This window comes from Pan troglodytes, chromosome 21 (genome assembly GCF_028858775.2).
Source record: "Pan troglodytes isolate AG18354 chromosome 21, NHGRI_mPanTro3-v2.0_pri, whole genome shotgun sequence".
In the NCBI taxonomy this organism is placed as follows: domain Eukaryota; kingdom Metazoa; phylum Chordata; class Mammalia; order Primates; family Hominidae; genus Pan; species Pan troglodytes.
In genome coordinates this window covers 52,096,198-52,231,822 of record NC_072419.2, presented here as the reverse complement: position 1 = coordinate 52,231,822, position 135,625 = coordinate 52,096,198, and the positions used below count along the sequence as shown (strand labels likewise).

General features: G+C 50.8%; 10 protein-coding genes across 30 annotated transcripts in view; 5 read left to right on the top strand and 5 right to left on the bottom strand.

Annotated features, from left to right (window-relative positions):
- ZNF335 (zinc finger protein 335) overlaps positions 1 to 16,632 on the top strand; it is a 23,912-nt gene extending 7,280 nt beyond the window's left edge. For 5 of the 6 annotated variants that reach the window (XM_063802558.1, XM_016938016.4, XM_063802557.1 and 2 more), the window contains 21 exons: positions 1,259 to 1,511; positions 1,599 to 1,776; positions 3,065 to 3,177; positions 4,358 to 4,376; positions 4,508 to 4,624; positions 4,716 to 4,792; positions 4,873 to 5,033; positions 5,823 to 6,055; positions 7,327 to 7,420; positions 7,575 to 7,669; positions 11,316 to 11,575; positions 12,555 to 12,666; positions 12,743 to 13,117; positions 14,686 to 14,828; positions 14,908 to 15,062; positions 15,212 to 15,315; positions 15,404 to 15,481; positions 15,717 to 15,800; positions 15,887 to 15,952; positions 16,034 to 16,115; positions 16,205 to 16,632. In XM_063802558.1, coding sequence (XP_063658628.1) covers positions 1,259 to 1,511; positions 1,599 to 1,776; positions 3,065 to 3,177; positions 4,358 to 4,376; positions 4,508 to 4,624; positions 4,716 to 4,792; positions 4,873 to 5,033; positions 5,823 to 6,055; positions 7,327 to 7,420; positions 7,575 to 7,669; positions 11,316 to 11,575; positions 12,555 to 12,666; positions 12,743 to 13,117; positions 14,686 to 14,828; positions 14,908 to 15,062; positions 15,212 to 15,315; positions 15,404 to 15,481; positions 15,717 to 15,800; positions 15,887 to 15,952; positions 16,034 to 16,115; positions 16,205 to 16,332 — 2,927 coding nt within the window. In that variant the 3' untranslated portion in view covers positions 16,333 to 16,632. The remainder of the gene's footprint in view (positions 1 to 1,258; positions 1,512 to 1,598; positions 1,777 to 3,064; positions 3,178 to 4,357; positions 4,377 to 4,507; positions 4,625 to 4,715; positions 4,793 to 4,872; positions 5,034 to 5,822; positions 6,056 to 7,326; positions 7,421 to 7,574; positions 7,670 to 11,315; positions 11,576 to 12,554; positions 12,667 to 12,742; positions 13,118 to 14,685; positions 14,829 to 14,907; positions 15,063 to 15,211; positions 15,316 to 15,403; positions 15,482 to 15,716; positions 15,801 to 15,886; positions 15,953 to 16,033; positions 16,116 to 16,204) is intronic. The other variant, XM_054674987.2, reaches the window with a different exon arrangement.
- Positions 16,633 to 17,264: 632 nt separating this feature from the next.
- On the bottom strand, positions 17,265 to 30,988 carry PCIF1 (phosphorylated CTD interacting factor 1). Of its 4 annotated transcripts, none has more exons than XM_514687.8 (17): positions 30,484 to 30,988; positions 27,702 to 27,869; positions 26,164 to 26,306; positions 25,948 to 26,072; positions 24,675 to 24,812; positions 24,348 to 24,478; positions 24,080 to 24,234; positions 22,044 to 22,191; positions 21,865 to 21,948; positions 21,523 to 21,622; positions 20,258 to 20,420; positions 19,400 to 19,572; positions 19,168 to 19,254; positions 18,899 to 19,083; positions 18,119 to 18,212; positions 17,847 to 18,022; positions 17,265 to 17,761 (listed from the first exon to the last, which is right to left on the bottom strand). In XM_514687.8, the coding sequence occupies exons 3-17, from the start codon at positions 26,285 to 26,287 to the stop codon at positions 17,530 to 17,532; spliced, it is 2,115 nt and encodes a 704-aa protein (XP_514687.4). In that variant the 5' UTR covers positions 26,288 to 26,306; positions 27,702 to 27,869; positions 30,484 to 30,988; the 3' UTR covers positions 17,265 to 17,529. The 4 variants fall into 4 exon arrangements, with proteins under 4 accessions (XP_514687.4, XP_063658631.1, XP_016793508.3 ...); XM_063802561.1 differs by having other exon boundaries at positions 26,164 to 27,459; positions 27,589 to 27,869; positions 30,484 to 30,612; XM_016938019.4 differs by lacking the exon at positions 30,484 to 30,988 and adding an exon at positions 29,864 to 29,963.
- A 22,038-nt stretch (positions 30,989 to 53,026) lies between these two features.
- PLTP (phospholipid transfer protein) lies at positions 53,027 to 66,591 on the top strand. 2 transcript variants are annotated; one of them, XM_001158846.7, is made up of 16 exons: positions 53,027 to 53,243; positions 53,860 to 53,970; positions 54,072 to 54,171; positions 55,271 to 55,399; positions 55,670 to 55,825; positions 57,440 to 57,503; positions 57,589 to 57,652; positions 58,996 to 59,087; positions 60,237 to 60,413; positions 60,496 to 60,555; positions 62,772 to 62,936; positions 63,042 to 63,109; positions 65,473 to 65,515; positions 65,666 to 65,729; positions 65,813 to 65,889; positions 66,288 to 66,591. In XM_001158846.7, the coding sequence occupies exons 2-16, from the start codon at positions 53,871 to 53,873 to the stop codon at positions 66,408 to 66,410; spliced, it is 1,482 nt and encodes a 493-aa protein (XP_001158846.3). In that variant the 5' UTR covers positions 53,027 to 53,243; positions 53,860 to 53,870; the 3' UTR covers positions 66,411 to 66,591. The 2 variants fall into 2 exon arrangements, with proteins under 2 accessions (XP_001158846.3, XP_063658622.1); XM_063802552.1 differs by lacking the exons at positions 53,027 to 53,243; positions 53,860 to 53,970; positions 54,072 to 54,171 and adding an exon at positions 54,242 to 54,470 and having other exon boundaries at positions 55,179 to 55,399.
- CTSA (cathepsin A) lies at positions 66,531 to 74,227 on the bottom strand. Of its 2 annotated transcripts, XM_016938014.4 has the most exons (15): positions 73,965 to 74,227; positions 73,591 to 73,775; positions 73,326 to 73,437; positions 73,030 to 73,080; positions 72,869 to 72,955; positions 72,473 to 72,628; positions 72,046 to 72,137; positions 71,281 to 71,365; positions 70,607 to 70,698; positions 70,447 to 70,525; positions 70,215 to 70,354; positions 68,310 to 68,385; positions 67,544 to 67,633; positions 67,241 to 67,345; positions 66,531 to 66,982 (listed from the first exon to the last, which is right to left on the bottom strand). In XM_016938014.4, the coding sequence occupies exons 1-15, from the start codon at positions 74,016 to 74,018 to the stop codon at positions 66,899 to 66,901; spliced, it is 1,488 nt and encodes a 495-aa protein (XP_016793503.1). In that variant the 5' UTR covers positions 74,019 to 74,227; the 3' UTR covers positions 66,531 to 66,898. The 2 variants fall into 2 exon arrangements, with proteins under 2 accessions (XP_016793503.1, XP_016793504.1); XM_016938015.3 differs by lacking the exon at positions 73,030 to 73,080 and having other exon boundaries at positions 73,965 to 74,113.
- A 125-nt stretch (positions 74,228 to 74,352) lies between these two features.
- On the top strand, positions 74,353 to 76,708 carry NEURL2 (neuralized E3 ubiquitin protein ligase 2). Of its 2 annotated transcripts, none has more exons than XM_525342.8 (2): positions 74,353 to 75,094; positions 76,469 to 76,708. In XM_525342.8, the coding sequence occupies exons 1-2, from the start codon at positions 74,353 to 74,355 to the stop codon at positions 76,582 to 76,584; spliced, it is 858 nt and encodes a 285-aa protein (XP_525342.1). In that variant the 3' UTR covers positions 76,585 to 76,708. The 2 variants fall into 2 exon arrangements, with proteins under 2 accessions (XP_525342.1, XP_009435598.1); XM_009437323.4 differs by having other exon boundaries at positions 76,455 to 76,708.
- A 910-nt stretch (positions 76,709 to 77,618) lies between these two features.
- On the top strand, positions 77,619 to 78,853 carry SPATA25 (spermatogenesis associated 25). The gene is made up of 2 exons (XM_001159757.7): positions 77,619 to 77,803; positions 78,194 to 78,853. Exons 1-2 carry the CDS (start codon positions 77,749 to 77,751, stop codon positions 78,820 to 78,822), a joined length of 684 nt encoding a protein of 227 aa, XP_001159757.2. The 5' UTR covers positions 77,619 to 77,748; the 3' UTR covers positions 78,823 to 78,853.
- Positions 78,854 to 80,080: 1,227 nt separating this feature from the next.
- Positions 80,081 to 84,227, bottom strand: ZSWIM1 (zinc finger SWIM-type containing 1). 4 transcript variants are annotated; one of them, XM_009437206.5, is made up of 2 exons: positions 83,911 to 84,114; positions 80,081 to 82,798 (listed from the first exon to the last, which is right to left on the bottom strand). In XM_009437206.5, the coding sequence occupies exon 2, from the start codon at positions 82,736 to 82,738 to the stop codon at positions 81,281 to 81,283; it is 1,458 nt and encodes a 485-aa protein (XP_009435481.2). In that variant the 5' UTR covers positions 82,739 to 82,798; positions 83,911 to 84,114; the 3' UTR covers positions 80,081 to 81,280. The 4 variants fall into 4 exon arrangements, with proteins under 4 accessions (XP_009435481.2, XP_009435484.2, XP_009435482.2 ...); XM_009437209.5 differs by lacking the exon at positions 83,911 to 84,114 and adding an exon at positions 84,140 to 84,227 and having other exon boundaries at positions 81,024 to 82,798; XM_009437207.5 differs by having other exon boundaries at positions 81,024 to 82,798; positions 83,918 to 84,102.
- Positions 84,228 to 86,231: 2,004 nt separating this feature from the next.
- ZSWIM3 (zinc finger SWIM-type containing 3) lies at positions 86,232 to 107,507 on the bottom strand. Its single transcript, XM_525341.8, has 2 exons — positions 107,089 to 107,507; positions 86,232 to 88,653 (listed from the first exon to the last, which is right to left on the bottom strand). Exons 1-2 carry the CDS (start codon positions 107,241 to 107,243, stop codon positions 86,718 to 86,720), a joined length of 2,091 nt encoding a protein of 696 aa, XP_525341.1. The 5' UTR covers positions 107,244 to 107,507; the 3' UTR covers positions 86,232 to 86,717.
- A 126-nt stretch (positions 107,508 to 107,633) lies between these two features.
- On the top strand, positions 107,634 to 123,380 carry ACOT8 (acyl-CoA thioesterase 8). 2 transcript variants are annotated; one of them, XM_001158053.7, is made up of 6 exons: positions 107,634 to 107,881; positions 109,802 to 109,935; positions 116,418 to 116,643; positions 120,682 to 120,839; positions 121,383 to 121,577; positions 123,145 to 123,380. In XM_001158053.7, exons 1-6 carry the CDS (start codon positions 107,754 to 107,756, stop codon positions 123,261 to 123,263), a joined length of 960 nt encoding a protein of 319 aa, XP_001158053.1. In that variant the 5' UTR covers positions 107,634 to 107,753; the 3' UTR covers positions 123,264 to 123,380. The 2 variants fall into 2 exon arrangements, with proteins under 2 accessions (XP_001158053.1, XP_009435590.1); XM_009437315.4 differs by lacking the exon at positions 109,802 to 109,935 and having other exon boundaries at positions 107,664 to 107,881.
- On the bottom strand, positions 122,229 to 130,953 carry SNX21 (sorting nexin family member 21). Of its 6 annotated transcripts, XM_054674980.2 has the most exons (5): positions 130,809 to 130,950; positions 130,290 to 130,548; positions 129,642 to 129,799; positions 124,293 to 124,434; positions 122,229 to 123,069 (listed from the first exon to the last, which is right to left on the bottom strand). In XM_054674980.2, the coding sequence occupies exons 1-5, from the start codon at positions 130,827 to 130,829 to the stop codon at positions 122,897 to 122,899; spliced, it is 753 nt and encodes a 250-aa protein (XP_054530955.1). In that variant the 5' UTR covers positions 130,830 to 130,950; the 3' UTR covers positions 122,229 to 122,896. The 6 variants fall into 6 exon arrangements, with proteins under 6 accessions (XP_054530955.1, XP_003317018.4, XP_009435593.1 ...); XM_003316970.7 differs by lacking the exon at positions 122,229 to 123,069 and having other exon boundaries at positions 123,377 to 124,434; positions 130,809 to 130,953; XM_009437318.5 differs by lacking the exon at positions 122,229 to 123,069 and having other exon boundaries at positions 123,377 to 124,434; positions 129,649 to 129,799; positions 130,809 to 130,953.
- Between the last annotated feature and the right edge of the window lie 4,672 nt (positions 130,954 to 135,625).

Here is a 135,625-nt window from a genome sequence, read left to right as displayed (position 1 = left end):
AGCCGTGGTGTGAGCACCAGCTCTGCCGCCTGCAGTCTGTGTGACTTGGAGCTTAAATCTCCAGTCCCTTTATTTATGCATGGAGGTTATAGCAGCATGCCTTTTAGGATTGCTTAAGGGTTAAATACACACAAAAGAGTACAGTGGCAGCTGTTTATGGTTGGAGAGTTGTTGTATTATTATTATTATTATTATTATTATTATTATTATTATTATTTTGAGACAGAGTTTCACTCTTGCCCAGGCTGGAGTGCAGTGTCATGATCTCGGCTCACTGCAACCCCTGTCTCCCAGGTTCAAGCAATTCTCGTGCCTCAGCCTTCTGAGTAACTGGGATCACAGGCGCCCACCACCACACCGACCTAATTTTTTTAGTAGAGACAGGGTTTCACCATATTGGCCAGGCTGGTCTCAAACTCCTGACCTCAGGTGATCTGCCCACCTCAGCCTCCCAAAGTGCTGGGATTACAGGCGTGAGCCACCACACCTGGCCTATTGTATTCTTTAGTCTCTATTTCAAAAAGGCCTTTTTACCGAGGCACATATGTATGGAAAGTTACACATATTCTGCCCAGGTCAATGAGTTTTCACAAGGTGCACACACCTGTGTAACCAAGCACCTGTATAACCCAGTCAAGAAGCAGAACATTACCTGCATTGTCTGTATTGTTAATTTTTCTAGTACATATTTAATATTTAAATACTATCAATGTTTTTGAAGAGGTAACAGATTTAGATTGTCCACATGGTTTGCAAGCATGGAAGTCACATCTCCCTCCTTCCCTGCCATCAGCCCTCCAGCTGCCTGACCTCCCTGGGGAATGCCAGTGTTAAAGCACTCCTATTGCTTCCCGAGCCTTAGATTGTTCTGTGAAGTCACCAAAGCCGCCATTCTGGCCTCCCTTGGATAAATGGGGCAAATGAGACTCCGGGAGAGGAATGGCTTTGTCTGTAGGTGCACAGCATGTCAGTGACATGCCGTGCCTGGAACCCAGGTCTCCTGACTGGGAGGTCCCAGCTCTCGCCGTTGCTCTAATCCAGGCCAGGTCCTACTGTGCTGACAGAATGTCGGCTGTTGGGCGGTAGTATCCATGCTGCCCTCTAACCACAGAGGCTGTCTGTGTCATGTGACTCAATGCACCCGTCAGTGGTCTGTGATGAGTGGGTGGGAGGATATTTTGGCTGGCCTCTGGCCCACTTGTCCACGTCTGTCCTGGTGTGTCAGTGGCTGGCTTGTGACCTGGCATGTCCATGGCAGGTGTGGAAGGAGAGCCTCTAGTGAGTTCCCAGAGTGGACAGAGCCCTCCAGAGCCACAGGATCCCGAGGCTCCCAGCTCCTCAGGCCCAGGACACCTGGTGGCCTTGGGCAAGGTGAGCAGGACCCCTGTGGAAGCTGGTGTGAGCCAGTCAGATGCAGAGAACGCAGCCCCCTCCTGCCCGGATGAGCACGACACTCTGCCCCGGCGCCGAGGTCGACCTTCCAGGCGCTTCCTAGGCAAGAAATACCGCAAGTATGTGGAGCAGAGGTGAGGGTGGGGCATGCATGTGGTTAAGCCACCAACCCCACCAGACCTTTCCGCCACACTCTCATCCTGCAGGTACTATTACAAGTCGCCCAAACCACTTTTGAGGCCCTTCCTGTGCCGCATCTGTGGTTCTCGCTTTCTGTCCCACGAGGACCTGCGCTTCCACGTCAACTCCCATGAGGCTGGCGATCCCCAGCTCTTCAAGTGCCTGCAGTGCAGCTATCGTTCCCGCCGCTGGTCCTCGCTCAAGGTGCGGGAGCCAAAGAGGCTTGGGGCTCATGGGAGGGTGAAGAAGGCAAGCAGAGGCCAGCTGGTGCCACTGAGGGAGAATGGAGTCACAGAGCATTCTGGGTCACGCTCTCCTGCTGCTCTTCAGAACGCATGTCTGGCTCACTGGCGTACCGAAGAACGCTCAGCTCCTCAGAGCTTGCGGGAATGTGGGGAGGGGCTGGGAAGGGCTGCCACAGGCAGTTTTGCAGGCGGCACAGTGCACAGTGGCAGCATATCTTCACCACCACAGACGCCATAAAACTGTTTTCATCTGATTCCGTGTGTTAGAAAGATTTCCAGCAGATGGCAGTCATGTGTCTCAAGAAAAGGGTTCCTTTTAGGCCAGGTGCAGTGGCTTGCTTCTGTAATCCCAGCACTTTGCGAGGCTGAGGCAGGTGGATCACCTGAGGTCAGGAGTTTGAGACCAGCTTGGCCAACATGGAGAAACCCCATCTCTACTAAAAATACAAAATTAGCTGGGCATGGTGGTGCATGCCTGTAATCCCGACTACTTGGGATGCTGAGGCAGGAGAATCGCTTGAACCCGGGAGGCAGAGGTTGCAGTGAGCCAAGATCACACCATTGCACTCCAGCCTGGGCAACAAGAGCGAAACTCTGTCTCAAAAAAAAAAAAAAAAAAAAAAAAAAAACGGTTCCTTTTTCTCCTTAACACAAGCTACCATGTGGCCTGCAGCAGCCCTGAGCCTTTTATGCAGTAACTGGATAATTAAATCCTTATTGCAGCCCAGTGAGGTCGTAGGTGTCCATAGTCCCATTCTACTGACCCCCAGGAAACTGTGGCTCGGCTGGCCAATGTGCAAGTTGGCAGCTGTGGGAGAGGGTACTTCCAGGCACGGTGGTCAGAGCGAGCCCCTGTGCTCTGTGCACGCTGTGCTGTGGGCTGTTATGTGGGTTCTGCAGAGAAGATGTCTCGTGACGCAGTGGGAGAGGTGGAGGCTGTGGCGCCATGCTGCCTGGCTTCAGCTCCAAGCTCTGCCATCGCAAGGTCCCTCCACCCTGAGACTCAGGTTCCTTCTTTGTCAAGTTGTGAGCCAGCACAGAGCCTGGCACAGAGTGGGTGCTCTCGCTGGGGACAGTCCCCGGGCCTTCCTAGGTTTTGACCCTTGTGTCGGGGTGTGTTGTCCACATGCCTGTGTTCTGTGAGCTGCTCCCGCAGCAACCCTAAGGCTGTGGCCACAGGCATGGTGGGGACGGGGATGGGAGAGGAGGCCAAGCCCCAGCCCACCATCCTTTTGTCTGTCTCCCAGGAGCACATGTTCAACCACGTGGGCAGCAAGCCCTACAAGTGTGACGAGTGCAGCTACACCAGTGTCTACCGGAAGGACGTCATTCGGCACGCCGCTGTGCACAGCCGGGACCGGTCAGTGTGGGGGTGGGAGGGACCTGGGCAAGAGAGGCCAGGTTGGGTGGGGAAGTGGAGGCCCGGGATAACCATGGTTCCCACTTACCGCGCTCCTGCTCTGAGCCAGCCCCATTTGCTGCACACTACAGGCATGAGCAGAAAGGCAGTTCACCCCAGTTCATTTGGCTTAGAACAGGACAGCAGGCCTTGAGGTCCCCAGCTCAGCCTCTTACCTCTTGTGAGCTTTAGTTTCTCATCAAACGGGGACAGTTGTTGAGGGGATTGAAGGAAATTGTGTACCTAAAGGAGTTCAGTAAATGATCCAAGATCTTCTGGACTCCAAATCCTACTCATCTCTCACAGGGCTGAGAGTGCACCTGAGACAGAGAAACACAAGTTCTTATGCACCTAATGATTGCTCACAGGATTATAATTCGATCCCGAGCTTCAGGAAGGAGTTCGCTTCATGAGAGGTGGTGTGTGAGCAGAGGTTGGAGACAGATCCCCTGGGACAGTAGCTCCAGCTGTGTGTGTGGAAAAGCCAGCCCAAGATACTTTAAGGTTTCTTTTTTTTAAATGAAAAAAAAAAAAAAGGTTCTGTGGCTAAGTAAGATTAGTGTAGGTTCACCAGCTTGCAGAGCTGTTCAACACCTCTTTCCTGCAGGATTTCTTAGAGCTTTTATTGACTGATTGACAGGGTCTCACTCTGTCACCCAGTCTGGAATAGAGTGGCACAATTACAGCTCACTGCAGCCTCAACCTCCCAGGCTTAAGCGATCTTCCTGCTTCAGCCTTCCGAGTAGCTGGGACTACAGGTGCTAACCAGCACACCCGGCTAACTTTTTATTATTTACTAATTTTTTTTTGTAGAGACGATGTCTTGTTATGTTGCCCAGGCTGGTCTCAAACTCCGGGCCTCAACTGATCCTTAGAGCTTTTAATATGCAAATAACATTTTGTGATTGATAGACAGAAAGAATGTACCATTTCGCAAATATATTTGAGTGCAGAATATGTTATTTACAGCGTGCCCCTTAGCGTTTTCCCCAGTGAACTCCAGCTGGGGAAGCACTATTCTAAGAGAAAGGGGCCTTGGCAGGGAGTAGGCTCATAGCTGAGGCTGGGTCTGTTCAGTGTGAGAGGGTCTAGAGTGGGCTTGGGGAAGCTCTGGTCTAATTCCTCGGCCTTTTCCCCACAGGAAGAAGAGGCCAGATCCGGTGAGTCTGGCGTGCTGGCCTGGGAAGGGAACCTGCCCGGGGGTTGTTAATGGGGGTGGGGACAAGAGGGGAGGTTTTATCCTCCCTCCTCCACTTCTTTCTCCATCTGGCCCCTTCTTATGCCTTCCTAGACTCCAAAGCTGAGCTCTTTCCCCTGCCCTGTGTGTGGCCGTGTGTACCCCATGCAGAAAAGACTCACGCAGCACATGAAGACGCACAGCACTGAGAAGCCCCACATGTGTGACAAGGTGGGTGGGAGCCAGGGCTGGGGCAGAGAGGAGGGCCTCCCCTGGGTGATGGAGGGTGATCGCCGTCTCACTGCTCTCCACCCCCTCACAGTGTGGAAAGTCCTTCAAGAAGCGCTACACCTTCAAAATGCACCTGCTCACGCACATCCAGGCTGTTGCCAACCGCAGGTACATCCCCTTGGAGGCCCCTGGGGACGGGAGCAGTCCCCAGCTCATCACTGAGCTTCCCTCCCTCTAACCGCCTCCAGGTTCAAGTGTGAGTTCTGTGAGTTTGTTTGTGAAGACAAGAAGGCACTGCTGAACCACCAGTTGTCCCACGTCAGTGACAAGCCCTTCAAATGCAGCTTTTGTCCCTACCGCACCTTCCGAGAGGACTTCTTGCTGTCCCATGTGGCTGTCAAGCACACAGGTCAGGCTGGACACACCCCAGCCCCACTCACCAGCCCTCAGTGCCCTGTACCCCTGATCAGAGGCTTAGCTCCCATCCTCTTCCTTCCCCCTCGGTAGCCCCAGCCACAGAACAGCCCAAGTCCTTCAAGTGTAAAGAGAATTTCCCATAGGCGTATTCACCCTAACCTGAGCCTGGGTTCCCGCTTGGCTGGTTGTTCTCTGGATGGCTCTGGGCTGGTCGCTTGCCCTCTCCGAGCCTTCCATATTTATGAAATGGGGTAATCAGAGTGCCTGCCATATGGCTATGATGAAAGTAAGTTCCATTTGTTCCTTGAGCCTTGTGTGTGCTGGCACTGGGGCTGGAGAGGAGGCTCTTCCAGACCCTGCCTTGGCAGATGAAGCTGCAGAAGCAACGCCATTGGCTTGGCCCACAGAAGCTGCACTGCAAACATTGTTTCTTTGGTGCCTAGCTCCCTGGTCAGCACACTAGGGGCGATTACAGAAAAGGAGCCAGGGGTTCCCTTAGCCAGAGTCCTGTGATGACCCACAGGAGCTTGTAGTCACATGACCTTGCAAATAGGCACGCACAGGAAGGCTCTTGAGTGCAGAGGGCGGCCCTGATTCATTTCTGTCCTGGGCCACCAGAATGGACAGCGGCATGTGTTTGCCTACATACGGGAATGAATCGCTGGAAGTGAGTCAGTTGGAGAGATGCTTAGGGTCAAGAAAGGATTCCTGGAGGGGGTAGGCTAGGGATGGGCAGACTTAAGCATGCCCCAACATGTGCCTCCCCAACATGTGCCTCCAGGGGCCAAGCCCTTCGCCTGTGAGTACTGCCACTTCAGCACACGGCACAAGAAGAACCTGCGCCTGCACGTACGGTGCCGACACGCAAGCAGCTTCGAGGAATGGGGGAGGCGCCACCCTGAGGAGCCCCCCTCCCGCCGTCGCCCCTTCTTCTCTCTGCAGCAGATTGAGGAGCTGAAGCAGCAGCACAGTGCGGCCCCTGGACCACCTCCCAGTTCCCCAGGACCTCCTGAGGTAAGGTCGGGGCATGGGTCAGGATGACAGAGTGAGGCCGCTTCTCCCAGCCCCAGCATCATTTGCACATTGAGATGCAACAAAATAATCCCTGCCTCTTGAGACTGTGGTAAAAACTCACTGAGTCACACATATGCCAGCCCTAAGCTTAGAGTAAGGGTGGCTTTCTAGTGCTGGTAATAGAGAATGGAAACACCAGTAACTTAACTGTGATCACAGTTTTTATTCTCTCTTATACAAGAATTCCACAGGTCGGCAGTCTAGGGCTGGTGCGGTGATTATACAGTCATAAGGGAATAAGTTCTCAGTGTCTTTGCCCAGTCATCTCAGGCATATGACTTTCATCTTTGTAGTTGCCTCATGGTCCAGTATAGCTGCAGGAGCACCAGCCTTCCCAGCCACATCCCAGGCAGGAAGCAGGAGGAAGGGATGGGGGAGAGGCAAAAAGGATACCTACCATCTATCCATCATTCCTCATGAACTTCACCTGAAGATCGTTGCTTAGTCATGTGGCCACACTTTACCTAGCTGCAAGGGAGGCTGAGAAATGTCTTGGAGCTGGGTACATTGCCACCCTGGTGAAAATCAGAGTTCTGTTAGCAAGAGGGAAGAGGAGGATGGCCTCAGGATAGGTAGCTAGCAGTCTCTGCCACGTGAGCTGACACACTATCCCCGGAAAGATGGACCACATGACTTGCTGGTAGATCACAGGCCCTGGGATCACACAGTCATGGGTTCAAGCCCTCACCCTACTATGTATTAGGAGTGGGATTCTTGGCCAACCACTTCACCTCTCTGAGCCTTAGTGGGTTCATCTGTAGCACTGAGCTCGTATATTTTGAAAACTGGTTATGGGCTGGGCATGGTGGCCCATGCCTGTAATCCCAGCACTTTGGGAGGCCGAGGTGGGTGGATCACTTGAAGTCAGGAGTTTGAAACCAGCCGACCAACATGGAGAAACCCCATCTCTACTAAAAATATAAAAATTAGCTGGGTGTGGTGGCGGCCACTTGTAATCCCAGCTATTCAGGAGGCTGAGACACAAGAATCACTTGAACCCAGGGGCAGAGGTTGTAGTGAGCCCAGATTGAGCCATTGTACTCCAGCCTGCATGACAGAGAGACTCCATCTCAAAAAAAAAAAAGAAAAGTGGTTATGAAGATGAAACAAGCCAACAGATGTAAAACGTCTGGCAGATCAGAGGTGCTTGGCAAATGGCACTTGAATCTGGGCTGGCCCCTCTCAGGCGTGGCCATATCTCCACCCCATAGATACCCCCAGAGGCGACAACTTTCCAGTCATCTGAGGCTCCCTCACTGCTCTGTCCTGACACCCTGGGTGGTGCCACCATCATCTACCAGCAAGGTGAGCTCTGTAGGAGGATAGGAGCTCATGGAGGGTAGGAGCTCTGAGTTGGGCAGGGGCAGGTCGTGCTGGTGGGGGCTGGAAGATGGGGAGGGGGTGGTATTGGGTGCCAGTTTTCTAGCACTTTGTCAGGCTTAGGTCCCACCCCACCCAGGAGCTGAGGAGTCGACAGCGATGGCCACGCAGACAGCCTTGGATCTTCTGCTGAACATGAGTGCCCAGCGGGAACTGGGGGGCACAGCCCTGCAGGTGAGCTGCCTGGGAACCTGCTCCCCTTCCCAGCTACTGCAGGTACCCAGCCCTGCACTGGACACTGGGACTAGAGGAAAACAGTGTATCAGAGCTTCTCCGCCCTTGGGAGCTCCCAGGCAGTGGAGGAGACAGATCTGCTGAAGTCTGGTGGGCAAACACAGAGAGGAACAGGCTTTGCCATGGAGGCCGCAGGGTATCCCGTCCATTCTCCAGAATCACTGGTGACCTCTGCCAGGTGGAGCAGTACACACTGCCCCTGCGGCAGCTGGGGCCCTGTTCCTGTTTTGTCTTCCTCCCACCTCTGCAACCACCATGTGCCTGTGGGTGCCCCCACAGCTTGAACTAGCTTTTCCATCCACAAGAGCGCCCTCATTCCGGGACACCTCCTACAGCCTGCAGACCCCAGGGCTTCCTCTAGATCAGACCACTCTCTCGCGTTCCAGGGGTCTTGGTTCATGCACCTCCCCAAAGTTCAACACCTTTGCCCCTCCCTGCCCTCCCCGTTCACATCTGGCCTGGTCTCCAAGGCAGAGGGAAGTTTATTAGCCCCTCCGGTTTCCCAGCCTCATGAGAAGATGGAGAGTGTGTTTTTAAGATGATGAATTCCAGAAATCATAATAATTTAGTTCATGGCAGTTAGGGGTGTATAGAAGTTTTACATTTTTAGATAGGAAAATTTATCAGTCTTTTATAGTTTTCCCTTTGGTATCATCCCTAGAAAGACTCCCCCAACTTGTATCCCAAGGTTATAAAACATTCATTTATATTTTTTTCTTAGGGTTTTATTTTTTACACTTAAATCTTACTCCACCTGGAATTTATTTCTGGTGTATGCAGAAAGGTAGGGATCAATTTTTTTTTTTTCCAGAAGTCATCCGACGTGGTATCTTCCCCTGTGGTTTGAAGTGTCCTCCTTCTCATATACTAGATTCCCAAATATGTAGGAGTCTGTTTCTAGACTTGAGTTCTGTTCTATTGATTTGTCTCCTGTTCCCATGCCAATCTCATGTGGTAGAGTTTTTCTGCTTACAAAAGCACATGCTTGTAAAAGAAACAAAATGGGCCTGGCGTGGTGGCTTACGCCTGTAATCCCAGCACTTTGGGACACCAAGGTGGCTGGATCACCTGAGGTCAGGAGTTCGAGACCAGCCTGACCAACATGGAGAAACCCCATCGCTACTAAAAATACAAAATTAGCTGGGCGTGGTGGCACACGTCTGTAATCCCAGCCACTCGGGAGGCTGAGGCAGGAGAATCGCTTGAACCCAGGAGGCGGAGGTTACGGTGAGCCGAGATTGCGCCATTGCACTCCAGCCTGGCCAACAAGCAAAACTCCATCTAAAAAAAAAAAAAGAAAAAAATGAACATTAGGAAATGTTTCAGTAGAAGGTGAAAGTCCTTGGCATTTCTCCCCTCCCATCAGATACCCAGTAAATGGGTTCAGAAGAATTTCTTCAGGGATTTGTTCATGCTCATACCAACACCTAGACCTTTGTTCCTTAAAAAATGGGATCACATTATTGGCTGCTCCTCAGCGTCATCTTTTACCTAACAGCATGTGATGCACGGCCTGGCCAGCACCTGCAGTTACCCTCATTCTCCTAAGATCTCCATCTTGCATCTCTGTATCATTCGATCACATGGATGTTCTCAGCTATAGTTAGGCAGTCCTTTATTGGCTGGGTTCTTCCGTTTTATATTAATTCAAGCAGTGCTTCACTGTACGTATATTTTCAGTGCTCATAAATTTTTTTTTTTTTTTTGAGATGGAGTCTCATTTTGTCACCCAGGCTGGAGTGCAGTGGCGTGATGTTGGCTCCCTGCAACCTCCGCCTCCTGGGTTCAAATGATTCTCCTGCCTCAGCCTCCTGAGTTGCTGGGATTACAGGTGCACGTCACCACACCTGGCTACTTTTTTGTATTTTTAGTAGGGATAGGGTTTCACCATATTGGCCAGGCTAGTTTCGAACTCCTGACCTCAAGTGATCTGCCTGCCTTGGCCTCCCAAAGTGCCAGGATTACAGGTGTGAGCCACCGTACCCAGCCAACATTTTTGTAGTATTTTTAAAAAGCCTCCTACAAGAAGAATTAGTGGGTCAGAGGGTATGGTGAGAAGCCTTGTAAAAAGATACGCCAGTATACGTGGCCGCCAGTAGGGTATATTTCCCTGCATTCATGCCAATACACTGGGTATTATCAGTCTTTATAAATCGTTTTTTTTTTTTTTTTTTTTTTTTGAGACAGAGTCTTGCTCTGTTGCCCAAGCTGGAGTGCAGTGGCGTGATCTCGGCTCACTGCAACCTCCGCCTCCCGGGTTCACACCATTCTCCTGCCTCAGCCTCCCAAGTAGCTGGGACTACAGACACCCACCACCACGACTGGCTTCTTTTATTTATTTATTTATTTTTAGTAGAGATGGGGTTTTACCGTGTTAAGCAGGATGGTCTCGATTTCCTGACCTCATGATCTGCCCGCCTCGGCCTTCCAGAGTGCTGGAATTACAGGCGTGAGCCACCATGCCCGGCCTCAGTCGTTATAAATCTTTACCAATCTCACACTTGTAATCCCAGCACTTTGGGAGGCCAAGGCAGGAGAATTGCTTGAGTCCAGGAGTTTGAGACCAGCCTGGACAACATGGTGAAACCCTGTCTCTTAAAAAATTAGCCGGGTGTGGCAATGCATGCCTGTAGTACCAGCTACTTGAGAGGCTGAGGTGGGAGGATCGCTTGAGCCCAGGAGGTTGAGGCTGCAGTGAGCTGTAATCGTACCACTGCACTCCAGCCTGAGCAATACCCAGTCTCAAAAAAAAAAAAAAAAAAAAAAAGTAATTGTATGACCGTAAATGAGGTTGAACTCCTCTCTGTATGTTCAGAGACCATTTTATTCCTTTCTAAAGTACCTGTTTGCGTCCTGTATCTGTTTTTCTATTGTTAGCTTTTAGTTATTGCTTTGCAGGAGCTCCATATATGAGGGAAGTCCACTTTTTATGAGTTGTTAAATATCCCCCAACCCCAATTTCTTTGTTTTTTGGCTTCATTTTATGGTTAATTTTGCTCTAGGTTTTATCTTTCTCTGTCATGATTAGAAAAATCTCCCTGTCCCAATTCTAAAATACTTACCTACGTTTTAATATATTTAGAGTTTTATTACATTTTAATCTTTAAACCATTTGAAGCCAACTGTGGAATAAGATGTACGCTGGAGCTTTTTTCTAAGTGATTTGTCAGTTGTCCCCAGTATTTCTTGTCTGCAGCGCTGTTGGCATGTTGAGGCAGATACTATTGTGTGGTGGGGCGGTCCTGTGCATTATGGGGTGTTCAGCAGCATCCCTGGCCTCTCCCAACTATATGCCAGTACCATCCCCCTCCTGCTGTGATAAGAAATGTCTCCAGACATTGCCAAATCTTTGTGGGGGGCACAACTGCTCTGCCCTATTCCTGTTGGTCTATTTCCAGTTGTTGAGTGGGATTTGGAAAGCCAGAGTATATTTTAGAAAGAACTTGGGCTATTCAAATGAGTGGTGGCAGCACTGGTCTGACTAGAGTGTGTGGGTGCAACTGGGACACTGAGATGGGGGAGGCATCTTGCATACCCGCTCCTCTGCCACCAATGCCTCCCATCCCGCCCCCTGGTGCCGTTGCAGGTGGCCGTGGTGAAGTCGGAAGATGTGGAAGCAGGGTTAGCATCCCCTGGTGGGCAGCCCTCCCCTGAAGGTGCCACTCCACAGGTGGTCACCCTCCACGTGGCAGAGCCAGGGGGCGGTGCAGTAGCCGAGAGCCAGCTAGGCCCTCCTGACCTACCGCAGATCACCCTGGCACCTGGTCCATTTGGTGGGACTGGCTACAGTGTCATCACAGCACCCCCTATGGAGGAGGGGACATCAGCTCCTGGCACACCTTACAGGTGAGACCTGCTGCCTGCAAGGCCCCTTTCAGCTTTTTGTAGGTGTGGTCGGTCAGTCCGATTTGGGCCCCACCCAAGCCTAGTTGGCAGGAGGCAAAAATCCCAATACACATCAAGTGATTAGTGGTGGAGTCTACCCTTCTCAGGAGGTCAAGAGCTACCATTTTTTAGCCACTTAGATATTCCAAGCACTTGGCACTCATGATGGGACCTAAGCCATTCCCATGAGACCCAGATTTCCCTTGTTTTACAAATGAGGAAATGGGCCAGGGAGGTTAAGTGACCAGCCTGAAACCACACATGCAGTAGGTGAGATTTGAACCCTGGTCCCTTTGGTTCCCATGCCCAAGTGCTCTTCTTGGGTGATCCCAGGTGTTCTTCAGTTCTGACACTCCGAGCAAGCTCAGGCCTCTTTACCAGCATTGAGGCCTGGCACCTGCACTTGGCTTCCCTACAGTGAATGAGCTTGGGCAGGCATGTTTATGTTCACCAAACTCTTAGGCCATCTGAGGAAGCCCTGAATCCAAGTGCCAAATTGTTGAGCTGAGCAGGGAGTCAGGATCCCCAGGCCCATGCCCTTGGCCAGCACCTGGGCGGCCAGTCTCAGCATTTGCTGTCTGCTCTTAGGCAGCAGGTCCTCGTTAGCCCTGCCTCCTCCACTAGCTCCTGGTGGTGGATTCACCGTTTGCTACTGGTTGGGTTAGACCCCTCTGCCTCACTGTGTGCCCCCCACCTCGCCATGTTTACCGAGGACAAGAATTACCAGCTTTTGAGAAGGACCCATGCTTGAGTTGTAATCATTTACAAGAGAGATGGTAGAGGGTCATTTGGTAACAGGGCAGAGCCACAGTTGAACCCTGGGCCCTTCTGACTTGAGTCCATCTGTGGTGACAGTCACTCCTCAGTTGATGCCTGTTGCTTGGGGAAGGGGGCTCCTGTGGTCCTCCATCTTCTCCTAGAACCTTCTCCATGCCCACAGCGAGGAGCCCGCAGGAGAGGCAGCCCAGGCTGTGGTTGTGAGTGACACCCTAAAAGAAGCTGGCACCCACTACATCATGGCTACTGATGGTACCCAGTTGCACCACATTGAGGTGAGGCTTGGGGATGCCAACCACTCCCCCACCTCCCTCCCCTTCTCAGCACCTCATGCTCCCTGTCTCTCTACAGCTCACCGCAGATGGCTCCATCTCCTTCCCAAGTCCAGATGCTCTGGCCTCTGGTGCCAAATGGCCCCTGCTGCAGTGTGGGGGGCTGCCCAGAGACGGCCCTGAGCCCCCATCTCCAGCCAAGACCCACTGCATAGGGGACTCCCAGAGCTCTGCCTCCTCACCTCCTGCAACCAGCAAAGCCCTGGGCCTGGCAGTGCCCCCGTCACCACCATCTGCAGCCACTGCTGCATCAAAGAAGTTTTCCTGCAAGATCTGTGCCGAGGCCTTCCCTGGCCGAGCTGAGATGGAGAGTCACAAGCGGGCCCACGCTGGGCCTGGTGCCTTCAAGTGCCCCGACTGCCCCTTCAGTGCCCGCCAGTGGCCCGAGGTCCGGGTAGGTGCTGGTTGCTCCTGTGTCTCTGCTGTCATTCATTGGGCCACTTGTTTGTATAACAAACCTTTAATGAGTGCCCTTTCAAGCCAGATCCTCTGCTCCCCTCTGAGTGGATGAGATGGGTCAGAGATGACTCCGCAAGGTCCCAGCTCTCAGGGAGTTGGTCTGGTGGGGAGGCAAACCACACACAACGTGACTACTGCCAGACACAGTGTCCCGAGTGTGAACCAAGGGTGCAGGACACAGAGCAGGTCATTTGAACTTGTGTGTGCTGGGGAAAATGCCACAGAAGGGATGGCCAAGCTGGGCCTCCAGGAGCAAAGGCACAGAGGTGTGTGACAGAGGCATGGCTAGGGAGACTCGAACGTCTAGAACAGGGGTGCCCAACCCCTGGGCCATAGACTGGTAGTCATCCATGGCCTGTTAGGAAGCAGGCCACACAGCAGGTGAGCGGCAGGTGGGCAAGCATTACTGCCTGAGCCCCACTTCCTGTCACAGCAGCTGCATTAGTCTCAGGAGCACAGCCCCATTGTGAACTGTGCATACGAGTAGTTTAGGTCACACACTCCTTATAAGAATCTAACTAATATCTGATGAACTGAGGTGCAACAACTTCATCCCAAAACTATCACCCTGCACATGCCGTGAAACAGTTATCTCCCATAAAACCAGTCCCTGGTGCCAAAAAGGGTGGGACCACTGGTCTAGAATACTGAGGGCACAGAGGTTCGAGGTGGTTGGGGAGCCACCATGGAGAAGGTGAGTGGGCCAGTTCTGGGGCAGGTTCACAGCCCAGCTTGGGGCCTCCCTGTTTGCCTGAGGATTTCGTTTTCAGATCCAGTCATGCACTGCATCCTCTCCAGAGGTTGGAGAGGGAAGCAGGGCCTAGAGCCCCACCCTACAGTGCAGAGGTGAACGCCCTATCAGGCCTCAGCCCTAGAAAATCAGGGCCAGGGCCGGGCACAGTGGCTCACACCTGTAATCCCAGCACTTTGGGAGGCCGAGGCAGGCAGATCACCTGAGGTCGGGAGTTTGAGACCAGCCTGACCAACATGGAGAAAACCCATCTCTACTAAAAATACAAAATTAGCCAGGTGTGGTGGCGCATGCCAGTAATCCCTGCAACTTGGGAGGCTGAGGCAGGAGAATCGCTTGAACCCAGGAGGTGGAGGTTGCAGTGAGCCGAGATCACGCCATTGCACTCCAGCCTCTGGGCAACAAGAGCAAAACTCTGTCTCAAAAAACAAACAAACAAACAAAAAAAAATTCAGGGCCCGATGGGACCTGCACAGGTCCCCTCATCTAACACCTGTGTTACATATGGGTAAAGTGAGATTTTCCAATTTACCTAATAATGATGGAATCTATGGCCTTTCATTCTTAGGACACAGCAGCACCAGATAGGGATCCGGCTTGGCCTTTCTACCCAGCTTCTTGTTAGTGCACAGGATTTTGGTTTTCCCAGGTCCACTTTGTCTGGTTCCCTGACCAGCTGTCAGCAGGGATCTGGGGATTTGTTGCCATCTGTCCTGACCCAGCCAATGCCCCCAACTCTGCCCTCTCTGCAGGCACACATGGCACAGCACTCAAGCCTACGGCCCCACCAGTGTAGCCAGTGCAGCTTTGCCTCCAAGAACAAGAAGGACCTGCGTCGGCACATGCTGACTCACACAAAGGAGAAGCCTTTTGCATGCCACCTCTGCGGGCAGCGGTGAGGCCAGATACTGGTGGGTGGGGACTGCTGGGCATGTATGGTGGAGCTAACCTGAGCCACCTTTCATCCCCCTCAGTTTCAACCGTAACGGGCACCTCAAGTTCCACATCCAGCGGCTGCACAGTCCTGATGGGAGGAAGTCAGGAACCCCTACAGCCCGGGCCCCTACCCAGACCCCAACCCAGACCATCATCCTGAACAGTGATGACGAAACACTGGCCACCCTGCACAGTGAGCTGCCCCTGGGGCCACAGGGTGGGCACCAGGGTAGATCCAGAGACTTGGGCCACTGCCCCAAAAGGCACCACTGGGCACAGTAGCGGCTGGGGCATTGCAGATTTTCCTGGACCCCAGGTGAGCATCCTCTCCTCTCTGCCCAGCTGCACTCCAGTCCAGTCACGGGGTCCTGGGCCCAGAGCGGCTACAGCAGGCACTGAGCCAGGAACACATCATCGTTGCCCAGGAACAGACAGTGACCAATCAGGTAAGAGTCAGGACTGGGGGCCCTCTGGCCAGCGACAGGCAGGGGTTGGGGTAGAGAAATGAGGCTAGAGCTGTCTTGGTCCTGGCAGGAGGAAGCCGCCTACATCCAAGAGATCACCACGGCAGATGGCCAGACCGTACAGCACCTGGTGACCTCCGACAACCAGGTGAGCTACTAGCTACTGTTAATCCCCTCAGCTGTGACCTCCTACCCTCCCAACTAAAGACCTACCTCGGGAAGGAATGATACTTTCCAAACCACCCCTCCTGGGGTCCATGCTTGCCAACAACTGCATTGTTGCTGGGGGCTGTTCCTAGTCTTCCACTCTGCCTTCTTAGCTAAGCTCCTGGCGAGTGGGGCCTCAGCACCTGCCTCGCCATGCCGGCCCCCCCCCCCAACAGGTGCAGTATATCATCTCCCAGGATGGTGTCCAGCACCTGCTCCCCCAGGAATATGTTGTGGTCCCTGAAGGCCATCACATCCAGGTAGGCCAGACCTGGGATGAGGGTGCCGTGTGGTGAAGGGCTGCATGACCTCTCCCTAGGATCACAGCTTGGCTTCCTCTCTGCAGGTACAGGAGGGCCAGATCACACACATCCAGTATGAACAAGGAGCCCCGTTCCTTCAGGAGTCCCAGGTAGGGCCATGGGGGGACAGGGAGACCTGGGACACAGGCAGGTTTCTCCAGGCCAGCATCTTATCAGCTTCTCTCCTCCAGATCCAGTATGTGCCTGTGTCCCCAGGCCAGCAGCTTGTCACACAGGCTCAACTTGAGGCTGCAGCACACTCAGCTGTCACAGGTATGGAGCTGGATCCTGAGGAGCATGGGGCTGGGTATGGACCCAGCTCTTGAGCCTCCAGCTCACCATACTTTCCCCTCCCCTGGCAGCAGTGGCTGATGCTGCCATGGCCCAAGCCCAGGGCCTGTTTGGCACAGAGGAGACAGTGCCCGAACACATTCAACAGCTGCAGCACCAGGGCATCGAGTACGACGTCATCACCCTGGCCGATGACTGAGCCCCGAGGGCCCAACACAGATCATGGATTTGCGGCCAGCTCTCCTGGGGGTAGGGGGCCACCAGGACTCACCTCCCTCTTCATTTAGGATCTCCAGATACTGGATAGCCAGCATCCTCTCATTCCCAGGGAGCCAGACCTGTGCTGTTGGGGTTAGGGGCAGCCATGGGCCCCAGCCAGGACGTGCTGGGTGCCCCAGCCTGCAGGCAGGCTTTGGGAGAGAAATTTATTTTTGTTTGGGTGGGCCCACTGGCCTGTCAGTCTCAATAAAGGGACTGGAGTCCAGTCGTGAACAGCTTACTTTGTCTGCTTGCTGCTGTAGCCTGTACCAGGCCAGGTCTTGTGAGGTGGAGGCTACCTGGCTCCACAGCGTGCCCTGTCCTGCCCTGCCCCTGTTAAGTCCGGTGATCCACCAGCAGGGCAGACGCTTGCTGCAGAGGCCTGGCAATGAGAGAGGTGGCTGGTTCAGAGACGGCTGAACCAGCAAGAGCCCCAGCAAGCACCTTCAGACCTGCTTCCTCCCTGGGCCCTAGGGAGCACACGCTCTGTGCCTACAGATCCTCTGAGGCTGCTCTCCTGAGCCTTGACTGTGAGGCACACCCAGCTCTTTGCTCACTGTGGGGATCCAGGGCCAGCAAGAGTCTGGCTTTTGGGTTGGGGACAGGCACAGCTCCCAGTCCTCTGATCCCCAGGGGTATCCATACAGGCCCTGCTGGGGGAGTTTGGAGATAGGGGATGCAGGGCCTTGGACTCTTCGGACCTCCTGAGCCCAGGCAGAGGCCACCAGGGACCCAGCTGTGTGGGACCCCAGATGGGAGAGTGAAGGCCCAGGGGCCATGAGAAGGAGCTGCTGGAGGGAGGGAGGGGAGCGTGGTCCCAGAAGTAGCTCCAGCTGCCTCAGCCTTCTCTGCCCTCAAGACCCTCACACATTCTTGGGGGGGTTTCTGTATTTCCTTTTACAAATGAAACAAGGTGGCAACAGGGTGAGGGGCGGGGTTGGGAAGGCATCAGGACCTATATACATGGGACTTGGAGGGAGTTTGAGGTGAGGACTTGGGGACAGGCAGGGAGGGGAGCCCTGGCAGAACCATAATCTTCCTATGTCAGTGGCAGCCGGGGTCCCTCTGAGGCCCCAGGGGCCCGAGTCCCAGCAGTCCAGACTAGCACCCCTGGGGCTCCTCCTCCCCGCAGGATATGTTAAGTGGGGTGAGGCTCGCGGCTAGGACCCTGCTCACGGCCCGAGTCCCGGTCCTTGGCCTCCGAGGAGGACGATGAGGAAGAACCAGAGCTGTGGCTGCGGCCTGACTGCCGGTAGGCAGCACTCAGCTCCTGCAGCCGTTCAGGCGTCGGCGCCCACTTGGCAAAGCCAGGGTCGTTCTGTAGGAAGAGCACAGCCGTGTTGTGGACGGCCTTGTAGTGCATTTCCTCCCTGTGGGCAAAGGCAATGGCTCAGGGTGGGGCTGGGCCTGGCTTGGCCAGCCCAACCTCCTTCCCCTGCCCTCCCTGGCACCCACTTCTTGCAGATGTGCTGGGAGCCACTGCGGTACTCATGCTCAAAGGCAGGCAGGATCAACTGGTGGCGTTTGAAGCGGCTCTGCTCCATGCGGGTGAGCGCTGGTGTTGGGGGTTCCCGCCACTCAGGGATGAACACGATGAAGGACAGGGGCTCCGGTGAGCTCTCAAGCAGTCTCTGTGGAAGGGGACACAGGGTGGATGTCAGGGACTACCTCCCAGGTGGCTGGCAATCCTGCCTGTTGCCCACCTCTCACCCTGGCAGTGCACCCACCTCAAAGTGAGAGACCATGGCATCCATGAGCTCCTCGCAGAAGGGAGGGTTGGCCTCAAATGAACCACTCAGTGGAGCAAAGTCTAGGCAGGGCCTGGGGACAGGAGTGAGCATTCTAAGTCCCATCAGGACCCAGTCCCTCAACCAGAAACAGGTGCCACCCCCAACCCTAGGCAGCCACAATGAAGAGATGGCCTGTCCAGAAGCCAGCATTCACCCTAATTCATTGGGGCACAAGGCATGACCGTCTCCACTGAATGAATGAGGACAGTGAGCGAGGCTCAGGCTGGGATGCCCATGTTCACCAAGCTGGAATTCAAATCCAGTTCTGAGCCCACCACCACCACAGCAGAAGCTACACCCAGGATCCCCAGCTGCTGAGCTCTGGACCTCTGGAGGTCCTGACCATTCTTCCTTCTGGAGACAGCATTACCTTCTCTCATCTGTGGTCACCTCAACCCCTAGTTTGTAAGGCCTCTGAGGTCTGTGGCCCCACTTCTCACTCCTCTCAGGGCCTGGGACCATGTGTTCCTATTCCACCCTGAACTGACTCACTGAGAAACCCACAGGCCAGCTTAGGGGTGTCACGTGACTGCCCACAGAACCAGAAAAGCTCAGGCTCCCAGAAGTTAAGCAACATGTCCAAGGTCACATAGCCGGTAAGAGGTGGAGGCAGGGACTCCACCCAAGCCTGCCTGACACTACAGCCAGCAGAGGCGGGCCCTGTGCTCTGGAGGACCTCTTCCCTGGCCTGGGTAGAGGGCAGCCCTTGGCCCTCACCCGCGGGAGCCAAAGTAGCCGTCTGTGTCGGGGAAGGCAGAACAGTACTGGCGGAAGTAGCAGTTGAGGGGTGAGGCGAAGCACTCGAAGCTGACGCCAAAGAGTCGGTGGAGGGCCTCAAAGACATGCACAGGCAGCGATCCCTGCAGGCCAGTCCCCTCGTAGAGGCCCACGCCGAACATCATCTGCGGAGTGGCCACAGTCAGCACCTGGGGCTCACCCTCCCTGTTCCCTCCTGGGGAGCCCTCCCTGCTGCCCCAGGCCTGTACCTGGTACCGTCGGAGAAGACACCAGACCCGGGGCAGGAACCTCTCAAAGGCAGAGTCATCAATGCAGCTGTAGCGGTAAAGGAGCCACTGTGGAGCGGGACAGAGAGGAGGAGCCTTCAGCAGTGCTCCCTCATGTCCTCATCACTGGCCTCCTGCTGGAGACTCTGCTCAGGAAAGATCCTAGGCCCTGACTCATGCCATCAGCTAGGGCCTTCCTCCCCGCAGCTCTTACCAGCTTGCTGAAGTAGTTGCGGCTGACCTTGACCATCTCTCCCTTATACCGGATGCAGACCACGTTGTTCTCCATGTGCATCTCCACGCTGGGCATGGGCGGTGCAGACACAGCCAGCCGGACTGGGTAGCAGTACACTAGGCGGGGCTCCACCTCAGGGGCCTCCACCTCCTCTGTGGGCAGGGAGAGCAGTGAGGGACCACACTCCTCATTCTCACACTGCAGCCACTGTGGGCCACATGCTTTGTACCGAGAGAGGGAAGTCCCATTCCACAGATCAGTATACTCTGGCCCAGTTCAGTAGAAAGGGAATGAAAAGCCATAAAAAGAAACCAGCCAGGCAACTGGCCGGGGCAGAAACTGGTGGCCTGTGTCAACACACTCAGTACCGAAGCAGGCCCCCGTATGCCGTGCCTTGGGCTGGCAGTCAAGAAGGCTCAGGCCCGTGGGTCGTGCTGCCAGGCAGAAGAACGAGAACTGCATCGCCGTCATCGTAATAGCGACGATCCTTTATTTGGGGATCTTTTGAGGCCACATGGTTTACTTGAGTTACCTATGAGTACTCACACAATCCTACCACCAGGTGCTACACTTCAGTCTGGGGAAAGTAAGGCTTGCAGAGAATGGATGTAAATTCAGGTACACCTAACTACGACTCCCAGCTTATCTTTCACCACCACCACCATCTGGCTCTCCCTTTATCACTTCTCCCTGTTTCCCAGAGAAGTACAGCCAAAGGACACAGCAGGTTCTGCCCCAAACCAGTCCCTGGCCTTGAGGCTCAGTCTCACTTGTCCCTTCCATCAGGGTATAGAGCTGACGGCATCACAGCTGGCTCCTCCTTCACCTTTCCCCTACCTGAGATGTTGTTTTCCTTGAGGATGGCAAGGTGCTTCTCTCGGATCCGTTTGACGTACTCCAGGGAGATGTGGTAGATCTTACTGCAGATGCCTTCCACGGAGTCCTTGGCTGCGGCCGAGACGTGGGGGCCACACTGCCTCCGCAGATGCTCCAGGCGATCCTAGAGGACACATTCTGGATCAGGGCGCTAGTGGAGGCCAGAGGGGCTCAGCTGGGCTGGCAGGTAACCGCAGGGCTGTTGGAGTCCAGCAGTCCTTGTTTTGAAACCAGCTCTGCTGCTGACTAGCTGTGTCACTTGGACAAATCCCCTGGCTTCTCTCAATCTTATTCCTCAAGTGTCAAGGGGACACGAGATACCTAACAGGGCAGTTTGAATATTAAATGTGATCATTTCCCTTAAGGGCTTGCCAAATGCCTGGCATACAGTAAGTGTACAATAAATGCCAGTAGCTTTTGTTGGGGTTACACTGCTAGATCCCATGATAATTACTGGAGAAACAGACAAACCAGCACAGTCCCAGCTTATGGTGTTTGCAGTCTATTGGGGAAAGACACAATTACAAAACAGGGTGCTTGGTTGCTGCAGACTTGAGATTTGAGCTTTTAGCTACTTGCAAAGATGACTGTCGGGATTTGTAATTTTGCTGAATCACACGTGTAAAACTGAAGAGTGAGAATGAGTCACTCTGGCTAGTGAGTACACCTACCTTTGTCACTCTCTACGTGTCAAGTACACAGTTACTATCGTGAAGTGCGAAACCTTGTCTCTTGTGAAATATGGTCCTGAAAAGAAAGCCCATTGCTAGTGCTGGTGGAGAGGTTTAAGAAGTGATAGGTTTTGGCCAGAAAACAGAACTGTTTTGGACACATTAAGAGTAGGGAATTGAATCTGATGGTAGCTCTTAACCATGATATGAACACACACACCCAAAAAAAGCAGGCTGTCAATCTGTTTCCAAAAATCTACAAGGGAGATGCTGAACATTCATTAGGCTGAAAGGCAGCTATCTGTGGTGTGTGGCCAAGCGTAAGACTCCGTTAAGATTGTTAATGGAAATGTTCTGTGGGAGAAAGCCAGGAGCCCAGAGAAACATCTCCGCAGTCATGAGTTTGGGGACTGACGAATGTCGAACGTCTGCCATACTGCACAAGAATAGGCCGCTGGGGGAGGCCTTGCCCAGCCTGGACAGGCAGAGTAGGCTTCCTGGAGGAAGTGGCCACAGAGCCCTAAAACTGGCCTTCTCACCCGGGGACCCACTCACCATGTAGTCCTCCTTGGAGGCTGAGTGGTCCTTCCGAAGCCAGCTAAAGGTGTCTTCCACATTCCATTTGACCACCTTCCTACTGTCAGGGGATGCACTCCTGCCAGTCAAGGGGAGGGCAGAAGAAAGGAATGGCTTGGCTCCACCCTCCTCATCCTAATTCCATGGGCTCGCTGGGCATCAACCCCTAGCTTCCATCACAGCCCTTGTTCTGCCTTTGGGAGCTGGCCCCACTTCTGCCACCGAGAGCAATGACAGCCCTGCATGAGACTGGGCAAGATGGCCTATGACCTCCCACTTTAATCACAGACCCATCTCGCCTGGGGCAGAAGACAGGCAAACCTGGACTCGATGAGCCGCCTGGCGGCCTCCGCATATTTAAAGAGCAGGCGCTTGGCTTCCTCCCGGAACTTGATTCGGGATAACCTGCGTTACAGAGTGGGCAGAGTTAGAGGCCTTCTATACATGACTGGGCACAGAAACCAAATGGCCCAGGGTCATCCCCAGCTGTGGAGCTGTACCTGATAGGAATGTCGTTCATGATTTCACGAAACATGGAAGGTGACACGACTGGTTCACAGTTGCTGGGCAACAGGGGGTCAGATCCTTTGTCTACCACCTTGCGCTCCAGCATCCAGCGGTTGAAAGACTCCCGTGGAGGCTCAATGCCTGCAGGACAGGAGAGCTGCTGAAGGCCTGGATTTAATCAAGCAGTCCCACTTGGAGCTTGGCACGTATAGGAAGCATCGCATTCAGCAGTAAGCAAGACACAGTCCCACTTCAGAAGCTTCTAGGCTGCATTTCCCAAAATATATTCTAAGAATCACTAGTTTTATAGTGTTGATAAGTATCTAGCCAGGCGTAGTGGCTCACATCTGTAATCTCAGCACTTTGGAAGGCTAAGGTGGAAGGATAGCTTGAGCCCATGAGTTCAAGACCAGCCTGGGCAACACAGTAACAGCCTGTCTCTACAAAAAAAAAAAAAAAAAAAAAAAATTAGCTGGGTGTCCCAGCTCCTCGGGAGGCTGAGGCGGGAGGATCGCTTGAACCCGGGTGGCTGAAGCTGCTGTGAGCTGTGGTCGTGCCACTGCACCCCAACCTGGGTGACAGAGCGAGACCTTGTTTCAAAAGAAAAGAATAAAAAGGCCGGGTGCAGTGGCTCACGCCTGTAATCCCAGCACTTCAGGAGGCCGAGATGGGTGGATCACCTGAGGTCAGGAGTTCGAGACCAGCCTTGCCAACATGGAAAAAACCCATCTCTACTAAAAATACAAAAATTAGCTGGGTGTGGTGGCATGTGCCCGTATTCCCAGCTACTCAGAAGGCTGAGGCAGAAGAATGGCGTGAACCCGGGAGGCGGAGCTTGCAGTGAGCCGAGATCGCGCCACTGCACTCCAACCTGGGAGACAGAGCAAGACTCCGTCTCAAAAAAAAAAAAAAAAAAAGAAAAAGAAAAAGAAAAAAGTATTACGTAACGTAAAAAAAAAAAAAAAAGGGTGGGCCGGGTGCGGTGGCTCACGCCTGTAATCCCAGCACTTTGGGAGGCCAAGGCGGGCGGATCACAAGGTCAAGAGATCGAGACCATCCTGGCCAACATGGTGAAATCCCATCTCTATTAAAAGTATAAAAATTAGCTGGGCGTGGTGGCGGGCACCTGTAGTCCCAGCTACTCAGGAGGCTGAGGCAGAAGAATCGCTTGAACCCGGGAGGTGGAGGTTGCAGTGAGCCGAGATCACGCCATTGCACTCCAGCCTGGGCGACAGAGCGAGACGCCATCTCAAGAAAAAAAAAAAGGTGAAAGGCCAGAGGATTCTATATTTGAGCAAGGTTAAATAGGTTTATTACTAATCACAAAAATTAAAAACTAGGCCAGGCATGGTGGCTCACATCTGTAATCCCAGCACTGTGGGAGGCCAAGGCAAGCAGAAGGCTTGAGCCCAGGAGTACAAGACCAGCCTGGGCAACATAGCCAGATCCTGTCTCTTAAAAAAAAAAATTGGCCAGGTGTGGTGGCTCATGCCTGTAATCCCAGCACTGTGGGAGGCTGAGGCGGGCGGATCACAAGGTCAGGAGTTCAAGACCAGCCTGGCCAACATCGTGACACCCCCATCTCTATTAAAAATACAAAAATGAGCTGGGCATGGTGGTGTACACCTGTAATCCCGCTACTCGGGAGGCTGAGGCAGGAGAATTGCTTGAACCGGGACCCAGGAGGAGGATGATGCAGTGAGCAGACATGGTGCCACTGCACTCCAGCAGGGGCTACAGAACAAGACTCCATCTCAAAAAAAATAAATAAATAAAATTAAAAACTACAGTTCATTTAATACTTATTCATTTTACTTAATGCTTATCATAGAATCCTAAGGTATAGATACTCTTGTTTTTTTGGTTTTTTTGAAAGAGGGTCTTGCTCTGTCACTCAGGCTGGAGTGCACTGGTGTGATCATGGCTCACCACTGGGCCCCACTCCACCATCCCCAAACTGGCCTGGCCAAACCTGGCTCATGCTAAAGGTGGGTGGAAATAAAGGAGGCTGCAGCCCAGAGGCAGGTACCCTCTCGCTGCTGGCACAGCTCCCGATAGTGCTGCCGAAGCTTCAGGATGAGCTGAGAGCGGAGCAGTTCCACTTCGGGGTGCGGGGGCAGCACCTCTGAAGGCCCCCGGTGCTTGATGACAGCATTGGTCTGGATGTCCAGGTCCCAGTAGACCCTTGGGGCACAGAGAGGAGTGATGAGGATGTCCTGCCCACCCACACCACCCCACAGTCCCAGACAGGCTGACATTAGCAATGGGTGCCCCCAAGCCAATCAGCAGGGACTCACTCAGTGGGTCGTAGGAGAGCTGCCTGCTGTTTATCTTCAGGGGACGTACCCCACATCTTCAGCGTTGGGGTTCCTGGGATACTGGGGGAGCTGGGCACCGACTGGCCTGTGGGTGTCACTGGGATTTCAATCTGTAGTGAAAGTCACAAAGGTGTCAAGTCAGGAGATTCACCAGAGAGGCTCCATCCAATACAGTGCACACCTGGTGAACTGTGTCCCAGGCCCCCCTCCTGGCTGGCCTGCCAATGCCCAGCCCCTGCAGGGAGCCTGCAGGCGGCCCGTCTGAGCCGGCCGCTCGGCAGCCGGCTCCTGGCCGCAGACACTCACCTTGGGTTTCTTCACACCATTGCCGCTTGGCTGCTCTTCCGAGAGCTGCCGCTTTCTGGGCTTGTTCTCAGCCGGGGGGGTTTCCACCAAGCTTGAGTCTTGGGGCAGTGGGGTCGCATTCAGCCCCAAAGGGTCCGACTGGTGGAGGGAGACCAGCAGAGTTGCAACCAGGGCCAGCGGCTTAGGAGCCACAGGACTTTGAATCCTCACGCCCTCCCACCCCTGCTCCTACTCCTTAGGGAAGAGCAGAGGAGCTGGGATACAGGCAGAGAACACTGGGCTCCAGTCCTGCCTGCAACTTGCAACTGTGCAACAGGGTGTGTTACTTCCCTTCCAGTTCTCTCACCTTCAGAATGGCCATGCTAATCCCTACATCACCACTGAGATTATTAAATAAGTCAGTGAATATGACCTGCTTAACATGGCATCTGGCATGAGATCAGTACTCATTACACATTATTTTCCTCAAGAACAGAATGAATGTGAGGAATAAAAGAAAAGCTCAAAAACTGCTTATTGTTGTAAAAAGCAAGGCCCTGCAGATGGGACTCTTGGTAACACTTGAGAGAATGCATGGTGGTGAGTAGTGTGGCCCTGAACTCACATCAGGTGTGCGTCCTGCTCTGCCTATTACTGTGAGGTCTCGTGCCAGTCGTTCCCCATCTTTGAACCTCAGTGTCTTCACATGCAAAATGAAGATGCCAACTGTCTCAACTGTGCCCAGTAAAGAAACGCTGCCCCAGCTGAGAAGGACCCAAAAGCCCATGTTCCCACCAGACAGCCCATGCCTGTACTTCCCGTCGTACTGACATGTCAGATCCTAGAATGTTCTTTTCCTCCCCACACTCACTCACTCTCTCACCTTAAACACTCATTCTCAGAGCTTTTCCCATCTCCTTGCCTTCCCCAGAGTATGTCAGGATCTAGATGTATTCTAACACTATTCCTCATACACGGACCACAAGTGTAATCCTGCTGTCTCCTGGCAGCCCATGGGTGCTCTGCGACCGTAGGGAGCAAGTCTGCCTTGTTCATTCCTGCCTCGCGGCACAGCACCCACCGTGCAGCAGCCATGCAATCATCTGTTTACTTGTCAGTCTACCCCATTTGAGTGTAGGTTCCATGAGGGCAGGGGCTGTGTCTGTCCTGCTTGTCATTGTATCTGCAGGTGCCAGCACAGGGCTGGGCACTGAATGGCTGCTCAGGGTACATTTGGGGAAGGCCCAGGTGCCAGAGGCCACTCTGAGACCCCCCACCCTAGGCTGGCACTCACAATCACATCGTGCTGCCCCAGCACGGGCATCTCCCACAGGGACTGGTTGGTGAATCGGTTGAAGTAGTAGGGACGATTCTCCCTCCGGCTCCAGCACTTCTCCCAGCCTGCATGCACCAGCTCCTCTGCAAACAGGCACGGAGCCCAGCCAGGGTCAGGACTGCTCCCAGGGTGCCCTTCCTACCCCACCACCCCACTACTGCTCCCCCTCAGTACCTGGGAGGTCCTGAACCAGGCGGATTGGCTTTGGAGAACAGGGCTGGCTCTGATTGGAGGTACCTGGGGAGTGACTCAGCAGGGACGCTTCCTCCCGGGGGCTGCCGTGATTCTCATTGGCCATCTCCGCACCCACACAGGACCTGCCACACAGAGGACCAAAAAGTGTCAGCTCCACCCCCTCACCCGCCAATTACAATCCACCCAGGGCCCCAGTGACCACCCACCGATGTGGAGAAATCCAATCAGGTCCTATCCTGGAGGGCCAGCATGGTGCCACACAGCAGCCCTGGGATCTAAGCTGCAATTCCAGCTGTTCAATGGGTGCACTCCTGCTGCTTCCTCTGCCTGAAAGGCCCCTCCCCCTCTTCTCTGCCTGGCTTGCTACTGGGTTCACATCCTCCAGGAAGCCTTCCTTGATTCTCCCCTCCCCAGGCCAGGTGGTCAGAGCTCCTCCTCAGGGCCGTGAACACCTCTGTCGTAGCACTCAGATGGTCTCATCTATCAGCTGGGTTTGTCTCCCCACTAAACTGTCAGAACTTCCAGGAATAGGAACTGCGTCCAATTCAGCTCTCTCCTGTGCTCAGGCCTAGGACCTGGACCCAACAGGAGCACTATTGATTCTGCAAATATTTACAAAGCACCAAGAGCAGCAAAAAAGACAGAACAGGGTCTGCCCTTGAGAAGCGATTCCTACAAGAAGGAATAGTAACAACTCCCAGAAGGAGATGGGATTTTACTGCTCTCATCCAGTAAAATCTAAAAGGAACAAAGCACACTAGGGAAGGGCATGGAATCTAATTGGTCACCTTATTTTACACTACATGGCAGGAAGCAGCTATTGCTAAAATAACCAATGCAATCGAGAAGGACTATCTAATTGACTCCTTCATAATCCCCAGGTGAATATTTACTGTAAGTACCAGCAAGGAGGCCAGTTCCTTCAGATCTGTATTCCCTACTCCCCCACCCAAAGCACACCCAGCAACAGCCTCAGGAGCCAAAGTGCTTCTGGCCTGGGGCTGTCAGACAACTGGGAGCTAACTGAGATAGAACTGGTGATGCTAAAGTTGTTTTCAGTAGGTCACACCACCCAAAAGAAATCAAACTTTTGCCCACAACAAGACCACAAAGGCAGGCTTAAACATCAGTTATCTTTTCATGCTGAAATTTTATCAACTCATTGTGGTCACACTGATTATCTCATGCTGATCAGAAGCTCTGATTGGTTGTTGACGACATCATACGAATCATTGGGACAGTGATTTTATTGTACACTCCATCATAGACGTCTTCCTTAATTTAGAAAAGGAAAAGTCAATGGTTACTCCATCAGTACAGTTTGGCAGATAAAAATGCAGGGGGCAACAGGGCATATGTACAACAAAAAGTGCCTTGATAACAAAAAGGTTGAGAACCACTGACCAAGGTACGAAAAAAATGAAGCTGCCTTGATTCTCTGGGCAGGAAGAATTCCTGATGCCTTGGGGGCTGAGCACACAGGTTTCAAGACTGAATGAAGTCCCCCTTTCTCTCACCCTCTGGGGTCTGCAACGTTAGCATGAGAGGCTTTTCTTCTCCAGCCGGATGGACCCCCACAGGGTCCCACAGAGGCAAGGAAAGGCCTGCAGGAAGACTCAGCACAGGCGAATGGGCTGGTCAGCAGTGGAGTGGACGGGAGCCCAGGGGATTCCTTGCATCAGCAGCTGGAAAGCAAATAGGAAAACAGTCACAGACCTGTGGGATGCTGCAGGGCAGGGACAAGAGGGACAAAAACAAAGAGCAAGTTGGGGGCCTCCAGGGCAGGACACACCGGGAGAGGGGATGAGGGAATACAGGGGATGAAAATGATACCTCTTTAAGCTTTCTCACCAATAGGTTTGCTTTCATGGGCATGTGACCTGCGCGGCTGCACAGGGATCCACATTCAGGAAAGCCCTGAGCTTGGTGTAAGGCTCTGCCGTCACTGTCTTAAAATTTTTAATAACTTTTTAACAAGGAGCTCACATTTACATTTTGCACACTGGGCCCCACAAACTCTGTAGCCAGTCCTGCCAACTGAAGTACCCTTAGGCTGGGCACGGTGGCTTTGGCAACTTGGGAGCTGGGCTAGGAGTTCAAAACCAGCCTCGGCAACATAGTGAGCCCCCAGCTCTACAACAAATAAAGCTTTTTGTTTGGTTGGTTTTGGTTTCCTTTGAGACGGAGTGAGACTCCGTCACCCAGGCTGGAGTGCATTGCACGATCTCGACTCACTGCAACCTCCAACTCCTGGGTTCAAGCGATTCTCCTGTGTCAGCCTCTCAGTAGCTGGGATTACAGCCATGAGCCACAGCTGGCTAATTTTCTGTACTTTTAGTAGAGACGGGATTTCACCATGTTGGCCAGGCTGGTCTCGAACTCCTGACCTCAAGAGATCCACCCACCTGGGCCTCCGAAAGTGCTGGGATTACAGGTGTGAGCCACTGCGCCGGGCCCAAATAAAAAAAAATTGCACCTGCAGTCCCAGCTACTCAGGAGGCTGAGGTGGAAGGGTCACTTGAGCCCAGGAGTTCGAGGCTGCAGTGAAGTATGATCATGCCACTGTGCTCCAGCCTGGGTGACAGGGCAAGACCTCATCTCTTAAAAAATAAAAGAGGCCGGGCGCGGTGGCTCACGCCTGTAATCCCAGCACTTTGGGAGGCCCAGGTGGGCGGATCACGAGGTCAGGAGATCAAGAGCATCCTGGCTAACACGGTGAAACCCCGTCTCTACTAAAAATACAAAAAAAAAAAAAAAAAAAAATTAGCCCGGCGTGGTGGCGGGAGCCTGTAGTCCCAGCTACTCGGGAGGCTGAGGCAGAAGAATGGCATGAACCCGGGAGGCGGAGGTTGCAGTGAGCTGAGATCGCGCCACTGCACTCCAGCCCAGGCGACAGAGCAAGACTCCGTCTCAAAATAAATAAATAAAAATAAAAAATAAAATAAAGTACCCTTAGACCAGAGAAAAATCAACAAACATACCTATCACTGATCTGTGGGGGCACAATCCCAAGCCTCCCACAGCAAGTCAAAGACACGCTCTGAATAATGTCTTGCAAAAATAAAAACATGCAAACACATTATGTGACACATCTTGTTCGCCTTTATTGAAAAATATTTTCCCCAAGAAACATCCTGTGATATTGATGCACCGGGTAGATGAACTTTGCAGAATACGCACAAGCGGCACAGCTTAGTGTGAGGCTAAATGGGGACACTGCAGTATTTCCAAAGCCAGCTGTGCATCAGAATCATCTTGGAGTTTGTAAAAAAAAAAAAAAAAAAAAAAAAATCAGACTCCTGTGCCTCACTGCGCATCTCAGAAGCCAGAAATACGGAGGTGAGGCACACAAGAATTTGTATTTTTAAAACGCACCGTAAGAGTGACTGGGAGACAGGATGACTCGTTTTTTCACACTATTTGAAAAAATGTACCCATTTTTTGCAATTAAAACCATTTTTAATTTCCTATGTGACTTGAGCGCAGCAGGTCTGTGGCCCAAGTACCAGCCCCTGGGTTGGACAGACCCGGATTCCGGGCCCTTCTGCTTTCCGGCTTATAAACCGGAATCACTCGACCGTTATATGTAGAGTCCAGCATTGTACGCTCCCAGTAAGACATAACTGCTCTTAAGATAACGTCTTTATTTATCCTGTGGCTTCCCGACCCCCACGCATACCGCAGTTTGAGAATTACCGCTGCTCAAGGATAAACAACTGTATCTGCGCAACCAGAAGAACCCATCAAAAGCCAGAGTCCGAGTCCGGGATTGGAGGCACGTGGGGCGGGACCATCTCCGCAATGTACCAATCAGAATTCTCCGGCCCAGTAGGGAGGAGTCAAAGGGCGAACAAAGTACGCAGGCGCGACGGCGCACGAAGGCGAGAGGCGAGGTCCAGCGCGCGCGCGCGCACCTTCCCCTCCCCCTACCCCAGCGAGGGTGGGCTGTTTGGCGCGCGCGCGCGCCGGCCCATCTCCCGGGCTCCGCCCCCCGCCCCGCCGCGCGCTCCCGCCCCCGGGCTGAGGCGACTCAGAGTCGGAGCCCGACACAAAGGCGGTGGCGGCGGCAGCAGCGGAGGGGCCCTAGAGGCCGCTCCGCTCGGGCTCTCCGGGCCCACCTCCCTCACTTCGGCCACCGGCGCGGCTGCCCACCCGCGGGTCTAAGATGGCGGCGGCAACAGAGACAGGGCAAGCGGCAGTCCCGAGCAGAAAGCGCCGGAGGGGCCGCCGCCCCCCAGCTTCGGATCCCCAGACCCTGGCGCGGCTCGCTGCGGGACCATGGCTTCCTGGGACTCTTACCTGCCTGGAGCGGACTGGAGGGGACGCGGCTACACGTTCTGCTCGACCGCCCGTTTTGCCGCCTCCGCCTCGCCCTCCCCAGCGCCGCTGCCGCCATCTTGTGTCCCGGGCCGGGACTCCGCGCTGCGCATGCGCTGGTACCGCCTCTGAGGGACCTCGCCGCGGCCGCGCCGCCATCTTGAGTGTGGCAGGGTCGGCTGGCTCCTCGCACCCAGCTTGCTTTCGGCCCCCTCCCCTTCTTCCCATCCGTCCCTGCTGTTCCTTGTGGCGCTGAGCAAGGGGAGACAGCTTTGTAGGCCTGCGGGTGGACTGAGGAAGGAATGAATTCACTGGCACGCCCCCGCCTCAGTTTCCCCCTCGAGCACACACGCAGGAGCCGGATGTTCGCGGTGGGCGGTGCGCGGCGGGGTTGGACTTAGCGTGCGCACTGGGGGGCGTGGGGCTGTCTTAGAACCTGCGGGGGTCTCGGGCTCTGCCGCCGGCCCAGGGGAGGCATCGTGGTGACGTAGGCTCCGGACGTAGGAGGGACCTGGGTCCTGGCACCCGCGCGGCTCTGCCTCTTCCAGCCAGTCTCTTTCCCTCTCTGGGCCTCTGTGCTGCGTGGTGTCCAAATGTTAAGAAGCCCTGCCCCATGCCCGGGCTACATATACATCGAACCCAAGCTGTAAATGCTCTTGAGTAGAAGCAACTTAAACTAGCCTTCGGGGGCAAGTAATAGAGATGGCTTTCGGCAGAGTTGGGAAATCAACTAAATGCATTGTAGGGCCTTTCCAACATTGACATCTGTGGCCATTAGTTGCAGTTCAAAGCCTCACTGAGCCCTCAAACCAGCTACAGCGGGTAGCCTGGCAGGGAACTGGCAGCTGTGAGGTGCTCCTCATCCGGCTCCCTGCAGGATTCTTTTTGGTAGGAGCCTGCAGGCGTCCGAGTGGTAGCTCCACCCATCTCCGGTCTCCCCAGCAAGCAGCCCTTCTATTGCTAGCTTGAGAGGAGGAAAAGCTTGCCACCTGCTGTCAGACCGGCGCTTGTGTGGAGCCAGGGGCTGTAGGTACCCCGGCTAAATAGCCTTTCAGATGTCCATGGTCCCGGCTGCACGCCAGCGTGGGGGCAGGCAGGCGGACGCTCAAGAAAAACGGAGGCACCGATATGAGTAGTAATTGAGAACGAGGGTTCAGATCCTCATCTGATTTCAATCCCTGCTCCTCCACCCCAAATGTGTGGCCTTGAAGGAGTTAACCAATTTAAATTTTAGTTTCCTCAGTGGAAGATAATAAATCCGCCTACCTCATAAAGGTTTGGTGAGAATTAACTCAGGTGATGCATGTGAAGTCCTCAGCGCAATACCTGGCGCTTCCTAAGTGCTGAATCGGTTAGCCGTGATCATCTCACAGTGGCATGAGCATTGCTCCAAGTAGATTTGAGCCCTCCAGAAATAAGCCAGCTCCATATAGGCACAGCAGTTCTGCCCTCGCAGAGCTTCCCGTTCAGATAAGAGGCCTGATGGGAAACCAGACTCCTGGGCCCTGTCTCAGTTCTGGAAGGGTGGGGGGCCAGCTTTGATTTATGCCTGCTGCCCTGGCATAATTACTAATATTGCCTCCTTTTTCAGAACTGCCCTGCTTTAGGCCGGGCGTGGTGGCTCACCCCAGTAATCCCAGCACTTTGGGAGGCCGACGCAGGTGGACCACCTGAGGTCAGGAATTCAAGACCAGCCTGGCCAACACGACGAAACCCCGTCTCTACTAAAATTACAAACATGAGCCAGGCCTGGTGGCGCGCGCCTGTAATCCCAGCTACTCGGGAGGCTGAGGCAGGAGAATCACATGATCCCGGGAGGCAGAGGTTGCAGTGAGTCGAGATCGCGCCACTGCACTCCAGCCTGGGCGACAGAGTGAGACTCCTGTCTCAAAAAAAAGTACTGCTTTGGGCAGTAAACTACGTGGTCGCTCTTGACCTACGGGATAACCAGTTTTCCATGCTCATGCCCCCCAGCTAGCCCGCGCTTTCACTAAAGTTTAAAAACCATGTAGTGATTGTTACCCCCCTTTTTTTTTTTGAGACGAAATCTCGCACTGTCGCCCGGGCTGGATTGCAGTGGCGCGATCTCGGCTCACTACAACCTCTGCCTCCCGGGTTCAAGCAATTCTGCCTCAGCCTCCCAAGTAGCTGGAATTACAGGCACCCGCCACCAAGCCCAGCTAGTTTTATTTGTATTTTTAGTAGAGACGGTGTTTCACGATGTTGGCCAGGCTGGTCTCAAACTCCTGACCTCATGATCCGCCCGCCTCGGCCCCCCAAAGTGCTGGGATTACAGGCGTGAGCCACCGCGCCCGGCCTTTTATCTATTCTTTTATGTTTTCAAAGTATTTTCTCATTCATTGTTCAGATTCTCTTAATTGATAACCAAGATACCAAACATCCCAAGTGCCTAGTCTTCTGTTTTATCATGGAATTCTGTGAATTATTACCTAAATTTGCCCATGAGCAAACAGGTTGGAGCGAGGGGCAGGGGCGAAGTCATTGTCCAGGTTCACACAGCCATCAACAAGTAACAAAACTGGGATTTTAAGCCCGGAGTTCTCAACACCAAAATGCAGGGCTGGTTCCATTAAACCACTCTGGCCTCCCTGTTTTGTGAAGAAGGGATCTAGGTTCAGGCGATGTGACTGGTCTGAGTGGACACAGTTGCCCTGGATAGTTCAATCTTTTTTTTTTTTTTTTTTTTTTTTTTTTTTTTGAGACGGAGTTTCGCTCTTGTTGCCCAGGCTGGAGTGCAGTGGTGCAATATCGGCTCACTGCAACCTCCGCCTCTAGGGTTCAGGCGATTCTCCTGCCTCAGCCTCCTGAGTAGCTGGTATTACAGGCATGCGCCACCACGCCCGGCTAATTTTGTATTTTTAGTAGAGACGGGGTTTCTCCCTGTTGGTCAGGCTGGTCTCGAACTCCCGACCTCAGGTGATCCGCCCACCTCGGCTTCCCAAAGTGCTGGGATTACAGACGTGAGCCACCGCGTCCGGCCTGGATAGTTAAGTATCTTAAAGGTTTCTCTACCTCACAGTGTTCAGCACTGCTTTTCACCTGATACATGCCTCATCTTCTCCCTTTGCTCACTTTCCGCATGTCAAAACCAGCCTCTTCTCAGCTGGGTGCGGTGGCTCACGCCTGTAATCCCAGCACTTTGGGAGGCCAAAGCGGGTGGATCACCTGAGGTCAGCAGTTTGAGACCAGCCTGGCCAACAGGGTGAAAGCCCATCTGTACTAAAAATACAAAAATTAGCTGGGCATGGTGGCAAGCGCCTGTAATTCCAGCTACTCAGGAGGCTGAGGCAGGAGAATCGCTTGAACCCGGGAAGAAGAGGTTGCAATGAGCCGAAATCACACCATTGCACTCTAGCCTAGGTGACAGGAGCAAAACTCCGTCTCAAACAAAACAAAACCCAACCTCTTCTCACCATTCTAATGACTACCTTAAGAGCTGGCGTTTCCCACCCCTACCCCCCTTTTTTTTAGAAGCAGAGTCTCAGTCTATCTCCCAGACTGATGTGCACTCATAGCTCATTGTAACCTTGAACTCCTTGCCTTAAGCAATCCTCCTGCTTCAGCCTTCCAAAGTGCTGGGATTACAGGCATGAGCCACCACACACAGCCCAATTTTGTTTTGTTTTTTGAAAAGGAGTCTTGCTCTGTCGCCCAGGCTAGCGTGCAGTGGCGCGATCTCGGCTCACTGCAACCTCTGCCTCCCAGGTTCAAGTGATTCTTCTGCCTCAGCCTCCCGAGTAGCTGAGATTACAGGTGCCCGCCACCATGCCCGACTAGTTGGTTTTTTTTTTTGTATTTTTTTGTATTTTTAGTATAGACGGGATTTCACCACGTTGGCCAGGCTGGTCTCGAACTCCTGACCTCAGGTGATCCACCCACCTCAGCCTCCCAAAGACAAATTTTTAAAACCTTTTTATTGTTAAGAATAGCATATGGGGCTGGGTGTGGTGGCTCACACCTGTAATCCCAGCACTTTATCCCAGGAGGCCTAAGCGGGCAGATCATGAGGTCAGGAGATCGAGTCCATCCTGACCAACATGGTGAAACCCCATCTCTACTAAAATACAAAAAATTAGCCGGGCACAGTGGCACGCGCCTGTAGTTCCAGCTACTCCGGAGGCTGAGGCAGGGACACCACTTGAACCTGGGAGGCAGAAGCTGCAGTGAGCCAAGATCGCACCACTGCACTCTAGCCTGGTGACAGAGCAAGACTCCGTCTCAAAAAAAAAAAAAAAAAAAAATAGTGTATGATAGACTGGCACAGTAGCTCATGCCTGTAATCACCAACACTTTGGGAGGCCAAAGTGGGAGGATACCTTGAGGTCAGGAGTTAGAGACCAGCCTGGGCAATGTAGCAAGACCCTGTCTCTGAAAAATGTTTTAAATAAAATTAGCCGGGCATGGTGGCATGGGCCTGTAATTCCAGCCACTTGGGAGTCTGAGGTGGGAGGATCACTTGAGCCCTGGACGTCGAAGCTGCAGTGAGCTGCACTCCAGCCTGGGCGACAGAGACCATGTCTTAAAAATAGCTGGGCGCAGTGGCTCATGCCTGTAATTCTAGCACTTTGGGAGGTGGAGGTGGGTGGATTGCTTGAGTCCAGGAGTTTAAGACCAGCCTAGGCAACATGGTGAAACCTGCGTCTCTACAAAAAACACAAAAATTAGCCAGGTGCGGAAGCACACACCTGTAGTCCCAGCTACTTAGGGGGCTGAGGTGGGAGGATCACTTGAGCCCAGGCGGTCAAAACTGCAGAGAGCTATGATCATGCCACTGCACTCCAGCCTGGGCAACAGAGCAAGACCCTGTCTCAAAAAAATGTATACAAAATAGACTGGGCATGGTGGCTCACGCCCGTAATCCCAGTACTTTGGGAGGCCGAGGCGGGTAGATCACAAGGTCAGTAGTTTGAGACCAGCCTGGCCAACATAGTGAAACATCGTCTCTACTAAAAATACAAAAAAATTAGCTTGGTGTGGTGGTGCATGCCTATAGTCCCAGCTACTCAGAAGGCTGAGGCAGGAGAATCGCTTGAACCCGGGAGGCGGAGGTTCGATGAGCCAAGATCAGACCACTGCACTCCAGCCTGGGCAACAGAGCGAGACTCCGTCTCAAGAAAAAAAAAAAAAAGAATAGCACACATGGAAAAGTGCACAAAACATAAATGTAAAACCTAATGATTTATCAAAAAGTGAGCCTGGGTTAGCATCACCCATGCCATGGTACTGAACAGTCAAGCAGAAGACCTCTGCAGGGTAATTGGTGTTCCAACTACTTTTGTGATAATCGCTTCCTTGCTTTTGGAGTTGTACCACCTGAGAATGTGTCCCTAAACACTATAGTTTCGTTTTGTCTGTTCCTTGAACTTTATGTAAATTGAATTATACAGTATTATTTTGTGTCTGCCTTCTTTTGCACAAGAATACACTTGCAAAACTCCTTTATGTTGTTTCATATAGCTGTGGTGAGTTCATTTTCATTGCTGTTTTTTTGTTTTCCACTGTATGTTTATCTACTCTATTGTTAAGGGATATAAGTGAAGCCTCCCACCTGCCATACCTCTCAATTTGTTTCCTAAAAATTATTTTTATTTTTATTTATTTTTTTAGACAGAGTCTCGCTCTGTCACCCTGGCTGGAGTGCAGTAGCGCGATCTCAGCTTGCTGCAACCTCTGCCTCCTGGGTTCAAGTGATTCTTCTGCCTCAGCCTCCCAAGTAGCTGGGATTACAGGCACCCGCCACAACACCTGGCTAATTTTTGTATTTTCAGTAGAGACAGGGTTTCTGCATGTTGGCCAGGCTGGTCTCGAACTCGTGACCTCAAGTGATCTGCCCGCCTTGGCCTCCCAAAGTGCTGGGATTACAGGCATCAGCCACCGTGCCTGGCTTTATTTATTTGTTTATTGAGTCTGGCTCTGTCACATAGGCTGGAGTGCCGTGGCACAATATCAGCTCACTGCAGCCTCCGCCTCCCAAGTTCCAGCAATTCTCCTGCCTCAGCCTCCCAGGTAGCTGGGATTACAGGCACACGCCACCACGCCTGGCTAATTTTTGTATTTTTAGTAGAGACAGGGTTTCACCGTGTTGGCCAGGCTGATCTTGAACTCCTGACCTCAGGCGATCCACCTGCCTCTGCCTCCCAAAGTGCTAAGATTATAGGTGTGAGCCACCATGCCCAGTCTCTCTCTCTCTCTCTCTCTTTTTTTTTTTTTTAACTAGAGATGGGGTCACTATGTTGCCAAGACTATCTCTAACTTCTGGGCTGAAGCAATTCTCCCACCTCAGTTTCCTAAAGTGCTAGGATTACAGGCGTGAGCCACTGTGCTTGGCCATACCTGTTAATTTTCAAAGTGGCCTTCTGATCCTCAAGCCTTGCTTCTCTTCTAGTTCATAATCCACCAAGGAGCCACGGAGATCTGGCCATATAGCAAATCTCATCAAGTCACTCTGGGCTTAAAGCTCTTGAATGTCTCCCCATTGATTACGGGACAAAATCCCAAACCCTTAATTTGGCCTACAAAACCAGAATTATAATGAGCTACCATGGCAGAATATTTACTATGCACAACGTCAAGCACTTGACACACATTCATTTTATTCATGATCTGGACCTCCAAACCATCTCTTCTTGATCCAGTCCCAGCTACCATGAACTACTTCATAATTTCCCTAAATGTGCCAGGTTCTTTCATGACCCTGATCCTTTGTGTTTTTGTTTGTTTATTTCTTTCTTTGTTTTGTTCGTTTTTGAGCCAGAGTCTCCATTTGTATCCAGGCTCACTGCAGCCTTGACCTCCTAGGCTCAAGTGATCCTCTTACCTCAGCCCCCTAAGTAGCTGGGACTGCAGGAGCACACCACCACCACACCTGGCTCATTAAATTTTTTTTTTTTTTGTAGAGACAAGATCTCACTATGTTGCCCAGGCTGGTCTCAAACTCCTAGCCTCAAGGAATATTCCTGCTTCAGCCTCCCAAAGTGTTGGAATTTCAGGCATGAGCCACCGTGTCCAGCTCCTGAGTCTCTGCATATGCTGTTTGCCCTTACTCTTCTTCCCCTCTTGACCTAATTCAGCCTTCGAGTCTTAGCCTAGATGTCGCCTCCACCAGGCAGCCTTCCCTGAACTTCCTTCTACCCAGGCTAGGACAGGTTCCCTCTCTTGTACTACCACAATGGTCTAAGCTCATAATGTTTGTCAATTTTCCTCATCCACTAGGTTGTGCGCTGCTTAAGGGTGGGGCCTGGGGCTTATTCACCCTTGTAACCCCATGCTTAGTACTGTGCCTGACCCTCTGTAAATATTTGATGACCATGAACAGACCACTCTGGGTTGAAGTCTAGGTGGCTTTTTCAGGTAGCCCGTTTATTTATTTATTTTTTGAGACAGGATCTCCCTCTGTCGCACAGGCTGGAATGCAGTGGTGTGATCTTGGCTCACTGTAACCTCTGCCTCCAGGGTTCAAGCGATTCTCCTGCCTCAGCCTCCGGAGTAGCTGTGACTAAAGGCACACATCACCAGGCCCGGCTAATTTTTGTGTTTTTAGTAGAGATGGGGGTTTCACCGTGTTGACCAGGCTGGCCTCGAACTCCTGACCTCAAGCGATCTGCCTGCCTCGGCCTCCCAAAGTGGTGGGATTACAGGCGTGAGGCACTGTGCCTGGCCAGGTATCCCCGTTTCTATTCCAGGCTCTGGTTTCTGTGGTGGGAACACCAAGGCAGCACCCTGTGGGCTGCCTGCTGTGGCCGAGTCTCTGTCAGTAGCCTGGAGTCTTTTATTCCCAATATAGGGATGAGCAGTTGAGCAAAGATCCTAAGGCTTTCCATTTCTCCAGCTACTTTTCTGAACTAAGAAGCCTGGGTAGACAATAGGTCTGGGCTGAGAGAGGTGGTTGGAATAAGCTGGGCTCCTCTCCCTGGCACCAGGGCCGGCTGCATAGATTTAGAAAGGCCCATGCTTACTGGGTGTGGAGGCTCATGCCTGTAATCCCAGCACTTTGGGATGCCAAAGTGGGAGGATTGCTTGTGGCCAAAAGTTCAAGACCAGCATGCGCAACATAGAACCCCATCTCTACATGAAATAATAATAGTAATAATTAGCTGGGCATAGTAGGTGCTCCTGCAGTCCTAGCTACTTGGGAGGCTGAGGCAGGAGGTGATTGCTTGAGTCCAGGAGTTCGAGGCTGTAGTGAGCCATGATTGCACCACTGCACTCTAGACCCTGTCTCAAAAAATAAAAACAAGATGAAAATAAAAATAATAACAAAAAAGAAAGGTCTGTGTTTGGTTTAATGTTCTACTGTCACCATCTTAAAAATCTTAATAATTTTGGAACAAAAGTCCCACGTTTTCATTTTGCCCTGAGCCCTGAATATTGTTTTTTGAGACAGCGTCTTGCTCTGTCACCCAGGCTGGAGTGCAGTGGTGCAATCTTGGCTCGCTGCAACCTCCCCCTCCCAGGTTCAAGCAATTCTCTTGCCTCAGCCTCCCCAGTAGCTGGGACTACAGGCACGTGCCACTGGGTCCAGGTAATTTTTAGATTTTTAGTAGAGATGGGGTTTCACCATGTTGGCAAGTCTGGTCTCACACTCCCAACCTCAGGTGATCCACCCACCTTGGCACCCCAAAGTGATGGGATTACAGGCGTGACCCATCACGTCCGGCCCTAGCCCTGAAAATTATGTCACCACTCCTGGCTGGTCACTAGCTGCCAGGGCCTCTGAGGACCCCTGCCTCAACTCAGGACAAAGCCAAGCCTCCACACTAAAGCAGAAACATAAACAACCAGCTCAGGTTGCCACATAGCTTAACCCCCTTGTTCTCTGCCACTGCAGCAAGAAGCTGCTGAGAGGGAACTTTCATCCCCTGAGGTCCTGGCAGCTGGGGAAGGGAGACTCTAGCTGGATCCCACTCCAGGTTGCCCCCGCCTAGGCTGGGCTTGAACTGGCCATGGACCCTACACCGCAGTTTAAATTATGCAAAGGGAGTTTCCAAGGCAAGTGGGTCTGGCCCCCGGAAAGCTGTGGAAAGGAGGCTTCCACCCCAAACCGTGGTTCCCACAGGGAGTGGCTCTTGGGCCATTCTGGGACCAGATGAGAGAAGCCATTTAGGCCAAGAATAGATGAGAGGAATGGGGGCGTCTCCCTTGGTCTTCCTGGCCTTGGAAGCGTCTGATGTGGTGTACTGTTCCCTCCATTTCTTCCCTTGGCCTGTCCTAGAGTCTTGAGAATAAGCGATAAGTAAGACGGACAGACCGTTTGTCTTAGGGAGCCCACAGAGCAGTGTGGGAGGCAGACATATACATGAACCGTCTGCCACAGGGAGATAAGGGCTCTGGAGGGATGGCAGGGGCTGGGGGTGGTGGGCACACAAAGGAGAAAGCTTCAGAGGAGATGACAATGAACAGACTCTTGTTGGAAAAATAGATTTTCCAGGTAGGCAAGGAAAAGGGGAGGGCAAATCGTGTGCCAAGGCCTGGAGGTATAGAAAGGGAGGGTGTGTTTGGAGAGCTGGTCAACCCGAGCACAGCCAGGGAGCAAGGGAGGTGCAGGTCCTACCAGGACCCTGGAGTCCAAATTCAGTCCTTGCTCTGGGTTAGTGCTCAGCATCCCAGGCGGCGTTTGGTCATATCAAGATACGGGTGGGGCCACCTGTGGTGGTCCCCTCCACTCTCCCACCCATTCCCTGTGATGCGCTTTTTTTTTTTAAGACAGTCTTGCTCTATCGCCAGGCTGGAGTTCAGTGGCGTGATCTCGGCTCACTACAACCTCCAACTCCCTGGTTCAAGCGATTCTCCTACCTCAGCCTCCTGAGTAGCTGGAATTACAGGCACATGCCACCATGCCCAGCTAATTTTTGTATTTTTAGTAGAGATGGGGTTTCATCATGTTGGCAAGGACAGTATCAATGTCCAGACCTCATGATCCGCCTGCCTCGGCCTCCTAAAGTGCTGAGATTACAGGCGTGAGCCACCGTGCCCGGCCGTGATGCTCATTTTTGCACTTCAGTCAGAGTGGCCAAGAGCCAGGATGTTTACTCCCATATGAGCTGAGTCTGCAGAATTCCAGACTTCTTCAAAAAAGAAACAAGAGCGACAGCTGGTAGCTTCCTGAAAGTCTGAGATCACAGAAAACTGACTTAGAAAGGAGAGAAAGGAGGACACCCCACCCAGCCTGGGTCCCAGCTGGGTTCCCAGGACACATCTAACCCAGAGATCTCAACCCGAGCTAGGAAAATGTTTTTAACAGCTTTATTAGGATATAATTTACAGACTACAAGACTCACTTGTTTTCAGTATACAATTCTATCACGCCTGTGATCCCAGCACTTTGGGAAGCCACGGCAGGCGGATCGCCTGAGGTCAGGAGTTCAAGACTAGCCTGACCAACATGGCGAAATGCCATCTCTACTAAAAATACAAAATTAGCCAGGCTCAGTGGTGTATGCCTGTAATCCCAGCTACTTGGGAGGCTGAGGCAGGAGAATCCCTTGAACCTGAGAGGCGGAGGTTGCAGTGAGCTGAGGTCACGCATTGCACTCTAGCCTGGGCAACAACGGCAAAACTCAGTCTCAAAAAAAAAAAAAAAATACAAAAATTAGCTCGGCGTGGTGGTGGGCGCCTGTAATCCCAGATACTTGGGAGGCTGAGGCAGGAGAATCGTTGAACCAGGGAGGTGGAGGTTGCAGTGAGCTGAGATCGTGCCACTGCACTCCAACCTGGGAGAGATTCCGTCTCAAAAATAAATAAATAAATAAATACATATACAATTCTGGCCGGGCACAGTGGCTTACACCTATAATCTCAGCACTTTGGGAGGCTGAGGCAGGAGGACTGCTTGAGCCCAGGAGCTAGAGACCAACCCAGACAAGACCTTGTCTCTACTAAAAATAATAATAATAAGTAAGTGAATAGGCCGGGCACGGTAGCTCACGCCTGTAATCCCAGCACTTTGGGAGGCTGAGGAGGGTGGAGGTGAGGAGTTCGAGACCAGCCTGGCCAACATGGTGAAACCCTGTCTCTACTAAAAATACAAAAATTAGCCAGGTGTGGTGGTAGGCACCTGTAATCCCAGCTACTGGGGAGGCTGAGACAGGAGAATCGCTTGAACTCGGGAGGCGGAGGTTGCAGTGAGCCGAGATTGCACCATTGCACTTCAGCCTGGGGGAAGAAGAGAGACTCTGTCTCAAAAATGAATAAATAAATAAATAAAAATTTTTTTAAGTAAATGTATAGAGTTATACAATTGTCAACACAGTTCTGTTTTAGAACATTTCCATTACCCTAAAAGATTTCTTGGGCTTGTTTGCAGTCAGTTCCTGTTCCCACCATCAGCCCCCAGTAACCACTGGCCTGCTTTCTGTCCCTATAGAGCTGCCTTTTCTGAACATTTCATATAAATAGAATCACACAGATGTAGTCTTTTGCAGCTTGCGTCTTTCACTTTGCATTATGTTTTTGAGCTTCATCCATTTTGAAGCATATATCAGTAGTTGATTCTTTTTTTATTGCTGAATAGTGTTGCATTATACAGATATACCACATTTTATTTGTTTACCAATTGATAGTTGGATTGTTTCCACCTTTTGGCTATTACGAATAACACTACTATCAACATTCATGTACAAATGCATTCATTTTCCTTTTCTCTGGGTAGACCCTTAGGAGCGAAATTGCTGTATGGTAAATTTGTGTTCAACTTTTTTTTTTTTTTTTTGAGATGGAGTCCTGCTCTGTCGCCCAGGCTGGAGTGCAGTGGTGCGATCTTGGCTCACTGCAACCTCTGTCTCCTGGGTTCGAGCAATTCTCCTGCCTCAGCCTCCTGAGTAGCTGGAGTTACAGGTGCCCACCACCATACCCAGCTAATGTTTTTATTTTTGGTAGAGTTGGGGTTTCACCATGTTGGCCAGGCTAGTCTCGAACTCCTCCTGACCTCAGGTGATTCGCCCACCATGGCCTCCCAAAGTGTTGGGATTACAGGCGTGAGCCTGCTGGAAGGTGAGGTAGAAGGGGCCTGGGGGTGGGTTAGGTCAAGGAGTCCCGATTTCTGCTCAGCCCACTGAGATCCTGTGGGGGCACCTCCCATGACCTTAGGCGTCTCTCAGGCCTCTGGGGAGATTAGGAAAGTATGACATTCTTGGCTGCAGACCAGCTCCAGATAACCCCGGCTAAATGCAAGGAAATGGGTGGTACCAGCAGAAAGCATAGAGCTTAGAGGCTCAGCCGGGGATTAGATCAGGGCTACAGAGTGCACCATAAAAGCTGCTCCTTCTGAAGGGTCTAGGGATGATAATAACACCCCATCTTGAATTCAACAAACATCTTTTTTTTTTTTTTTCCTGAGATGGAGTTTCGCTCTCTCGCCCAGGCTGGAGTGCAGTGGTGTGATCTCAGCTCACTGCAACCTCTGCCTCCCAGGTTCAAGTGATTCTTCTGCCTCAGCCTTCCAAGTAGCTGGGACTACAGGTGTGTGCCACCACGCCCGGCTAATTTTTGTGTTTTTAGTAGAGACGGAGTTTCACCATTTTGGCCAGGCTGGTCTCGAACTCCTGACCTCGTGATCTGTCTGCCTCGACCTCCCAAAGTGCTGAGATTACAGGCATGAGCCACCGTGCCCGGCCATCTTGAATTCAACAAACATCTATTGAGCATTTTCTGTGTGCCAGACCCTGTGCTGGGCACTGGACATATGGCCATGAATAAGAGTGGCAGGCTCCTGTCCCCACCCTGGGGAGCTTACAGTCTACTGGAAGAAACAGGCAATAAAGAATTAAACAAACAGAATGACAGGTAATGACACAGAGGGGGCCTCTTCTGTGGGGGTGACATTTGAGTAAGGATCTGAGTAACTCTGCATGGGTATGTGTGTGGGATGATGTGTCTGGTGGAGAAAAGAATTAAGGAAAGTCTGAGGCTGAAGGCACTTGGTGTGTTCCCAACAGTGGTAGAAGACGGGCTTGGAGAGGAAGGTAGGCAGGAGCTAGTTCACCTGCAGTGTTTCCAGAGGTTGTGGCCAGAGTCTGGGTTTTATTTTGTGTGTGATGGGGAGGATGTTGAGCAGGATAGAAAAATTCTATGATTCCCATTTTTAAAAATATCACTTAGATTGATGTAGAGAGGCTAGACCTACAGGAGAAATGGTGAGACAGGGAGATAAGGCAGGTTGTCCCGGTAACCAATGAAAATGGCTTGAAGTGGTGTTGGTGCTGATAGAGAGAATTGTATAGATGTGGGGCATCTTTTTTTTTTTTTTTTCGAGGCAGAGTCTCGCTCTGTTGCCCAGGCGGGAATGCAGTGGCGCAATCACAGCTCACTGCAGCCTTGACCTCCTGGACTCAAGCGATCTTCCCACCTCAGCCTCCCAAGTAGTTGGGACTATTGGCACATGCTACCACACCTGGCTAATTATTTTTTGTAGAGACAAAGTCTCACTATGTTGCTCAGGCTGGTCTTGAACCCCTGGGCTCAAGTGATCCTCCTGCCTCAGCCTCCCAAAGTGCTTTGATTACAGGCGTAAGGTGAGGCGTCTTTTGGAGTTAGAGACACCGGGATTTGCTGATGTGGGGTATAACAAAAAAAGGAAGTCAAGGATGACTCCTATATTTTTGACTTGAGCACTGCATAAAGCTGGTGCCATGACCTGTGATGGGGAAGCTTGGAAAAGGTGCAGGATTTGGTACTTGCTAGGGTTGCGGGGGGAGCTAAAATATGGATCTAGCTGGGTGGAAGAGAGGAAGAAGGCCAGAGGGCGGTGACATCCTCATGATTCCTGGCTAGGGGTTGGCAATCTTGTTAGACCAAAGCCTGGGTTATGTGGGGGACTCCTGCAGTATTAGGGCACCTGGAAAAATTCGAGTTGGATTATGTTGACCACTTCTTGCAACATTTCAGCAAGCCCTGCAGAAAAGGGACAAGCTTAGGCTGAAGATGGTGGCCTATTCTTATTATCAAAGGAAAAATCCCTTCCTTTGGGGCTCCCTCCCTTCACTTACTTTGAAATGTTGTGACTGGCTTATGAAATCCAAACATCTAGACAGAGCTGCTATGGATCCTCCACCTCTTCCTCAAAACAAGTAGAGGCTGGAAAGCCCACGTGGAGTATAATGAAAGCACAGACGGTTAGGAGGCTTAGAGGACCACAGAAAGAGGTCCCCATGAGTCAGAGTCAGCTAGCAGACTGACAGAGGCATAGAAACTGGGAAGAAGGGTAGGATATGAAGAAGAAAAGAAAAGGGAAGTCAGAGAGAGAGTGAGCTGCCCAAGGCTGACATCCGAGCCCTGATGGAGAGGCACGAGGTGTGGGGATAGAATGCCCTAGGACCGAGGACCCTGGGAAAGCAACACCTCATAAGGAACCTTAGAATCCTTGAGTTTCTAATCTGGAGGTGACTTCAGACACCAAGCGGCCTGTTCTTCACACAGAAAATGGACTGGCCTTCAAGGAGGAAATGGGAAAGAAAGAAGAAAACAACAGATCTCCCAGCTTTAGAAATCACGGAAAGTCAGTCCACAGCTTTGCCCTGGCTGAACTCGGCAAGCCCCAGCCCTTTTAGATTCCTTTTACCCATTTGGTAAATGTCCAGCCCTCACGCGGACTGTTTTGTCCAGTTGCATTCTGGAAACAGATGATCATTTCGCCTGTCTGGAGAGATGTAATCGGGGTCTTCCTGGCCTGAGATTTGTCCTCCTCAGATAATCCTCCTCTCATTCCAGCTGGGTCCCCTGTCACATGTCCCCAGGTGCACCCATGCTGACCAACACAGGCGCATGAGCTGCAGTGCTCATATGCTCAGGCAGAGTGAGGAGAAGGGGGTCACTCCCTGAGGGGTAGCTTGGGTGGGCGTTGGGGGTGGGGACTGGGCAGGAGAGGAGATGGGCTGACGCAGCTTCTCCAAGCCATGCAGAGATCCAAAGAAAACACAGCTGGAGGCACAGCGAGGGAGGAGGGGGCCAGAGCAGTGCATGTTGACATGCTGGGCAGCAATCCAGCTTGGCCTCCTGTGGTCAGTGGAGCCCGTGTTTACTTCCTTGGACCAGTTATTTCCTCGTACTGAACCTCAGTTTCCAAATCTGCAAAACAGGGCCAATAATAGCTATCTCAAGGCACTTCTGTGAGAGTTACATGGGATAATGAAAAAGAGAGAGACAGAGAGAGAAACCTAGTTACAAGCATAGGCTCTGGGGCCAGACTGACTTGAGCTTATAACTGCTGGGCCTCAGTTTCCTTATCTGTAAACTGGGGGTGAGGATACCTATCTTGTAGGATGTTATGAAGTGTAAGTGAGTTAATATGTGGAAGCACTTTCTGGCCAAGTGTGGTGGTTCACGCGTGTAATCCCAACACTTAGGGAGGCCGAGGCAGGCAGATCGCTTGAGGCCAGGAGTTTGAGATCAGCTTGGTCTACACAGTGAGATTCTATCTCTACAAAAAAATTTTAAAAGTTAGCTGAGCATGGTGGTACATGCCTATAGTTCCAGCTACTCGGGAGGCTGAGATGGGAGGATTACCTGAGCCCAGGGAGGATGAGGCTGCAGTGAGCCATGATCGTGCCACTGCCTTCCAGCCTGGGTAACGGAGCGAGACCCTGTCTCAAAAAAGCACTTTCTGTTTGTTAAGCAACTATTACAACTATTAATACTAATAATCAGGCCAGGCACAGTGACTCATGCCTGTAATCCCAGAACTTTGAAAGGCCAAGGCGAGAGGATCGCTCGAGCCCAGGAATTCTAGACCAGCTTGGGCAACAAAGTGAGAGTGCCCCGCCCCGCCACCGAGTACTAGGTTCCGCACTTTGTATACTTTATCACTTTAAATCCTCACTGCCACCCAGGGAGGTAGGTAAGTACTAGATCATCCCATTTTACAGATGTGGAAACTGAGGTTCAAAAAGTGTTTTTTTTTTTTTTAGAGACAGGATCTTGCTGTGTCACCCAGACTGGAGTTCAGTGGCACAATCATAGCTCACTACAGCCTCGAGCTCCTGGGCTTAAGCGATCCTCCTGCCTCAGCCTCCCAAAGTACTGAGATTATAGGCATGAGCCACCATGCCTAGCCCAGAAAGAGATTTTTCATTTCCTCTGGAACAGGGATTGGTAAACTATGGCCTGTGTGCTAACTGCAGCTCCCAGCCTGTTCGTTAGATATTGTTTATGGCTGCTTTCATGCTAAAGTGTAGGGCTGAGCAGCTGCGATAGAGACCACAGGGTGTGGAAAGCCTAAAATATGTACTCTTTGGCCTTTTCAGGAACAGCTTGCTGACATTTGTTCTAGAAAAAGGCAGAAGCAGGACTTTGCTATCCTGATTCCTTTACAGGAACAGCTTGCTGACATCTGTTCTAGAAAAAGGCAGAAGCAGGACTTTGCTATCCTGATTTCTTACCAGTATTGCTGTGCTGGGTACACAACTGAGGCTGGAAAGGCACTTCCTTCCTGTCCCTCTGAGTGCTGGGAAGCCTCTCCTTCACTCTTCAAAGCCAGGGATGAGGCCAGGCGCAGTGGCTCATGCCTGTAATCCCAGCACTTTCAGAGGCCGAGGTGGGAGGATTCCTTGAGGCCAGGAGATGGAGACCAGCCTGAGTAACACAGTGAGACCTCATCTCTACAAAAAAAAAATTACAAACATTAATCAGCCGTGGTGGTGCATGCCTATAGTCCCAGCTACTCAGGAGGCTGAGGTGGGAGGATTGCTTGAGCCCAGGAGGTCAAGACTGCAGTGAGCCAAGATTGTGCCTCCGCACTCCAGCTTAATAGGCAGAGCCAGACTCTGCCTCAAAAGACAAACAACAACAAAACCAGGAGTGAAAGTGGGAAGGGATTTGGGGATTTGGCTCTCTCCATGTCTCAAGCCCGGTGATGAGCACTCGAGGAGGTTGCCAGAGCCCATCCCACGCTGCACATCTGCTGACATCACTCTTAACGTTTGAGGGTTGTGTGCACCATATGTTTTAGAGGAAAAGGGAAATCAATGTATTAAAGAGGGACAGGCTGAGTGGGGAAGGCCCTGGATTCAGGGCCAGTGACTGCACCTTCTCCTCCACCAGCCCAGGTCAAGGCTGTATTTATTTATTTATTTATTTAGAGACAGAGTTTCACTCTTGTTGCCCAGGCTGGAGTGCAATGGTGCGATCTCGGCTCACTGCAACCTCCACCTCCTGGGTTCAAGCGATTCTCCTGCCTCAGCCTCCCAAGTAGCTGGGATTATAGGCACCTGCTTCCACACCCAGCTAATTTTGTATTTTTAGTAGAGATGGGGTTTCACTGTTTTGGTCAAGCTGGTCTGGAACTCCTGACCTCAGGTGATCCACCTGCCTCAGCCTCCCAAAGTGCTGGGATTACAGGTATGAACCACTGTACCCGGCCAGTCAGAGCTGTGTTTAGGGTCAACTGAACTGAGGCTAACATGGTACAGGAGGAGATAAAGGATCTGGGTTGGCATAGGGATCGCCTGCTGCCCAGGGACATTCAAGGACTCCAAACCAGTTCCATCACTCAGTAAATATTTATTCAGTACCTACTGTGTGCCAGGCACGGTTCTAGGCACTAAGGACACAGTGTTGAACAAAATTCCAGCTCTCACGGGGACAGACAACAAACAAGAAAGAAAATATTCAATAGTGATAAAATCTATAAAGAAAATAAACCAGGCTGATATGATTGAGAGCAATGAATAGATAGGCAGGCAGGGAAGACCTCTCTGAAAAAACGCCATTTAAACTGAGACAAAATGCTGGGCGTGGTGGCTCGAGCCTGTAATCCCAGCACTTTGGGAGGCTGAGGCGGACAGATCACTTGAGGTCAGGAGTTCGAGACCAGCCTGGCCAACATGTGAAACCCCATCACTACTAAAAATACAAAATTAGCTGGGCGTGGTGGTGCACGCCTGTAATCCCAGCTACTCAGAAGACTGAAGTAGGAGAATTGCTTGTACTCTGGAGGTAGAGTTTACAGTGAGCCGAGATCATACCACTGCACTCCAGCCTGGGTGACAGAGCGAAGCTCCATCTCAAAAAATAAATAAATAAAATAAGCTGAGACAAAATGACAAGGAAGATCAGGTGGAAAAGCATTCCAGGTAGAGGGAACAGCAAATGCAAAGGCTCTGAGCAAGAAGAACTTGCACATTCAAGGAACAAAAAACCAGTTTGGCTGGAGCCGAATGCAAAGGGCAAGAGAGGTGAGAGGTGAGACAGAGAGAGTAGGCCCTATCACATGCCAGGGAATCAGGGTACTGAGGCAGGAGTCTATTCCAGTATGGTGAAAAGCCACTGATGGCTGATCATGCTAATGATTGTAGCTAACATTTTTTGAGCCCTTAGGAAATGCCAAGTACTTATTAAACCCGTTCAATGCATTAACTCATTTAATCCTCACAAGCAATCCTAAGAGGGAGGTACTTGGATCATCCTCATCTTACAGATGAGGAAACTGAGATCCAGAGGGGTTAGGCCACTGGCCAGTGAATTGCATGGGACAAGACCATGTAAGAGATAAAAATGATACAAAGATGAAGCCTGGATTCATCTGGGTACACAACTGAGGCTAGAAAAGCATTTCTTTCCCGTCCCTTTGATTGCTGGGAAGCCTCTCCTTCAGTCTTCAAAGCCAGGAAGAGTGAGGCCAAGCACAGTGGCTTACGCCTGTAATACCAGTATTTTGGGAAGCCAAGATCGGAGGATCTTTTGAGGCCAAGAGATTGAGACCAGCATGGGCAATATAGCGAGAAATATTTCACCTAAGAAAATGAGAGGAAGGCTGGGCACACTGGCTCACGCCTGTAATCCCAGCACTTTGGTAGCTCAGGAGTTCGAGACCTGCCTGGCCAATGTGGTGAAACCCCATCTCTACTAAAAATACAAAATGAGTCAGGTGTGGTGGTGTGTGCCTGTAATCCTAGCTACTCTGGAGGCTGAGGCGGGAGAATCGCTTAGAACCCGGGAGGTGGAGGTTGCAGTGAGCCGAGACAGCACCACTGCACTCCAGCCTGGGTGACAGAGTAAGACTCTGTCTCAAAAAAAAAAAAGAAAAGAAAAAAAGAAAAAGAAAACGAGAGGAAAGGCCAGATGTGGTGTAACACCAGCACTTCGGGAGGCTGAGGTGGGTAGATCTCTTGAGCTCAGGAGTTCAAGACCAGCCTGGGCAACATGGTGAAACCTCATCTCTGTGAAAAATACAAAAATTAGCTGGGTATGGTGGCACATACCTGTAGTCTCAGCTACTCAGGAGGCTGAGGTGGGAGGATCACCTGAGCCTGGGGAGGTTGAGGCTGCAGTGAGCCGTAACTGCGCCACTGCACAGCAGTCTGGGCAACAGAATGAGACCCTGTCTCAAAAAAGAGGGAAAAAAAGAAAGAAAATGAGAGAAAACAGCCAGGTATGGTGGTGCACACCTGTAGTCCCAGCTACTTGGGGGGCTGAGGTGGGAGGATTGCTTGAGCCCGAGAGTTGGAGATCAGCCTGAGCACATGGTGAGACCCTATCTTAAATAAATAAAATATATTTTGTTGTTGTTGTTGTTAAAAAAAAAAAAAAAAGGGCCAGGTGCACTGGCTCATGCCTGTAATCCCAGCACTTCGGGAGGCCAAGGCGGGCGGATCACCTGAGGTCAGAAGTTCGAGACCAACCTGGCCAACACGGTGAAACCCTGTCTCTAAAAATACAAAAATTAGCTGGGCATGGTGGCAGGCGCCTCTAGTCCCAGCTACTCAGGAGGCTGAGGCAAGAGAATCACTTGAACCTGGGAGGTGGAGGTTGCAGTGAGCCGAGATCGTGCCACTGCACTCCAGCCTGGGCGACAGAGCGAGACTCCACCCCACAAAAAAAAAAAAAAAGAAAAGAAAGGAAATAAGAGGAAAGAAAACTAACATCCACCAGGTTTTCTGCTTGAGCCAGGCTCTAGGAAGGTTACTAGAGTTCAAAGGAACACAGATACTTCCTCCTCTGGATACTCTTAACACTTTCTCTGTTCTCCCTCTACACCTTTTCTGCTTTGTTTGCTCGTGGTATGTGCCCCTAATTAAGATAGCTTGCATTTATTTGGCACTAATGATGTGTCATGCACCAGGCCCATTTATTCTTGCAATAACCTTAAATTATTGTTTCCATTTTAGGATGAGGAAATTGAAGATCTGAGTGCTTAAGCAAGGGATCAATGTCATACACCTAAGAACTGACAACCTGGGGTGTAAACTCTTGTCTGTCAGACACAAGAGTCTAAGTACATAACTACCGGGCTATAAAGCCCACCTTCCACTCTTCCATGAACAGTCTACGGATTCCCTAATAGCAGCCACAGAATTGCTTCAACCTCTACTTCCTGTTAAAGAGGGTTCATAATAGTGCCAGTCTGACAGGTTGTTAAGGTTAAATAAATTACCTAGAATTCGGATGACCAGTTGTAAGGTTTCCCAGGGACTGAGTGGGTTCCCAGGAATGGTTTCAAAATGGGGATGGCTGGGTGTGTGGCTCACGCCTATAATCCCAGCACTTTGGGAGCCCAAAGCAAGAGGATCACTTGGGTCCAGTAGTTCAAGATCAGCCTGGGCAACATGGTGAGACCTGTCTCTACAAAAAATACAAAACTTAGCTGGACGTGACATGGTACCACCTGCCTGTAGTCCTAGCTACTCAGGAGGCTGAGGTGGGAAGATCGCTTGAGCCCAAGAGGTGGAGGCTTCAGTGAGCCGTGATTGTACCACTGCACTCCAGCCTGGGCAACAGAGCAAGACCCTGTCTCTAAAAATATAAATAGGCGGCCGGGCGCGGTGGCTCACGCCTGTAATCCCAGCACTTTGGGAGGCCAAGGCAGGTGGATTGTCTGAGGTCAGGCGTTCGAAACCAGCCTGGCCAACATAGCGAAACCATATCTCTACTAAAAATACAAAAAATTAGCTGGGCGTAGTGGTGGGTGCCTGTAATCCCAGCTACTTGGGAGGCTGAGGTAGGAGAATTGCTTGAACCTGGTAGGCGGAGGTTGCAGTGAGCCGAGATTGCGCCATTGCACTCCAGCCTGGGCAACAAGAGAGAAACTCCATCTTAAATAAATAAATAAAAATAAATAAATAGGCTGGGCATGGTGGGTCACACCTGTAATCCCAGCAGTTTGGGAGGCTAAGGCAGGCGGATCACTTGAGGGCAGGAGTTCAAGACCAGCCTGGCCAAAATGGCAAAACCCTGTCTCCACTAAAAATACAAAAATTAGCCAGGTGTGGTGGCACATGGCTGTAGTCCCAGCTACTTGGGAGGCTGAGGCAGGAGAATCACTTGAACCCAGGAGGCAGAGGTTGCAGTGAGCCAAGATCACACCACCGCACTGCAGCCTGGTGACAGAGCACGACTGTGTCTCAAAAAAAATTAATTAATTAATTAAATAAAAAAGGAAATGGAACTATTTTTGTGAATCTGTGGATTATATCAGAAAAAAAAAAGACACAATGGGGAAAGTCCTAGGCAAATCAGGATGAGTTAGTCATCCTTCCTAGATGAGTGTTTGGTGCTAAATACATGCTCAGCAGACATGATTATTGCTTCCCCTTTCTTTCGTCCATTTGGCAACAAAAAGGTGGCAAGCACCCACTCTGTGCCCTGTCCTAGGGTCCGGGAAACCTGTAAGCAGTAGATGGAGGTGGGGGTGGGGGTGGGGGCGGGGATGCTGTACGGAGCACCTTGCTCCAAGGGTTCATTAAAAAATCCACCAGTGGGCCGGGCGCGGTGGCTCATGCCTTTAATCCCAGCACTTTGGGAGGCCGAGGCGGGCGGATCACAAGGTCAGGAGATCGAGACCATCCTGGCTAACACGGTGAAATCCCGTCTCTACTAAAAATACAAAAAAAAATTAGCCGGGCGTGGCGGCGTGCGCCTGTAGCCCCAGCTGCTGGGGAGGCTGAGGCAGGAGAATGGCGTGAACCCGGGAGGCGGAGCTTGCAGGGAGCCGAGATCGCGCCACTGCACTTCAGCCTGGGGGACAGAGCGAGACTCCGTCTCAAAAAATAAAAATAAAAAAAAAATAGAAAAAACAATCCACCAGCCACGAGAAATGGCAGACCTCCTTCTGATTTCAGCCGGTGTGGTATGTTCCTGGGCTGACAGCACTTGTCTAGTCTTGCTTTCCCAAGTGGGAAAGGTCTCTGGGACCTTAAGGTCCCCAGGTGGTGACACAGAGACAGGTAGGGGGGCCCATAGCAAAGCCAGGCAAGGAGGTCCCGAGATGATTGTGGGTGGCAGGGAAAGAAAAAATATTCCTTGACTTTGTGCCTGGACCTGGTTGTAATAAAGGCCCAAGAGGTAGTTCCTATCATCGTGCACATTTCGCTGAAGGAAGAAACTGAGGGTCAGTGACCCAAGTGAAGTGACTTGCCCAAGATCATGCAGGAGGACATGGATAATTGTAATTTGAACCAAGGTCCCAGCAAAGCGGGATTGTTGGGGCTGAGTGGGCCGGCTCCTGCATTTCCTTCCCTCTCCCTGGGCTTGGGTCTCCCACTAGTCCAGACAGCGGCCGGGCTTGTCACGGGGCTCTGTGCAGCCTTTTCCACTCTCCCGGCTGCCAGCGTCCCGCCCCGTCCCCTCCCAGCCCCCAAGGGAGGAGGGGAGAGCTGCAGAGAGGAGGAGGGGTCGGGGAGGCCCGGCTTTATAAAGGCGGCTGGAACACCCCTGCCCGCCAGACCCCGTCGCCCGGATCCCCTGAGCTGCCCGCCATCCCACGTGACCGCGCCGCCCCCCAGCTCCACCGCTGAGTGAGTTGGGGCGCGTCCCTATCCCGTTCCCAGTCCCTCGCCGAGCCGCGTGGTGCACTGAAGCCGGGGTGGGGAGGAGAGCCGATGAAGGAGAACGCTAACATGGGGGGCTCCAGGCAGAATCTCTAATGGGAGAGATTTAGGACCTGAGGGAGCCGGGAGACCCGGGAGCCCACGGTCTGGTCGGCCACCTCCTCTCCTCCCCGGGCGCGAGGCCTAGGAGACCGCAAGCCACCCTCCAAGAATGCGCGTGCAGTCGTTGCCGTGGCAACGTGCAAGCCTGCGCGGGCCCACCGCTAAAGGAAAGGGGAGGTTGTTGGGGGTGTGGGGGCTGGTCCCCTGGAGGTCCAAACTCATCACGCGGCGGTAGCACGAGGGAACTGGGAACGTCCCCTCCCCCGTGTCCCAAATCCTGTGGGAGCCAGAACGCAAGTCGCATCGCCTCTCTGAGCCTCAGTTTCCACATCTGCCATATGGAGGCAAGATTATTGGTTCCAAGTTCCCCGAAGAGTTATCTGGAGGGTAACGATCCAGGCTAGTCCCCACTTATGGTTGGACGTCCAAGGAATGGGTTTAAGCGGCTCAGATAACTCCTGCGACCCCACCCCACCCCCAGGCCCGCTCGCCATGGCCCTCTTCGGGGCCCTCTTCCTAGCGCTGCTGGCAGGCGCACACGCAGAGTTCCCAGGCTGCAAGATCCGCGTCACCTCCAAGGCGCTGGAGCTGGGTAAGGCGCAGGGGCAGATAGGGACGGACGGGAGCGGACGGGGTTGGGGTCGCCCCAACAGTGGGCACGGGAGCTAAGTAAGGGTTTCTCTGCTGCTTCAGTGAAGCAGGAGGGGCTGCGCTTTCTGGAGCAAGAGCTGGAGACCATCACCATTCCGGACCTGCGGGGCAAAGAAGGCCACTTCTACTACAACATCTCTGAGTAAGTGGGGGGCGGGGCCTCGTGATCCGGGGCGGGGCCTAGGCGGTGGAGGCGGGGCCCGAGAAATCTCAGGGTCTCGGGAGACTGGAGGCTGAGTGGGATGGGGCGTGGCCAAATCGATGAGGCAAGACTTAAGAAACCGGATGGGGCCGAAAAGATAAAGGCCAAGCCAGTCATCATAGGCGGGACCAGGCAGATGGGCGTGGCCAGGCGGATGGGCGTGGCCTTGAAAATGTAGAGGGGGCCAAGAAGGAAGCAGGACCAGTGGATGTGAGGCGTGGCCGAAGAGCACCGGAAAGGTGGAGTCAAGGAACTTGCCAATAGATGAGAGTGGAGTCTTGGGCACGGGGTGGAGTTAATCGGAGGGGTGGAGAAACTGAAGGCTCTAAGTATGGTTTAGGATGAGGGAGGGGGAATAAGGAATTGAGATGTGAGACGGAGCTTAGGTGATGGAGGCAAAGTGAACGGACTCTATTAAAAGACCGGGTGTCGCAACCCCAGGGTGTGGGAGGGGAGGGGGTGCAAGCAAACAAGACTTTTTTTTTTTTTTTCTGAGAGGGAGTCTTGTTCTGTTGCCCAGGCTAGAGTGCAGTGGCGCGATCTTGGCTCACTGCAACCTCCGCATCCCGAGTTCAAGCGATTTTCCTGCCTCAGCCTCCCGAGTAGCTAGGACTACAGGCGCGTGCCACCACGCTCTGCTAAGTTTTGTATTTTTGGTAGAGACAGGGGTTTCACTATGTTGGCCAGACTGGTCTCGAACTCCTGACCTCAAGTGATCTGCCCGCCTCGGCCTCCTAAAGTGCTGGGATTACAGGCATGAGCCACCACCGCACCTGGCAAACAAACAAACAAGACTTTTAAGCGATGGGGTGAAGCTCATTTTTAACACCTGGATCAGGAAAACCTCCTCTCTCAGCCACCCAAGTTCAACTTTGAGCCACCCAAGTCTAAGTTGGGCACTTGAGGGACAATGGAAGAATTCATTCCACCCACTCCCGCTTCCCCAGGCCTGGACTTGAAAGGGGAGCAGACAAATTTCCTGTCGTTGGGGGAAGTTCCCTCTTCTTGGCCCTGGATCTGACCCTGAGGCCTCCTGTAGGGTGAAGGTCACAGAGCTGCAACTGACATCTTCCGAGCTCGATTTCCAGCCACAGCAGGAGCTGATGCTTCAAATCACCAATGCCTCCTTGGGGCTGCGCTTCCGGAGACAGCTGCTCTACTGGTTCTTGTAAGGACCCAGCACCCTCAGGGGAGTGGAGAGTGGGTCAGGAGGGCTGGAGGTGCTGTGGGGCTGTGGGCAGCCCCCTTAGCCTTCCTGAGTTTCAGTTTCTTCATCTGTGTAATAGGAACAGGCATATGCATTTCATACGAGTTGATAGGAGGGTTTGGTAGGATGTATGGAAAGAGGTGAAACCTTATTAAGAGGTATGGTGATGCATGGGGGCACTGAAGACTCAATTGAGCTCCTACCTGGAGTGAATATTAACCCCCCTGGCAGCTATGATGGGGGCTACATCAACGCCTCAGCTGAGGGTGTGTCCATCCGCACTGGTCTGGAGCTCTCCCGGGATCCCGCTGGACGGATGAAAGTGTCCAATGTCTCCTGCCAGGCCTCTGTCTCCAGAATGCATGCGGCCTTCGGGGGAACCTTCAAGTAAGCCCCAGCCCCAACCCCAGCTCACCCCTTTCGAGCCCCACAGCTCATCTGCCTAGCGCAATGCAAAGTGCATAGGCCTGGGAATCAGACCAACTGGGTCCAAAGCTCAGCTCTGTCACTTCCTGGCTGTGTGAACTTGGCCAAGTCACTGAAGCTTGGTGCCTCAATATCCTCATTTTATAAGATCCTATTTTATAAGATCGTTGCCAGGATTATTTGTGTTGGTGTATGTAAAAAATATTTAGAACAAGGCTGGCTGTGATGGCTCATGCCTGTAATCCCAGCAATTTGGGAGGTCAGGGCGGGTGGATCACAAGGTTAACAGATCGAGATCATCCTGGCCAACATGGTGAAACCCCATCTCTACTAAAAATACAAAAATTAGCTGGGCGTGGTGGCACGTGCCTGTAGTCCCAGCTACGTGGGAGGCTGAGGCAGGAGAATCGCTTGAACCCGGGAGGCGGAGGTTGCAGTGAGCTGAGATCGTGCCATTGCACTCCAGCCTGGTGACAGAGCAAGATTCCATCTCAAAAAAAAAAAAAAAAAAAAATTTAGAACAGCACCTGGCATATGATAAATGTATATTTAAGTGCTGGCCACTTAGATAAGAGTAACTGTGAGGACTATCTGATATGCACATTTGGCCATGTACTGGATTCTCAATAATTGGTATCTCTAAATAATAATAACAAAAATAATAATTTTTTTTTTTTTGAGAGGGAGTCTCACTGTGTCACCCAGACTGGAGTGCAGTGGCGCCATCTCGGTTTACTGCAACCTCCACCTCCTGGGTTCAAACGATTCTCCTGCCTCAGCCTCCCAAGTAGCTGGGACTACAGGCATGCACCACCATGCCCAACTACTTTTTTTGTATTTTTAGTAGAGACAGGGTTTCGCCATATTGGCCATGCTGGTCTCAAACTCCTGATCTCAGGTGGTCTGTCCGCCTCGGCCTACCAAAGTGCTGGGATTACAGGCCTGAGCAACTGTGCCCGGCCTATTTTTTTATTTTTGCTGCTGAGAAGGGGATATTGTTCTTGTTCTGGAAGAGGGTGGGGGAGAGAAGATGATGGATTATAACCTGGTGTTGGTACACTGTCAGTATTATTTATTCATCAAACAAAGTGTATGCCAGGCCCTGAGGATGCAGGAAGGAGCTCAGAGCCTATCTGGAGCAAAAAACATTTGATATCAGGGCCTGGAGAGAAGGACTAAGAAAATGCTTTGGGGATTCAGAGGAGGGGAATCTGGGAAGACTGCCTGGAAGAGGAAGCATCTGAGCTCAGATGGGAAAACACAGAGTAGGAATGCAGAGGGCGGAAGGGAGGGCATCAGTAAGCCAATGGATATGGGGATGCTCAGAGTGGGTTTGAGGCAATGTGGGTGGATTCATTTGACTGATGGGACCAGAGAGTAGGTCAGGAGGTCTTGAGAATTAGACTGGAGAGGGAATTTGGGCCTGGTTCTTGGAAAACCTACGTGGAGGAGCTGTTATTCAGGCTGAAGCTGAGGACTCCTACTGCCACTATTTCCCTAGTCACTGATTTCTCCTGGACCTGGACTGGGGTGGAGGCAGGTTCTGGGCTCATCCGGCCTCTCCTCTCCTCACAGGAAGGTGTATGATTTTCTCTCCACGTTCATCACCTCAGGGATGCGCTTCCTCCTCAACCAGCAGGTGTGGGCAGCGACAGGTCGCAGGGTGGCAAGGGTGGGCATGCTCTCACTTTGAGAAGGCCCTGACTCTGGCTCCCACCTCGCAGATCTGCCCTGTCCTCTACCACGCAGGGACGGTCCTGCTCAACTCCCTCCTGGACACCGTGCCTGGTGAGTTGGTGGCGGGTGAGTCCGGGTGTGCAGCTGTCATGCAGCACCTCAGAGCAGGCCCCTTCCGAGCCCTGCTGTTGAACAGTCCTGGGTTCAAATGTGGCCCCTGGAGCTGACTTGTTGTGCGATTTTGGGTGAAGTGCTCATTTCTGTCTGGGCAAAGTGCTTGTTTCCTCACTTGGCTGGCAGTGCCTCCTCCTGGGGTTGCTGTGAGGATTATCTGAGAGAATAGTTGTCAAGGTCCTCAATATGTGCATGCTGATCACTGGCATCCCATTTGTCTTCATCACCTAGCATCTAATAGGTGCTCAATTAACATGAATTCCCTTTTTCTTTTTCTTTCTTTTTTTTTTTTTTTTTGCACGGAGTCTTACAGTCTCACTGTGTTACCAGGCTGGAGTCCAGTGGCACGATCTCAGCTCACTGCAATCTCCACCTCCCGGGTTCAAGCAATTCTCCTGCCTCAGCATCTCGAGTAGCTGGGACTATAGGCGTGCACCACCATGCCCAACTAGTTTTTTGTGTTTTAGTAGAGACGGGGTTTCACCATGTTGGCCGGGATGGTCTCGATCTCCTGACCTCGTGATCTGCCCACCTTGGCCTCCCAAAGTGCTGGGATTACAGGCATGAGCCACTGTGCCTGGCCATGAATTCCCTTTTTCTAAGCCATGACCTCTGTCTACTGTGGGGCAAAGGTATTTTCCCATCACACCTAACACACAGGCATGGGAAGCGAAGGAGGAGGTAGGAGAAACCAAGGGAAAGGAACCTCATGCCATCTTTTTTTTTTTTTTTTTTTTTTTTTTTTTTTTGAGATGGAGTCTCGCTCTGTCACCCAGGCTGGAGTGCAGTGGTGCAATCCTGGCTCCCTGCAACCTCCACCTCCCAGGATCAAGCGATTCTCCTGCCTCAGCCTCCCGAGTAGCTGGGATTACAGGCGCCCACCACCATGCCCAGCTAATTTTTGTATTTTTAGTAGAGACGGGGTTTCACCGTGGTGGACCAGGCTGGTCTTGAACACCTGACCTCAGGTGATCCGCCCGCCTTGACCTCCCTAAGTGCTGGGATTACAGGTGTGAGCCACCATGCGCGGCCCCCCCATGCCATCTTGTTTAGTTATTTTTTTGAAACCTCTATAGTGGTAGTAATAATAATAACTAACATTACTGAGCACCTAACTACACACCAGACCCTAAGTGCTTTCCACATAAAACTAATTTGACCCTCATGACAACCCTGTGAAGGATGTATCCTCATTTTATGGGTGGGCCTCTGAGCCTGGAGAGGTTAAGCACCTTATCCCACATCACACAGCCGTGAGTGACTTGAGCCCCTTCTTGCAGTGCGCAGTTCTGTGGACGAGCTTGTTGGCATTGACTATTCCCTCATGAAGGATCCTGTGGCTTCCACCAGCAACCTGGACATGGACTTCCGGGTGAGCTGCTTGGGCTGGTGTATGACCTCTGACTTCCTAACAAGACCTCTTTCTCTGCTAAGTTGCAAGATTTTACTTCTTAAAGCACAGCTCTGATGAGGCCACTCTCATGACTGAGAATGCTATGGCTCCCTGTTACTACAGAATTAGGTTCAGCCTCCTGGGTCTGGCATTTGAGCCCCTGTTAATCTTACCTGGCCCCACCTTTTATATCTCATCCTGTTTCTTTGCAGCTGCTCTTTCCCAAATTGGACCCTGGCTTCCCACCTCAGGGCCTTTGCTCATGCACGGCCTTTCCCCAACTACCCCGAAGGAGCTGGACATAAATTTCTATACAAATAATCTCATTTCATTCTCTCACAACCCTGTGAGTCAGGTACTAACATCATCCTAATTTTAGGAATGTGGAGACTTACTCATAGAGGTGACGTCACTTGCCCAAGGCCACATAGCCAGTGTGTAGCCACTACCTTTGGTCTCCCAGAGGAGTATAGCAGTTTCAGAGTGCAGACTTGGGAGCTAGAATCAGTCGGGTGCAGTGGCTCATGCCTGTAATCCCAATACTTTGGGAGGCCCAGGCGAGAGGATCGCTTGAGCCCAGGAGTTTGAGACCAGCTTGGGCATCATAGTGAGACCTCCTTCTCTACAAAGAGAAAAAGAATGCCTGAAGTTCAAATCCTAGCTCTGCCACTGACTAGCTGCACGGCCCTAAGCATAAGTCTTCAGTTGGCCAGTTTCCTAACATGTAAATGGAAATAATCTAGTAAGAAAACACACGTTGTTATGCAGATTAAATAAGTCGATCTATGTGAAGAGCTTAGAGTACTTGGCAAAGAAGCATGAGTATGCACAATATATGTAAACAGTAGCTGTTGTTCCTGCCTCTAGCTTTCAAGGCCCACTCAGATGTCACCTCTTCCCTGAAACCTTTCCTGACCCTCCCTCCTCCAGTCTGACGGGCTCGCCCCCTGGTAGCAGGTGTCCTCCTTCCAATGCCTTTTAAGAGATGTGCTTGTGAATCCTCCAAGAACAGCAGCTGGGTTCCCACCATCCCCCCACAGTGCCTAGCACGGGGCCGGGAGACACCTGCTGTCAGTCCAGGTGCCAGGCCAGTCTGCCTTGACCCTGACTGTGAATGCCACACCCCAGGGGGCCTTCTTCCCCCTGACTGAGAGGAACTGGAGCCTCCCCAACCAGGCAGTGGAGCCCCAGCTGCAGGAGGAAGAGCGGATGGTGTATGTGGCCTTCTCTGAGTTCTTCTTCGACTCTGCCATGGAGAGCTACTTCCGGGCGGGGGGCCTGCAGCTGTCGCTGGTGGGGGACAAGGTATGTCACGGCCTGTTTGTGGGATGGGCAAGAGAAGGTCTGTGACAGAGCTCACTCCCTCACTCCTGATTCCCCTGTTCAGGTGCCCCACGACCTGGACATGCTGCTGAGGGCCACCTACTTTGGGAGCATTGTCCTGCTGGTGAGTGCTGGCGGGGGCAGGGATAGGGCCACCTGCACACCAGTGAGACCAAGGAGGGGTGCAGGCGGGGCCCCCAGTGGCAGCCACGCAGACAGGGCCCTGGCCTCTTGTCTGTGGCCAATCCCCCTCGCCTTGTCATGGCTGTTCCCGTCTGTGAAGCGGTCTGCTCCTTCCTGCCCCATCTCCTTCGCAGAGCTGCTGTGAGGATTAGTGAGAACCCAAGCTTTGCAAGTGTGAGGGCTTTAATAATAATTCACATATACTTTTGTTTATTTGTGTATTGGGGAGGAGAGTGAGAGTTACACATTTTATTTATTTATTTTTTTGAGACAAGAGTCTCACTTTGTCACCCAAGTTGGAATGCAGTGACAGAATCTAGGCTCACTGCAACCTCTGCCTCCCAGGGCTCAAGCCATCCTCCTGCTTCAGCCTCTTGAGTAGCTGGAATTACAGGCTTGTGCCACCACACCCCGCTAATTTTTATATTTTGTTGAGACAGGGTTTCATTATGTTGCTCAGGCTGTCCTTGAACTCCTGGGCTCAAGTGATCACCCATTTTTGGCCTCCCAAAGTGCTAGGATTACAGGTGTGAGCCACCGCACCTAGCAGAATTACAAATTTTAAAAGAAATAATTCAGTCATTATCATCATCCAATTTATGGCTAAGCAATTAAGAGCAGGGTCTCTATTGTCAGACTGCCTGGGCTTCAAGCCTAGTTCTGAAACTGAGTAACTACATAACCTCTACAAGTTACTTAACCTATCTGTGCCTCAATTTCCCCATCTCAAAAATGGGGATATTGCTGGGCATGATGGCTCACGCCTATACTCTGAGAACTTTGAGAGGTCAAGGTAGGAAAATTGCTTGAGCCCAGGAGTTTGAGACCAGCCTGGGCAACACAGTGAGACACTGTCTCTATTGAAAAATAAATTTTTAGTCAGATCTTTTTTTTTGGGTGGGGGGACAAAGTCTCACTCTGTCACCCAGGCTGGAGTGCAGTGGCGCAATCTTGGCTCACTGCAATTGAACCTCCCGGGTTCAAGCAGTTCTCTGCCATGACGACTCAGCCTGAAAAATAAATTTGTAAAAAATAACAACAACAAAATTGGCAGTAATAATATCGGCCTCACATGGTTATTATGAGGTTTAAAGGAACCAACACATATACAGTGTTTAGAATCATGTTTGGTGAAGATTAGGCAGTTGCATCTTATAGTATTCCTTCACTGCCTATAGAAGAAGGCATAGCAGTTTAGAGAAAGAAGATATGGCCAGGCACGGTGGCTCACGCCTGTAATCCCAACACTGTGGGAGGCTGAAGCCGGCAGATCGCTTGAGCCCAGGAGTTTGAGACCAGCATGGGCAACATGGCCAAACCCCGTCTCTACGAAAAAACAAAAGCAAAAACCAAAACAAAAAACAAATACAAAAATAAGCCAGGCGTGATGGCATGAACCTGTGGTCTCAGCTGTTCAGGAGGCTGATGTGGCAGGATAATTTGAGCTGAGGAGGTTGAGGCTGCAGTGAGCCGTGATCATGCCACTGCACTCCAGCCTGGGCAACAGAGACCCTGTCTCAAAAAAAAAGGAGAGAGAGAGCAAAAAGATATGGCAAGGGGTTTGGGCGTGGTGGCTCATGCCTGTAATCCCAGCACTTTGGGAGGCCGAGGTGGGCGAATCACCTGACGTCAGGAGTTCGAGACTAGCCTGGCCAATATGGCGAAACCCCGTTTCTATTAAAAATACAAAACTTAGCCGGGCATGGCGGCAGGCGCCTGTAATCCCAGCTACTTGGGAGGCTGAGGCGGGAGAATCGCCTGAACCTGGGAGACAGAGTTGCAGTGAGCCGAGATTGTGCCACTGCACTCCAGCCTGGGCAACAAAGTGAGACTCCATATCAAAAACAGAAGACATGGCAAGGGCTGAGATACTAATGCAAAAAGGACATCCACGAAGAGTCTGGATTGGAGATGGACCTGAATATTGAGATGTATTTAGGAAGCAGAAAGAGAAGAACACATTCCTGTTTCTTTGTGTGGCAACGGCATGAAGGCTAGATGCAGATTTGAGAGTTTTGGAAGCCAGAGCTCCCTCTGTATTTGCAATATGAGAGTCCCCAGAGGACAGAAGCTGCACCTGCCTTCCTTCCCCTTCTTCCCTGGGGGCTCCAAAGGAAATGGCAGGGACTTGACCCACCCCTGCTGCTCATCCCCCAGAGCCCAGAAGTGATTGACTCCCCATTGAAGCTGGAGCTGCGGGTCCTGGCCCCACCGCGCTGCACCATCAAGCCCTCTGGCACCACCATCTCTGTCACTGCTAGCGTCACCATTGCCCTGGTCCCACCAGACCAGCCTGAGGTCCAGCTGTCCAGCATGACTATGGTACGGGTCCCGGAGTGGGGGCTGCTGGCTGGGGGTCAGGGAAAAATGGGCTGTGGGTTACTGACCTTCTGGGTCAGTAACATCCTCCTCCCCATGTTCCTGCAGGACGCCCGTCTCAGCACCAAGATGGCTCTCCGGGGGAAGGCCCTGCGCACGCAGCTGGACCTGCGCAGGTAGGCAGGCGCACTTCTCTGCACCTCAGTGATTTGAGGACAATCACAGCTGTCCACAGGGATGTTGAGCTAAAGTTCAGTGATACCTATACGCCACTGAGAGCTGGGGTCTGTCTTTGTTAACGCATGCCAAAGTGCTTTGGTAAAGTCTAACTCCTCTGCATTCTCACATGTCCCAGAGGCAGGCAGGGCAGGTATTATGAGAGATGAACAAATGGGTCCAGCAATGTTAAATAACATGCCCACAGTCACACAGCAAAGATCAGAACATGGGTTTTGACAAAAACCTCAGCACAACACAGCTTTGTGACCTTGAGGCCATTTTATCTTTTTTAAAAATGTTATTCTTTTTTTTTTTTTGAGAAGGAGTTTCGCTCTTGTTGCCCAGGCTGGAGTGCAATAGCGTGGTCTTGACTCACTACAACCTCTGCCTCCCGGGTTTAGGCAATTCTCCTGCCTCAGCTTCCTGAGTAGCTGGGATTACAGGTGTGCGCCACCACGCCCGGCTAATTTTTGCATTTTTAGTAGAGACAGGGTTTCACCATGTTGGTCAGGCTGGTCTCGAACTCCTGACCTCAGGTGATTCACCTGCCCCGGCCTCCCAAAGTGCTGGGATTATAGGTATGAGCCACTGTGCTTGGCCTTATTTTATTGTGTTTATTTATTTTTGAGACAGAGTCTCACTCTGTTGCCCAAGCTGGAGTGCAGTGGTGCAATCATAGCTCACTGCAGCCTTGACCTCCTGGGCTCAAGTGATCGTCCAGCCTCAGCCTCCCGAGTAACTGGGACTGCATGCATGCACTACCATGCCTGACTATTTTATTTTTTGTAGAGACGGGGTCTCACTTTGTTGTCCAGGCTGGTCTCCAATTCTCGGGCTCAAGTGATCGTCCCACCTTAGCCTCCCAAAGTGCTAGGATTACAGGCATGAGCCACCGCACCCAGCCCATTTTGTCTTTCTAGGCCTCATTTTCTCCATGTGTTTAATACAGGCAAAAGTAGCATCTGCCTTCTAGGGCTGTGCTATCCAATATGGTAGATACTAGCCACATGTGACTATTTACATTTAAATTAATTATAATTAGTTTTTCAGTTGCACTAAGCCACATTTCATTAGCCACATGTGGCTAGTGACTACCATAGTAGACGGTGCAGATACAAAACGTTTCACAGAAAATCTGACTGGACAGTGCTGTTCTAAGGTTAAAGGAGATAATGTAGGTTAGGACCCTAGGTTCTAGAGGCAGCTTCTGACACTTTCCAGCTGTGTGACTTCAGGCAAATTACTTAACCTTGCGGGGCCTCATTTTCCTCATCTATAAATTAGTGCAAATCCTAATAGTGCCCACTCCTTGGGCTTGTTTTGAGGACTAAACCAGTTGGTACTGTATTTTAAAACAGTTTACTAATATTAACTTTTTAAACACGTTGGCTGGGTGCAGTGGCTCACACCTGTAATCTCAACACTTTGGGAGACCAAGGCGGGTAGATCGCTTGAGGCCAGGAGTTCGATACCAGCCTGAGCTACAAAGTGAGATCCTGTCTCTACAAAAAAATTTAAAAGTTAGTCGGTCATAGTGATGCATGCCTGTGGTCCCAGCTACTTGGAAGCCTGAGGTGGGAGGCTGACTTGAGCCCTGGAGGTCAAAGCCACAGTGAGTAAAATTACACCACTGCCCTCCAGCCTGGGCAACACAGTGAGACGCTGTCTCAAAAATAAATAAAAATAAAAAAAATAATAAATATGCTTAGTGTCTGACAGGAACTAAGCAATGTGAAGTTTTGTTACATAAAATAAATAACACCTGCAAAGCTACCAGCAGAAGTCTGGCACGTTAGAAGTGCTCAATAAAGGCCGGGCGCGGTGGCTCACGCCTGTAATCCCAGCACTTTGGGAGGCCGAGACGGGCGGATCACAAGGTCAGGAAATCCGAGACCATCCTGGCTAACACGGTGAAACCCCGTCTCTACTAAAAATACAAAAAATTAGCTGGGCTTGGTGGCGGGCACCTATAGTCCCAGTTACTCGGGAGGCTGAGGCAGGAGAATGGCGTGAACCCGGGAGACGGAGCAGTGAGCCGAGATCGCGCCACTGCACTCCAGCCTGGGCGACAGAGCGAGACTCTGTCTCAAAAAAAAAAAAGAGGTGCTCAATAAATAAAAAGTAGCAGTCTTGGAGAAAAGGAGACCCAAGTGGCAGCAATGACTGCCCCGAGGATACCTGGAAAGTTGTAGCACTTGGAAAGGTGCCTAGGTGGGCATCTGAGCCTGCAACTCAGACACCTCTGGTAGGTAGGCCTGGGTGGCCTGAGGAAGGGGAGCTTCCAGGCTTCCTGCCCACAGGGCTCCTTTCTTTCCCGCAGGTTCCGAATCTATTCCAACCATTCTGCACTGGAGTCGCTGGCTGTGAGTGGGGAAGGGTGGGTGGGCTGGGCTGGGTTCATGAGATCCTGACCCTCACCATTCCCTCCTCCTCATATAACTGCTCACCTGCGGGCAGCTAAAGGCAAACCCAACCCTGACTCGCTGCCCTGTTTCCGCCCTCGCCCCTCCCAGCTGATCCCATTACAGGCCCCTCTGAAGACCATGCTGCAGATTGGGGTGATGCCCATGCTCAATGGTAAGGCTGGGGTGTGAGGATGGAGGAAGAAAGGAGGGGTGAACTGGGCGGGCCCAGACTGAGCGGGGTGCTCCCACCCACAGAGCGGACCTGGCGTGGGGTGCAGATCCCACTACCTGAGGGCATCAACTTTGTGCGTGAGGTGGTGACGAACCATGCGGTGAGTGGGGGCAGGATGGGGAAGGAGGGAGGGCCTTCCCCTCTCTCTATAGCTCCCCAGTGCCCTCCATTACCTGACCCCAGCTCCCCCATTACCAGTCGCCCCTCCCATTTTAATCTTAGACTCCTAAAAGCCGTTGCACACACTGTGACTTCTTGGAGCACTCTTCTCCCATCCCAATACCTACTAATTGTTCAGGTCTTAGCTCAGAGGTCACCTCCTCCAAGAAGCCCTCCTTGACACCCATAGTCTACACTCCTACAGCCTCATTTTAACACCTTGACATGGAATTATCCATTAGATTGAGTTCCTGAAAGACAAACACTCTGTCTCTTGATCTCTAAACTCTGGCCTCAATAACTGAATGAATAAATGAGGCTCCCCTCTCCCCCACACAGGGATTCCTCACCATCGGGGCTGATCTCCACTTTGCCAAAGGGCTGCGAGAGGTGATTGAGAAGAACCGGCCTGCTGATGTCAGGGCGTCCACTGCCCCCCCACCGTCCACAGCAGCTGTCTGAGCCCTCAATCCCCAAGCTGGCAGCTGTCATTCAGGACCCCAACCCCTCTCAGCCCCTCTTTTCCCACATTCATAGCCTGTAGTGCCCCCTCTAACCCCCAGTGCCACAGAGAAGACGGGATTTGAAGCTGTACCCAATTTAATTCCATAATCAATCTATCAATTACAGTCCGTCCACCACCTCCCTGTGGGCTGTCCTGAGCTCTGTTGGGTTCCTGGGATGGAATCAGTGCATCATAAAGGGCATTCTTTAAGCAGAGAAGGGGCCAGGCCACCCCATTCAGGAACTGCTGCGGGAATAAAGTGCTAACTTGCCCCCAGGCTGTCTATGGGAGACCCTGGGCCCAGTCTGGGATGTACAGGGCTGTGGGAAGGGGGCAGTCCTGGCGGCAGAACCTGGCCTGCAGGGGCACTTTGCTTAGAAGAGGACTCTCCTAGCGGGAGAGGCTGGGAGGGGCTGCATCAGGCCATGGAGCTGTGCTGTGGTCATCAGTATGGCTGCTTGTTCAGGAAGCGGGAAAACATGGTGAAGGCAGCGAGGGGCTTGTCGGTGGGAACCATGTGGCCGGCGCCCTGAGGAGCAATGTTTGTGAGCTCCTGACCCCACCATTCCCTCCTCCCTATATAACTGCTCACTCGGGGGCAATTCCTTCATCCCAAACCCTTTATTCTTCCCAGAACCCTCCCCACCCCTCTCCAAAAAAACTTGCCCATACAGGGGCCAGATGGTGACCCATGACCCAGCCTAAAAGGCAGCCAGAGGGGAAAGGACGGGTGGGTCCTGCTCCTTTGCCTCTGGCCCAGTTATCTCTCAGCAGGCCCAGTCCCTACCTTGATCGTGAGAAAGGCGATGTGGGAGAACTCCTTCACGAAGCCGGCAATCTGCTCCCCGCTGTCCCCGTACTTCACTAACCAGGGCCGGCGCTGCACCTCCATCTGCCCCACCAGGAAAGACATCAGCCTACAGCAGCTGCATCCTTGTTCACAGCTACCAGCAAGACCTTAGGGCTGGGAATTCCTCCACACTTGCCCTCTGTGGGCCAGAGCCAGGCAGCCAGCTGGCCACTCCCAGGCATACCCGCTCCCAATCCTCCACAGCAGCCCCTATCCCAGGGCCAGGAATCTCTACCTTACCTTCTGGTTGAGGGAATCCACAAACCACTCATCCCCCATGAAATTGCAGGCCATGTCTACATCTCCATTATATAACAGGATCTGGTATTTCTAAAGCAGGATGGGGTAAAAATGAGGGGTGTGGAACAAGCCCAGTCCCCAGCCCTTCCCTAGTTCAAGGCCTACCCCTCAGGAAATTCAAGGGGCCGAGCTAGATAACATGAACCAGGGAATTCTCATGTTTTCTAACGACTTACTGCATGTCCAGTATTCTACTAAATGTTTTATCTGTGAAGGTAGATATCATTATTATCCCCATTTTACAGATGGGGAACCTGAGGCTCATATTTAAGAAATTTGCCCAAGATTATGTGGCTAGTACAGGGACTTGCACCCAGGCCATGTGACTCCAGAGCCCATGCTATTAACCACTGTGCTGGACAGAACCTAGTCCTAACTTGGCCCTGCCAGTGCTTCCTATATCACCTTGTGCAAGGTCTCCTCCCACCCTGGACCTCTGCTGGCCCGTTTTTGGCATGAATGAAGCTCTTCTCACCCTTAAGACTCCTTGGCTGATGCAGACCCCTAGGCCTCCTATAGCAGGACAGCATGGGTGGGGACAAACCCAGGTTCAAATTCTGACCCCACCAATCACAGGACCCTGGGCTTCGCCTTTCGGAGTTTCAGCTTCCCTTGTCCTGACAGGAAGTCTAAAGGGCCCCCAGCTTGCTGTGCTACTCTGGGGTCCTAAGGCTGCTGGTGATCCAGCTGTGCTCTCCCCACTCACCTGTGAGCTAAGCAGCTTCAGATACTGGGAGTTCATGCTTCGGTAGAGACGGCGGTACTGTAAGTTTACCAGAAAGCTGCCGGGAACATACGAGCAGGCCCCAGGAGGACCAGGTCGGGGCGAAAAGTAGTCAACAGATCAGACCTTCTCTCCTATCTCCAAGCTCCAACCCAGAAGGCAGACAGCTGGGTTCCACTCCCCTTTTTGGGGGGGCCACCTCTCTAGGACTGACTTGGATGTTGGGCTGGATGGGTTGGGATTCAGACAGCCTCAACTCACCACCATTTAGAAAGGTACAGGGATGCTGGGCGTGGTGGCTCACGCCTGTAATCCTAGCACTTTTGGAGACCGAGGTGAGTGGATCACGAGGTCAGGAGTTCAAGACCAGCCTGACCAACATGGTGAAACCCCGTCTCTACTAAAAAAAAAAATACAAAAATTAGCCAGGCGTGGTGGTGCGTGCCTGTAGTCCCAGCTACTCAGAAGGCTGAGGCAGGAGAATCACTTGAACCCGGGAGGCGGAGGTTGCAGTGAGCCAAGATCACAGCACTGCACTCCAGCCTGAGTGACAGCAAGACTCCATCTCAAAAAAAAAAAGAAAAAGAAACGTACAAGGGACGCGTTTTGGTTGTTACGAGGACTGGGATGCATCTGGCATTTAATGTCTAGGGGCCAGCACGTGTAGGAGTCACAACATACAACAGGGTAGAGTGTGAGCACTGACCAATCAAAATGGACCTCAGCAGCCCTGCTGGGCCCAGTGTTACCCTTTTACTTGGGGTTGTGTGGGGGTGGCCACAGGAGACTGGACATGGAAGTTAACAGTTTGTTATTGTTGTTTGAGATGGAGTTTCACTTTTGTTGCCCAGGCTGGAGTGCAGTAGCACGATCTCAGCTCACTGCAACCTCCGCCTCCTGGGTTCAAGCGATTCTCCTCCCTCAGCCTCCTGAATAGCTGGGATTACAGGTGCCCACCAGCACACCTGGCTAATTGTTGTATTTTTAGTAGAGATGGGGTTTTATCATGTTGGCCAGGCTGGTCTCGAACTCCTGACCTCAGGTGATTCCCCCACCTCAGCCTCCAAAAGTGCTAGGATTACAGGCGTGAACCACTGCGCCCAGTCGGAAGTAATAGTTATTAACCAATGTGATGGCCGGGTGTGGGGACCCTCGCCTGTAATCCCAGCACTTTGGGAGGCCAAGGAGGGAGGATTGCTTGAGACCAAGAGTTTGAGATCAACCTGGACAACATAGTGAGACCCTGTCTCTACAAAAAATTTTTTAAAAAATTAGCCAGGAATGGTGGCATGTGCCTGTAGACCCAGCTACTCAGGAGACTAAGGTGGGAGGATCGCTTGAGCCTAGGAGGTTGAGGCTGTAGTGAACTGTGAAACAACAACCAATGTGGCTACGTAATGAATTGGGGCTGGGCGGGGTGGCTCATGCCTGTAATCCCGGTACTTTGGGAGGCTGAAATGGGCAGATCACTTGAGCCCCAGAGTTCAAAACCAGCCTGGGCAATATGGTAAAACACCATCTGTACAAAAAATACAAAAATTAGTTGGGGGTGGTGGTGTGCGTCTGTAGTCCCAGCTACTGGGGAGGTGGGAGGACTGCTTGAGCCCATGAGTTTGAGGCTGCAGTGAGCTATGATCACACCACAGCACTCCAGCCTAGGTGACAGAGTGAGACCTTGTCTCAAACAAAAAAATTTTAAATTTAAAAAAGATAAAAGAATGAATTGGCTGACTCTCAATCCACTGAGGGGTCAGGGATGGATGTTAAACATCCTCTACAGCTCATCTTATTGAGAAACTCTACACAGAAGATCCCTGAGAAACCTGCCGATGCCCACAAGCCCCAGCAACCCACCACCCCAAGTCACAGGTGGCCACAGAACCTCACTTGCACATGTCCCATTGTGGCAGCTGCTCCGGGATGTTGAGGGCCTTCCGCACGTACGGGTTGTTGAGGTAGGTGGAAGCAGCTGTTGTGTTGGTGCAGGGGGGGTCCATGCGCACTTTATCCCCTGAGCGCAGCAGTGCCTGGAAGGCACAGACAGTGGGTCAGGGCCTCTGCTTCCCTGCCCCTCCCCCTGCCCCCACCTCACCAGGAGGAAGCCCACGCCCTTGCACACCTGATGCCACGTCCGCTTGAGTGGCAGGCGAGTGAAGATGTTGCCCAAATCCTGGACCACAACAGTGTCCTTCTCATACCTGCAATGTGAGGTGGGGGAATGGGTGTGGAGCCTCCAGATGGGGCTGGGGTTGGCTCCAGGGGCACCCAGCAGCACCTACCTAAAATGGCTGGGCACCCCTCCAGCACACGGGGCATAGAGATTGTAGATGTTGAGGCCAGAGTTGCCCACGATGCGGGCCACTTCCTGAAGCTGCAATGATACACCAAGCCACCATGCTTTACAGATCCCCGGCCTCTCCACGACCCCACCAAGTTGTCCCAAGATTTACTGCTCTTGGATTTCACCTCTTCACCCACTTTTTTTCACAGGTAGGGAAACTGAGGCTCAGTGGCAGGAATCTTCCCAGACCTGGGTCCAAATCCTAGCATCACTGCCTCCCAACACTGTGACTTCAGACAGTGATTTCAAAATTCATGGCCCTCAGTTTCCTTATCTGGAAAATGTGGGTAGTACGATCTCATTTGAGGGGGAATCTTGAAGCTTAAATAATCTACATAGACACAGTTCAGCACAGTGCCTGCCACATTGCAGGTGTTTGATAAATGTGAAGAAGTCCTTTCTCCCTCACGGAGGTTATGGGATTTGCCACCATAGGAGGTGGTGGTGGTGGGAATACACACTTAGACACATGTCCCAGAGAACACTAAATTGCTTAAAGGTGCAAGAAAGCAATGAGGGACGGAGAACAAGGAGTCCCCAAGGAGGGAAATGTGGTCCCATTCTCAGGATTAGGGATGGGAGAGCTCATGCAAAGTGATGGCAGAACCTCACATTGGTCACGCATTCCGGGTCTTTGTTGTCATAGAAGTTACACTTGTTTTGAGAGCAGCAGTGGGTCTGGAGAGAAGACCAAAGCCTGTAGGAGATGAGAGTGAAAAGCGCATCAGCCTCTGGTGGGAAGAGGAAGGCAGAGGAGGCGAGCATACCCCCCACCTCCCACCAACCTCCCTGACCCTAGGAGACTGGGAAAGATATCACAGGGTGTGGTCTGTATGTCATCTAAGCTAGCTCCCAAAGAGGTGCCCCAGGGTCATACAGACAGGCCTCCTTAGTTCCTTTAAAATCTGATTTCTGGCTGGGCGCTGTAGCTCATGCCTGTAATCCCAGCACTTTGGGAAGATCATTTGAGGCCAGGAGTTCAAGTCCAGCCTGGCCAACACAGCAAAACCCCATCTCTACTAAAAATACAAAAAATTAGGCAGGTGTGGTGGTACGCGCCTGTAGTCCCAGCTGCCTGGGAGTCTGAGGCATGAGAATTGCTTGAACCTGGGAGGTGGAGGTTGCAGTGAGCTAAGATCGTGCCACTGCACTCCAGCCTGGGTGACAAAGTAAGAATCTGCCCCCCACCCCCCAAAAAAAAAGAAAGAAAGAAAAACTGATCTCTATTCTTTGGCCTTTCAGCACTAGGTTCTTTCTGCAACCCACCTGCTGCTCATAAACCTGGGCTGGGCCTGTCATATCATGTGCCTGGAGGACAGACCCGAGATCATGTGACCTGCCTCACCCCAGAGATTGCCCAACTGCCCTATCCCATACCTGTTCCCCAGAAGGCCATGGTAGTAGGCAAAGTAGACCAGGGAGTTGTCATTCTGCTCATAGGAGGAGAGTCCATTGCCCACAGCCAGCCCCTGTGAAACACCCAGGGTGCTCAGCTCATGTAGAGGGCAAAAAGGAAGAGCCTCCCTCACCCTAACACCCAGACCTTCAGCAATCCGGAAGCTGAAACCCAGGGTGGTTTATGTAGGCCGGTGGGTATGGGAGGCCACTCAATGCAAAACACAGAGCTGGCAGCCTGACAGGTGAGTTTCCTGTGTGGGAGGCACACAGACAGACCTAGGGCAGCCGGTGGTGGGGAGGTTATGCAGGAAGCTGGGTTGGATGGGGACATTGACCAGTCTGACCTTGCTAACTGTAAGGCCACAGCCTCAAGCTACCTCCCTTCCCTCCTGCAGCTACCCTGCACCTGAAGGTTCATGCTGGGATCCTGCATGACCAGCACGGCCAGGGTGGGGATGTAGATGCCAGCATAGCTCTCCCCGGTCAGGAAAAGTTTGTTGTTCTTGTACTCCGGAAAGAGGCGGAAGAAATCTTGAAGGGCCTCAAAATTGCTCTGGGCGACCTGGGGATGGCAGAGCAAGACAGAGGGAATCAGGAAGCTTTGGTATTTGAACTGGAAAGAACTTCAGAGATAATGACATTAACCCACCCTATTTGTGCAAGAGGAAGTGACTGGCCACCATACCACAATAGCATATGACAGAGCGAAAAGTAGACTCCAAGGCCATGCTCTCTCTCCCAGCATCATGCCATGGATGGAGGACCGGGGAGCCTGGGGCAGATGGGCAGGCACCAGACTCACCTCAGTGTCATTAGTTGCATAAAACTTGTCATCGGAGTAGGAGAAGCCCACCCCAGCTGGGGACTCCAGGTATAACACATTGGCAATCTAGAGGGGAGGGAAAAATTAGCTAAATGCCACCCCATCCAAGTGCCCAGACACACCCACAGCTCCAGCTATACCAGATTCCAAGAATAGGGGTTGTACTCCAGGGTGACACCATCTGGCTGGACCTGAGGAGGAAAGAGATGGCTGAGTAAGTCCCAAGGGCCAGCTGGGTGGAGGGAAAGGGCCACCATGAGAGGCACTTTACATGTGGGTAAAACCTCTGAGAGGTACAGGCAGCAAAGCCAATGGCATAGAGGAAAATCCGGAGGCTTAGAAGGAAAGAAACTTTTTGGAAAATCACAAAGCCCCTTTCTCGCTTTCCCCAGCCTTTTACTTTGGGAACTGTGCTTTCCCCCTGCTGTCCACTCACCAGGAAGGGGCCATGCTCTGTGAGGAGCCCATCTAGGGAGCTGCAGCCGGGACCCCCATTGAGCCAAAGCACCACAGGGCTGTTCTCGGGATCCTTCTGGGACTCCACAAACCTGGGAGGGGGGTCAGGGCAGGGTTGGCGCAGTTGGAGGGGCCCTTTCCAGCCCTCCCGGCTCCCAGGCATCCTCAGGGGTCTGCAGAACTACCCCCCATCCCTCATCCGTCATCTCTTCTCCCAATCCCGCCCAGAAGGCAGGGCGGCAGACCAGTAGTGGAGGTGCTTGGAGCCGGAGCCTTTGAGGTAGCCGGAGTACTGGCGGAAAGACGGCTGCTTGGCCAGCCCGGGGAGGCGCTGGATCTCGTCCTGGTCGGGGGCTGCCTCGCCTCGGGACGCCCAGGACACTAGCAGCAGCAGCAGCAGGAACAGCGGCGGCGGCGCGGCTCGGATCATCTACGGGAGGCAGCAGAGGGGCTGTTGACTCGCTCCTCAGCGCTTCCGTGCAGCAGCCCCCGGGGAGGAGCTGGCGGCGCCTCCGCGAGGGAAGCCCCGGCCCCAGCGCCAGCTCCCACCCGCGAGCCTCCTCTGCCGCGCACCGATCCCGGGCTCGGGGATCCCCTCCAGCCTCCGGTGCCAGCTCACCTCTGTTCCCCCGCGTCCTTGCTCTCCAGGAGGCGCCCGGGGACTGGAAGTCATGTGTACGAGTCACGTGAACTCCGGCGCCACGTGACAGTCTTCCTCCCGCCCCTTCTTTGGTCCCTACGGACCTGGGGGGCGGTGGCGGTCAATGCCGGGTCAAGGTCCGCGGGCCTCGCGGATCGTAGCCCGGGCGCACGCGATCAGATGATCCTGGTGTGGACGGCTAAGTTGTAGGCGGGATGGCTGAGCAAGCGGCGCTAGGACCCCCGGGCAGAGGCTCGGGGAAGGGAGTCAGGGGAGAAATGCCTTACAAGGTCGCCTTGCGGTCACCATCATTGCCCGCCGCCCAAAATAGCCCCCGGCGCCAGCTGGCCTGCCCTATGGCCGAGAGATGGCTGCTGCCTCCGAGCCCGTGGATTCGGGTGCACTCTGGGGACTCGCGCGCCCGGAGCCCCCTCCCACCCGCTTCCATCGGGTGCACGGTGCCAACATCCGCGTGGACCCCTCTGGGACGCGGGCCACACGCGTGGAGAGCTTCGCCCACGGCGTGTGCTTCAGCCGCGAACCGCTGGCCCCGGGCCAGGTCTTCCTGGTCGAGATCGAGGAGAAAGAGCTGGGCTGGTGCGGACATCTGCGTCTCGGTCTGACCGCGCTGGACCCCGCCAGTCTGGCCCCCGTTCCCGAGTTTTCTCTGCCCGATCTGGTCAACCTGGGCCACACCTGGGTCTTCGCCATCACGCGCCACCACAACCGCGTGCCCCGGGAGGGCCGCCCGGAGGCGGAGGCAGCGGCCCCCAGCCGACCTCCAACCCTCCTCGTGGAACCATATCTGCGCATTGAGCAGTTTCGCATTCCCCGGGACCGCCTGGTGGGCCGCAGCCGGCCAGGGCTCTACAGCCATCTCTTGGACCAGCTCTATGAGCTGAACGTGCTGCCTCCGACCGCGCGCCGTAGCCGCCTGGGCGTCCTCTTTTGCCCGCGCCCCGATGGCACGGCCGACATGCACATCATCATCAACGGCGAGGACATGGGCCCGAGCGCCCGGGGACTGCCAGCTGCGCAGCCCCTCTACGCGGTGGTGGACGTGTTTGCTTCCACAAAGAGCGTGCGCCTTGTCCAGCTCGAGTATGGCTGTAGGTATCCCTGGGCAGCGACCCCTCCTGGCTCAGTGTGGGGACAGGAATCTACTAGGGCTCCTTAGCCCATGTGCTAGGCCTTCGTCCGTCCGGCACTAGTTTAAGAGTGGGAGAATCTAGCTTCAAATTGCACCTCTGCTTGTGATCTTGCACAAGCCTCTACATGGTTTTGGGCCTTGGTACCTATCTTGGTTGATTGATTAAGATGCCCTACAAGTTCCCTTTTAGTTTTGATAGTGTTTCCTGTATTCACCTAGGGCAGGGATTCTAAACCAATTTTAGATATTAGGGGCCTGTTTGAGAATTGTTTGCCCTTTTCTTAGAAACATGCTTGGCCGGGCACGGTGGCTCACACCTGTAATCCCAGCACTTTGGGAGGGGGAGGCAGGCAGATCACTTGAGGCCAGGAGTTCGAGACCAGCCTGGCCAACATGGTGAAAGCCTGTCTCTACTAAAAATACAAAAAGTAGCTGGGTGTGGTGGCATGTGCCAATAATCCCAGCTATTCAGAAGGCTGAGGCAGGAGAGTCACTTGAACCCGAGAGGTGGAGGTTGCAATGAGCCGAGATCTCACCAGTGCACTCCAGCCTAGGCAACAGAGCAAGACTCTGAAAAAAAAAAAAGAAAGAAAGAGAGAGAGGGGAAGAGAGAGAAAGCAAGCAAGCAAGCAAGCTAGCTCAAGCCTGGGCAACAAAGTGAGACCCCATCTGTACAAAAAATTAAATAATTATCTGGGCATGGTGGTGCATGCCTGTAGTCCCAGCTATTTGGGAGGCTAAGGCAGGAGGATCGCTTGAGCCCAAGAATTGAAGGCTGCAGTTCACTGAGCACTGCACTTCAGCCTGGGTGACAGAGCAAGACCCTCTCTCTTTAAATAAAAAAAAAAAGAAAGAAAAGAAAGAAACATGCTCATAGACTTGGGCATATTGGCTATTGGCTTCCAGGCATAACAAACCCCAGACTGAGAGCTTCTTAATGCTGAGTATGATTCATTATAGCCCTGGTAAGCATTGCAGTTATACCTCTCATCACATTTCATGAACTCAATGCACCAGAACCCTCTTTGTGCCAGGCCTGTGCTGGAGGCTTCAGTTGCACAGGCAAATCAGACACTACCCCTGCCCCCAGAAGCTGCTAAGTGAATGGGGAAGGGATTGTGCTAAGTGTTATGATATAAACAGGGTTGCAGCTTTGTGGTAGCTCTCAGGAAGAGGTGCTTCTCTCAGCCCCATGAAGCAGGCTGGGCCCAGAGAGCAGTAAGGACTTGCCCACATTTAATGACAAAGTGGGGACCATGACCTAGACCTTCTGGATCTTGGCCTCAGACCCACCCTCCAGTTCAGTTTGCCTTTCACAGTCTTCTTCCCACAGTGCCATCCCTGCAGACTCTGTGCCGCCTAGTGATACAAAGGAGCATGGTGCACCGGCTGGCCATTGATGGGCTCCACCTGCCCAAAGAACTTAAGGATTTCTGCAAGTATGAGTGAAGACCCACAGCGCACCAGAGCACAGCTGCATCCTGGGGCCCCAGACCTGTGGCTGGCTGGTCCGAAGTTGGCCACATTGCTGCCAGCCAAGACCAGAAATAAACAGCCGATGCTGACATCTTGATCACTGGAAGGTCTCCTTGCCCCTACAGCCTATGAGAGTCACTTCGTTTAGAATCACTGCAGGTCAGCAGGTCGGAGCAAAAGAGCAGGGGTCCCTAGGCTGGCTGCTTGTTAGAGTCATCTTAGGATATGTAAAGAGTGCTGGTGTCCCACATCCCATCCCTAGGGATTCGTATTTGATTTGTTGGGAAATTAGGCCTAGACATTGTGTTTTGTAAAAGCTTCTCAAGAGATTCTCATGTACAGCCAGGGTTGAGAAGTATGTCCCTAGAAAAAAGGTTCCAACTTTGTCATATATTATAATCACTTGAGGAATTTTGAAAAATACCAATACCTGGCCTGTAATCCCAGCACTTTGGGAGGCCGAGGTGGGCAGATCACTTGAGATCAGGAGTTTGAGACCAGCCTGGCCAACATGGTGAAACCCTGTCTCTACTAAAAATACAAAAGTTAGCCAGGTGTGGTGGCAGGTTCCTGTAGTCCCAGCTACTCGGGAGGCTGAGGTAGAATTGCATGAACCCAGGAGGCAGAGGTTGCAGTGAGCTGAGGTCTTGCTCCTGCACTCCAGCCTTCCAGTCATGGCGACAAAGTGAGACTCTGTCTCAAAAAAAGAAAAAGAAAAATACCAATACTGGGTCTGACCCGAAGTCTTACTCTACAAGGCACGAAGCACTTGGCTCCTGTGTTTCCATCTCTGGTCATCTGCTTCCATACAAATGATCTCATTTCATCCTCAAAACTCCTAATGAGGTAGTGGGCAGTCATCAGACACACTTTACAGATAAGGATATCAAAGAACAAAACTATCTGGGTGACTCGTTCAAGGTTAGGGCAAGAACCTAGAACACCCAGCTCCTGGTCTGGTGCTCTTTTAACCTCATCCTATTGTCATGTCCAGGTTCTAGAATGAATAGGTCAACGCTGTAAAGTGGATTCCAAGTGTAAAGGGGAGGGTCTATGAGGTGACATTCTAGAAGGGTGAAGAAGGGAGGACAGGCGGCAGATCACTATTCCCTCACAAACCGGGGCTTTGGGGAAGCCATGTCCTACTTCAGGACTCCACAAACTCATCCAGGTCCTCTGCCTTCCGGCCAAGGTGAGCGGGGGGCACCTGCAATTGGAGGGAGTGCGGCAGCTTCCCCTGAGAAGTTGCTTTCTGGCTCTGGGGAGGTGGCGGTTCTGCTGGGCATTTGGGGGCTGGCCCTAGAATCAATTCTTTTAGAAGAAAAGCCATTCCAAACATCCTTGCCAATCAATAACTACCCGCTTGCTCACTATTCATTAATTCAACAAACGCTTCTCCATCACCTACTCCGTGTTGGGGACTGGGAGTGTGGATATGAGTAACACCTAGTTCCCAACCTCTAGACAGTCCGCTGGGGCTGGTCTTAGTTACGCCCCCAAGCTCTGCTCCCATGCCCTGCCCCTCAGGGCCCCCTCCTCAAAGAACTGAGAATAACGTTCCATTTCATTCCTGTCTCTGCAGGTGGGGCTGCTTCTCCAGGCTTGTCCCTTGGCCTCTGTAGTCCTGTAGAGCCAGTGGTGGTGGCCTCTGGTGGAACAGGCCCACTGAGCCAGAAAGCTGAGCAGATGGCACCTGCTGCCCAGGCCGGGGGCCCAGCCCTGGCAATGCCACAAGCCAGGGGCTGCCCTGGGGGGACTAGCTGGGAGACACTACAGAAGGAATACAGCCGAAACTGCCACAAATTCCCGCATGTGAGGCAGCTGGAGAGCTTGGGCTGGGACAGTGGCTACTCCAGAAGCAGAGCCCCTGACCTGGGTGGCCCCAGCAGGCCTAGGCCCCTGATGCTGTGTGGGCTGTCACCACGGGTTCTACCGGTACCCTCTGAAGCAGTGGGGAAGGAGGCCAGCTCCCAGCCTGATATCTGCATCCTCACCCTCGCTATGATGATCGCTGGCATCCCCACCGTGCCTGTCCCAGGAGTTCGGGAAGAGGACCTGATCTGGGCCGCTCAAGCTTTCATGATGGCCCATCCAGAGCCAGAGGGTGCTGTGGAGGGGGCGCAGTGGGAGCAGGCGCATGCCCACACAGCCTCTGGGAAGATGCCCCTAGTGAGATCTAAGAGGGGCCAGCCTCCTGGCTCCTGCTTGTAGATGGATGAAATAGCACCAGATATGTAGGGTGGTTTCTCCGTATGGTTCTTGGGCAGACAGGGTTGGGAGGAGGGCCTATGGCAGGGATGGGGACAGAGCTGGTGGTTGAGCCATTCTGACAAATTCCAGTCCTTCATCAGGGACTTCCAGACCCTAAAATTTCTCCAGATACCACTAAGACAGGAGATAGGTTTTGTCAGGTAGATACAATGGAAATTATCTGAGGTAGGGGCCCCTGCTTGGAGAGTTAAGGCTGCTTTTATGTTGTTTTGAAGACTTGATCAGAATTTTTTTTTTTTTTTGAGATAGGGTCTCACTGTGTCACCAATGCTGGAGTGCAGTGGCACAATCACAGCTCACTGCAGCCTCAACCTCCTGGGCTCAAGTGATCTTCCTACCTCAGCCTTCCTGAGTAGCTGGGACTATAGGCACGTGCTACATCCAGCTAATTTTTGTATTTTTTGTACAGAAGGGGTTTTGCCATGTTGCCCAGGCTGCTCCAATCTGCCTGTTTTGGCCTCCCAAGGTGTTGGGATTAGAGGCGTGAGCCGCCGTACCTGGCCTACCCAGAATTTTTTTTTTTTTTTTAATTTTTATCTTTTAGACAGAGTCTTGCTCTGTCACCTAGGCTGGAGTGCAATGGCATGATCTTGGCTCACTGCAACCTCCGTCTCCCAGGTTCAAGTGATTCTCCTGCCTCAGCTTCCCGAATAGCTGGGATTACAGGTGCCTGCCACTACGCCCGGCTAATTTTTGTATTTTTAGTAGAGACACGGTTTCACCGTGTTGGTCAGGCTGGTCTCAAACTCCCGACCTCAGGTGATCCGCCTGCCTCGGCCTCCCAAAGTGCTGGGATTACAGGTGTGAGCCACCACGCCTGGCCAGAATTTCTTATATTAAGTCCTAGGCATTTGAATTCTCCTCTTGCCTTAAATTTCCCAGCATGTTGAAGGCAGGTCATAGGACCATAGGCAAGGAAGGAAAATTAATACTTAATTGAGCACCCACTAGGTATGCCTGCTCTGTAAACATACCCTGTGGAGATCCCCATTTTTACAGATAATCAGGTTGAGGTTTAGAGGGGTAACTTATCCTAATAAGTCTCATAGCTAGTAAAAGGCAGAACCAGGCACAAAAATCAAGCAGGGAAGGAACCAACCAGGATTCACATGTTGTATAACACTCTAAAGTCTATTCTCTCCATGATATACCCTAAACTGCCTTCTATGGAACAAAAAAAAAAAAACTAGACAAGTGCTAGAATATGCAACATTCAGTTTTATTGACCCCAGGATGGGACAAGGAAAAAAGTTCAGGGAGCCTGGCTGAGTCAGCTCCCCAGAGCTCCCCAGAGGGGCCTCTTCCCCTGTAGGAAGCCTCCCAGCCCAGCTCACTTAAAGGAGACGGGTTAAGTGAGTCATCTCATGACTGGGGCAACTGCTACCAAGCCCCAAACCTCAACCTCACCGCCTGATGTTTTATCTCTTATCTTAGACCAGGGGTTGCCATTTATTTTATTTTTTTTAGATGGAGTCTCACCCTCCCAGGCTGGAGTGCAGTGGCAGCAGGATCTTGGCCTACTGCAACCTCTGCCTCCCAGGTTCAAGCGATTCTCCTGCCTCAGCCTCCCGAGTAGCCGGGATTACAGGGCCCCCGCCACCACACCTGGCTAATTTGTGTATTTTTAGTAGAGACGGGGTTTCACTATGTTGGCCAGGCTGGTCTTGAACTCCTGACCTCAAGTCATCTGTCCACCTCAGCCTCCCAAAATGCTGGGATTACAGGCGTGAGCCACCATGCCCAGCTGGATTGCCTGTTTTTTTAAAGACCTTTGAGCTAAGAAAGGTTTTTACCTTATGAAAATGTTAAAACAGGCCGGGTGCGGTGGCTCACGCCTGTAATCCCAGCACTTTGGGAGGCCGAGGCGGGCAGATCACGAAGTCAGGAGATCGAGACCATCCTGGCTAACACGGTGAAACCCCGTCTCTACTAAAAATACAAAAAATTAGCCGGGCGTTGTGGCGGGCGCCTGTAGTCCCAGATACTCGGGAGGCTGAGGCAGGAGAATGGTGTGAACCCAGGAGGTGGAGCTTGCAGTGAGCAGAGATTGCGCCACTGCACTCCAGCTTGGGCGACGGAGACAGACTCCTTCTCAAAAAAAAAAAAAAAAAAGAAAAAAAAAATTAAAACAAAACCAAGAATATACAACAGAGACTGTATGTGGCCACCTGAGTAAACTAAACAGATTAAGATTTGCTGACTCCTGTCTCATTGAGCTAGACACATGCTAGGCAGCAGGCCATGGTAGATGAGAAGACCCTTCAACCTTGTCCTTGTTCTGGAAGGAGGGCCCACGGAAGTACAACAGTGTAAGGGAGTGTGTGTGTGTGTGTGTGTGTGTGTATGGGTGGATGTGAGTGTGCACAGGTGCATGAGCATCTCTGGGCATCGAGAATAATCAGAGTTGGACCTGCTCATAAGGCCCAATCCAGCTGTCGGCCAGTTCCCGCAGGGTGCTATACCTCCGCTCAAACTCCTCCTTGGTGCAGTGCTGCAACAGCTGACCCACCTCCTCGGTGAGGTGAGTCACTGCCAGGTGCTTATCCAGGGTCTCACTCCACTTGCTGCCCAGGATGCTGTCTAGACTGGTAGCACAGCCTGCCGTCCACTGAGCCGGCAGCATGTCGGGCTGGAGCACCTGGCGGCGGGCACTGAGCATGGCTAGGATGTGGCGGCAGGGCAGGTGGAAGGCCTGGTTAAAGTAGCAGCTGCAGCTGGCAGGGGGCTGGGGCTGCACCTTATGGGTATCTTCCAGGATCTGTATGTTCATCTTTTCTGAGCCAGAGCCAATGAGGTGTGTGGATTTCTGGACCACAGCAAGCTCGCCCAGGCACAGTTGGGCTGCTGGCCCTGTGCAGATGGCATTGAGGGAGTGCTGGATGTGGGATTCTACCAGCTGCTCCACTTTGGGGCTTTCGGGGATGGTGTCTGAGGGAGCGTGATTGTTCTGGGCACACAGGCCCTGGTTGAAGTTTGCCTTGTCTGCAGAGTTCTGCTGCATGTAACGGAACAGAGAAGCCATACCTTGTTTCTCAGATGGGGTGGTACCAAAGAACTGGCTGAGGATGTGGGTGGTGACCTCGAGGCTCTGGAAGTAGCGGCTGCTCTCAGCTCGGCTTCTCCAGCGGTGAGCCAGCCAGATGCGGTCATTGAGCAGCCAGTGTGAGTGAAGCTCGGGCAGCTTGGCTGGAGGGATGCAGTTGCTCAGGAGTGTATACAACTTTCTCAGGTTGCCTGCTGTGGCTGAGCACATTGTGCTCTGCAGGGAGGTCAGGAGCAGCCTTTCCACGGGCCGTTCAAGGGACAGCTGATAGAACTTGGCCTGGAGGAACTTACAAATGTGGAAGGCTGAGAGAAGGACCTCAGCTGTGGGGAACTCCATGGCTAGGATAGGCAGTGGAAGGAAATGAGGATCCACCAGGATGGTACAGACTCTCTCCCATGCTGGATTAAACTTCTTGAATACCTGGAACATCTGGGCCAGGCCTTCAGTGTCCTCCTTGGCAGGGATGGCAAAGTAGACTGCTCGGGCAAGATGACCCTCCAGCTGCACCCGAGGTCCATCCACCAGGAAGGTATATAAGACCTTACCCCTTAGGTTATAGGTCCGGTGGATAAATAAGATCTCAGGGAAATGGTCAAAGACACTTTGCATAAAGCAGCTCTGGTAGTTGAAGGTATCTAACTGGGCAGTCTTGTTAACCTGGTGCAGCAGCATAGGTGGGCTTGAGTCCTTAATCAGGAGCCCATTCAGCATTGTCAGGGCCATGGGAGAGATGGGAGCTGTCCAAATGCCAAGGTCAAAATACTTTCTTTGCAGGGCAGCTGACCACGGGGCTTTGAGTCTCTCAAGCATCAAGTAAGCTGAGGCTGGAGGCTAGACAATCATTCCCAGATCTTTTTTCCAAAGATGGGCCTATGGAGAGTAACAGAGGTTTAAGGAGACAGCAGGGACCTGGCTCTTCAATTATTCATCCACACAATATTTGTTGAACACTTACTATATGTCAGCACTGTTCTAGGGGAAGATACACAATAAACATGTAAACAAATAAGCAAATACATATCCAATAATGAAGCTTACAAAGACCATAAACCTGAGTAACATGTCAGAGAGTAAGCTGGGGAAGGGAGGGATACTTTAGTTAAAGTGGTAATGGAAGGCCTCTCAGGGGAGAAGGATGACATTGGAGCTGAAATCTAAATGATAAGAAGTTAGCTATGGAAAGATATGGTTCCAGGGGATTTAAATAGGTATGGCCAGAGCTGCATACGGCCTTTTAAAAAAATAGCATTCTAGCCAGGTGCAGTGGCTCACACCTGTAATCCCAGCACTTTGGGAGGCCAAGGTGGGCAGATAACTTGAGGTTGGGAGTTCGAGACCAGCCTGGCCAACATGGTAAAAACCCGTCTCTACTAAAAATACAAAAAGAATTAGCCGGGTGTGGTGCCCCATGCCTGTAGTCTCAGCTACTCGGGAGGCTGAGGCAGGAGACCTGCTTGAACCCAGGAGGCTGAGGTTGCAGTGAGCCGAGATTGCGCCACTGCACTCCAGCTCTGGGTGACAGAGTGAAACTCTGTCTCAAAAAATAAAATAAAATAAAAATACGATTTTATATTTATAAATGACTGATTGGCATCCATTCTTTCCTTTGGTCCTGGTATGTATAAGAGAACTGCAATTGCTCCAAACTAGCTGTGTTATCTTGGGCAAGTCAATGACCCTCTCTGAGCCTCAATCCCTTCCACCATAAAATATGGCTAACAAATGTGCATAGCTTCTCCTGCCTCTACTATATCCCTCTTTTAGCAGCAATACTCTATTCCATTGTTTCCTCTATTTGGCCCCAGACCGAGTTACTGTCCTCATTTTACAGATGATAAATTAAGGCTCAAAGAAGCTAAGTGACTTGCCCACCATTACTCTGTAAGTAGCTGAAAGTTGAGTCTGGTTCGGGATCCTGACTGCTGTCCACAGTACCTGGGGTCCAAAAACCAACAGAGGGAATACGGCCTTTGACCTCTCACCTCTAACCTGGGTGGGAGATGTGGATGTCTGACGTTCCCAGAGTCCAGCTGGAGCCAGATGAGAAGAAAACCTTCCTCCCATCCCTTTGGGAGCTGTGTGACGGCTAACTGCGGTGATCCGCTGTCTCACACTTCCACCCCTTCAGGAAGCACTCACCCACAGCCAGGCTCCGTCGCCATTTCTCCCTATTTGACCCTGCCTCCGACTCTGACTGACATCCAAACTCACCAACCACAGCGTCAGCATCGCAGTGACTCGGACCAATGTCTGAGGAATTCGCTTTCAGGCTTTAGCGCCACGGACCAATCGTAGCGTGACGATTCGCGGGAGGGCCGTGTTGCCAGGGTTACAAGGAGCTGGCTGGAGGTAAAGATACTTGCATCTGGGAGAGCTGAGCCTTGAAGCTGGAGCTCCGGGGCCTCCCTTCAGGCTAGGCGACTGGAAGGACACGTTACTATGGAAACCCCCTCAAAAGCAGAAAATGAAAAGGAAAATAAATAGCAGTTATATATAATATATATATTTTTTCTTTTTCTTTTTTTTTTTTGAGATGGAGTCTCGCACTGTCGCCTGGGATGGAGTGCAGTGGCAAGATCTCGACTCACAGCAACCTCCGCCTCCCAGGTTCAAGCAATGATTCTCTTGCCTCAGCCTCCTGAGTAGCTGGGATTACAGGCACCCACCACCACGCCCAGTTAATTTTTTGTATTTTTAGTAGAGACGGGGTTTCACCCTGTTGGCCAGGCTGGTCTCGAACTCCTGGCCTCGTGATTCGCCCACCTCAGCCTCCCAAAGTGCTGGGATTACAGGCGTGAGCCACCACGGGTTTTGTTTTGTTGTGTGTGTGTGTGTGTGTGTAACTCTAAAGCCCCTGGAGTTTAGGAAACAGTGCATATATAGTCGTAACGCATATTCTACCTTATGGGGAAACTGAGTTCCAGGTCTCAAATTCTACTCCTCCTTCGGGGATCAGGAGCCCAACTTTTAGAGCTGAGGAAATCCAGATCCCCTTAAACAAGCCAAAACTTGGCATTCTCTAGCCCAACCCCCTCCAGTATTCTACAGAATGATGCCATGACTTACTTAGGGTCCTACTACAGTAGTGCAAGGGCCTACTGACTGGTCTCTTGTCCTCAGTTCCCTTGAAGATGGCAGACTTAGAAAACTGGGTGTTTACCAGGCCTTGGAGGATTAAGATTACCAACTAGCAACATCAAATCAGTGTTGGTACTTACGCATCGAAAATGTTATTGGGCTGGGTGCAGTAGGTCATCCCTTTAATCCCAGCACTTTGAGAGGCTGAGGCAGGTGGATTGCCTGAGATCGGGAGTTCAAGACCAGCCTGACCAACATGGTGAAACCCCATCTCTAAATACAAAAAATTAGGCAGGCGTGGTGGCACATGCTTATAATCCGAGCTACTCAAGAGGCTGAGGCAGAATCGCTTGAACCCAGTAGGCAGAGGTTGCAGTGAGCCGAGATTCTGCCATTGCACTCTAGCCTGGGCAACAAGCAACAAGAGTGAAACTCCATCTCAAAACAAAAAACAAAACACAAAAAGGTGCTTATGTAAACCTAGAGGGGAAATCTGGGATTAGAACAGGCCAACATGCTAATTTTTACAGAGGAAACTGAGGTCAAAGAAATTGCCCACAGTTCCCCAGCAAATTGCTGGCAGTCAAGTCTAAGATTCAGGTTTTTCCCCCACACCCTCCAGTCTATTTGGCCTCTTCCCACTAGAATATAAGGAAACCTGAAATCAACCTTGAAGGCTTAGTTGTAGGAAGGAGGCAAATTAAGACGCAGATTGCCAAATCCTTGAATGTGAGGCATCAGGTTCTATTTGGCTCCACAACCCCATTAGGTTGCTAATACTTAATTTTCTTTTCTTTTCTTTTTTTGTTGTTGTTGTTGTTGTTTTTTGCTTGAGATAGAGTCTCACTCTGTCACCCAGGCTGGAGTGCGGTGGCACGATCTAGGCTCACTGCAACCTCTGCCTCCTGGGTTCAAGCGATTCTCCTGCCTCAGCCTCCCAAGAAGCTGGGATTACAGGTGCACCACCACGCCTGGCTAATTTTTGTATTTTTAGTAGAACAGGGTTTCGCCATGTTGGCCAGGCTGGTCTCGAACTCCTGACCTCAGATGATCCATCCACCCGCCTCGACATCCCAAAGTGCTGGGATTATGAGTGTGAGCCACTGCGCCTGGTCTCAATTTTCTTTAAAATTAATAAATCCACCTAGAGCAGCCACTTCCTAACTGTAAAGTCGAGTCCTATTGCTATGCAATTCCTCTTCCTTCCCTGATCAAGCAGAACACATTTCCCTTGTTTATTTAATTTTATTAAAAACAACTTTAATATGAATAAAAAGTTACAAATAAGATTCTTCATAAAGAGCAGCAACAGCCAAAGATCATCCTCATTCCCTTTGTCCCTGAAAACAGGCCCTTTTACCAGACCGATTTTGTCTCACCCTAACCTGAGGCAGGGATTCATCTTTGCAGAGCAAATAAGATCTGATCTCAGGGGCTGGGGGAGGAAGAGGGTGACCTTGCAGCACAGAGATAACTTTGGCCTTGAACAACAACTGAGGCTCCCAAGGAATGCCAAAAGTAGGGCTGAAAAGGGGCAGATTGAAAGGACTGTCACACAGTGGAGTTCCTTTCCTCTCTACTGTAACAATATTCCTAGCCCCACCTAGGAAGACATTGGCTAAAATGCTAAACCCTAGTATGTCCTGCCCACTTTAAACTCTCACACTTCCAAGGAGAAGTGTTTGTGGTCCAATGCTTCAGCTAAAGTGCTTCAATAATGCATCGCAGCTGTAGCAGGAGGGAATCCCTCCCCTTCTTCTTGCTTTCCCCAGAGGAAAGGGAGGCGGCCCACGTCCTTAAAGTCTCCTGGCTGCTGAAGGAGCTCAGATGGCTGGGAGGGGCCAGCCCAGATATCCACAATCTTGCGCAGGGTGGAGTAGCGTTCCTCCAGCTCTGGCCCCTCGGTCTGCATGAGCAGGTTTGCTAACTCCCTGCTTAGGTCCTGAATCATGTCGTTCCGTCCTTGCTTCTCAGGCTGGCCTGTGTTTGGGACCATACCACGATCCTGGAGCTCCCCATTGGGCCCAAGGAGGTGCTGGTACTTCTTCTGCCACCGGCGGCACACCATGGCTTCACCAACCGGCTGCTGGCTGGTGTGCAGCAGAGCCAAAATGTGTCGGCATGGCAGGTGGTACCATTGTTGAAAGGAACAGCTGCAGCTACAGCCATCTTTGCTAACCTGGTGAGAGTCCTCTAGCAGCTGAACGTCCACTGAAGAGCCAGCCATGTCCACCAGGTGGGTGGAGTTCTGTACCACCTCCCACTCATTGTGGCACAGCTTGTAGGCTAGTTCAGAGCCACTCTGGTGCAAGGTGTCCAGCATGCCAACCTGCGAGGGCGGCACCTGTGACTGCTGCTGTACCTGTACCTGCTGTGCGTCTGGCTTGGTCTCTTCTGCAGGGAGGCTGGTAAGGCTCTCTCCACAGATTCCAAAAGCCTTCTTGGACTTCAGTGGCATGCTTGCCGGCCGAGCTCTCTTTAATTTGGGAGGAGCTGTGGGCAAGTTCTTCAAGCCTTTGGTATTAAAGAAGTCTATGTAATCCACAAAGCAGAGGATGCAGTCCAGCAGCGACTGCTGTTCCCGAAAGAGGCTTGACACCTTGCTGGTGACAATGTCTAGGCTGTCCATGTAGGTGTTACACGCAAGCAGGCCCTTCCTAACATGCATGTACCACAGCAGTTCACAGGTGAACCAGTGGGCCTGCAGGAAGTTGAAGAGATCCTCATCCAGTACGGCCTGGGACATCTGGCAGAGATTTTTCAGGCTGGCTTCGGAAGTGACAAACACGGCCTCCCGCAGGGCTTCCTTCATGAGCCTTTTAAAGGATGGATTTGCTGAACTACGATGCAACTTCTTCTCCAAGAGTCGGGTTGTGTGGTAGATGGAAAGGAGGATGCGGGCAGCAGGAAAGATCTCCTGCAGGATAGCCCGGTAATGGAATGAAGGGTCCACAAAGACCACCTTGACCTTGGGCCAATCGGAGTTGAACTCTGTGAAGATGCTCAGCATCTTGGCCACAGAGGTGGCTGTCTCCGCCTTGAGCACAGCAAAGTGCACCACTCGACTTTCTCGTTCCTTGTTCTCCACCAAGAAAGCATAGAGGATGTGGCCCTGGGTGTTCTCCACCCGGTGTAGCAAGAGATTCTCTGGGAAGCGGATGAACAGGTCGGTCATCTTACTGCTCTGGAAGCTGAGCCGGTCCAGGTGCTGGCTGTCACCCACACTGAAGGAAGCCATGGAACCCTCATCTACCTTAAGAAAGTTCTTCATCACTTTTGCTATCTTGGCCAGGTCAGAAGGAGTGATGCCTTCCTGCTCTGGCTTTGAGGACACTTGTACCTTATCTAGGCAAAACGATGGCTCAACCAGGGACTTCTCGGCAGTGTCAAGGTCTTTTTTGGTTGTGGGCTGCACAGGCTGGAGTCTCTGCAGGCACATTGTCTTTTGAGATTTGCCAGTAGTGTCTCCTCCAGGACTAGCCACTTTAGAGTCACCATGTATGTGCTGTGTGTTTAGTTCACTGATAAATAGTCTATCTAGTCTCTCGTTGTACCTTAGGAGCAAGTACGCTGGGCACATGTCTGCCTCCCGCGTTCTCTTCCTGTTTGATTGGGTCCGAATGCAGACAAATTTCACCTGCACATACCTAGGGAAGGTAGAAGTAACAATGAGAAAGGAGTTTGAGACCAGCCTGGGCAACATGGCGAGACCCTGGCTCTACAAAAAATTTAAAAATCAGCCAGGTGTGGTGGTGTATTCCTGTGGTCCCAGCTATTCAGGAGGCAGAGAAGGGAGGATCGCTTGAGCCTGGGAGGTTAAGGCTGCAGTAAGCCATGTTCATGCCACTGCACTCCAGCCTGGGCAACAGAGTGAGACCCTATCTCAAAAAAACAAACAGCTGGGCGCGGTGGCTCACACCTGTAATCCCAGCACTTTGGGAGACCGAGATGGGCGGATCACCAGAGGTCAGGAGTTGAAGACCAGCCTGACTACCAACATGGAGAAACCCCGACTCTACTAAAAATACAAAATTAGCCGGGCATGGTAGTACATGCCTGTAGTCCCAGCTACTCGGGAGGCTGAGGCAGGAGAATCGCTTGAACCCGGGAGGCGGAGGTTGCAGTGAGCTGAGATCGCGCCATTGCACTCCAGCCTGGGCAACGAGAGCAAACTTCCGTCTCAAAACAAAAAAACAAAAAACAAACAAACAGGAAAAACCCGTAGTAGGGCCAAGTGTAGTGGTTCCCAACTGTGGTCCCAACTACTTGGGAGGCTGAGGCTGGAGGATTGCTTGAACTCAGGAGTTTGAGGCTGCAGTTAGCTCTGATTTGTGCCACTGCACTCCAGCCTAAGCAACAGATCAAGAGTCTATCTCTTTTTTTTTAAAAAAAGAAAAGGATTTATATATTAATAGAATTAAGGAAGGCTCCCCGCACTTTGGGAGGCCAAGGAGGGCAGATCACAAGGTCAGGAGTTTGAGACTAGCCTGGCCAACATAGTGAAACCCTGTCTCTGTTAAAAATACAAAAAATTAGCCAGGCATGGTGGCAGGCACCTGTAATCCCAGCTACTCGGGAGGCTGAGGCAGGAGAATCCCTTGAACCTGGGAGGCAGAGGTTGCAGGGAGCTGAGATCATGCTATTGTACTCCAGCCCGGGCAACAGTGCAAGACCCCATCTCAAAAGCAAACAAATAAACAAACAAACAAAAAAAATAGAATTAAGGAAAGAAGGAAGGCTGGGTGCTATAGCTTACGCCTGTAATCCCAGCACTTTGGGAGGCCAAGGTGGGAGGACTGCTTGAGATCAGCCTGGGCAACACAGCAAGAGACTGTCTCTAATTAAAAAAAAATTTTGGCCAGGTACAGTGGCTCACGCCTGTAATCCCACCACTTTGGGAGGCCGAGGCGGGTGGATCACGAGATCAGGAGATCAAGACCATTCTGGCTAACATAGTGAAACCCCGTCTCTACTAAAAATACAAAAAATTAGCTGGGTGTGGTGGCAGGCGCCTGTAGTCCCAGCTACTTGGGAGGCTGAGGCAGGAGAATGGCGTGAACCCGGGAGGCGGAGCTTGCTTGCAGTGACCCAAGATGGCGCCACCGCACTCCAGCCTGGGTGACAGAGTGAGACTGTCAAAAAAAAAAAAAAAAAAAAGTTAAAATTAAACCCCCCCCCAAATCAGGGTACGTGTTCTCAGGATCTCCTGAGAGTTGTGTCATGGGGAAAAAAACAATAACAACAACAAAATTCCCATGAACCAAGAAGAGATTTACATGAACTCTCCAGTCCCAATATAGTCAGCTCTTTCTTTAAGAGCCTCTCCAACTCCAGCCCCCTTCATATTCCTCTACCGCACTTCTAAGCCCCAACTCCATTCTCTCTTGGTTGCCATTTGTAGCTGCCAACAATTCAACCTGAGGCAGGACAAGAGGGCAAATAGACAAGCAGCAGCAGCAGAGTGCTTAGCTGGTTACTCCCGTTTAAAATGTCCCCATTGTTTGTGTCTTTTGGGAACTACTGCTGTCTCTTCCTTCTCCAGATAGCAAAGATAAAAGCGAGGATCCCAGGACATTGGACTAGATCAGTGGTTCTCAACTGAACTTTTCAGGGAATGTTTTGGGGCTAGGGAATGTTTGGTCCTCCTTTTTAAGAGACAAGATTACTGCTCATCTTTCTTTTTGAAATTAAAGTCTCACTCTGTCACCCAGGCTGGAGTGTAGTGGTGTAATCTCGGCTCACTGCAACCTCCACCTCTGGGGTTCAAGCGATTCTCCTGCCTCAGCCTCTCGAGTAGCTGGGATGACAGGCATGCAGCACTGCACCTGACTAATTTTTGTATTTTCAGTAGAGTCAGGGTTTCACCATGTTGGCCAGGCTGGTCTCGAACCCCTGACCTCAAGTGATCCACCCGCGTCAGCCTCCCAAAGTGCTGAGATTACAGGCATGAGCCACCGCCCTCGGCCTCTTTCTTTCTTTTTTGAGACAAGGTCTCACCATTACCCAGGTTGGTGTCCAACTTCTGGGCTTGAGCAATCCTCCCACCTTAGCCTCCCAAGTAGTTGGGATTACAGGCATGAGCCACTGCATCTGGCTTCTGCTCATGTTTCATTTAAAGAAAAATGTCCACATCCTAAGAAAATTTGATAACCACTGGGCTAGATGATATTTAGGGTCTTTTCCAGCTTTGTCATTCTAGGCTTAAAGTGATAATTCAAAACACAACGGCAGTTAAATTGAGTATCTGTTCTTTTCTTATCTCTATTCAACCAGTTTCAAGGCCCAAATCAGGTGTCACCACCTTAGAAAGTCTTTGTGGATGCCCCCAAGCCACAGTAATTGCTCCTGCCTCTGAATTTATAGCATTTATCTATAAGGCTTAGCAGATTCTCTGGGTAGCACTATATCTAATGGCTAAAGAGAGGGGACACTGGAGGCTGACTGGATTTGAATTCTGGCTCTACTACTCATAAGCTGTTCAACCTTAGGCAAGTCAATCACCTCTCTGTATACAGTTTCCTCATCATAAAATGAGATAATCTTAAGGTTGTTATTAAGATTAAATGAGCCACAGGCAAAATATTTAGTCCAAAGCCTGATTCAGCCTTTTGTTTACCCTAAATACAAGTTAGCTATTATTATTACAGCTTTTATGCCTTGTGACATTTTCTTAGATGTTTATCCAGTGCCTTTCCAATTGGATGGGGATGTCCTCAAGTGTCAGGACTATTATTCCTCAGGGTAGTCCAAGCCTCTAACACAATACTGTGCCTTCAGCAGATGCTTTTTTTTTGAGATTCAGCCTCCCGAGTAGCTGGGATTACAGGCATGCGCCACCATGCCCGGCTAATTTTGTATTTTTAGTAGAGACGGGGTTTCACCATGTTGGCCAGGCTGGTCTTGAACTCCTGACCTCAGATGATCCGCCCACCTCGGCCTCCCAAAGTGCTGGGATTACAGGCGTGAGCCACTGCGCCCGGCTCAGCAGATGCTTATGGATGATGTACTGGATGAATGGATCATGGACCACCAATGGGTGGGATGGGTCACACCCCTCCCTCCTCAGGGAGTGCCCCAGCCCAAAGACCAGGGGAAGGGAAAAAAATCTCACCCCCTGGCCTGACGTGGCATAGCCTAGAAACTCCACCTGCACTTTTCCAAATACTCTAATCCAGCTGGTCCAGTTTGCTCACCCTGTGGGGCAAGCTTGGGAAAACAGGATGTGTGAGTCTCACAGTAACAGGCTGGAGGGGTTTGGGGCTGAGAGTGTCTGTACCTATTGCGTGCACAGTGCGGGGGTGGTGCCATCTCTAGCTCTGGGCCAGGAAGGGCTGGAGCTGTCCAGTAGTACAGCGAGGCCAGTGAGGGGTGACCATTTGTGGTCTCCGCTTGTCTCTCCAGCCTTGTTTTCATCACCTTGTTTTTTGTGTCCTAGAAAGACAAAATGCCTACAACTTTGTGTGTTCACCATGCTCTGTCTCACCTTTGTGCATGTTTGTCCCTTTGTCTGGAATGCCCTTCCTACCTTCCCTCCTCGCAAACCTTGCTCATCCTTCAGGACTACGTGCACCCATTATCTTTTCTAGGAAGCCTTCCTCAAGTCCTTAGTTGGGTACTACTCTTCTGCTGACTCAACATCTTAGCCTAACTCTAGCTCATCAAGTTATATTGACTTTATGTGTACTTAGTGAACATTTGTTGAGCTATTCCAAAGAAAGGTACTAGTGAGTGCCCACCACAAAGCTCCTCGTACCATTCCTGGCTCCATTTATGTCTGCCCCTCCCAGGGCGGGAACCTGGATATTCTTTTTGATTCTTCTTTCTCACCTACATCCAATATGTTAACAAGGCTTTTAGTTCTCCCCTACCACTGCTACATGTATTGAGGATTTATTATATATCTGGCTACATGAAGCCCCCAATGTGCATCATTTTACAGTAGGAAAAGGATTCTATTATCATCTACATTTTACAGATGGGAAAACAAGCTTAAAGAGGTTCTCAAGGATGAGAATCTGGGATTTAATCCTCCAGCTAAGACCTGGGGACATGGGATTTGTACTGCTTGTTTGTCTGCAGTCTGACTAGTTAACCATTATGCTGCCTTCCTTCAAAATATTTATCCTTTCTCTGAATTCCTACTTTTACCCTCCTCATCTTGACTCCCAACATATTGGATAGGTTCAAAACTTCCTTAAGGATCTCTAAACATACTTTTTTTTTCTTTTTCTTTTTTTTCTTTGAGACAGATATTCGTTCTGTTGCCCAGGCTGGAGTGCAGTGGTGTGATCTTGACTCACTGCAACCTCTGCCTCCTGGGTTCAAGCAATTCTTCTGCCTCAGCCTCCCAAGAGCTGGGATTACAGGTGCCTGCCACCATGCCTGGCTCTTTCTTTCTTTCTTTTTTTTTTTTTTAGTAGAGATGGGGTTTCACTCCTGTGTAATCTCTCCCCTGACTAGACTTTGAGAGTAGAGACTCTGTAGCCTTTTGAACAACTTGTACAGTATTTGGTACACAGAATTCAGTAAATGTTTGAAATTAAACAAATGACTTGTCCAAAGTTATAGTCAGTAAGAGTAATAGTGCTAGGACTAGGAGCCACGTCTTCTAAGAAAATTCTATCCCAGTGATCTTCCTATTATACTACTTATGTCATAGGAAGAACTTTTTAAGCCTCAGTCATTCATTTGACATTCATAGAGCACCTATTATGTGCCAGACACTGGAAACACCATTGGCTCCTTTACCTCTATAATTACAGTAGAAAAACACAAACATCTACAGAGTAGATTGGAAGGAAGCAAGACTGGTTGACCCCCTCCAGATCCTGGTTAAGTGCTGTTAGATATAAGCACTAAAGGAGATTCAGGAAAAGTATAAAACCATGTCCCCATCTTGAAGGGAGTTTATGCCTTTACCAGGGAGACAGTAAGTACAGATGAATATAACTATAGTGCTCAATGAATTCTTGCAAAAGATGTCTGTGCTTCAATACATGTTATATCTCAATAGAAGATTAAGGGAAACAGAAAAAAAAAACTTCAACCTAGCACTCATTAAGTTTGGAATTCATGATTCAAACGACAGCTTGCATCATGACTTCCAGTAGCTGGGCGCCGTGGCTCACACCTGTAATCCTAGCATTTTGGGAGGCCAAGGTAGGTGGATCACTTGAGGCCAAGAGTTCATGACCAGCCTGGCCAACATGGAGAAACTCCATCTCTACTAAAAATACAAAAAATTAGCCGGGCATGCTGGTGCACACCTGTAATCTCAGCTACTCGGGTGGCTGAGGCAGAAGAATCACTTGAACCCAGGAGGCAGAGGTTGCAGTGAGTCAAGATCATGCCACTGCACTCCAGCCTGGGCGACAGAGTGAGACTTTGTCTCAGAAAAGTAAAAAAAAAAAAAATAAATTCCACTTAGCTATGTGACCTTGGACAAGTCACTTCACTTCCTCTAAGCCTCCAATTTCTTATCTCTGTATATATGGAAATAACAATATGAATAATCAGTACCACTTAAAGTGAATTAATTTTAAAAGCTATAACAGGAATTGTTGGTTGCCAACTCAACATCCTTTGTCCCTTCTTTTCTATTTTCTTCAGTTGTCATTCCTCCCCCACATCACTACATGCTTCAGGGCTAATCTAAGTCAATTAAGGTAATTGTATTAGGAATGGGCATGGATATTGGCCCAATTCGGGACAAAGAAACATGACAGGAAATTGGCAGGAAACCAAGGAAGGCTTTTTTTTTCTGAGACGGAGTCTCCCTCTGTCACCCAGGTTGGAATGCACTGGCACGGTCTTGGCTCACTGCAACCTCCGCCTCCCGGGTTCAAGCGATTCTCCTGCCTCAGCCTCCCGAGTAGCTGGGACTACAGGCATGCTACCGTGCCCAGCTAATTTTTGTATTTTTAGTAGAGACAGGGTTTTACCATGTTGGTCAGGCTGGTCTCAAACTCCTGACCTCGTGATCCGCCTGCCTCAGCCTCCCAAAGTGCTAGGATTACAGCCACCACGCTCGGCCTTTTTTTTTTGAGACGGAGTTTTGCCCCGTTGCCCAGTCTGGAGTGCAGTGGCAAGATCTCGACTCACTGTAACCTCCGCCTCCTGGGTTCCAGCGATTCTCCTGGCTTAGCCTCCCGAGTAGCTGGGATTACAGGTGCCCGCCACCACGCCTGGTTAATTTTTGTAGTTTTAGTAGTGATGGGGGTTTCATCATGTTGGCCAGGCTGGTCTTGAACTCCTGACCTCGTGCTCCACCCACCTCAGCCTCCCAAAGCACTGGGATTACAGGTGTGAGCTACCACGCCCGGCAAGAAAGGCTTTTTCTTCTGGATGTGACTCCTGCATTTGTGCCACGTGGGGAGCCTTCCTAAGGACAAAGCTGAGACCTGAACATGGCAGAGTGGAAAAATGCAGAGTCCAGGCCACTGAGACGATGACCTTTGGAGGCCCACCTCTGGGCTTCTAAGTATCTGCAATAAGCCATTTTGAGTCAGGGTTTTCAGCTAATTGCAGCCAAAAACATACCCAGACACATTTCTTTTTTTTTTCTTTTGAGACGGAGTTTTGCTCTTATTGCCCAGTCTGGAGTGCCGTGGCATGATCTCGCCTCACTGCAACCCCTGCCTCCCAGATTCAAGTGATTCTCCTGCCTCAGCCTCCCGAGTAGCTGGGATTACAGGCGCCCACCATCATGCCTGGCTAATTTTTTGTATTTTTAGTAGTGACAGGGTTTCACCATGTGGCCAGGCTGGTTTTGAACTCCGGGCCTCAAGCAATCCACCTGTCTTGGCCTCCCAAAGTGCTAGGATTATAGGCATGAGCCACTGCGCCCGGCCACCCAGAAACATTTCATAGGGAATAGTGATAAACAAGATCTGGGTGGAACTTTATCACTACCACCCAGATAGTGATAAACAAGATCTGGGTGGAAAATGAGACTAAAATTATAAAGTTAATATTATATTTAGCAGGGCCGGGCACAGTGGCTGACGCCTGTAATCCCAGCACTTTGGGAGGCCGAGGCGGGTGGATCACCTGAGGTCAGGAGTTCAAGACCAGCCTGACCAACATGGTGAAACCCTGTCTCTACTAAAAATACAAAAATTAGCTGGGCATGATGGCTTGTGCCTGTAATCCTAGCTACTCAAGAGGCTGAGGCAGGAGAATTGCTTGCACCTGGAGGTGGAGGTTGCAGTGAGCCGAGATTGCGCCACTTCACTCCAGCCGGGGTGACAAAACAAGACCCTGTCTCAAAAAATAAAAATAATTATTATTATATTTAGCAAAAGTAGGTTATAATGGCAGCTATATGCCAATTCTCAGAATAATCAAAGAATGACTTAAAGCAACTATTCTTTTCCTAGTATAGTTTTCCCAAACACTAGGCCAGGTGCAGTGGTTCATGCCTGTAATCCCAACACTTTGGGAGACCGAGGCGAGTGGATCACCTGAGGTCAGGAGTTCAAGACCAGCCTGGCCAACATGGTGAAACCCTGTCTCTACTAAAAATACAAAAATTAGCCGGGTGTGGTGGCGCATGCCTGTAATCCCAGCTACTCAGGAGGCTGAGGCTGCAGTGAGCCAAGGTCGCACCACTGCACTTCAGCCTGGACAGGAGAGCAAGACTCTATCTCAAAAAAAAAAAAAAAAAATTCCCAAACACTATACTTCATTTCCTGTCTCACTTTTGCAACATACAAAAGATGGTTTTGCCAAAATATTCCTTAGCTTTACTAAGTTTCCCAAGGGCTTAATTTTTCCTAGGCAAATCCTCTACTTTTCAAGTTTTTACAATCTCATCATCTTTGTTGATTTCCCTTCTTCCTTTGTTAACTGGTATAAGGCTGAAGGTTTTCTATCATCACTTTCAGGGATTTCGCCTAGTCCTACAACTTTTGGGAGATGTGCCATTTCAGTCTACAGTCAGTTTTATTTACATTTGCATTACCTTGATGCTTAATGTATCTCTTCATCAGCCAGAAATTGACTACCAAACATGTTAATGGGACTGGCAGGGATAAGCAGAAGGATGGTTAAGTAGTGACTAATTTTATAAGTAGTTTGTTAGCAAGATTCTTGTGTGATGATTTTTGCTTTTCTATATAGCCTTGTAACTATGGATACATGGATAATGAAAACTCTGATAACAAGGGTCCTGCCAAAGGTGTGGTAGGATTGAGACAATTCTTGTAAAGTTCCTAGCAGAGAAGGAATGAGCTCCAACAAAGTGTTTACAAATGGTGGCTGTTAACCTGAACAGCAATGGAGAGAGACAGCCAAGTACTTCATAGTTTAAGAAACATCAATCCCTCAAATGGCATAACAAAAAGAAAAACAACCGTCATAAAAATATGAGAGGGGAAACTGGGCATAAAGTCACAGACTCTTCCCAGTTGATAGCAATGTTTCAAGAAAAATGAAAGTGGAGGCCACAGTTTAGATATACTCCAAGGCCAACTGCCCACAGCCACATAGCCGGAATTTAAGATATCCTGATTCCCTGAAATGTAGCTCTAATCAATCATAAACAGAACACAAAGCTTTACATCCTTGTCAGCATAATTCAGTAAAATTAAAGGAATCAACTATAGACAAAACAGTTTGAACAGCTCTACTGGCTGTAAACAGATTGTTAATGTATAACAGCCAATCACAAAAAAGGTCAAAATCCTTCCTTAGGCTTTATTAACACTGCCCTCACTACAGTGACTGGAGCATCTGACCAATCTCCAACTGTTCTTTTGTGTGCATAATAAAATTTTTTCTGGCCAGGCGCGGTGGCTCACACCTATAATCCCAGAACTTTGGGAGGCTGAGGTGGGTGGATCACTTGAGGTCAGGAGTTCGAGACCAGCGTGGCCAACATGGTGAAACCCTGTCTCTACTAAAACTACAAAAATTAGCTGGGCGTGGTGACGGGCACCTGTAATCCCAGCTACTCAGGAGGCCGAGGCAGGAGAATTGCTTGAACTCGGAAGGCGGAGGTTGCAGTGAGCAGAGATAGCGTCACTGCACTCCAGCCTGGGTGACAAGAGTGAGATTCCGTCTCAAAAAAAAAAAAAAAAAATTTCTAACTTGATCTGATTTTATTTTTTTGACGTGAACTTTTGGTCATTTAGTGGTAATTCCCAGAGCACGTATCTTTGACTCTCTTTCAAATAACTACCACTTTCTACTACATACTATAGTTACAGCTTCAGCAAACATTTACTGAGCACTGTTTTAGGTGCTACGAGCATTTTCCTTTCCTTTTCTTCTTTCTCTCTTTTTTTGAGACAGGGTCTCTGTTGCTCAGGTAGGAGTGCAGTGGTGCAAACATGGCTCACTGTAGCTTCAAACTCCTGGGCTCAAGTGATCCTCCGGCTTCAGCCTCCTGAGTAGCTGGGACCACAAGAACATGTCACCACGACCAGTTAATTTATTTTTTGTAGAAATGGGGTCTCGCTATGTTGCCCAGGCCGGTCTTGAACTTCTGGGCTCAAGCAATCCTCCCACCTTGGTCTCCCAAGTGCTGGGATTACAGGCATGAGCCACTGCCCCTAGCCTGAATTTCCTTAATCATCCCCACACCCTTCTCATTTTGTAAAGGATGAAACTGTGTCAAGAGGTTAAGTTTTGCCCAAGGTCAAGGGCAAGGGGGGGTCTTTTTTACTCCAGAGCTCTTCCTTTTAACCGTTAGGCCAGTTTTGTAGAAAAAGAATTCCCAATGACCTTTACATCTGCCATAGCCACCCATATAATATTTGCACTATTATTTTCAATTTTATTTTTTGAGATGGAGTCTCGCTCTGTCACCAAGACTGGAGTGCAGTGGTGAGATCTCAGCTCACTGCAACCTCTGCCGGGTTCAAGTGATCCTCCTGCCTCAGCCCCCTGAGTAGCTGGGATTATAGGTGCCCACCACCACACCCGACTAATTTGTGTATTTTTAGTAGAGACGGTTTCACCATGTTGGCCAGGCTGGTCTTGAACTCCTGGGCTCAAGCAATCCTCCCACTTTGGCCTCCCAAGTGCTGGGATAACAGGCATGCCCCCTAGCCTGAATTTTTTTTTTCTTTTTCTTTTTTTTTTTTTTTTTGAGACAGAATCTCACTCTGTCATCCAGGCTGAAGTGCAATGGCGTGATCTCGGCTCACTGCAACCTCTGCCTCCCAGGTTCCAGCAATTCTCCTGCCTCACCCTCCGGAGTAGCTGGGATTACAGGCGCCTGCCACCACGCCCAGCTAATTGTATTTTTAGTAGAGATGGGGTTTCACCGTGTTAGCTAGGATGGTCTCAATCTCCTGACCTGGTGATCTGCCCGCCTCGGCCTCTCAAAGTGCTGGGATTACAAGCATGAGCCACCACGCCCGGCCCTGAATTTTTCTTAATCATTGCCACACCCTTCTCATTTTGTAAAGGATGAAACTATGTGAAGAGGTTAAGTTTTACCCAAGGTCAAGGGCAAAGGCAGTCTCTTTCACTCCAGAGCTCTTCCTTTTAACCCTTAGGCCAGCTTTTCCAGAAAAAGAATTGCCAATCACCTTTACATCTGCCATAGCCACCCATATAATATTTGCACTATTCTTTTCTTTTTATTTTTTGAAATGGAGTCTCACTCTGTCACCCAGGCTGGAGTACAGTGGCACGATCTTGGCTCACTGCAAGCTCCGCCTCCCGGGTTCACGCCATTCTCCTGCCTCAGCCTCCTGAGTAGCTGGGACTACAGGCGCCCGCCACCAGGCCTGGATAATTTTTTTTTTTTTTTTTTGAGACAGAGTTTTGCTCTTGTTGCCTAGGCTGGAGTGCAATGGCATGATCTTGGCTCACTGCAACCTCTGCCTCCCAGGTTCAAGTGATTCTCCTGCCTCAGCCTCCCAAGTAGCTGGGATTGCAGGTGTGCGCCACCACACCCAGCTATTCTTTGTATTTTTAGTAGAGATGGGGTTTCGCCATGTTGGCCAGGCTGGTCTTGAACTCCTGACCTCAAGTGATCCGCCCGCCTCGGCCTCCCAAATTGCTGGGATTACAGGTGTGAGCCACTGCGCCCCGGCTACATGCCTGGATAAATTTTTTGTATTTTTAGTAGAGACGGGGTTTCTCCGTGTTAGCCAGGATGGTCTTGATCTCCTGACCTCATGATCCACCCACCTGGGCCTCCCAAAGTGCTGGGATTACAGGCGTGAGCCACCACGCCCGGCCCTGCACTATTATTTTCAAAAATTTTTTTGAGATGGAGTCTCACTCTGTCACCCAGGCTGGAGTGCAGTGGCGTGATCTCAGCTCACTGCAGCCTCCGCCTCTCGGGTTCAAGGGATACTCCTGCTTCAGCCCCCTGAGTAGCTGGGATTATAGATGCCCATCACCGTGCCTGGCTAATTTATGTATTTTTAGTAGAGTTGGTTTCACCATGTCGGGCAGGCTGGTCTCAAACTCTCGACTTTAAGTGATCCGCCCGCCTCGACCTCCCAAAGTGTTGGGATTATAGGCGTGAGCAACATCCAGCTGTAAATGGTTTTCTTTAAATTAGTTCACGTGCTTTACTTTGCTTATCAAGGAACTTTATGTCTACATTTTCACGTATGTATTAATATCATCTCACCTGACCACCCAGTAATATGTGTATTTGGCTGCAGAAACATGTACTAAATTACCTCCTAAAAACATTTCCCCCACCAACCCTCCAGTCCCCCAAGACACCCACGTATCACTCAAAAAGCCCAAGACAGTGAGCTCTGCACAGAGCCAGTTTGCAATAAATGATCCAAGAATGTCCTTTATAACATCACAACCAGCAGTCAACTTGTTTCTGCTAAAGACCTGTGCTGCTCATGAATTCACCGCCTCCTAAGCTATCTCAGTCCGCTATTGTCCTCAGGGGTGGAGCCTACAATTTCCTCATCTTTGTACTCCAGCTCATCTTTGTACTCCTGGCCCATGGTAAACACTTAGCCTCTTACCACAAGTTTGTTGAGGGAAAAATGGACAAGTGACATTAGAAAACTATTAGAGCCCAGTGGCTAAGTACAACAATTAAGAGCTCTGTCAGTAAATAGGCTGGGTCTAATTTTCAGTTATTTTTGTTGCTGTTTTGAGACAGAGTCTCGCTCTGCTGCTCAGGCTGGAGTGCAGTGGTGCCATCTCAGCTCACTGCAGCCTCCTCTTCCTGGGTTAAAGTGATTCTCCTGCCTCAGCCTCCTGAGTAGCTGGGATTACAGGCACGTACCACCATGCCTGGCTAATTTTTTTATTTTTAGTAGAGAAAGGGTTTCACCATGTTGGCCTGGCTGGTCTCGAACTCCTGACCTCAGGTGGTCTGTCCGCCCTGGTCTCCCAAAGTGCTGGGATTACAGGCATGAGCCACTGCGCCTGGCCCTAAACTATTTGTCTCTTAATGTTTGACTTCTCCTGGCTCTGTCTCCCCATCTGTAAAACAATACAATATTTGTGGACTATTTTCCATCTACAAGGCACTGCTGTAAGCACTTTACATGTATTAACTAATTTAGTGGGAACAGCAAAATTTGCCTCTGACAAGGTTATTCAGAGAACCAGGTCAGGTAATAAAGGTGAATGTGCTTTGTAAAGTATCTGCAAAATCTCAGGGCTGACAGTTTTTTCTGAGCAAGAGCCTGCATTGGTTTAGGGTGTCAACCAGCACCCCCACCCTGTTCCTGACAATCAGAATAAGTGTCACCATCACCCCTCCACAGGGCACCCTGGGTTTTTCCTTTGGAGCTCTACTACCACTTTAAGGAAATTATTATTTCTGTGATTATAGATTAGTATTTGTCTCCACAAGAGCAGAGATTCAATTTATATTTTTCAACAACGTATCTCCAGACACCAGCATGGAGTAACTTTTTAGTTAACAACTGCAAAAAACAAACAAACAAACACAAACAAACAAACAAAAAAACAAGGAAATCAATGAAAGTCAAATCAAATTGCCCATACGGTGGCATAATTTCCAAGATATATTGGTAAGTGAGAAGAGCCAGGTACAGCAGGTACAGAAGGCTATGTCTAAATAGCATGCTGCCACTTGTGTTAAAACAACAAAAAGATGTAAATGCATATACAAGACATGTTTGTTCAGCCTCAGTATCTCTCAGGAAGGTAACGCTGATTGCCTCTATATAATAATGCAGTGGGCCAGGCACAGTGGCTCATGCCTGTAATCCTAGCACTTTGCAAGGCCGAGGAGGGAGGATCACTTGAGCCTAGGAGTTCAATATCAGTTTGGGCAACATAGTGAGACCTCACCTCTACAAAAATAAAAATAAATAAATACATAGGCTGGGCGTGGCAGCTCACAGCTGTAATCGCAGCCCTTTGGAAGGCTGAGATGGGTGTATAACTTGAGGTCAGGAGTTCAACACCAGCCTAGTCAACATGGCAAAACCCTGTCTCTACTAAAAATACAACAATTAGCCAGGCGTGGTGGTGCATGCCTGTAGTCTCAGCTCCTTGGGAGGCTGAGACAGGAGAATCACTTGAACCCGGGAGGCAGAGGTTGCAGTGAGCCAAGATTGCACCACTGCACTCCAGCCTGGGTGACAGAGCAAGACTCCATCTCAAAATAAGTAAGTAAGTAAGTAAATAAATAAAAATGAAATAAATAAATAGATAAAAAGATAATGCAGACTGGGCACGGTGGCTCACATCTGTAATCCCAGCAGGGGAGGCTGAGGCAGGTGGATCACCGGGTCAGGAGATTGAGACCTTCCTGGCAAACATGGTGAAACCCCGTCTCTACTAAAAATACAAAAATTAGCTGGGTGGGGTGGTACGTGCCTGTAATCTCAGCTACTTGGGAGGCTGAGGCAGGAGAATCGCTTGAACCAGGGAGTCAAAAGTTGCGGGGAGCCAAGATCGTGCCACTGCACTCCAGCCTGGCAACAGAGCGAAACTCCATCTCTCAAAAAAAAAAAACCCAAAAAAAACACAAAAGCTAATGCAGTGGAGGTGACTCTTTTAGTCCCTTCTGTACTTTTTGAAAATATTTTTAATTATGTTAATCACTCAAAAACAAAAACACTTTTTATTTATTTATTTTGAGACAGAGTCTCGCTGTGTCGCCCAGGCTGGAGTGTAGTGGCATGATCTTGACTCACTGCAACCTCCGCCTCCTGGGTTCAAGTGATTGAATTGTGCCTGGCCCAAAAACACTTTTAAAATTGTTCACCTTCAAAAACAAAAACAGGTCCAGCATGGTGGTTCATATCTGTAATCCCAACACTTTGGGAGGCTGAGGCAGGAGGACAGCTTGAGCCTAGGAGTTCAAGACCAGCCTGGGCAACATGGCAAGACCCTGTCTCTACACAAAAAATTGAAAAAAAAAAAATTAGCCTGGCATGGGGGTGCATGCCTGTAGTCCTAGCTACTTAGGAGGCTAAGGTAGTAAGATTACTTGAGGCCAGGATTTCAAGGTTACAGTAAACTATGATCCTCCCACTGTACTCTAGCCTGGGCAATAGAGCGAGACCTTGTCTCCTAAAACAAACAAAACAAACCCCAACCCACCAACCTGCTTATCAACCCTCCAATTTCCTTTCCTGCTGCTCCAGCATAAATCCTTCCTTCTAGCTAAGCAGGTCTCCTCATGGCTTTTGTATGTGCATGCAAACATACATCACTGCTTGCTTTTTTTTTTTTAGAGACAGGATCTTACTCTGTTGTTGCCCAGGCTAAAATGTAGTGTGCAGTGGTGCGATCATAGCTCACTGCAACCTCTGACTCCTGGGATCAAGCAATCCTCCTGCCGCAGCCTCCAGAGTAGCTGGTACTACAGGCACACACCACTATGCCTGGCTACTTTTTGTATTTTTTGTACAGAGGAGGTTTTGGCATGTTGCCCAGGCTGGTCTAGAATGCCTGGCCTCAAGCCATCTGCCTGCCTCAGCCTACCAAAGTGCTGGAATTATAGGTGTGAGCTGCCACAACCTGGCCCCTAATTTTAAATTTTGTTTTGTGGAGACGGGGATCTCATTTTGTTGCCCAGGATTATAGTCTGGGCTGGTCTCAAACTCTTCATTTCAAGCAATCTCCCTGTCTTAGCCTCCCAAAGTATTAGGATTACAAGTGTGAGCCACCGTGCCCAGCCCATCACTGTTTTCTAATAGAAGCACGTCATGTTTACGTCTGTACTGACTCACACCATTTTTACCTCCAGGATATTAATCTTCTTGTGGCAGGCAGAATGGTCCCTTGAAGATGTCCTTGTCCTAATCCTAGACTCTGTGAATATGTTAGGTTACATGGCAAAGGAGAATTAAGGTTGCAGATAGAATTAAGGTGGCTATCAGCTGACTTCAAAATAGGGAAATTATCTGGGATTATCTGGGTGGGCCCAATATAATCACAAGGATCCTTAAAAGTGGAAGAGGGAGTCAGAAGAGGGAGTCAGAGACGTGATGGCAGAAGCAAGGTCAGAGTGATGTGATGACTCAACCTGCTACTGCTGGCTTTGAAGATGGAGGAAGGGGGCCATGACCCAAGGTGTGTTGGGCAGCCTCTAGGAGGTGGAAAAGGATTCTTTTTTTTTTTTTGAGATGGAGTCTCGCTCTGTTGCCGAGGCTGGAGTGCAATGGCACGATCTTGGCTCACTGCAACCTCCACCTCCCGGCTGCAAGCAATTCTCCTGCCTCAGCCTCCCGAGTAGCTGGGATTACAGGCATGTGCCACCTCGCCTAGCTAATTTTTGTATTTTTAGTAGAGACGGGGTTTCACCATGTTGGCCAGGATGGTCTTGAACTGCTGACCTCAAGTGATCTGCCCACCTTGGCCTCCCAAAGTGCTGGGATTACAGGCATCAGCCACTGCACCCAGCGGGAAATGGATTCTTACCCAGGGACTCCAGAAAGAAATACAGCCCTGTAGACATCTTGATTTAGCCTGCTAAGACCTGTGCCTGACTTCTAACCTAAATAACTCTAAGATAATAAATTTGTGTTGCTTTGCACCATTAAACTTGTGGTAATTCACTAGAGTGGCAAACAGAAAACCAATACACCTTCTGACAGCTCTCCATCTTTAGGGGCCCAGCTCAAGCCTCCCTTTCACTCTTACGTCTCTAGCTCGCAGTGATTTTTCTCTTCTGAGTTCCCGCAGCACCTATTTCCCTGAATCACATGGTTAGTACTTGATAACTCACTCATTCAATAATTATTTAATGCCTGCTATGGGCCACACCTTGTGCTAGCCACCGGAGATGGTCTTCCTGAAGGGTGTTTAGGGGCAACTGTGGGTTTTTTTTTTTTTTTTTTTTTTGTATTCCTCTCATTGCTTAGCAAGGTCCTACCCATAAAGGACAAGGTCCAAACACCTCACAATGGTCCCTAAAGACCCTTAGACTGCAAATGACTTCATCTCCTGCCAAACATGGTATCCCTCACTGTTACTCTAACATGCCAACCTTCTTTCATGTATCTTTGTCTTTGCTCCTGTAGGTCCTTCTGCACAGCAACTTCTGGTCAAATGCCTCCATGGTACTCAGTAATTAACCACAGATCTACTCTAGCACTCTACATTCATTCACAGCCCAGGGAAACCATCAATTCCAGTGTGAAGACTTCCCCCACCTCCCAGGCATTTGTCATTCATTTCTTTCTCTGTACATTTCTTCTTTTTCTTTTTTTTTTTTTTCCACATTCCTTTTAAAGCATTTATCACACACCAGTTTGCTTGAGTTCAAGTTTATCCTAGTTCTCTGGGGATAGTTTGAACACTTATTCATCTTTATGTCACCTATACCCAGCATAGCACTGGACTTCAGAACAGTGGAAAGAATATAGCCTGGCTCTCTAATTGAGGAGCTTTGGTTGAGCATCTCAATCCAAGTCTCAAACTTGGATATGCTTTAACTCTGAGTTGGCCCGCATGCTCTGAGTTAAAATTTGAACTGATTCAATTTTTTTAAGTGGGAAAATCCACATAAAGTGTGGATTTCTGACAACTCTTGCCCAAAATTCTGGCAACACTAGATCTTTATTTTCATATGGCAGCCATCAGCTGGAGCTGATTAGATGGCATCTACTCTCCATTTGGCCCATTTCACACTTCTGTTGTCCCTAGCACAAAGACCTGGTGTTGGTTGCTATTTCATCATTCTTTTTCTTAAAGTAAAATTCAAAGTTAAAACTTTCTTACATTGGGCTGTTTCACCTAATCCCTGAAGGCATTTGAGTTTTCAACTCCTGTCTTAACCTCTAAGCCTGACTTCTCATCTGTCAAATCTTCTCATCTGTCAAATGCAAAAAAATAACATTTATCTATAATTCTGAAAAAAAGCCCTGCAGGGTAAAGCATGCATAGAGAACACTGCCTGGCACATGGAAAGTGTTTGAAAACGGTTAATATAAGGAGCTCAAAAACCATTTACAAAATGAATGAATAGACCAGGCACAGTGGCTCATGCCTGTAATCCTAACACTTTGAGACGCCGAAAGATCGCTTAGTCCAGGAGTCTGGGAACAGCCTAGCCAACATAACAAGACCCAGTCTGTACAAAATCAAATAATTAGCCAGGCATGGTGGCGTGCACCTCCAGTTCCAACTACTTGAGAGGCTGAGGTGGGAGGATCGCTTGAGCCCAGCAGTTGAAGGCTCAGTGAGCTGATTGTGCCACTGCACTCCAGCCTGGGGGACAGAGTGAGACCCTGTTTCAACAAATATATAAGAACTAAAAACTGAATGAATGAATGAACGAACATTCCAACGACCATGTGACTGTTTTGTAAAGAGGAGACTGATGAAGGAAATTATCGCCAAGGTGTTTTTATCCGTTTATGAAAGCCATACTTTGTATTTGGGTTGCTGCAGCTGCTCAAAACAATGGGAGAAACTGCAGTTATAAATTCCAGAAAAGCCTGTGAATGGAGTGAAAGTGGAGTGGGTGGTCAAAAACCAATGGCCGTGGAGGCTTAGCTCTCTTCACAAGGCACACAACAGGTGCTCAATGAGTGCCTGTTGAATGAATGGCCACGCAGCCCAATGCGTGCCTATGCACCCCTCCTCCTCCAGGCAGCCCTCCGGAGGTCCAGCCTCCTCCCCACCCTCTTGGCCCGCCCCGCCCCGCCCGCCCTTACAGGATGTCTTCGCGGATGGAGGTGCCATGGTTGAGGTTGTGGAAGCGGACGGAGACGCAGTCCCTGAGAATGAAGGAGCACCTGTTCTCCCTTTTGTAGGCGCTGAAGCACTCCTTGAAGTCCTCATAGGTCTTGAAGCAGCTGCCCAGCTCCATGGCCGCCCCCACAACCCACACTAGGGGCTGGTCCCAGCCCGGGCCCAAGATCACACCAGGGGTCAAAGGTCACACTATGAGGATTTATAGGCAGGCGTGGGCCCAGAATGCCTTAAGGGTCCGCCCCAACTGGGTGGCCTATTCTGGAACTCAGGGAGGAACCCTAGGCCTGACCCGGTTACCAGAGGAAGGGGGTGTATTTGCTATCTGACAGGGGAAATGACACTCAGTCCATATTATCCAGTCCCGAGGTTCCGCCTCCTCAGCGACATATCCAGTCACACACAGGATTCGCAGATTGGCATTCATTTTCTCCAATTGCTAGAGAAAGAGGGCCACAGCCACCAGCGGACTGACAGGAGTTCTGACCAATCATAACCTAGATTCCTCCTTCCCGGGGTCTGCAGGAGACTTCCGGTTACTAGGGCAATCTGCCGGAAGAGTCGGGTTCTGTGTATGTCTCCGCGTCTTCCGCGGAGCGGGTGTGCAGGGCCTGCAGCATTGAACTAGATGTCGTCCCCGCAGGCCCCAGAAGATGGGCAGGGCTGTGGCGACCGCGGCGATCCCCCTGGGGACCTCCGTAGCGTCTTGGTCACGACCGTGCTCAACCTCGAGCCGCTGGACGAGGATCTCTTCAGGTAGCCGGCAGCTCCTGCCCAGCATCCCCTCCTTTAGGGCAGAAACTTGATCTTGACTGCCGCCGCCCGGGGCCCCTGGCTCCGGGACTAGGATGGCTCTGCGTGGGATGCACCCTCTGCCACGATTAGGAGAGAACTCACCCCCAACAGAGCTGTCCTCTCTGCTCTGGCTTCCTCCCTTCCTCTCCGCGCCGCGAGGTCTGCACAGCCCCATCTCTAGGTAGTCCTGGAGATCTGAGCAAATATAGTGGTGACCTGAGAGACCCTGCTCGGCAGCCTGCCCTAAGCCTTCACGGGGGAGCTAGCCCAGAGAGGGCAGTGATTTGCCCAAGGGCACACAGCTGATGGATCAGCCTTAAAACCGACGCCGCAGCTCCTTGCGTCTTCAGTATCCTTTTCTTCTCACAATATCCCGCCCCCAGTACCATTTGGTGGGTCTGGTTTCTCATTACTTATTCTGAGGCCTAAGCATGTTTTTTTCTTTCCCAGCATCGCTGAAGTTCTTGACTGCAGCAAGGGTTTCTTTCTTTCTTTGAGGCGGAGTCTTGCTCTGTTGCCCAGGCTGGAGTGCAGTGGTGCGATCTCGGCTCAGTGCAACCTCCGCCTCCCGGGTTCAAGCATTTCTCCTGCCTCAGCCTCCTGATTAGCTGGGACATACAGGCGCGCCACAGCCCAGCTAATTTTTTAACTTCTTTTAGTAGAGACAGGGTTTCACCATGTTGGCAAGGCTGGTCTCGAACTCCTGACCTTGTAATCTGCCCACCTCTGCCAAAGTACTGGGATTACTAGGCGTGAGCCACCGCGCCCAGCCCCCTGCAGCAAGGCTTCTAACAGCTTTGACCTTCAAGGCTTCTCCTGGCTTTACTGGAAGTTATCTTACTTTGAGCTCCCTTCCTTCCACTTAAGGAATTGTAAATAACTTCTTGGAGGGCTATTTGATTTTTGTTTTTGAAGACAAGATCTGGCCCTGTTGTCCAGGCTGGAGTGCAGTGGCACGAACATGGCTCACTGCAACCTCGACCTCCTGGGCCCAAGTGACCCTTCTGCCTCAGTCTCCCGTTTAGCTGGGACCATAAGCGCTTGCCACCACATCCAGCTAACTTTTTTATTTTTAGTAGACATGAGGCCCCACTTTGGAGCCCAGGCTGGTTTTGAACTCATGGGCTCAGGCGATCCTCCCACCTCGGCTTCCCAAAGTGCTGGGATTGATTACAGGCGAGAGCCACCTGCCAGGTCATGGAGGGCTGTTCATAACTCATTGTTACAGAAAATGCCAAACAGCTGAGATGTGGGAGGCTAGAGACATAATTATTCAGCTTCCAATGGGCCTACATTCTGGGCAAGCATTTTCATCTCTGGGGCCAAGCTGCAGTTTTCTCATCTGTACACTGAAGGAATTAGACTTGATGTCTGAGGGCTCTTGTTATTTATTCATTTATATATTTATTTAATTTTATTTTTTGAGATGGAGTCTTGCTCTGTCGCCCAGGCTGGAGTGCAGTGGTGCGATCTTGGCTCACCTCAACCTCTGCCTCCTGGGTTCAAGTGATTCTCCTGCCTCAGCCTCCTGAGTAGCTGGGATTACAGGTGCATGCCACCACGTCCAGCTAATTTTTGTATTTTTAGTAGAGATGGAGTTTCACCATGGTGGCCAGGCTGCTCTTGAACTCCTGATCTCAAATGATCCACCTGCCTCGGCCTCCCAAAGTGCTGGATTACAGACTAAGCCACTGCGCCCGGCCCAGAGGATTTTTATGCATAAGGATATTTGCCTGGGGAAAGGACCTATGGCTTTTACCATATTCTCAAAAGGATCTTAAACCCCAATATGGTGAAGAGATCATGCATTAGAGTCTTAGTGAGGGTAGTAGAATTTGGCCCAGTTCCCAAGTCTTTCCCTCTTTCCCCCTCTCCCTACAGAGGAAGGCATTACTGGGTACCGGCCAAGAGGCTGTTTGGTGGTCAGATCGTGGGCCAGGCCCTGGTGGCTGCAGCCAAGTCTGTGAGTGAAGATGTCCACGTGCACTCCCTGCACTGCTACTTTGTTCGGGCAGGTAAACCCCCCACTTCCTGCCCCAACCCAACCCTGGTGGCCCAGCAGCCATTTCTGGCCTTGGGGGCTGAGGTCAAAAGGGAAGAGAGGGAGACTGGAAGACAAGGGGAGGGGTGGCGGACACTACCACCCTAAGAGGTGTCTAGGGTGGAACAAGGTCTGGGGCTAACAATGAGCCTTGGACCTCACACCTGCTGGGACTCACTGGGTACCTGATGTCTGGCTGATAATGACACAAGACTTTGTTGCTTAACTGCTCCTTATGGGCTTTTGTTCTTCCATTCTTAACATAGCTCCTGGTGCGGAGCGCTGTGCTAGGTTCTCAGTGTGCTGTGACCTCTGCTAGAGGTGTGGAGGTAGGGCAGCTTGGGTTGGAAAAGAGAGCACCAGCCTGAGAGTCAAGGGATCTAAGGCTTCTTTTGTCAACTGAGCATAGGGTCAATAAAAACAAACCAAAGATGTAGGGCCTAGCTTCAGTTTTGTCCATAGTTTACCATGCAGCCTTGTGAGGTTACCTCCCCGCCCTACAGTTTGGTTTACTTCAGCTGTAAAATGGAGAAGGGTGGGACCAGGGGTATTTTAGTGGGATGATCTCTACGGCTTCTTACAGCTCTGGGGTCAGATAATGTAACTTAAAACCTATGTGTGAGGCCGGGCGCGGTGGCTCACGCCTGTAATCCCAGCACTTCGGAGGCCAAGGCGGGCGGATCACGAGGTCAGGAGATCGGGACCATCCTAGCTAACACGGTGAAACCCCGTCTCTACTAAAAATATAAAAAAATTAGCCAGGCGTGGTGGTGGGTGCCTGTAGTTCCAGCTACTCGGGAGGCTGAGGCAGGAGAATGGCGTGAACCCGGAAGGCGGAGCTTGCAGTGAGCCAAGATCGTGCCACTGCACTCCAGCCTGGGCGAGCACTCCAGCCTGGGCGACAGAGCGAGACTCTGTCTCAAAAACAAAAAACCTATGTGTGGTGGCTCATGCCTATAATCCCCGCACATTGGGAGGCCAATGCGGAGAATTGTTGGAACTCAGGAGTTCAAGACCAGCCAGGGCAATAAATCGAGACCTTGTCTCTACAAAAAAATAAATAAAAGGAAAATAAAAGCAAAACCTATGCTAAAAAACAAACAAAAAAACCCTCACTGTTTTCTTTCCTTCCCTGTTACCCCCAGAGCAGATGCCCTCATGTGTTCTGCGTAGATCCCCAGCTGAGAAGAGTTTGTGGACCTTTACAGTATGTGATTTGTATTAAGAAAACCGTGGGGTTTCCCCCTTCATTTTGTAAATATGAAAGTTACCCCTGTAATGGTAAATACACTTTTTCATACTGTCCCGTGTCTCTTACTCCTCATCCCTGAGGAGTATTGATTGGCCCCCCTCTTCTCGGCCCCCAGTCACTGCTATAAAGTATTTGAATACTTACCTTGGGCTCAGCCAGGTTCTTATCTTTATGCTAGTTGGGAGTAAATATGTGCTTTGTTTCTTTAATTTGTTTGTAAGTACCAGCCTTTTGGTATTGTAATCCTTCCAGCCTAGTGAAATACCTGGCTGTTTTGTTTTGTGTGGGTGGGGGCATTACTTGAACTCTGAATCTTTTCATCCTGTGATGGAAGAATTCTATGAGTCTTTGCCAGTAAAGTATCTAGTGCAGGGCTTGGCATAATCTAGTTTTCCATAAATATTATTAGTTTTTGATGATTAACTTATGGGAATAATTAAAATTTGCATGATACAGAGCATAGTTGTGTGCATTATCTTGTTTAGTCTTCATAAGTAAACATGGGTGGCAGGCATTCCTGCCATCATTCTTACCTAAGGAAACTGGGACCCGAAGAGGTTTGGAACCAGCTCCCACAGTGCCCAAGGAGGCAGAGCCAGGATTTGAACCTGGTTTATGTGTCTTTGAGTGCCAAACTCTTTCCTGCTTCTTTGCTTCGCTCTTGGGCGATAATTCTAAACAATGAGAGAGCTGCCAGGGTACCCATCCCAGGTTCTGGGGAAAAGATCCTCTTTCTTGGAAAGTCTCCATCCAGGAGCAGCATGAAATGAGCTGTGTCCAAGCCACCATTTCAAAATAAATAATTATTTGGCCGGGCGTGGTGGCTCATGCCTGTAATCCTAGCACTTTGGGAAGCCGAGGCGGGCGGATCACCTGAGCTCAGGAGTTCGAGACCAGCCTGGGCAACATGGTGAAACCCAGTCTCTACTAAAATACTAAAAATTAGCCAGGCATGGCGGCATGTGCCTGTAGTCCCAGCTACTCAGGAGGCTGAGGTAGGAGAATTGCTTGAACTCAGGAGGCGGAGGTTGCAGTGAGCTGAGATCATGCTACTGTACTCCAGCCTGGGCGACAGAGCGAGACTCTTGTCTCCATCAAAAATAAATAAATAAATAAAAATAATTATTTGTGCCCTTGCTTGTGTCTTGAAAGGCTGCAAGATAGCTAAAATAATTGGTAGTTATTATGGGAATATTAAAAGTCAAAGGACATTAGGCCAGTAGTAATGGGATTTGGGAGAAGCGGTCATGTCAAAAAATTTGGCTAAGCCATATTGTTGCAGTTTCATACAAGGTTTAGTTCTGAGCTTCCTGGCTGCAAGGCAAAAAGGGGAGAGCTCTTATCTGTTTGTGGTGTGACTCTGCCAGCTATATCAGATATAAAAACCAATGCTGTTTTTTGGCTGGGCATGTGGCTTATGCCTGTAATCCCAGGACTTTGGGAGGCCGAGGCGGGCAGATCGGCTGAGGTCAAGAGTTCAAGACCAGCCTGGCCAATGTGGCGAAACCCCATCTCTACTAAAAAAACACACACACACACACAAAAATTAGCCAGGTGTGGTGGTGCACACCTGTAATCCTAGCTACTCAGGAGGCTGAGTCAGGAGAATCGCTTGAACCCTGGAGGTGGAGGTTGCAGTGAGCTGAGATCGTGCTACTGTACTCCAGCCTGGGTGACAGAGCAAGACTCCATCTAAAAAAAAAAAAAGGAAAATTAGCTGGGCGTGGTGACCTTAGCCTGTGATCCCAGCTACTCGGGAGGCTGAGGCTGAGGCAAGGAGAATTGCTTGAACCCGGCGGCTGGAGGTCGCAGTGAGCTAAAACTGCGCCACTGCACTCCCACCTGGGCGACAGATCGAGACTCCATCTCAAAAAAACAAAACAAAAAAAAGATGTTTCAATTACATTTTTTAAATAAAAGATGTTATGGGGGAGGGGGAGGGTTGGTCCTTGGCCATTTATCAAATCAGTTCTTTTTCTAAAAGCCCAGGAAAGAATGTGAATTAGTTGGGTTTTTGTTTTGTTTTTAGTTTTTCTCTACAGAGGTAAATTTAGAGCTTGAAGAATTCAGAACAAGGTCAGCAAACATTCTAGAAAGGGCCAGATAGTAAACATTTTAGGTTTTGCCAGTGAAAGCAACTATAGACAATATGTAAACAAATTAGCATGACTTTATTACAAAAAAATTTTATTTTAAGGCAACAGTTTCCTCATCTGTACAATGGGGGTAAGAGTGGCTCTACATAGTTATTGTGAGACCAACATGAGAAAACATACCCTCCTGTCCAATGCTGTCCGGCACCCTGCATCACTCCATAATCATTAACTCCCTTCAATATGCCTCAGGGCCTACCTGCTCTGTTCCAATAACAATTTTCAAGAATAGGGCTGGAACTCATTCACACTGAAAGGTAGACCAGAGTACTGAAGTTTCTGTGATCCTCCTCAGGAATCTGCACTTTAGCTTACCTGCAGACCAAGGATTGGATTAGAGGTTTTTTTTTGTTTTTTCCCCCCAAGTTTGGTGGTAGGGAGGAAGACTTCATTCCCAGTGTCTGAAAGCAGACTGCACAAGTAACTTTGTCTAGTGTCTGGACTCTTGGTAAGCCCTTCTCAAATGCCTTTAACCTTGAGGAGCTCCCACTCTGATAGAAGCGCTGCTGGTGGCAGTGCCTGATAACAGAGAGCTGAGCAAGCCAGTTGACCTCAGACAGTGATGTTTATTGCTGTTGATTGAGCCCTGGTGCCTGGTTGACTCCCCATTTGGATCAGAGTGAAGGAAGCAACACTTCTCTAGACCTGCTTCTTTCATCTGAAGGTTGAAAGTCATCCCCAAGATGTCTCATGGCCCAGATGTCAGGGTTCCTCAAGGTCAGCCTGACTCAGACAAAGTGAGAACTTCAGGGAAACCAGGGAAGTTCTCTTCCTCTCCAAATCTTCCCTCACCTGCTTGTTGTTGGCTGCCTTATCCCTGGCCAGTGCCTTCTACTCTGGTGGTGGTGTTCTTGTTGTTGTTTTTGAGACAAGGTCTTGCTCTGTCACCTAGGCTGGAGCACAGTGACGCAGTCATGGCTCACTGCAGCCTTGATCTCCTGGCCTCAAGTGATCCTTCTGCCTCAGCCTCTTGATTAGCTGGGACTATAGGCACATGCCACCATGTCCAGCTAATTTTTATTTTTTATTTTTTGTAGAAACAGGGTCTCCCTGTGTTGCCCAGGCTCTTCCACTCTGCTTTGGAGCAGAGACACCTGACAGTGAAGGACCAAATGGCTTCCATATACATCAGGGGTGAAGTGACTGACAGTGGCCCTTGCCTGGGAGAGGCTGAATATACAAACAGACAATGGCTAGACCATGTAGAAAAACAGAACTCTGACGCACAATAGCAGCAACCAGCACAGGAAGCCAGCCTACTATCCACAAGTCAGACTTCTAGGAAGTCAGACCACTATCTTTACCAACCAGTCCAGCAAGCCAAATAATGACCACTGTAACAATTGGCCTCCAAAGCCAGGACTTGATTAATAACTGATAGCTGCCCTAATTTTTGCCCCTGCTTCCAACTTAGGACCAACCGGAGAAAGCCAAATATGTACTCCTAACCAATCACATAGGATGTCCCACTCTTTTTGAGACAGAGTTTCACTCTTGTTCCCCAGGCTGGAGTGCAGTGGCACAATTTCGGCTCACTGCAGCCTCCACCTCCCAGGTTCAAGCAGTTCTCCTGCCATAGCCTCCACCTCCCAGCTTCAAGCAATTCTCCTGCTGTAGCCTCCCGAGTAGCTAGGATTACAGGTGTGTGCCACCAGGCCTGGCTAATTTTTTGTATTTTTAGTAGAGACAGGGTTTTGCCATGTTGGCCAGGCTGGTCTTGAACTCCTGGTCTCAGAAGATCTGCCCGCCTCAGCCTCCCAAAGTGTTGGGATTACAGGTGTGAGCCACCGTGCCCAGCCAGGTGTCATGCTTCTAGTTAGCCCACCAACAGCTTCCCTATGCCAACAGCCTGCAATTGGAGCATCCCTGAAGCCTTTTTTTCCACTACAGAGCATTCCCGTTCCTTTGCCTGCCTCTAAGTCTCTGCCAAAAGCAAGTGATGGTGGTTGACTTCCTGCTACAACAAGCTCTGATTGGCTGGGCGCAGTGGCTCATGCCTGTAATCTCAACACTTTGGGAGGCCAAGGTGGGTGGATCAGTTGAGGTCAGGAGTTTGAGACCAGCCTGGGCAACACAGTGAAACCCCATCTCTACAAAAAATACAAAAATTTGTTGGGTGTAGCGGCGCACGCCTGTAGTCCCAGCTACTTAGGAGGCTGAGGCATGAGCATGGCTTGAACCTGGGAGGCAGAGGTTGCAGTGAGCCCAGATAGCGCCACTGCACTTCAGCCTGGGTGACCCAGCGAAACTCTGTCTCTCAAAAAAAAAAAAAAAATTAGCTGGGTATGGTCATGCACCCCTGTAGTCCCCCCCACTCAGGAGGCTGAGTCACAGGAATCGCTTGAACCTGAGAGGTGGAGGTTGCAGTGAGCCGAGATTACACCACTGTACTCCAGCCTGGGTGACAGAGCAAGACTCCATCTCAAACAAACAAAAAAAAGAACAAGTGCTGAATAAATAGCCTTTGTTTGTTCTCAAAAAAGAAAACAACAACAGAATAAACAGTAAACAGGCTGCAGGCTAGATTTACTGCTCCCTGATCTAGAATAATGGTTTTGGACTGATGACAAGATCCCAGGCATAGATGGAGCAAGATAGAAGCAAGGAGTATTAATTTTATTTAACAAACACATATAGAGCCCTCACTATGTGCCAGATATTATTCTAAACACTTTACAACTATGGATTCATTTCATTATCATTAAAATCCTGTAAGCGATGAGTGCCATGATGATCCCCAGTTTGCAAATGAGCACACTGCTCAGAGAAGTGAAGGGTCACACGGCTGGTGAGTGGTGGAGCCAGGATTTGAATGCAAGGAATCTGTCAATGTCTCTGCTGTTTGTGCTGTTAGAGAAAAGCTCCACCTGCACAGGGAGAAGCCTGATGACAGGGCCTGGTGGTCTCTGTATCCCTGGGCCTGGACCTTAGCAGACCTCAGTTAGTAGTCACTGAGATGAAATGGAATGGAAGATGAGTAGTAGAGTGCCTGTCAGGCGTTGTGATGATGACAGGGCCTGTGGACCCACTGTGTCCTTGTGCCCACTGCAGGGGACCCGAAGGTGCCAGTACTGTACCAAGTGGAGCGGACACGAACAGGGTCGAGCTTCTCGGTGCGCTCTGTGAAGGCCGTGCAACATGGGAAGCCCATCTTCATCTGCCAGGCCTCCTTCCAGCAGGCCCAGCCCAGCCCCATGCAGCACCAGTTCTCCATGCCCACTGTGCCACCACCAGAAGAGCTGCTTGACTGTGAGACCCTCATTGACCAGTATTTAAGGTGAGAGACCTGGAGGCTCCATGGCAGACTTTTCAAAATGCAGCTGCTATCTGTTTGTGGGTCATAGAATCCTTTAGTGGGTCTTGACCAGCATTTTTAAAATACAGATTAGAAAAGAAGCTACTGGAGTGAATAATATGTATGTATTAAGGGCAAGAATCCTTTTGTGAAACTTGAGGTTTAGTCATGTGTGTTTCTGGTGTGTGTCTGTACTGGGTCATGGTATAAAATGAAGGGCTTGGCCGGGTGCAGTGGTGCATACCTATAATCCCAGCACTTTGGGAAGCCAAGGCAGGAGGATTGCTTGAGACCAGGAGTTGGATACTAGCCTCGCCAACATAGCAAGACTCCATCTCTAATTTAAAAATAAGGCTGGGGCTGGGTGTGGGGGCTCATACCTATAATAACACTTTGGGAAGCCCAAGTGGGAGGATCACTTGAGCCTAGGAGTTCAAGACCAGCCTGGGCAACATGGTGAAACCCTGTCTCTATAAAAAATACAAAAATTAGCCGGGCGTGGGGGCATGTGTCTGTAGTCCCAGCTACTTGGGAGGCTGAGGCGGGGGGATCACTTGAGCCTGGGAGGTGGAGGCTGCAGTGAGCCGAGATCGTGTTACTGCGCTCCAGCCTGGGCAACAAGAGCAAGACTCTGTCTGAAAAAAGAAAAAAAGAATATATATTTTGTTGTTGTTTATATATATACATGTTTGTTTGTTTTTGAGACGGAGTCTTGCTCTTGTTGCCCAGGCTGGAGTGCAGTGACACCATCTCGGCTCACTGCAGCCTCTGACTCCCAGACTCAAGTGATCCTCCCGCCTCAGCCTCCCAAGTAGCTGGGATTACAGGCACCTGCTACCATGCCCAGCTAATTTTGTATTTTTAGTAGAGATGGCGTTTCACCATGCTGTCCAGGCTGGTCTCAAACTCTTGATCTCAGGTGATCCACCCACCTTGACCTCCTAAAGTGCTGGGATTATAGGCATGAGCCACCATACCTGGGAAAAAAAAAACATATATATATTATATATATATGTATATAGAAATACTTCCGTAACCACTTGTTAAGTACCACCTCCCCAGCCCCCTAAGTGATTCCCTCTCTCCCCCAGGCCCCTGGTCCAGCAACTTAGGACTTAATGCGCACCAGGAGTGAGTGTCCTCTGGAGAGCTGCAGCGCTATGGCCTATGTTTGGTCACTGCCTTTGCATTAGTGCATGTTTTTGTTTGTTTGTTTGTTTTGAGACAGAGTCTCGCTCTGTTGCCTAGGCTGGAGTGCAGTGGCATGATCTCGGCTCACTGCAACCTCTGCCTCCCAGGTTCAAGCAATTCCCGTGCCTCAGCCTCCCAAGCAGCTGTGATTACAGGCACATGCCACCATGCCTGGCTAATTTTTGTATTTTTTTAGTAGAGACCAGGTTTCGCTATGTTGACCAGGCTGGTCTTGAACTCCTGACCTCAAGTGATCGACCTGCCTTGGTCTCCCAAAGTGCTGGGATTACAGGCATGAGCCACCGTGCCCGGCCACATGTTTTATGTATATAAAACATATGTACAAAAATACAAATATGTATTTTCCCCTAACCATTAGACCACCAGGGAGCATGTTAGATATTTTGAATACCTGGTAAAATATATTTATTTGGATCACACCTAATCAAGTTTGAAAAATGCTGGCGCAGGGGAAAGAGCTCTGGGTCCAGACAAAGGATAGACACATGGATTCTGTCCAGGGCTGTGCCTCTGTTAATGCTCACCTGCTGTGGGACAGTGCCCAACTCCCCGGGGCCCTGGTTTCTTCTTCTAAAAAATGGGAATGCTCATTTCTGCCCTGCCTACTTCTTAGCTGTATCATAAGGAGAGAATGTCTCTATCTCGTGCTAGATACTGGGGAGGCAGCAGAGTATGACGGGATGGATGTGGGTTTGGGAACCTGAAAGGCCTGGATTCAATTCTAGATTTTGTCCCTACTAGCTGTGTGAGTTTGGGCAAGTTGCTTTCCCACTCTGAGCCAGTACTCTCCATTATAAAATGGTGCTAATCATATTCCTACCTCATAAGGCTGCTGTGAGGATTAAATGAGATAAGAGAGATAAGGCACTTAGCGTGCTAGTACTAACTAGCACAATGGCAGTGAATTGTAGTTATATCACTATTAACAGAAAAAACACAGGGCCTGGTGTGTGGTTGCAGTTCGACAAATGTTTGCTGAAATGAAAGGAAGACATTGTTAAAGGACCTTGAATTTAGATCTGTGCTGTTAATAAGGTAGTCTCTAGCCACTCGTGGCTATATTACATTAATTAAAATTAAATAGGGCCGGGCGCAGTGGTTCATGCCTGTAATCCCAGTACTTTGGGAGGCCAAGGCGGGTGGATCACCCAAGGTCAGGAGTTTGAGACCAGCCTGGCCAACATGGTGAAACCTCATCTCTATTAAAAATACACACACACAAAAATTAGCCAGGCGTGGTGGCCCGTGCCTGTAATCCCAGCTACTCAGGAGGCTGAGGCAGGAGAGTCGCTTGGACCCAGGAGGCAGAGGTTGCAGTAAGCAAGATTGAGTCACTGCACTCCTGACTGGGCAACAGAGCGAGATTCCGTCTTAAAAAAAAAAAAAAAACAAAAAAAAAACCAAAGTCAGTAGAATGAACAATTCTGTTCCTCAGTTGCATTAGCCACATTTCAGGTGCTCCATAGTTGCATGTGGCTAGTGGCTACCACAGTGTGCTGTGCAGATAGGCATTCCATCATCATAGGAGGTTCTGTCCAACAGCACTCCAGAGGATAGGGGTGAAAATGGCAGGACCTGTGCAGAGCACTATGGGTGGTTGTCACTGTATTGAAGGGAGTTCCTTGGAATGGGCTCCTCCCCCTGGGGGGATGCAATGTTCCCTACTGTGTAGGGTTTGGTAACTCAGGCCAAGTCAGGCAGCCTGTTTCTTGAGTGTTTAAAATAATGAAGTGGCTGGGCACAGCAGCTCACTCCTGTAATCCCAGCACTTTGGGAGGCTGAAGTAGGAGGATCACTTAAGGCCAGGATTTTGAGACCAGCCTGGGCAACATAAAGAGACCCCATCTCTACAAAAAAAAGTAAAAATAATCCCAGCATTTTGGGAGGCTGAGGCGGGCGGATCATGAGGTCAGGAATTCGAGACCACCCTGGCCAACACAGTGAAACCCCATCTCTACTAAACATACAAAAATTAGCTGGGCATGGTGGCAGGCGCCTGTCATCCCAGCTACTCGGGAGGCTGAGGCAGGAGAATCACTTGAACCTGGGAGGCGGAGGTTGCAGTCAGCTGAGATTGCACCACCACACTCAAGCCTGGGTGACAGAGCTAGACTCCGTCTCAAAATAAATAATAAAAATGTTAGCCAGGCACAGTGGCGTACACCTCTAGTCCCAGCTACTCAGGAGGCCAAGGCAAGAGGATGGCTTGAGCCTGGGAGTTGGAGACTGCAGTGAGCTGATTGCGCCACTGTACTCCAGCCTGGGTGAGAAGACGACCTTGTCTCTAAAAAAATAGAAAATAATCATACTGTGGACCCAGATTGCCTGAGTCCAAATCCTGTCTCTCCAATTTTTAAGCAAGCTACCTGGACTCTGTGCTTATTTCACTGATGAAATGGGGGTGATAATAGTACCTATCTCACAGGGTTGTTGTGAGGAATACTATTGTATGTACAATGCTTAGAACAGTGCATATTACAGGGTATGCCTTATTACTATGATGTGTTGGTTAGATATTCATGATCTTGTCTTCACAGTGTTGGTTATGAGGTAGGTTACTATCATTATCCACATTTTGCAGATGGGAAAATAGACTCAGAGAGATTACTAATTAGCACAAGACCGCATGGCTCGTAAGTGGCCAAGAAGGGATTCAAACGCTGCACTATCCTGCCTGCCACGAGGGGAGGGGAGCTTTGGGGATATCAGGGGTCCCTGTGGAAGAATGAGGGGAGTCAGAAGAGGCAATGCAGATGTGACTCCCTCTCTTCCTGGGTCTCACCCCGACCCTCTTCCCTTTACTTTCAGGGACCCTAACCTCCAAAAGAGGTACCCATTGGCGCTCAACCGAATTGCTGCTCAGGAGGTCCCCATTGAGATCAAGCCAGTAAACCCATCCCCCCTGAGCCAGCTGCAGAGAATGGAGCCCAAACAGATGTTCTGGGTGCGAGCCCGGGGCTATATTGGTAAGAGTACCCCATGGATGGGAGGAAACCACTCTCCAAGGGGTCTACCACTCATTTGCTGTGTGGCCTTGGGCACATGAGTTCCCTTCTCTGGGCCTGTTTCCTTATCTGCATGATGGGGAAGTTGGCTTAGCTTCTCACCTGGGCCCTCTCAGCCCTTTGCATGGGGAGAATGTGGAGATGACTATAATCCCAACACAAGGCCTTTCTGAGGAAGGCAAAAGGCACCTCGCTGGGGTTGTTGTCCAGCTTTGCTGCTAACTATAAAGTATCTTTGTGCAAATTGGAAGAAGACACCCCTTTTGGGGCCTAGAGTGGGAGACTTGGGTGGTGAAGACTGAATTTCAGTCCCTGCTCACCCCTGCCCTCCCCAAGTCGCCATCTCACTTATCCCCTATCACACACACACACACTGTAGGCCAAGTGCTCTTGTGCAGCAACCAGTCTGCACACCCATGCACGGGAGTCCCTTTTCCCCCTACCTCCGTGCAGGTCCTGAGCTGGAAAGCCCAGGAGCCCAGGGCTGATGGGGACCTGTTGCAGGCGAGGGCGACATGAAGATGCACTGCTGCGTGGCCGCCTATATCTCCGACTATGCCTTCTTGGGCACTGCACTGCTGCCTCACCAGTGGCAGCACAAGGTGCACTTCATGGTCTCACTGGACCATTCCATGTGGTTCCACGCCCCCTTCCGAGCTGACCACTGGATGCTCTATGAATGCGAGAGCCCCTGGGCCGGTGAGTGTGGGGCCGTGTGGGACAAGGGCACTGACCTTGGGTGGCAGGAGCCTGCTTTCTTGGGTGATGCTGATTTCCCGACTTCCTGTGTGGCGCTGCACAGGTCACTTCCTTTCCTTCCCTCCCAGGCTTTGGCATCTTCATCTTCAAAATGAGAGGGTGAGGCTGGGACACCTGCTCTGCTCTAAATTTCTAGAATGTGCTGGAAATGTGATTCACCTTCTCCCAGGGACCCAGTTCTAGTCCCAGAACCAGTTCAGATTCTTTGTATTACAATAGGCAAATCATATCTTCCATCTGAACCTCAGTTGCCTCATCTAAACAAAGAGGGTTACATTACAGCAGTGGTATCCAAACCCGCAGCCCATCAGACTGCCATTTGGGGATGCCTTTTCAAAATAGATTCTGATTCCACCCTCAAGATTCTGACTCAGTAGGTCTTGGATAAGGTCCAGGAAACTGTATTTTTAAGTTCTCTAAGTGATTCTGATTAACCTGATTGGGATCGGGGCATTCAGTGGTCCCTAAGGGCCTGCTTGGACCTTCCTTGCAGGGGAGAGAAACAACTCATTCATCAATGTCTAGCTTCAGAACCCTGACCTCCTTTCCAAGGGAGTACATTTCAAATGAAGAAAAGCTTTGCTTGATAAACCAAGGACAAAACTCAAGGACTCTTTATACTCAGATAAGGGGTATTCTCAAGTACCAATAGCATCACAATCCAAGATTGATAACCTTGAAGTGAGGACATGGGTTCAGATTTGGCTTCATCATGGGGCCAAATTCCTGACCCTCTCTGGATTTCAGTCCTGGTCTGGAAAACTGGACAACACATAACTGCTTCATTTGGCTACTGTGAGAACTGAGTGAGCTCTGCTATGTGTAAGGGAAACCAGCAATCATCCTCATAAACATCAAACTTGGGCCCAAAGCCAGCAAGGGAGAAAGAGTCTCCAGATGGGGAGGGAAGAGGCCAGACCTCATGGCCTCAAGTCCTCTCTTCTGAGTCCCTTCTTCCCCTTGGTGGTGGTAGTGGGGATATTTTTCATGAATTACCACTTGGAGGACCTGGCTTGATTTATTATACAGGGAGCCGATAGTTTTCCTAACACAAGTGGTCAGAGGTACAGCAGTTCTGCTTGGCCGAGCTGTTGAAGGAGACTGTTCTCAGAGCTCCTCCCTCTGTGATCTTTTTGAGGAAGCGAGGAGAGGTGTGAAAGTGCTTTTAAACTGTCAACTGGCGTTCCTGTGGGAGGAGTTACCCCTCAATGACGGTCCATAATAAGCTCATGAAGGGGCATTTGGAGCAGCCACGACACTCAGTGCACCCTTGTGTGGGGCAGCCCTGCCCTGGGCCAGACCCTTTGCAAGAAGTCCACTTGGAGGTCGGGCATGGTGATGTGCGCCTGTAATCCCAGCTGCTCAGGAGGCTGAGGCGGGAGGATCCCTTGAACCCAGGAGCTTGAGACCAGCCTGGCAACATAGTGAGACTCTGTTCCAGGAAAAAAAAAAAAGTGTATTTGGCTGTTCTGAAGCAGGCCATCATCACCCTTCACCTCACCCACAGGTGGCTCTCGGGGGCTGGTCCATGGGCGGCTGTGGCGTCAGGATGGAGTCCTAGCTGTGACCTGTGCCCAGGAGGGCGTGATCCGAGTGAAGCCCCAGGTCTCAGAGAGCAAGCTGTAGCCAGAGGTACCAGCTTCGCCTGGGGCTTCAAGAACCTCCCATCTATCCCCATTCCTGAGACAGGAGTTACAGTCCCTTTTGGCCCTCACATCCAATAAAGAGACTGATACCACTGGAGTGGCTGGCTTTTAATTCCCCTGGGCCAGACCTGCAGCCTTGCCTTCATGCCTTAACTCCAGGGGCAGAGTCCCTGGCCTTCAGCCAAGAGGCCTTGCCAGCTTGGGGGCCCACCAACAAGGGAACATTGCCCCAACCTGTGCCACAGCCCCCCGGCTGTTTATAGGCTGGAGAGGCTGTGTCAGACTTCCCTGTACTACACAAGGGCAACCCCAGCCAAAGCTCACCCTGAGCCTAGCTCAACGGAAGTTTCCTTGATCTGCTTCACATTCTCTTTTGGAACTTCTAGGGGCTCCCAGCTATTCTGTTCTCATCAGGTCCTTCCCCTGCATTCTGGGGCAGCCCCTCTCCTCACAGTGGCCTTAAATCTAGGCAAGGGTTAGTCCAGCACCTCCTTGATGAGCAATTCTTTGAGACTGGGGGGTGGTGTGGGGGTAAGGCCTGCCTCCTGCAGGGCTTGGAGCCGAGCCTCTGATTGACGTTTGTCCAGGCCCAGGCGCCAGGAGAGCCGGACATGGGCCTCCAGAAAGGGTGCCAGCAAAGGGTGGAGGCTCTTGTCCCCAAGCAGCTGCAGGGCCTTCTCACAGCATGCCCGGGCCTCCCCAGGGTCTTCCAGCTCCTGGTGGCACACGGCCAGCCCAGCCAGGGTCAGCAGGGGGCGGTCTGGGCCAGAGGGGGTGCCCAGCTGGGCTTGCAGCTGCCAGGCATTGGCCCAGAGTGCCAGAGCCTCACGATAGAGGCCAGTACAGGTGAGGCTCTGTGCCCGCCGCAGCTCCGGCAGCACGAAGAAGTCCTGCAGGTCCGGGGCATGGCGCAGCTCAGGCACTGCCTGCAGGTGACCCAAAAACTGCTCAAAGGCCCGGCTACGGCGGGCAATGGTCTCTGCAGTAAAATTCCGGCGCAGCCGCTTACGGGGGAAGGAGATGGCAGCCATTGGGCCCCGGAATTGCCGCTGCAGGTTTCGGTGCAGCCGCTCAAAGTCCGAGTAACGGCGAGAGATCTGGGCTGGCTGGCAATCTGGCGGTCCTGGGCCCATCACGGCGAGGGTGTAGAGCTGCAGGGAGGGTGGGTGTCAGGGCAAATGCAAGTTGTCCACGGGCCCGTTCCCTCCCCATCCTTCCCCATCACCCACACTCCCAGCTGTACCTCCCCACCTCTTCCTTTCACCCCTGGGACAGCACCCAGGAGGGCGGGAGCTGCTGCGCAGTGGCGGGGAAGCCCAGTCCCATCTTACCTGAGGTTTGTCTGAAATGACCCAGGCCCAAGGCAGCAAGAAGAGAGAAAGACAGAGATGAGCTTCAGTGCCCGGGGCTGCTGCCCCTTTTTTTGTACTCCCTTCCCATAGAGCAGTTAGTTCTTCTGACAGCCCCCTCTGGAAAACCAGACATAAGCTGAAACCCCGGCCAATCTCTTGGGTCTCCTTTAGGACCAGCTTGGAGCTTGTTCCACTTTGGACACCTGGCCTCCACATCCCTGGCCAGGCTTTTCCAAACTAGACCCAGAGGACAGGTCTGTAGATAGCCACAACTGCCATAACTGTGAAAAGTATACTGGCCTAGGACTCAAGTTCTAACCCCAGGTCAGCTACTCCTTCTCTGTGTGACCTCAGGCAAGGGAGTCCCCCTTTGGGTCCACTTCTGTTTCTAGTGAAGGAAGTGCTCGGTCAAGTCAGTGTTTGTCCAAAAATGAGACATGTACAAGTATTGGTACCTGAGGTTTTTAGGTGGTGTGCACTAGAGTAAATATCACTGTATCAGGAGGTGGGTCCCCTTTTAATTATTATTTTTTGAGACAGGGTCTCACTGTTGGCCAGGTTGGAGTGCACTGGTACAATCATAGCTTACTGCAGCTTCAACTCCTGGGCTGAAGCATTCCTCCTGCCTCAGCCTCCCAAGTAGCTAGGACTATAGGCATGCACCACCACACTCAGCTATTTAAAAAAATTTTTTTTTTTTTTTGTATGGAGATGGGGGGGGGGGTCTCACTATGTTGCTAGGGCTGGCCTTGAACTCCTGGCCTTGAACAATCTTCCTAGCTAGGCTTCCCAAAGTGCTAAGATTACAGGCATGAGCACCACACCCAGCCTAATTGTTTTTTAATCTTTCTGACTACAAATTGAGAAGCTCTCAGTTTGGTTTTGTTGGGGTTTTTTTTTTTATTATTTTTTTTGAGACGGAGTCTCGCTCTGTTGCCCTGGCTGGAGTGCTGGAGTACAGTGGCACGATCTCGGCTCACTGCAAGCTCCGCCTCCCGGGTTCACTCCATTCTCCTGCCTCAGCCTCCTGAGTAGCTGGGACTACAGGCGCCTGCCACTACGCCCGGCTAATTTTTTGTATTTTTTAGTAGAGACGGGGTTTCACTGTGTTAGCCAGGATGGTCTCGATCTCCTGACCTTGTGATCCACCCGCCTTTGCCTCCCAGAGTGCTGGGATTATAGGTGTGAGCCACCGCGCCTGGCCAGCTCTCAGTTTGGTTTTAAAAAAAGGACTTCTTGGGCAGGTTGCAGTGGCTCACACACACACCTGTAATCTCAGCACTTTGGGAGGCCGAGGCAGGTGGATCACCTGAGGTTGAGAGTTCGAGACCAGCCTGACCAACATGGAGAAACCCTGTCTCTACTAAAAATGCAAAATTAGCCAGGCGTGGTGGCACATGCCTGTAATCCCAGCTACTTGGGAGGCTGAGGCAGGAGAATTGCTTGAACCTGGGAGGTGGAGGTTGCGGTGAGCCGAGATTGCTCATGGCACTCGAGCCTGGGCACCAAGAGTGAAACTCTCTCTCAAAAAAAAAAAAAAAAAAAGTACTTCTCTAACACTTCTCATCTCCATTTTTAGAAAAGAGTCAGAAAGTGGATCTCAGGTCAGGGCCTCCTTCAGGCAACAACATCTAGGCAAGATTTAATGATGTTTCATTTTCACTACTTACTTACTTACTTTATTTATTTATTTAGTCTCGCCCTGTCACCCAGGCTGGCATGCAGTGGCACAATCTCCGCTCACTGCAACCTCTGCCTCCTGGGTTCAAGCAATTCTCCTGCCTCAGTCTCCCGAGTAGCTGGGATTACAGGCGCCTACCACCACATCCGGCTAATTTTTGTATTTTTAGTAGAGTCGGGGTTTCACCATGTTGGCCAGGCTGGTCTTGAACTCCTGACCTCAGGTGATCTACCCACCTCAGCCTCCCAAAGTGCGGGGATTACAGGTGTGAGCCACCGTGCCTCACCTTTTATTTTTATGGCTAGCTTCTCTCTGTGGCAAGTGAGACTTTCCACATACCGTAGTGCTATGAAGTTGTCTTTTAAAATTACTTAAAGGATGGGCACAGTGGCTCATACCTGTAATCCCAGTACTTTGGGAGGCTGAGGCAGGAGAACAGCTTAAGGCCAGGAGTTCGAGACCAGCCTGGGCAACATGGCAAGACCCTGTCTCTAAAAAAAAAAAGAAAAAGAATTAGTTGGGCACTTGTGGTCCCAGCTACTCAGGAGGCTGAGGCAGAGAATCATGTGAGCCCACGAGTTCAAGGCTGCAGTGAGCTATGATCGCGCCACTGCACTCCAGCCTAGGCGACAGAGCAAGACTCCGTCTCGATAAACTTATTTAAGAAAAAAAATAGGTTCGGCTGGGCGCAGTGGCTCACACCTGTAATCCCAACACTTTGGGAGGCTGAGGCGGGCAGATCACTTGAGGTCAGGAGTTCAAGACCAGCCTGGCCAACAGTGAAACCCCATCTCTACTGAAAATGCAAAAGTTAGCCAGGCATGGTGGTGGGCACCTGTAATCCTAGCTACTCAGGAGGCTGAGGCGGGAGGATTGCTTGAACCTAGGAGGCGGAGGTTGCAGTGAGCTGAGATTGCACCACTGCACTCCAGCCTGGGCAACAGAGCAAGACTCTGTCTCAAAAAAGATAAAGAAAAAAAAATAGGTTCATTTAAAGAAAAATGTTAAGAAGAAAAGGGCACAAGTGGCACTTTTAGATAGGACAAGAATCAGGGAGGTATTGGAATGACTGAGGTTTGGAAAACACTGAGCAAGATGATCACGAAGCTCCCCGCCTCCCAGGTCTGAGAACCTGAATATGGATTAACCTATAATGCCAAGCCAACAGGTTTAAAAGGAGAGTTAACCAGTGTTAGATGTTAAAGGCACCCTAACACCAAATCCAGATCTTTCTCTCACATTTGTTCTGTGGAACTGACAATACTCTAGCCACTCCTGGTCAGTTAGGTTTGCCTACTCTGTCCTCTTGAAGATTCACAGTGTACATCACTATTAGGGATTAAATACTTTAACAATAAAGAAACTTATTGTATTCTCATTTAACTCTGCATTCTCAAAACATATTGCCTGCAAAACCTTTATTTAGAAACAGCTATTAACATTCCAGGGAACTAGTTTTCTGCAGGACACACTTTAGGACACCAGTTTTCTTCAGGACACACTGGTCTATATAATAAGCCTTTATGTTCATCTAGTTTACATTTTGTATCCATTATCTCATTGACCTTGTAACATGCAGCCAGATGGGTGATAATGACAGTAGTTCCATTACCCAAGCATTTACCCTGTGCCTCCTGTTGTACCAAGCACTCTTTACATCTGTGATTTCATTTAATCATCACAACAGCACTGCAAGGAAGGTCCTTATCTCTGACAGCTGAGGAAGCAGGCTCAAAGAGGGGGAAAAGGGCTCAAAGACTTGCCGTAAGTCACACAGCTGGAAAACAGCCCAGCTGGGATTTAAACTCAGGTTGATCTGATTCCAAAGCCTGTGCTCTTCACCCCCACAAGTTGAGTGGGGAATTAGGGTCCCCATTGTACACAGGAGGTGCCTTGCTTCTCCAGACACAGGCCGGGGCATACTTGGCCATCCTGCTCTATCTTGTCATCCCTTCCCATTCAGGTACCCACAGTCACCCCCATTCCTCTCAGCCTCTGAACTATTCCTTGGTGTCCCCTTCCAGTGTATGAACCCTTGTCCACCCCAGAGTTCTGAGACCTTTGCCACTTCAGACTTCATCATTGGCCACACGTGGTGGTGCACACCTGTAGTCCTAGCTACTTGGGAGGCTGAGGTGGGAGGATAGCTTGAGCCCAGTTGGAGGTTGTAGTGAGTTATGACTGCACCACTGCACTCCAGCCTGAGTGACAGAACGAGACCCTGTCTCAAAAAATTTTTTAAAAGACTCAATAATCGGAGTCGGTCCCTGCTGAAATTGGAGTAGTCACCCCATGGGTGTGGCCCTTGCTTACTAACAGCAACAGAAAAGGGTGGAGAGGCCCAGATGTGGGACTGGGCTCCAGGCCCCCTCCTGCTGAGTCAGAGGTGGAGAAGGGTGGTGAAGAGGAGGGGAGTGAGAGATGGAGAGCTGCCACTGACAGGAGTGGCCAGCTCAGCTGGCTTTCAGGCCTGGCCTGAAAAGGGACTGGAGCAGGAGTCGCTGTGGGCATTAAAGGAGCAGACCTCATTCTCCCAGTCAGTCTCTCAACAGCAAGGAAAACAGCAAGGGACTCCAAGGTCCTCCCCAACATTGCTCTTCATCCTAACCTCCACCAACCCTCTAAGTCTAGCCCTTAGGGACAAGGTCGGGTGCTTGAGAACTGATTGACCTGTGCGTTATAAGGACACAGCAGGCCCTAGATGACAAACATTTTCAACCCAAAGTTAAATAATGATGACATAGCTACCATTTCATTGACCACGTCATAATGCCAGGCACACTGCTAAGGGCTTTTTGTCCATTGTCTCATTTAACTCCTGCTGTAATCTTCTGCATTTTCCCCATTGCTATAATGAGGAAACGGAAGATGACCAAGGTTAAACAACTCACCCAGAGTCAAACAACTGGAAATAAGTGGGAGTCAAGATTGGTTTGGATCGAAAGCCTATTTCCTTAACTACCAGCCCATGCAACTTGGATCTCAAGTTTGACCCAGATAACATCTGTCTCTCTGTATCTCACATCTTGCTACAATTTGCAAAAACCTTGTGGGCTGGGTGGGGAAGTGCACACACCAGTTCTCTTAGTCTCAAAACCAGGTTAAGAGGAAGGTCCTTAATCCCCACTTCAGTCAGTCTCAAGGAAACTAAGTCTTGTGTGAGGATTTGCTCAAGTTACATCCCCTTTCTGACCTCAGTTTCCCCATTTGTAAACAAGGTAACCATTTATAACTACATAGACCCCTCAGGAAGTTGGGGTCTTCCCTACTTGCTCCTAGCCATACTTCTGGACTCACAGCCCAGGGGTTCTAGACCCTCACTCACCACGTACTTGGAGGGCGGGTCCTTGACAACGTTAGCGCTGGTCACTTCGAAGAGCAGCCGCTGGGGTGCCAAGGTGTTCCGGGACTTCTTCCAGAAATCCTGCAGCTGCCGCGCCAGGAGCTGACTGCCCCGCTGCCCATCAGGTGGGGGGCTCCGTTCTGCAGACACATGACCAGTCATATCAATGGGCCTAGGGCCAGGGTCAACATCAACCACTGACGTGGCCTCACTCATCCTCCCAGTGTGAGGCAGGACTTACCCCCTTTTTACAGAAATGGAAACTGAGGGACAGAGAGGCACCGAGGAGCCAAACACCGTGCCTGGCAGACAGTAGGGGCTAAATTAATAGCTCCACCCTCAAAATATCGTTAATACATCATTTCCATTCGGATCCCAAGCCCTGTACATTTAATGCCTGCAGCAATTCTGAGATGAGAGTGAGTTCTCCCACTTGACACAAGGGAAAACTTGGCTCAGAGGGGGGTTAAGACTCTCTCAAGGTCACACAGCCAAGAGGTGGCCCAGGCGCTTTAAGAAGTGTGGGAGTTTCAGCTGGATCAACTTAGCGCCCTGGATGCTCTGGGAACGCGGCTGGGATGGAGGCCTAATCGAGCCCCAGGGTTCCCGCCTCCGTCCTCCTGCACTCGCCTGCGTCTTCTCCTGACGTCCCATCCCCGAGGGGCAGCTGGTCAGGGCCAGCCTCCTCGTCGTCCTCGTCCTCGTCGTCCTCGGCGCTGGTGAAGCTGAGGGTGCCGCTAAGTCGGGAGGACAGGCCCTCGGCGTCGTCGTCCTCCAGCTCTGAGCTCTCCGGAAACTGCTCGGCCTCTGGACTGGCCGCCGCCTCCCCGGGGCCGTCGCCGGCCAAGGCGTGCCGCAGCCGGTGCAGGAGCCGGGAGGCCATGGCACCCTGGGGGGAGCGCGCGACGCTGTGTACCGGATCCCGGAGGAGGGGGACCCCAGCCCGGCGCAGGAGGAGGAGGGGCGGGGCCCGAACCGGAGAGGGAGGGGCGCGGTGAGGCCCCACCCCCTGGCAGTCCGAGGTCCTGCGAACCCGGGGACCCAGCCAGCATCGCTTTCCCCCCAACCCACTCAGCCTAGGACCGCGTTCCTCCCCGGAGGGGCTCGGGACCCTCCCGACGTCTCTTGCGCCGCCTCGTGCGCCTCTACCTCCTGCGTCCCACGGTGCATTCAGGGGCGCGCCGCGCCCCAGGGGTCCGGGTGCAGCCCCCCGCAGCCCATGGAGGTCGGCCGGGCTCTGCAGGGCTCCGCTGGGCTCAGGCCGCTCAGAGCGCCGCTCGGGCAGCTTCCTGCCGCCGCCCCGCCTCCTGCCCCGCCCGCTCGCCCGAGCCGCCCGAGAATCCCGGGCCCTTGGCTCCTGGAGGGACTTGGGAAGCCTGGGTCGGCCTGAGGGAGTCCCAGGCCTGCCGCAGAGTCATCCCAGTCCGGCCAGGCGCGTACCCTCCTTGAATCCTCCCACCCCACCCACGTCATCTCCAATCTGTCCCACTCATTTCCACCCAACGCTCTTTAACTTCACAAAGTAATTATGCAATAGTAGGGAGGCCATGTCTCCCGAGAGAAAACGAAGGGCCAGGAGAAGATGCGTGATTTGGGTTGGTTGGAATCTGACCTCGCTGAGCCTAGGTTTCCTCATATGTAAAACAGGAACAATACTGCTAAAACTAATTTTGCAGCTCTTGTAAGAACGCTCGTCCCGTGCCTGGCATAGAGCAAAGGCTGACGAAATGATCACTTACATAATGATTATTGTTTCTACAGTGTTCACAGGATTGCACAATCTGATTTGAACCTCACACATGGGAAGTAGGCAAACAGGGAAACTGAGGACCAGAGAGGGTGAGTTACTTGGCTTAACCACACAGCTTGCCAGAGGTTTCTTTCTTTCTTTCTCTCTCTCTCTTTCTTTCTTTCTCTCTCTCTCTTTCTTTCTTTCTCTCTCTTTCTTTCTTTCTCTCTCTCTCTTTCTTTCTTTCTCTCTCTCTCTTTCTTTCTTTCTTTCTCTTTTGAGATGGAGTCTCACTCTGTCACCTAGGCTGGAGTGCAGTGGCATCATCTCCGCTTACTGCAACCTCCGCCTCCCTGGGCTCAGGTCATCCCTCCCACCTCAGCCTCCCCAGTAGCTAGGAATAGAGGCGTTCGCCACCACACCCAGCTAATTTTTGTATTTTTTGTAGAGATGGGATTTGGCCATGTTGCCCAGGCTGGTCTCGAATTCCTGGGCTCAAGTGATCCACCTGCCTCTGCCTCCCTCAGAGGTTTCTGAGTATGGGGCCTGGAGCCCAGGTCCCCTGCTGCATACTGCCCTTTTCCTGTGCAGCAGGCCTGATAATCTCAGTGGCTCCCCAGCTTTGTTTTATCTTTTATCCGCAGGGCAGCTGCAGGTCAAGAAAAAGTTATTGTGGCTTCCTGTCACAAAGCCTAGGTATCAGTTGTTAGGGCAGATTTTGATAGTTATACAATACAATAAATAAAATCAAAATCTCTCCAAAGTAGCTCCTACCCTTTCTGAGTGGCACGGGAGAGAAGGGTGGGGGAAAATGCCTTGGGATAAGCAGAAGGTATTTCAGCTCCCTGCCCTCCCATGTGAGCAGAAAGGCTGGGGTTCTTATTTTCTGAGGGTCCACTTTCTACATCCTGCTCTAGGCACTTTACTGTCACATCTCTCCCTCACAGCGTCCTGGGGAAGAGGCTGTAACTGGACATTAATGGTCCATTTTCAAGATAAAGAAACTGAGGCAAAGTGACTTCCCCAAGATCCACATCTGGGAAATAGAGGGGCTGGGATTTTAAGCCTAAGTTTGTGCAATTTTATTTATTTATTTATTTATTTTTAGAGAGGGAGACAGAGTCTTGCTCTGTCGCCCAGGCTGGAGTACAGTGATGCAATCTTGGCTCACTGTAACCTCTGCCTCCCAGGTTCAAGCAATTCTCCTGCCTCAGCCTCCTGAGTGGCTGGGACTACAGGCATGTGCCACCATGCGGCTAATTTTTGTATTTTTAGTAGAGGTGGGGTTTCACCATATTGGCCAGGCTGATCTGGAACACCTGGCCTCAAGTGATCCACCCGCCTCTACCTCCCAAAGTGCTGGGATTACAGGCGTAAGCCACCGTGCCTGGCCAGTTTGCACAATTTCAAACCTCGAATTACTCTTCATTTGGCTTATGGGCAAGATATTGGGACAAAAAAGGCATACTTCATTCATTAATTCAACACTCACTCATTCACCAACCATTGGTTAAAAAATAACTTGTCCTTCGGTATATGCCTTACACGTCTGGGCACAAAGCTGGTCTTCATGAAACCATGGGTTGTTAGAGCAGGAGGGCCCCTCAGAAATCTGGCCTATCACCTCCATTTTACAGATAGGTAGTCTGAGGCTTAGTGAGGGGAAGGGCTTATGCTGGGTCATACAAACAGTCAGAACTAGGAGATCTGAAGGTTGTGCATTCTCCACTATTATCATTTCTTCTTCTTTTTGCTTCCTTCTTCCTCCTCCTGCTTCTTCTTCCTTTTTTATTTATTTTTATTTATTTATTTATTTTTTTGAGACAGAGTCTTACTCCATCGCCCAGGCTGGAGTCCAATGGCACACTCTTGGCTCACTACAACCTCCATCTCCTGGGTTCAAGCGACTTTCCTGCCTCAAGTAATCCCAAGTAGCTGGAATTACAAGTAATCCCAAGTAGCTGGAATTACAGGCATGTGCCACCACACCCGGCTAATTTTTGTATTTTTAGTAGAGATGGGGTTTCACCATGTTGGCCAGGCTGGTCTCGAACTGCTGACCTCAAATGATCCACCTGCCTCAGCCTCCCAAAGTGCTGGGATTAGAGACATGAGCCACCGTGCCCGGCCTCTTCTTTCAGAGACAGAGTCTCACTCTGTTGTGAGGCTGGAGTGCAGGGGTGCGATCATAGCTCACTGCAGCCTCAAACTCCTGGGCTCAAGTGATTCTCCCACCTCAGCCTCCCAAGTATCTGGGACTACAGATATGTGCCCACCATGCCTGGCTAATATTTTATTTTTTGTAAAGGTGGGGTTGCATGTTGCCCAGGCTGATCTTGAACTCTTGGCCTGAAGAGATCCTCCTACCTCTGCCTCCCAATGTGCTGGGATTACAAGCATGAGCTACCACCCACCATTCTTTGTTTTATTTTAATTTTTAAATTGGAGACAGCGTCTCGCCATGTTGTCCAGGCTGGTATCGAACTCCTGGGCTCAAGAGATCCACCTGCCTCAGCTTCCCAATGTGCTAGGATTAAAAGTGTGAGCCACTGCCCCCATTCTTAAACTCTGTATGGATATCTCCCTACAGCCTCCCTGAGAAATGGTCATCTAGCTCCTGTTTGGGTATACTCAGTGACACGGAGCTCATTACCTCCTGAGGCCACCTGTTCCCATTATTGTTCAACTATGACTATTAGGAAGTTCCCCCTTATATTGAACTAAATACCATCCAGTTCAGTTATTCTTATGTAGAATATAATATCTGTTGAACACCTGCTACATAGCAAGTGCTGAGCACTGGGAAATGTGATGATCTGTAGAACATAGAATGGGTTGTGAGCATAAGGTATGCTCAGTGCTATGATTGAGGAAACTACTGGAGACCACCTTGGACTCCCTGGTCTGGACACAGTGGGGGAAGGATCCCCGAGGAAGTGATGTTAGAGCTTAGAAAGATGATAGGGAAGTAGACAGATGAAGAGAGGAAAGATGGGAGTTTCTGGCAGAAAAAAACAGCATGTGCAAAGGCTTGAAGGTTCATAGAAGGTGGTGTTTAGAGTAGTCTTTTTTTTTTTTTTTTTTTTTTTTGAGATGCAGTCTCCTTTTGTCGCCCAGGCTGGAGAGCAGTGGCATGATCTTGGCTCAGTGCAACCTTCGCCTGCCAGGTTCAAGTGATTCTTCTGCCTCAGCTTCCCAAGTAGCTGAGACTACAGGCGCCCACCACCACACCCAGCAGCAATTTTTTGTATTTCTAGTAGAGACAGGGTTTCACCATGCTGGCCAGGATGGTCTCGAACTCCTGACCTCGTGATCTGCCAGCCTGCACCTCCCAAAATGCTGGGATTACAGGCATGAGCCACCGTGCCCAGCCTAGAGCAGTATTTTAAAGTCTGATCAGAGCAGACAGCAACACGATGTGGAGGGAAGGAGTGAGATTAGAAGGGCCAGTGGGACCTTGCTTGGCTACATTAAGCAATTTGGGCCTTACCTATTCCCTTGAATAAACAAAAGAACAAAGGCTGGGCTCAGTGGCTCATGCCTGTAATCCTAGCACTTTAGGAGGCTGAGGCAGGTGGATCACTTGAGGTCAGGAGTTTGAGACCAGCCTGGCCAACATGATGAAACTTTTTTTTTTTTTTTGAGACGGGGTCTTGCTCTGTTGCCCAGGCTGGAGTGCAGTGGTGTGATCTCGGCTCACTGCAAGCTCCGCCTCCCAGGTTCACACCATTCTCCTGCCTCAGCCTCAGCCTCCCAAGTAGCTGGGACTACAGGCGCCCACCACCATGCCCGGCTAATTTTTTGTATTTTTAGTAGAGATGGGGTTTCACCGTATTAGCCAGGATGGTCTCGATCTCCTGACCTCGTGATCCGCCCATCTCAGCCTCCCAAAGTGGTGGGATTACAGGCCTGAGCCACCGTGCCCGGTCGATGAAATCTTGTCTCTACAAAAAGTAAAAAATTTGCTGGGTGTGGTAGCTCACACCTGTAATCCCAGTGCTTTGGGAGGCTGAGGTGGGCGGATCACCTGAGGTTGGGAGTTTGAGACCAGCTTGACCAACATGGAGAAACCCTGTCTCTACTAAAAATACAAAATTAGCTGGGCATGGTGGCTCATGCCTGTAATTCCGGCTACTCGGGAGGCTGAGGCAGGAGAATTGCTTGAACCCAAGAGGCGGAGGTTGTCGTGAGCCGAGATTGCACCATTGTACTCCAGCCTGGGCAACAAGAGCAAAAC

Bases quoted from the DNA above. Each gene is read 5' to 3' on its own strand.
- SNX21 (XM_003316970.7), bottom strand. From the start codon at position 130,829: ATGCACCGTGGGACGCAGGAG. The intron at 130,549-130,808 runs GTAGAGGCGCAC...CGCTCCCCCCAG, and splicing joins TGCACCGTGGGACGCAGGAG to GGTGCCATGGCCTCCCGGCT. The intron at 129,800-130,289 runs GCGAGTGCAGGA...ATGTGTCTGCAG, and splicing joins GACGTCAGGAGAAGACGCAG to AACGGAGCCCCCCACCTGAT.
- PLTP (XM_001158846.7), top strand. From the start codon at position 53,871: ATGGCCCTCTTCGGGGCCCTCTTCCTAGCGCTGCTGGCAGGCGCACAC. The intron at 65,730-65,812 runs GTAAGGCTGGGG...TCCCACCCACAG, and splicing joins GGTGATGCCCATGCTCAATG to AGCGGACCTGGCGTGGGGTG. The intron at 65,890-66,287 runs GTGAGTGGGGGC...TCCCCCACACAG, and splicing joins AGGTGGTGACGAACCATGCG to GGATTCCTCACCATCGGGGC.
- PCIF1 (XM_514687.8), bottom strand. From the start codon at position 26,287: ATGGCCAATGAGAATCACGGCAGCCCCCGGGAGGAAGCGTCCCTGCTG. The intron at 26,073-26,163 runs GTACTGAGGGGG...GCCTGTTTGCAG, and splicing joins CCTGGTTCAGGACCTCCCAG to AGGAGCTGGTGCATGCAGGC. The intron at 21,949-22,043 runs GTACAGCTCCAC...TCTGTAACGCAG, and splicing joins ATGAACGACATTCCTATCAG to GTTATCCCGAATCAAGTTCC.
- CTSA (XM_016938014.4), bottom strand. From the start codon at position 74,018: ATGACTTCCAGTCCCCGGGCGCCTCCTGGAGAGCAAGGACGCGGGGGA. The intron at 71,366-72,045 runs GTATGGGATAGG...CATCTCCTACAG, and splicing joins CATGGCCTTCTGGGGAACAG to GCTTTGGTCTTCTCTCCAGA. The intron at 68,386-70,214 runs GTGAGGTTCTGT...TGTTCCCGGCAG, and splicing joins CCACAATGGGACATGTGCAA to CTTTCTGGTAAACTTACAGT.
- SPATA25 (XM_001159757.7), top strand. From the start codon at position 77,749: ATGTCCTACTTCAGGACTCCACAAACTCATCCAGGTCCTCTGCCTTCC. The intron at 77,804-78,193 runs GTGAGCGGGGGG...CTGTCTCTGCAG, and splicing joins TCCTCTGCCTTCCGGCCAAG to GTGGGGCTGCTTCTCCAGGC.
- ZSWIM3 (XM_525341.8), bottom strand. From the start codon at position 107,243: ATGGAGCTGGGCAGCTGCTTCAAGACCTATGAGGACTTCAAGGAGTGC. The intron at 88,654-107,088 runs GTAAGGGCGGGC...TACCTTCCCTAG, and splicing joins TCCATCCGCGAAGACATCCT to GTATGTGCAGGTGAAATTTG.
- NEURL2 (XM_525342.8), top strand. From the start codon at position 74,353: ATGGCTGCTGCCTCCGAGCCCGTGGATTCGGGTGCACTCTGGGGACTC. The intron at 75,095-76,468 runs GTAGGTATCCCT...TTCTTCCCACAG, and splicing joins TGTCCAGCTCGAGTATGGCT to TGCCATCCCTGCAGACTCTG.
- ZSWIM1 (XM_009437209.5), bottom strand. From the start codon at position 82,738: ATGCTTGAGAGACTCAAAGCCCCGTGGTCAGCTGCCCTGCAAAGAAAG.
- ACOT8 (XM_001158053.7), top strand. From the start codon at position 107,754: ATGTCGTCCCCGCAGGCCCCAGAAGATGGGCAGGGCTGTGGCGACCGC. The intron at 107,882-109,801 runs GTAGCCGGCAGC...CTCTCCCTACAG, and splicing joins CTGGACGAGGATCTCTTCAG to AGGAAGGCATTACTGGGTAC. The intron at 116,644-120,681 runs GTGAGAGACCTG...CTTTACTTTCAG, and splicing joins CTCATTGACCAGTATTTAAG to GGACCCTAACCTCCAAAAGA.